The sequence below is a fragment of the Neomonachus schauinslandi genome, chromosome 7 (assembly GCF_002201575.2).
Source record: "Neomonachus schauinslandi chromosome 7, ASM220157v2, whole genome shotgun sequence".
Taxonomy (NCBI): domain Eukaryota; kingdom Metazoa; phylum Chordata; class Mammalia; order Carnivora; family Phocidae; genus Neomonachus; species Neomonachus schauinslandi.
Genome location: NC_058409.1, coordinates 119,071,756 through 119,215,934, shown reverse-complemented (window position 1 = coordinate 119,215,934; position 144,179 = coordinate 119,071,756). Strand labels below are relative to the sequence as shown.

The 144,179-nt window shown below is 39.5% G+C and overlaps 1 protein-coding gene and 1 long non-coding RNA gene across 2 annotated transcripts; one reads left to right on the top strand and one right to left on the bottom strand.

Moving 5' to 3' along the window:
* Positions 1 to 22,826: 22,826 nt before the first annotated feature.
* LOC110586230 lies at positions 22,827 to 127,651 on the bottom strand. The gene is made up of 4 exons (XR_002480683.1): positions 127,620 to 127,651; positions 82,520 to 82,634; positions 23,412 to 23,530; positions 22,827 to 23,086 (listed from the first exon to the last, which is right to left on the bottom strand). It is a non-coding gene; the product is annotated as an uncharacterized LOC110586230 (long non-coding RNA).
* A 424-nt stretch (positions 127,652 to 128,075) lies between these two features.
* Positions 128,076 to 141,464, top strand: PTGER4 (prostaglandin E receptor 4). The gene is made up of 3 exons (XM_021696431.1): positions 128,076 to 128,688; positions 129,133 to 130,054; positions 139,506 to 141,464. Exons 2-3 carry the CDS (start codon positions 129,176 to 129,178, stop codon positions 140,094 to 140,096), a joined length of 1,470 nt encoding a protein of 489 aa, XP_021552106.1. The 5' UTR covers positions 128,076 to 128,688; positions 129,133 to 129,175; the 3' UTR covers positions 140,097 to 141,464.
* The last annotated feature ends 2,715 nt before the right edge of the window (positions 141,465 to 144,179 follow it).

Genomic DNA, 144,179 nt, shown 5'->3' with positions numbered 1-144,179 from the left:
CTTCTTTGCATTAGAAAATGCACATAAAGTGCCTAGCATACACTAAGTTATAAATATTGGTTACCATTATAATATTTTAAGGGTGGTTTATTCATAGTTCTACTTGGAGGTAAAAGAATATAGATAGATAGATAGACAGATGGATAGATATAGATTGCACTAAAAACAAAACAAAAAAAACCACCAAAGAGCTGAAATTATCACCTACTACTTAGCATTGATGGGAATTTAATCACAGAGTTCCAGGAAAGGGAACATGAAAAGCTAACAATTCAAATATCTTGCTTTATTTCTATGAAAATGATGCTGAGAGACAGGGATGAAGTAATTTGACAAAGATCAACCAGTAAATTAGGGGCAGAGCAAGGACTCCAACTCGGGCCTCATAGTTAGATCTGCAATCATACAATTATTCCTGGCTTCTCCTTATTGCCTGCTACTGACTGCACAGGTCAAAAAAGACTATTGAATAAGTAAGCAATTAGCAGATGCAAGTGGTTTCACATTACTGTTTAAAGTGCTCTACCGACCACAGAGGCTACTTCTAATGCCTATGAATACAAAATATCTTCATGTGTTTCTTCAGAAACCAGTTCTTTACTGGCTCCATAGATTTTTTTCATGGGTGTTCTCCTGGCATTTCGCCAGAGCACTGATGCAAAATTGGTGTTGTGTAATATGGTAAACTTTGGGCAACAGTGTAGCTAGCCTTCCCTAACAATCCTGCTTTCCATCCAACATTAACCCTTGCCATTCTATCCATCTTCATAGGACATTTTTTAAAAGGGTGACAATACTTTGAGCTTCTCTAAATTATATTATATTCTCCCCCACATACGTAGGAGTCCCATTTCACAAATACCTGTCTTCCAATCAGTCCAGTCAAATTTTATTTTCTGCCTGCCATCTCCACACTAATATCTCTTTGCCTCTGTAAAAATAGACACCTACACTTGACTACTTTCCTTCTATTTTGAACTCTTCCAAGATAATCATGCAAAACATATTCAAATTATTCTTTCTTCAAATTGCTCAAAATCCATTTTTCCCCAAAAGTCTCTTCTTTACTAACATGAATTGTTGAGGATGACTAGGATTTTTTTTTAATATTAGGGATTTTATTAATCTTTACTATGTAATCAGCAGTAAAGATCTAACATGCATAATCCCTGACTTCATCTCCTATACAATATTATCCATACAGATACCAGCTGCCCTTTAGTCTTATTATTGAGTTTTAATTATTGGATGGTTTTGTGCCTTCACGTGTTCCCTGTTTCTGATCCCTCCTCCCCCTACCTGTGCAATGATTTCTGTGGTGATTCAGAATTTGCTGTGGACATGTGTCAAGAAGAAATAGGTTTCGGGCGCCTGGGTGGCTCAGTCGGTTGAGCGACTGCCTTCGGCTCAGGTCATGATCCCGGGGTCCTGGGATCGAGTCCCGCGTCGCGCTCCCTGCTCTGCAGGTAGCCTGCTTCTCCCTCTCCCACTCCCCCTGCTTGTGTTCCCTCTCTCGCTGTGTCTCTCTCTGTCAAATAAATAAATAAAATCTTTAAAAAAAAAAAAAAAAAAAGAAGAAATAGGTTTCCCTTCCTGTTGAAAAAAGGTGAATATTTAGATCTACCCATCCTAGACTGTATTTTTCCTTCATGTGAATTTCCTTCAAGGGTTCAACGAAGTAAAAAGCTTAATGTATGCTCAATTGTATTTTTTTTAATAGCAGGAAAAAATTGGAAATCTATCCAGCAAAATATTAACAGTTTGGTTATCTAAGGACGCTTAGATTATAAGTGATAGTAACCTATTTATTTTTGCTTTCCTGTGTGTTTCAAGATTAACAAAATAGCATATTAACACTAATTTTGAGAAAGCCAAAGTTACTACAAACAGAAGTTTGAGTTCATATTGTCATCTGGATAGTAATCCCCAACACATTTGATGAATATCACACTAAAATACAATTTAAAAAAAACAATAAAATGATTTTTTTTAAGATTTTTATTTATTTATTTGACAGAGAGAGACAGCGAGAGAGGGAACACAAGCAGTGGGAGTAGGAGAGGGAGAGAAGCAGGCTTCCCGCCGAGCAGGGAGCCCAATGCGAGGCTGATCCCAGGACCCTGGGATCATGACCTGAGCCGCAGCCAGACGCTGAACGACTGAGCCACCCAGGCGCCCAATAAAATGATTTTTTAAAAAAGGGTCAGCGTGATAGGGTAAGACTGATAGGTTATCACAAAACAGAAGAAATTAGGTTAAAATAAACCTACATAGGATTGTACTCCTAGCACATTCCAACTTGACATCATGAAACAGAAACCACTAGAAACAAGAAGGTAGGAAGATTTTTTTCTTATTTCTCTCCATATATTTCCAAACTCAAAGATCCAAGATATTACAATTGAAGAACAAGGTCGGTGTTTCTACTTTCTCTATTCTATTCCGTAAAAAAAGGAGTTACTATACCCATTTACCCTCCTGACTATCAGATATTCTACTCGGATACAAATAAATAAAGACCAAAAACCAAAATAAAATTCATTTAACGCAAAGAGCAAGAACTGTACAAGTTACACTTTCTCACCACAAAGCAGATAACAATACTTAATTTTTTTTTAAAGATTTTATTTATTTATTTGAGAGAGAGAGAATGAGAGACAGAGAGCATGAGAGGGAGGAGGGTCAGAGGGAGAAGCAGACTCCCTGCCGAGCAGGGAGCCCGATGCGGGACTCGATCCCGGGACTCCAGGATCATGACCTGAGCCGAAGGCAGTCGCTTAACCAACTGAGCCACCCAGGCGCCCAATACTTAATTTTTTCAATTTAAGTACCACTTGGAAATTAAAAGAGGAAAATTACTTGTAAATAACCCTTGGATAGATCAAGAAACCATTACAACTACAGACCATTTGGAAAATAACAAACATGAGAATGCTGCATATAAAAACTTGGAAAATACTGCTGTATAGTCAAAGAAAGTTACTTTAATTGTTTTACTATTCATTTCTAAAAAATAATTAATAATAAATTTGGGCAAAGTAACTCAAGTTAAGAGTAAAACAGAACAAACTTCAGGAAAATGAGCAGAAATTATTAATAAAATACAAATCAATAAATTAAGAAATAGTAAAACAGATAAATTAGAATTTACAAATTTAAAAGCTAACTATTTTAAAAGAACAATAGAATAAACCAATTTGGTCACATATAATTTAAAAACAGAGAGATGAGGAAAAAAAACATAAACACATTACCTGAAGTTAGAAAAAAAGATCAAACAACAAAAAATGAAAATTATTTCAGTTTGGGAAAAAAGTAAAAGATCAATAACCATGGGATAAATTGGGGAAAGCTGTCAAAGAAATTTCTTCAAAAAATAATGTATGGCCTACACCCATGCAAAGTGATGGGTAAATGTTTCTGTCTTTCAAATAATAATTCCTTTGCTAGTTAAGTTGTTAAAAAGTAGAGAAAAAAGGTGAGATGCCTCATAATTACTTTAGTCAATCTAAAATAACTCTTATGCAGGGGCACCTGGGTGGCTCAGTTGTTAAGCGTCTGCCTTCGGCTCAGGTCACGATCCCGGGGTCCTGGGATCGAGCCCCGCATCAGGCTCCCTGCTCGGCGGGAAGCCTGCTTCTCCCTCTCCCACTCCCCCTGCTTGTGTTCCCTCTCTCGCTGTGTCTCTCTCTGTCAAATAAATAAAAATAAAAAAATCTTTAAAAAAAATAAAATAAAATAACTCTTATGCAGAAATCTGACATAGCAGATGAAAGAAACCCCAAACTCATCTAACTTACAAATATTAATATAACACTTATAAATAAAATATTAGCAAATACAAACCTTTTAATGTATTAGAAACATTTAAAAAAGAAAAAGAGACCCCATAGCCAGGGCCAGTTAGTAAACATTCCAAGAGTGCTAGGAGGATGCTTCTTTAATACATAAAAGAAAAATCTTTAATGTAATTTATCAGATCAGAAAACCAAGGGTGATAAAGCAACCATCTCAATAGATGCTGGAACAACATCTGTAAATAATTAAACATTCATTCTTGATAATTTGAAAAAATATTAGTAAAACAGAGAAAAATGTTCCCAATCCAAGAACCAACAGTCAATTTCATGCTTGTCAAAACACAAGAAAAATTTCCATTGACAAGTGTGCCTGAAAGCACATTTACCACTGTTCTAGTAGTCTGACCAACACTAATATCATAAAATAAACTATAAATTTAAAAGAGGCAGCAACAGAATCATTATTATTATTTACATGTAGTGTGGGTTTTTTGCTTGTAAAACCCACGAGAATCAATTCAAAAAATTTTAGATGAGCTCATTATTTGAAGATCCATAGGTTAAAACATATTTTCAGCTCTTAGCTGCCCAGAAGAGTTCTCTAAGACCATACATTCCACCTCCTAAGATTAAGGTTTTTCTATACCAAAGGGGTAAATAGAACATACGACCTATTTTTCTCTACCCATTGGATGAAGGTGCACTTTGATGAGACTAAGTTCTAATTTTTTCTTTTAATTTTCTTCATTTTTATATTCAATGCAGGAACTCAGGATCTACTGCCAAAGTTTTCGTTGAGTCATCTGAGAAAAATCCCATCTTAAATGGCATCATATATTCAACAGTTGCCATATACACTTATTCGCTCACTAGAATACGTTCTAAGTCCTAGAGCCTGGTGATATGCACTAAATGTTTATATACAGATGAATCTGACCTCATCCCCCTTGTTATACAGCTGCAGAAAAAGACAGGCATGAAAATTCAAGTAGGGCATAACTCACAATAATAAAAGCATGTGCTGTGAGACCACAAAGAAGGCAGAGCCTTTACTCCTAGGATCCTTTGAAATACACATTGAAGAGTCCTCACATGTAACCACAAACCTACTACTATGAACTAAGAATAGTTTTTAAAATGACTGAGTTAATTAATATATCAGCTACTCCATGATATCTTAGTGTTTAAAACTATCACCAAATTATAGTACATGGACAGCTACTTGCTAAAACAAACAAACAAAAACTTCTTGTCTGTTAGATAATCAATCCTTTAAAAGTCATTCTGGCTTTGGTTTGATTTGCTATTTTGTTGTTGTTGAAGTACAATGGCCAACTGGATTGAAGCCTGCCCAATCAGCAAGCATACTGCTAGGACATAACACTAACATGAAACTCCCTGGGTTCCAGCAGCATTACCTACCAGCCTGTTTGACCTTAACTGTAAATCCTGAAACATGGTCAGGCTACCGAGGCCCATCTTGAGCATCCTGTTAGATTGTGGCGGCATGCTGGAGCAGCAATCATCTGGCAGGTAGGTGGGCAACTAGACCAAGGATAATTTGAAGAACTACTTTCAGACTCTGGAGGCCCAACAAATAACAAGAGAGCTATGAATTGAGACCCAGTAACCAATAAATCAGGATTCAGAGATCAAGAAAGCTGCCCTTGTTTAAACATAGGTTCTGGCTAGAGCACGAGTCTAAGGGAAAGGTCACAACTTCGGTGAGCTTTGCAAATAATGGCTTCAGAAACAAATTTAAAATTACAGTTCAGCCTTCATGTTTGCTCAGTAAGGAAGAAAAAAATATTTGATTTGACATCAATCATTTCAGTGTCAAATACAGGGATGGTAATCAATCAAATATTTATTGAGCATCTACTACTCTGCATATGATCTATGTTAGGAGCTACAGAGAAACTCAAAAGAACTTTAAGATATGGTCCCTGATTTCGAGGCAATTACAGTCTAGTTAAGTTATATACTCCCACAGTATCCCATAGTATCCTAAAGTTATTCTTCAAAACTCTTAATACAATTGTAAGTACTTATTAGACTAATTTTTTAATCTCTATTTCCCTGATACTCTAAATTCCACAAGCTCAAGGACAATCACCATCTAGACCACTACTTATTTCTAATGCCAAGTGTATAGTAGCTGCAAAATAAATATGTCTTGAATAGACAAATAAATGGATATATAATTGACATGTTAAAAACATTTTTTAAGGGGCGCGTGGATGGCTCAGTCAGTTAAGTGTCCAACTCTTGATTCCAGCTCAGGTCATGATTTCAGGGTCGTGAGATCAAGCCCTGAATCCTCCACACTGGTCATGGAGCCTGCTTAAGATTCTCTCTTTCCCTCTCCCCCTCCTCCACCCTCCGGCATGTGCATGTGCATTCTCTTTCTGTCCCCCCCAAAAAATCATTTTTCAAAAATGAGTATTATCTGAATTGTGTTCAGTGTAAATAAGCACAAAGAATGGAGAGAGCTCTAAAGATCTGAGTAGTGGGGAAAAGCTAATTACTATCTTTAATATCATCTATAAAGATTAAGACAAAACCAAACACAAACTAAATATAGAAGTTCAAAGTGTCTATTTGATTTGTTAATTAGAATCTAACACTGCATCACTCAGCATCAGGGAAATACAAATCAAAACCTCAATGAGATACCACCTCACACCAGTCAGAATGGCAAAAGTTAACAAGTCAGGAAATGACAGATGTTGGTGAGAATGTGGAGAAAGGGGAACCCTCCTACAACTGTTGGTGGGAATGCAAGCTGGTGCAGCCACTCTGAAAACAGTATGGAGGTTCCTCAAAAAGTTGAAAATAGAGCTACTCTATGACCCAGCAATTGCACTACTGGGTATTTACCCCAAAGACACAAATGTAGTGATCTGAAGGGGCACATGCACCTCAATGTATATAGCAGCAACATCCACAACAGCCAAACTATGGAAAGAGCCCAAATGTCCATCAAAAGATGAATGGATACTGGGCGCCTGGATGGCTCAGTTGGTTAAGCGACTGCCTTCGGCTCAGGTCATGATCCTGGAGTCCCAGGATCGAGTCCCACATCGGGCTCCCTGCTCAGCAAGGGGTCTGCTTCTCCCTCTGCCCTCTGCCCTCTTCCCTCTCGTGCTCTCTGTCTCTCATTCTCTCTCTCTCAAATAAATAAATAAAATCTTAAAAAAAAAAAAAAAAAGATGAATGGATAAAGAGGATGTGGTGTACACACACACACACACACACACACAGGAATATTATGCAGCCATCAGAAATGAAATTTTGCCATTTGCAATGACGTGGACAGAACTAGAGGTTATTATGCTAAGCGAAATAAGGCAGTCAGAGAAAGACAACTATCATATGATCTCACTGATAATGTAGAATTGGAGAAACAAGGCAAAGGATCATAGGAGAGGAGAGGAAAAAAATAAAATAATACGAAACCAGAGAGGGAGACAAACCATAAGAGACTCTTAATCTTAGGAAACAAACAGGGTTGCTGGAGGGGAGGCGAGTCGGGGGGAATGGGGTAACTGGGTAATGGACATTGGGGAGGGTATGTGTTGTAATGAGCACTGTGATTCATCAGTCTTATATTATATATTATATATAAGACTTATATTATATATAAGACTGATGAATCACAGACCTGTACCCCTGAAACAAATAATACATTATATGTTAATTAATAAATAAATTAATTAGTTAATTAATTAAAAAAAACACACGGAAAAAAAAGAATCTAAGACTGGAGCTCCACAGCCCCACCGATCATGCCCTGCGGCTATGCTTTCCCTCTACCAGTTTGCTGACATTGGGAATACAGTCCCATCCTTAATTCCCCCACAACATAGAAAACCCCATGAAGTGTAAAAAATCTTTAGTGACTTTGGAGATAGCCTGAGTAAATCCCAGGGGAACCTACAGTGTTAGTAGGGGTGGCCACCCACAGCCACTTTGAAAGTCCAAAGTGGCCGGCAACACTTTTTCTGATGATCCCCATGAGTGTGTGGTGCCTGCCCACGCTGCCTCACTCCTCACTTTGCTATTTGTACAGAGGGTACCAGGCCCGGAATCTACTGAGAAAGGGTTCATCAGAGTCTGGTCACCAAGCTTAGGCTTTAAATTGCCCAAACACAAGTGTCTTCTTCTGAATTCACGATACCATAATTGACCTGCAATGGTAATGGGAACCTCTAGCCACATGCTTAAAAGGTTGTGTTGTTTTCTGGGTTTGGTGGTTTGTTTTTTGTTGTTGTTGTTGTTTTTACTTTTTTATTTATGCTTTCATTGTCCGTTTTCCTGACATTGCTGATAGAATCCAATCAGCACTTCCCACATTTGTTTGATTTGCCCTTTCTTCTTTCAAAATCATTCTTAATATTGCATACAGATATGAATTTTATTCATTTTCTCCCTTTGTAAAGAAAATTAGCTCTACCTTGATTTCTACTTTCATTTCTAGTGTAAACCCACATCCTTACTTACAAGCACTCTATTTTTTTCTAACTGCTTTTGCTCTACTGGATCATGATGTAATTAATAATATTCATAAAATATGGCAAATAATCAGGGGTCTCTGAATTGGATTGCAAGTAGCCCTGAGTTTCGTAACAGGGTCCCAAGAGTAGGCAAGCATGGGTAATTTCCAAGCAATGAATTACCAGATTCTCAGTTGCATTCTTAAAATATAGCTATAGCAGAGATATCTTGCTGGGACTTTCCTTCCACAAGTATACAATGAAAATCCATATGCATATTTTACTTGGGCACCAAGTCTTCTGACAACCGTCATTCGTCAACCACTTCTCTGATTTCGGTTTTTTTTTAAGATTAATTTATTTATTTTAGAGACAGAAAGGGAGAAAGTACAGAGGTAGGGGCAGAGGGAAAGGGAGACAAGCAGACTGCTGAGCCGCAGAGCCCGTCTCCAACCCAGGACACTGAGATCATGACCTGAGCGGAAATCCAGAGTCTGACATTTAACCCACTGAGCCACCCCAGCACTCCCCACTTACTGATTTCTTATTCATTCTTATAATTACCTGGTAGATTTACATTAATGAGAATGTAGCTATGATTAATATACCTTTTATATATTTAGTATCCTCCACATATTTGGCTGTTGAAGTCCACTGAATCCTATCCCATTACAATAATTAGTAATATTCAGATGCACATAATGAGTTAATGTACTTCATTATGAGCCTTTGGTGGGGGCGTTAGTTCAAGATTGCTACATAAGAAGATCCTGGATGGCCCTCCTCCCATAAATACACCAATCTATAGCTACACATGGAACAACGGCCTCTGAAGAAAAAAAACAAAACCCTAAAAATTGATTTCTATGCATAGAGCCCATATCAAAGTGGGTAGGAAAGCCTGGGACACAATCTTGCCATAAATTCCATCCGGCTTGGGGCAATCCAGTGGGGAGGGAACTCAAAACCTGGAGCTTCTCCCTGAGGAGTGAAAAGTTTCAGTCCCACATGGGGCATCCCTGACTTTTAAGACCTGGACCTGAAAAAGGAGCCCCCAAAACATCTAGCTTAGGAAACTAACGGGGCTGGCAAGCTAGGACTCACCGGCCCCAGGGTTCCAGCGCAGAAGCCGCCCATGGAGGGGAACCCAGACTTTGTGCGGGAAATGCTAATTTGCTGATCTTGGAGCTTTGGCCTGAGGGACAGGCATCTGATTTACACACATTTAGGGGCCTGTGGGGGAGCTCTCCGAAGGGAGACGGGCAGGCGCCACCTTCACGCTGTCCCTCTGCCAGCTCCAGGGCAGCGCGAGTACTTTCCCCGGAAGGGAGCTTTTACGGCATCAGTCCCGGGTTTTACGACTGCGCCCGGCAGACGCCTTCAGATCTGGACAAGTGGCCAGCCAGGCTTATGCTCGTGGTCCCATTGACCTGTGTATATTTGCATGAGCCTTTTTCCTATAAAGTCCGCTTTTATGTTTATAAATATAATTATGTAGCCATAAAATAAGGTACTTTGTGTCATAATGATGATAATAATAACGTTAAATTTATTCAGAATAAAATTGTTATTAGAGACTTCTCACAGAAAAATGCTAATTTCACATTTCAATTTATTTACATAATTTTTGCAAAGTATACGTGATCAGTATAAGACATCCAAGCATTAAAAAATTACATTAGATTGAAAATATGTCAGGGGAGGTTGGCTGGAAATGAATTCAAAAAAGGAAGAAATGGTATAATATTTCTGACCATTAAAATAACCTTGTTCACATATTTTTAAATGAGGCATTATGGCTACTGGATTGCTATTGTGTTGATTCCCCTGGAAAATGTTTACAGCGATTTTGATAGTTTGTTGTAATGTTAATATTTACAATTGGGCAGAAATTACATTATCTTGAACAACTTAGAGTAAAATATTTTAGCTATAAATGTGAAAGAAATACATAGATTTTTCAGTATTATTTTAATTGACATGCAAGCAAAAAGTTTGAGGTTCCCTATGATAGATCACGGAAGACTAATGTGTATGTATGTACTCTAGCTAGCACTCATTGGTACCAAGTTAGCTGCCATGCTTTTGCTCTGGGGCTCTGGTTCATCCCTAAATTCATCAGGTGGGGTGCCTGGGTAGCCCGCATTAGATTTCCCAGAAATCTAGTCCAGATAGCCCAGAACCAAGCCCAGACTAATTCCTTTCATGGTCATTCCCTTAACATAAGAGGAGAAAATGACAGACCTGTACGTCCCTCCTGCAGGTTTCCAATTTTAAGGTCTACTGACAATAATATATTGATCGAAAATAAGACACACAGACACACACAGAGCCAGATGAGTCTAATTCTCTATTTCTCTAATTCCATAATGATATGGTTTTACTAACAGTACACTCAATTTATATTATTAAACAATACTTAATGTTCTAATTTTCAACTTAAGGATTCAGATTTAAGCAGTTTTTTATATTTTTTTTAATTTATTTATTTGAGAGAGAGAGAGTGAGTATGAACAGGGCAGAGGGACCCTTGTATCAGTTCTTATTGAAAAGGGGGGCAGTCCTAATATACTGCTGAGATGCTTTCTTGAAGCTTAGACATGATGGGTCCATAGTGGATGAAGTAGACATGCAGAACTTTCTTAGCATAATACTAAGAAAGGGATCAGAAGACTCAGGGAGGCTGGAATGTTAAAGTGGATTTGTTGTGCAAGAATCCAATTCATGTCTATGTTTTCTAGGAAGGCACAGAGGATAGCCCTTTGCTAGAGCCACAGAATGCATGGGTAGGGCATGAGGGAGATCTTTAAGAAATATAGTTAAGAAACTAGTGAGGGACGTCCTCTGAAATATAATATTGACAGTAGAAGATGGTACCATAAAGCTCTGCTCCCTAGCGTCAAAGGGGTGAATACTCCAAATTAACAGGAATCAGTTATTGACATTTAATCGTTAAAAGCAAGTCACAGCAATCTGTTGATTTACTGACAGAACGTTAGAAATAATACATTCAGGACCAGATCCAGAAGGCACCAGTAAATTATACAAAAAGGCAGCCCAGATTCCCATGTCACATACCTTTGTTGTACTAACACCAATCCCCTAGCTTACAAATACCGTCTCGTGGGGAAGGAAGAGGTGGTCCCTTCTAACCAAATGATGGATGAGGAAAAACAGTACTGGTGGACAGAGGAGTCAGTTCAATGTTGGTACTAACAAAAATGGACTTCTGTTGTGACACAGTCCCACTCAGGAGTGGTCCTAATAGGCAGTGATGAATCTTCCCAGTAGGTACTTCTGCAAGCAGTCTGTTTGGTTATCTACCTCCTATGGAGAGAGAAGTGATCCAGTATACAAATATACATGGATTTCTGAGCAGATGAATGGCTTGGATGGTTGTTAGAGGTCAGGAAGTAATTATACTAGAAGACTGGGGAAAAAAACAAAAACAAAAACAAAAAAAATGGGTAAAGAGGTATGTGGATGACCCATGGAGATTTTTTGGTTTCATGATACCCACCTCTACCCGTTGCAGTCGAAAACTAGGTACTCAGGATGACTTGTTCAATAAATATCAGCAAGCCTCTCTCCTTGGTCGAGCCGGTAGTGACAAATGTACATAGTATCCACAATGGTAAGAGTGAAGACCATGCTGTGACTAACTCCCGCAACAGCTGATCGAGCTATTGTCACTGCAGAGCGTCCAAACTGCCAGCAGCCAAAATCAATGCTGAGTATTCAATAAGGAGCAATCAAATATGGAAAAACGCTTCAGGAGAACCACCAGCCCCTTGGTGGCAGGTGGATTGCATTGGACTCCCTCACCTTAAAAGTGCTGCAGTTTGCCCCTTCCAGAATTTACAGATAGTTTCAGAAGAGTTTGCCTTCCCTGTCCTAAGTGCCTCTTGCAACAGTACCATCTGAGACTTGGAGAATGCCTGATCTATCATATGGTATCACATACAACCTTGTCTTAGATCAAAGGGCCCATTTTATTGCAAAAAAGGTGTGACGGTGGACACAAGACCACAGAATCCCTTAGCCTTACCATGCACTGAATTAGAAGTAGCTGACCTAATAAAACAGGGGGAGGCTTGTCAATGACTCAGCCAAGGTACCAGCTCAAGGTAAACAGTGTGCAGGATTGGGATGTTGACCTCCATGATGTCATGTGTGTGCTGAACTAACAGCTGAAAAATTATGCTCTCTCCTCAACAGCTGTAATACATCGGTCTCAGGACCAAAGAGTAGAAATCAGATGGGCTCTTCTCACGGTCACCCCCAGTGCTCCATTTCTGGAATTTGTGCCTATTGTCTCCCATACGGGGCCTTCTCTTTTGATGACAAAACAAAAGACACCATGGGAACCTAACTCAGAAGTGCAGCAGGGTTATTTCTTGTGGGGCAAACCTTTGACCAGTGGGGATGGGAGCTAATGGAAAAAATTTCCCCTAAAATGCATTTCACATTGCACCGCATAAGCTTCCTTGGGATTGAACAACCTGTTTTTCCATAGTGGTTCCAACTTGGTAACACTTCCTTGTTTTGGCTTTCCTTCCTTCTTTGTTTCACTTGTCCTTTCTCTCACTCCTGTACCCTGCAATAACGCTCCCCAGTAAGGTACTGCCCAGAAGGATTCAGACTCCACTTTCTGGAGAAATCTGAGGAGAGGTTCTGTACCAGTAGTTTCCTAGAAAAAAAAAAACAAATTTGCTCCAAAACATAGCCTCTCCTCTGCTAGAAACAAGGCTTCTGGCAATTTTATTTCTTCATATCCTTCCTGCCAGCAAACTTTAAATTTTCTCATCCCCAAATGATTTAAATTCCTGTCTCCAACAGGTGCTTCATTACATGTGGATCTATTCTCTTCTTTCTAGAAATAAATACCACTGCTCTTGATCAGGCCTTCAGCATCTCTCACTACAACAGGCCTCCTCCGGTGTCAACTCCTTACATCAGTCCCTCACTGCCACTGGAGTAAGCTATCTCAGTGGTAAATCTGATCTTGTCACTCTCTGCTTAAAATTCTTCAGTGGCTCCTGGTACCTAAAAGATGACACTGAGGTTCCTTTTCCTCATATACAAAGTCCTCCGGGATCCAACCCCTGCTGGCCTTTCTAACTTCATTTTCTGCCACTCCTTGGCAGTTCTGGCCCATTTTACACTGCACTTCCCCCCTGCCTATCTACCTGAGTAAATGTTATTCTCCATTACATTTCAGACTGTAGCTGTCCCAACTGCAGGAAGCCTCACCTAGCTTCCCCTTCCCAAGCCATAACCCATAGAACCCCGTGTGCATCTTCCTTTTTGTACTATTGGACATTTTAAGTAACAGTTCACCATCTGTTTGCTTCTAAAGGCAAGTATCATGTCATATGCATCTGCATATCCCCAGTGCATGGCCTGTCACGTAAGTCTTAATATGCAATTAATAAATTTTTTAGCAAGTAAGTTAAAAGGTAACTTTTAAGTTTTGACACTTCACTCAACAAATCTGTTCCTAGAAACTTAAACAGAACTGCTTCTGACAAAACCAAATCCCACGTTATTTGAATTTCTTTGTTAAGGTAGACAGATCACCCCTGTAATTGCATGTCTGACTTCCTACCCTTCTGATACTCAAACACCTGTTACCGAGAGATTAAACTGCTCTGACACAGGCCTTGTCCTGGAGTGAGGCCTGGTACTCTAAAGTGCCCTGGTTACCCATCCATCTCTGAGTCAGCATGGAACAGTTCTCACTGACGATCCATGGCACCATAGGTCCCAACCTACCGGTTCTCGTTTTCCGTTTCCCTGGTATTCAGTCTTAGTTACTGCCTTCTTTTTCATGTCTCTGCTTGATATTCTAGTTCTTGCAAAGTCTAGGTCTTCCTCCCTTTATCCTCGTCTTTCGGAACCTAGGTCTCTGCTCCCTACTGGCTGCCTTCCGACTGTACCTGGGTTAACTGCCTGACCTCTGAATCTCTTTGAGTCACCTGTTCTAGATCTTGAGCTTGGCTTGGACCAAAAGTACATGTGTGCTATCTGTCCTTCCTGCCTGTTGGCCTGGCATCCAGTTCTGAACCTTCCTTAAGGCCCATTTCCTGTCAGCTTGCCTGGACTTACAATCTTGAACTTCACCTGGCCATTCTCACCCTCCCTCTCAGAAACCAGACAGAACATCCCCAAATTATTAAGCTTTTGAATAAATCCATATTTTATTATATGGAGCTTGCTTAAAGTGAGTTATATTTGTAATACAAAGAAGACAAAAGTTTTAGGAGTAAATTCGGGGGTAATAACTCTCTCTGACTGGACTCAATAATTCAGAACTTTGTACAAGACGATTTAGAGGAGTGGTTCCTCTGCTGAAAAGCACCTCATAGAGCCCCACTGGGTGTGAACAAGTTTTTTGACATCAAGCTTTCAAGGAATCATCAGAAAATGTACATATACATGACAGCCAATTTTTGGCTTATCATTCTCCTTCTAACTACCTGTCTTAAATTATTGGTAAATTATTTTCAATTATAATCAATCTTGGTAATTACCAAGATTGATTTAGCTTATCCAAACGTCCTAAAAAGCAAACCATTTTTGCTCCCCCCCCCCCCCCCAAATTTCTGGAATAATATTGATAAGGAAGCTGAAACTTTGTCCCAAATAAGACTTCAGCATTATTTGTATATTCATATGTTCACATTTCCTTTATGTTCAGAATGAATTTGTTGGGTGGTTCCCTAATTCATCTGCATCCTTCTTTCAAGTAATAAATGACATCCAAGTTTAATGAGTTGGCTATCTTTTCAAAGAAACACTTTCCCTGCATTTCCCTGTTATTATTTAGTTGTTTTAAAGCCTACCAAGTCAATGAATTGTTTAATTTGCAGCTTTCCACAGAAAAGAATTGTGTTTTGCTGAGTAAAGTACAGCATGCTGCATTCTCTATGCTGAAGATGAGCTATTGATTTTTCTTTAATGATATTTGATTTGGGGGCATAAATTACTGTTAAATTGCTATGTCTTTTCGAATTGAACACTGTTTCACAAATGGATTCAAGATGGTCCTTTATGGATTAAAACACTTCTGAACAGCACATTATTTGTAACAACAAAATAAATCACCAGTATGTGAATAAAATATTGATTATATCTTTCTTTCCCCCATTAATTTGAACTTTACATCTAGTATTTCAGTTTTTATGTAGTGAGATGGCATTATGTCCACACTGATGACAGCCAAGAAATGTTTCCAATTAAAATTTCAACATAAAAAGTATTGTTTCAGGTAAAACTGGTCTGAAGACAAAAGCTAACGTGGCATTTTCAAAACAATTTGATGTCAATAGCCTGTCATTGACTCTTTCATGAACTCAGAACAATCTCATTGGAAAAGTATCTATCTCGGGAGCTGCCACAAACAGCTGAGAAAACAGATTTCAGGCTGGCTCTGAGCATTAGCTCTTGATTCAACTGAAAAAGAGAAAACATCCATAAAACTTATTTCAGCCAATGAAGAAAAGTGTTTTTTCAACTCATGTTCTCCCACTCAAACCACAATGAAGTCTTTTTCATATTGTAAGTGCAGGGAAGTGTCCTGGGAATGGTATCAGCTACCAACCTCATCACCATTCCCATCCCCATCCTCATCACCAGCACTATCCATGTGTGACCAGCCACAAGGTAGGCATAACAAGATTGAAACTAGGGATTTCCAAGGGGGTGAATTCTAAAGAAAGAGGATGTAAATATCAAATATAGTTCCAAAATACCAAGGAAGGAACTGGGAAGGGGATCAAAGCCAAGGATGGTTATCAGGATATCCAACATAAAGATATTAGACCTAAGTGAGAAAAGCCCAACTGACACAAGATCCCATCTCTTGACTTTCCAACTGTTGCTTTTTCCTGGCTATTATCATCAACAACAGGATATAAAGTGCTGGTATGGGGATATATTGACATTTTAAGAGGACAAAAGAAAATGACACTATTGGCTAAAAGAAAAAGATGTCACCGGGGAGAAAAATGAGACGGTCTTATCAGAGGGTTGTACATGGAGTTTAACCCCTATTAGATCCTATAAAGTACTACACATGTGAGGTTAAATTATATACTCTTCAGAACAAGCTTTTCCGGTGGTGACACAATTTGTCCTACGTTAGAGAGGAGGAATTGGGTTCTAAATGTGTAAGCGATATGCCCACTCAGGCGAGAGTTACAAGGCAGAAGTGAAAGCCATGCTCAACTGAGGCGAAGATTGCTCATCCCAGGACAGATGTCCACAGTTCTCAGACTTAGCCTCATGTTACTATCACCGAAGGATCTTTAGAAAAGTACCCCTGCTTGGGCACCAGTCAGAGTCAGTCAAACATGAGTCTCCAAGGGAGCCAAACATGAGTACTTTTTTTTTTTTTAAAGATTTTATTTATTTATTTGACAGAGAGAGAGACACAGCGAGAGAGGGAACACAAGCGGGGGGAGTGGGAGACGGAGAAGCAGGCTTCCCGCCGAGCAGGGAGCCCGGTGCGGGGTTCGATCCCAGGACCCTGGGATCGTGACCTGAGCCGAAGGCAGATGCTTAACGACTGAGCCACCCAGGTGCCCCCAAACATGAGTACTTTTAAAAAGCTTCCCGTGTAATCACAATGTGTAGCCAAGGTTGAAAACACTGTGCTAGCGGGAAGGCTACCTAACCGCTGTGAAGTAATAGGTAGTGACAAGGCCACCTGTCCAGGACACAAAGTAACCAATATTTCTAAGACCTATCGACTGAGTGCCTGTAAGTGGCCAAAACAAATATTTTTGGCCAGAAGCATAAGTGCAGATGATTCCTTTCAGCATGTTTATAGCTAATTCATAGCCCAAAAAGGAAGTTGAAAAACAATGATAAGTGAATATAACTTCCTGACAAAAACTTAGAATTGCATAGATATTTCCTGTAGGAAATACCTAAGTTAATTGAGGCCCAAGAATTCACTTGAAAGGCCACTGCAAGAAAACAGAGCTTAAAACTTGCCCCTTCCTTTGGCAGGAAGGCCTCTTTACTTCTCAGAATAACTCAGTATCTAAAGCTTTAGGAAATGCAGAGACTAAGATCAAGAGAGAGATCAAGTCGGAGTCTAAGAAGCACGTAGAGCTATTTAAAGATTGGGAATGAAAACGTCACTTTAGAGAGATGACAGACACAAAAGAGAAAGCTGGCTAGGATGGAATTTTAAGAACCTCAAGAGACTCTTAGAAGGAGTGGCAGGAAGGTAGAAGGAAAACAGGAGAATGTAAGGACCCGAAGGTTACAGAGGAAAAGGTTTCCAGAAGTGAGGAGTGTTCATCTGATCAATTGCTGCTGGGAAACCAGGGAGGATGAAGACAGAAAACTGCCCATTGCGTTTGGCAGTATGGATGTTACCAGTGACCAGTGGTGCTTCTTGCTGTCCACTTTAGTCCAAGGGCAGAGTTAAACCTCATTTGTGCTCTGCCATGAAATTATACCTCCTATTATGTTTGATGGCCAAATAAGTTGATCCTGACTTAGATCAATTTTACAACCCAAAATTTTAAGTTCTTTTTAAACCTCAGTTCTTTGGGGGTGGGTAGTGGTGGTGAGGAGGGGAACCGGAGTTTGAAAAGCTAAACTAAAAAAGAGAAAATACATACTTAACCTTAATCTTGCCAGTTTTAAAAAATTAACCAGAGACATAATTCTGGTTATTTGTCTTGACTCATAAAAATTTATAATAAAATGTGCTTTAAATTTTTAAAATTTCTTTACACCAAATGTCTGTAAATGACAAGATGCTCTTTAGAAAATTGTGGTTGAAGGTATGTTTTTAAAAGTGTGGGTTTGGCACAGAGAGCAAACTGATGGTTGCCAGAGTTGGGGAGAGGTGGGAGGATGGTCTAAATGGGTGAAGGGGAGTGGGAGATACAGGTTTCCAGTTACATGGTAGCTGTACTTGAGGTGAGCATAGTAGAATATTTAAACTTGTTGAATCACTATGTTGTACACCTGAAACTAATGTAACATTGTGTGTCAACTACTCTCAAATAAAAAAAAAATAATAAGTGAAAGGAATAAAACAGCTTGCTAAGAAAGAGACTGAATCATCTCACAGCAGGCCAACGAAAGGTTATTTTGGGGGGAATCGGGTTCTATTCTCCATCTCCACAGAAGGTGAGACAAAGCTCAAAGTTAAGTAAAAGAAATATACATTATTTCTGAGGAAGGAATTCTGACCAGGTGGTAAGGCATATGTTATAGGCTGAATTATGCCTCCCCACCCATCTCTCCACCAAATCACACGTTGAAGCCCAAACCACTCCATACCTCAGAATAGGACTATATTTGGAGATAGGATCTTTAAAGGGGTAAGTTAAATGAGGTCATTAGGCTGAGCCCTAATCCAATATGACTAGTGTCCTTACAAAAAGAGGAGATCAAGACACACAAAGAGACACGGGCAGTGTATATGCACAGAGAAAGGGTCATATGAGGACACAGCAAGAACACAGGGCCATCCACAAGCCAAGAAGAGAGGCTGAAACCAACCCTGCCAACACTTGGATCTCAGACTTCTAGCCTCCAGAACTGTGAGGAAATAAATTTATGTTGTTTAAGCCACCAAGTCTGGGATATTTTGTTATGGCAGCTGATGGGGTTCAGGATATGCCACTGCAAATATGGTACCTTGGCATATGAAATATTTTAAGGTGAAGACGTTTTGAGAAAATGGCAGAAGCAGGAAGGTCACTCAGGTCATAAAACCCTCATGTGAAAGGTGCCCTCTCTATACCTGGAAGAAAGAAGCATCCTTATCTCTGAAGACAAAGGGACACTGAAAAGAATCCTAACAAACAGACCTTGGTGTTTCCCCCAGCGTACTATATTTATCTCATACTCATACTCTTCAACCTATCCTATTCCTCCACAACTGTCCACTCTTCATCAAACAAACGTAACACTACTCAAACCTCTTTCTTCAAGTCTTCATTGCCTTATGAAGGCTCCCGAGTCATATAAAACCTATATTAAATAAATTTGTGTGCTTTTCTCCTGTTTAAAACAAGTGTGGGTGTGGGACCTTTATTTACTAATTTTCAAAAAGTAGAGAGAGTCATACTATATGATTTCAATTGTATGACATTCTGGATAGTAAACAATAAAAGATAATGGTTGACAGGGTGTTCAGAAGGAGAAAAGGAGAGTAAGTGATGTACATGGGGATTTGTCAGGCAATGAAACTGTTCTGTATGATACCGTAATGGTAGATACAGGACATTAGGCATTTGTCAAAACCCACAGAACTTTATAGAACAAAGAATGAACCTTAGTGTATATAAAATTTTTTAAAAATCATTTAGAAGGTTTGGAGGTGTCAGGAAAGAGACCATGAAAAGAAAATCTAACGGTATTACAATGTATGAAACAACTCATTGGAAGGGAGTTGGGAATGAAAAGGTGCTGACTTTCGTGAATTTAGAAACGAGTAGAGTCTGTAAGACTAAAGGCAAAACAAACTGCTTATAAGCACTAAAACTGATGAAGTTATTTCCCACAGGAGTACAGGGGTAAGGGATAATCATTCTGACACTGCTATACACGTGTACTATAATTGAACAGTAAATAAATGGATTGATAGTGGGAACCAGGTTTCTCAGTGTTAGTGTGGGAGACCATGGAAGAGCAAGGGGAAGAAGCTAGTATGATCCATTTGGTAATTGATTAGAACTGGAGATACTAGTATGAACTCATGGTTAGCTTAATATAGACATATATGGTTACACATAGAAATAGTTACAGATGCTATAAACATGTACAATACACAATGTATAAGTATACACACACACACTTATTTCCTTACTCCATTGGCAGAGAAGACCCAAAAGCAACAATACACCAGTAATGAAAAGCACATCTAGCACCGAAATTACACTGGAGAAATCAAACCTACATTACCTCAGCCAGGTGATCAAGGTCAATATCAATAGTGATAAATCATGTTGACAGGATGGACCATTGATATAATATGATAAAAAATGGCACTCTATCCCTGGGGCCTTCCTCCCCCAAACCCACAACTCCAATCTAATAACAAGAAAACCAACAGACAAATCCAACAGATGCCATTCTATAAAATGCCTGACCAGTATTCCTAAAAACTAGCAAGGTGTTCAAAAACAAGAAAAGCTGAGGCTGGTGTAGCCAAGAACTGCCTAAAGAAACACGACAACAAAATGCAGTGTGGCGTCCTGGGGGAGATTCTGGGAAATCCAGGAAGAGAACACAAGATAGCAACTAAAGATATTTAAATAAACTATGGACTTCAATAAAAATGGATTCATATTAGTTCATCAATTGTAACAGATATACTATATTAATGTAGGATGTTAAGATGGGAAACTGGGAGAAGGGCATATGAGTACTCCCTGTACTATCTTCCCAATTTTCTTAGAAAACTAAAATTATTCTAAAATATAAAGTCTATTTTTAAAAAAAGCAAAGAGCGTATCTTTTTTTTTTTTTAAAGATTTTATTTATTTATTCATGAGAGAGAGAGAGAGGCAGAGGGAGAAGCAGACTTCCCGCAGAGCGGGGAGCCCGATGCGGGACTCGATCCCAGGACTCCGGGATCATGACCTGAGCCGAAGGCAGATGCTTAACCATCTGAGCCACCCACGTGCCCGCAAAGAACGTATCTTATAGAATCATTCAAGGCAATAGCAATTTGAATGTACTAGCTGGATTACGATGTAATAAAATAAGCCATCTTCTTAAGAGAGAACATCTATTTATAACACAATGGCAGTAACAATCAATGATAACCCTGTTTATCAAGCCACTATATCTGAGTGTCTTTTTGGTTCTTGGGCTCAATTCCAATGTGTGCGAAGGGTGTTCCCCCCACACCAAGAAACAATCCTTGCCCCCCAGCAGGTGTCCGAGGATTCAACTCAATTCTCTCAATTCTGACACCATCTGGCCAGAGACAGCATCAGGTTCCACAGGTCAAGGGTTCAGTCCTACAAGATGGCCCTCCCTACTGCAGATGCCAGTTGCAAGCCCACGTTGTTATCTGTACTTCTGACGGACCAGCTGTAAATCAGAGGTTCCCAAGTCTCACTCCTTGGATTTGATTAATTTGCTAGAACAGCCACAGAACTCAGAGAAACATCTTACTTACTAGATTGCCGGTTTAGCATAAAAAGATGTAACTCAGGAACAACAGATGAAAGAGTGGCCCAGGGCAAGGCTTGGGGAAAGGGGGCGGAGCTTCCATACTTCTCCAGGGCACCACTTTCCTAGTGCTTCCAAGTATTCACCAACCCAGAAGTTCTCCACACCTTGTCCTCTCGGTTTTTATGAAGGCCTCATCATATAGGCATGATTGACTAAATCATTGCCCTTTGATAATGAGATCAACCTCGAGGGCCTCTCCCCTCCTCAAAGGTTGGGGAGTGGAACTGGGAGTCCCAACCTGATCATATGGTTGGTTCTCATGGAAAGTACCCCCAGCCTAGGTGCTTTCCAGAAGTCATCTCATTAACATAAGACACCTTTGTCACTCTCAACACTTAGGAAATGCCAAGGGTTTGGGAAACTATGAGCCAGGAACTGTTGACAGAAACCAAATATATATGAGAAATACAGTAGTCTTCCTTTATTCGAGGGGATACATTCCAAGACCCCTAGTGGATGCCTGAAACTACAGATAGCAGAGAATCCTATACACACTATATTTTTCCTATACATATACACCTATGATAAAGTTTAATTTATACAATAGGCACACAAAGAGATTAACAACAACAATAATGAAATAGAACAATTATAACAATATATCATAACGAAAGTTCTATGAATGTGGTTTCTCTCTCTAAAAACGTCTTATTGTACTGTACTCACCCTCCTTCTTGGGATAATGTGAGATGACAAAATGCCTACATGATGAGGTGAAGTGAGAGGAATGATGTAAGCACCGTGACGTAGGATTAGGCTCCCACTGAACTTCTGATAACACGTAAGGAGGAGGATCATCTGCTTCTGGACCACGGGTGACCTCAGGTAACAAACTGTGGAAAGCAAAACTGCAGAGAAGGGGGACTACTGTATATTTTGGTCATCTGAATGACCAAACATATAATTCTTATAAATCACAGTCTCCCAGAGTGTGTCCTCCCAAAATCCATATGTCAAATTCCTACCCCTAAAAGTGATGGTATTAGGAGGTGGGGTCTTTGGAAGGTGATTAGTGCCTTATTAAAAAGGCTCCAAATGAGGGCACAAGAAATCTATAACCTGAAAGACAGCCCTCACCTGACCATGCTGGCACCCTGATTTCAGATTTCTGGCCTCCAGAACTGTTAGAAATAAATTTCTGTTATCCATAAGTGACTCAGTATTTTGTTATAGCAGCTTAAATGGACAAGACAAGCATTTCAAAATTATTATCTTATTCGATGTTCACCACACCTCTGAGAAGAATGAAAAAGAAAAAAAGTACGTCAGGTTTATATTTATTGGAAAACATAAGAGATAATAAAATGTACAATATATCTTTTTAATCACTGCACATGAAATGAATAAAGCAAAGACCATGGAAAATGCAACATACAATTAAATAGGCATATTTCTTAACATTTGTGAAGAAACTTGGATGCATTTCTCCCTGGTGAAGTACGGTGCCTCTTTACGGAGCATTCTCATTATCTAGCCTTTCCCATGTCTATAAATTTCTATGTGGACACCCATAGGTAATGGTAAGACACCGGGTCTTACTTCTCAAATGACCTTGATTGTAGCCTCCCAAATCTGAAAATAGAAATTTAAACAAGTTTCACTAAATTGAATACTTACGTCTTATACCACCCAATATGTTCTATTTTTTAAAAGTTAACATTTTAAGTTGTAAAATTCAAATAAATTTTACTAGATTCTATGGTATCTGATGATCAGTGATTAGATATCTGGAATATTTAACAATAAAAATTCCAAAAATCCAATAACGTCTTAACAGCTTAAGAAGCTAAAATTCAGGAAGTTCTCATTGGGGAAAATACCATGTGAAGTTTCTTCTCAATTAACTCGTTTTAAATATGTTGGCAAAGCACCTGAGTTTGGCCATTGTGTCCAGTACCTGCTTTGTTTCTGACCTTTGGCTTGAGGGAGTGGCTCAGGCTCCTGAGCAGACTGGGGTTTTGTCCTCTTCCAAATGGGCTCCTACATGGCTCCTTGGCATGTTACCCCCTCTCAGTTCTGCATGGGAGAAGATAAGAACTCAACTAAAATCTCAATATTACCATAAAACAGAAAAGCCAGCATTCCAAATCCTAAAATGGTATCTTATTTCACTGGAATTTAAATACCTTTTAACAATTAATTCCCAAAAACTTGCTTGAATTTTACAGACTTGAAATTTTAGACAGCTAGATTTATGGCTTGGTTTAGAGATGCATAAAATGGAATACATTTTCCAAAGTATCTTCCTTCTCAAATTCTTTTGAAACTAAGAGACTGTATGTACATTATCTCAGGCAGCAAATTGCCCAGAACCAGGATCTTAATGCAAGACTTAACCTTTACAAATCATCTTACCTCCTTCACTTTCCCTTTGACTGTGGGGAAAAAAGTGCCTACGGTGTTACTTGCTGAGTTCCCTCTTGGTGACAGGCTTTGTGCTAGATGTTGAATATACATTATTATATCATTTAGTCTGCTCAATAACTTCATGCAGAATTCAATATTCCCCCATCTTAAAAAAAGCAAATTTAAAAAAAAAAAAAGCAAATTAAATTCCTAAAGTTTAACTAAAATAGCTGAGTCACCCTGGAAGTAAAGTCTTCATGGAGACTTGAACTCAGAGCTGCAATTCAAAGGCTGTGTTCTCCCTCCAACACCACACAGTTCAAGGAGGTAGACAGACTGTTAAGCCAGGAAGCCTGCTGCAAAACTTTCACCAATGTTGAATTAAACATAGCACTTCATTCCACTATAAACATGGACCAGTAGTCACTAGTAGCCTCAGGTATTCAGGTAGTTGTAACTTCACCTCCATAGAAATATCAGATATTTTAAAATCACAGTATAGTTGTTGCAGATACCTTAAAATATTATTGGTGCTCATCACTACTATGAAGTTATGAAATCAAATCTGTGCACTAGATCTTGTTTTTAATTCATTAACAAAGCATATATCACAAATTTTCAAAAATTTTGATGAATGTCTTTCAGTAGTATTGGTTTTCTTTGAGATTTTAAGTGTTTGATTTTATGCATTAAAAATACTATTCTGGGGGCGTCCAACTCTTGGTTTTGGCTCAGGTCACGATCTCAGAGCGTGAGATGGAGCCCCATGATGGGCTCGATGCTCAGCGAGGAGTCTGCTTGAGATTCTCTCCTCTCCCTCTGCCCCTCTTGCTCATGTGTGCTCTCTCTCTCCCTCTCAAATAAATAAATCTTAAAAAAATAAAAATAAAAATACTATTTTGTCAAGGGACTGACCCAAAGGCTTCACAAGACTGCCCCAAAGTTCATGGCACTAATAAGATTAAGAACACCTACCTAAAGCCATATAATTAGAAATATTTGAATAAGTAATGACATACAAACTGGTTTTGTTTATTGTATTTTGACTGAACTAAGACATCAATTCTACTAATCAATAATACCCAATCTGGGCATCACATATTTCTCATGTAATTTCTCATAATATATACCCCATGAAAGGATCTCTTTCGATTAACTTAGCAAATCAGCCCTTCACACTTGCGTCATCAGAAGAAACTCAACTGTTCTCTGCTACTCCACCTGTTCCTAGATACCTCACCTTACGCAAGGCAGGTCTGCGATGGGATGTCAAGGACACCAGGAAAGATTTTGTTCCGTTCTTCCTTCCCCCTCCACCAGATTTATGCTAATTATGGATGCCTGTACTCTCTTTAGGAATTTAGGGGTTAGGAGAGCCCCTTCAAAAAATTTTTGCATCATTATTAGAGGTAAGATTTCATAGTCAAGGGCCCTCTACGAGGATGATTAACATTCACACAGAGGTATAAAAAGCACCCTTTTTCTCTCAAGGAAAGTTGTAACAGGACAACTATGCAATCAGCAAGAAGCATCAAGAAGGGAGGGAAAAGAGCACAGTAAGAGAAATAAGGCACCAAGGTCTCTCTCACAATTTTGCCCTAAACTTTAATGATTCGCTTAATTCTAGTTACAATTTCCAGTTCCTCGGTTTCCCATTTGCCAAACAGGAGTGGTAACACATGCTCGCCGCTCACAGACTGGCTGTGTAGGGAAGACACGACCAGCCTCCTGGGCATCAAATGCTTTGCAGTCAGTCAAGCAAATGTCATATGCCACAGTAAGTGATGGCAAAACCATCTCTTCCTTATGATGGATGTCACCATGGCCTGTCCTTTCCTGCTAATAATGTAGTTCTTCAATCTCTAGGCTTCGCACAACACAGGAAGACTGCAATTACATGTGTTTTTAGGCTGACTCATTTTCTAATGGTAACAATCAGTATTTAAGTTCATTAGGAAGATTCTTTTGATGTCCTTTATTTCATTCACAATTAGTCTCCTGCTATATATATATATATATTTTTTTAAATAAACTCCCAGCCAGTGATGGGAGGAGAAGGAATCATTTTACTATCCTCAACTTCATCTGCTGTCAGAGAATTGCTCACCGAAGCGCCTAAACAGAGTTTGAGTTACTCTGAGCTGCCTTGGATAATGGAATTCTGAATCCATGTCCAGAATGGGTACTTGATGTGAGAAAGGTCAAAAGTCCCTTTCTCTCGGTTTTGGGTCAATTCCCTCTTTCAACCAAGTCCTATTAAAGTTCAAGTTGAATTTCCAGACTCTAGCACCTTGGCACAGATGACTTTAGCCATTAGCCAACTTCAGAGAACAAGGCCCTAAGGGAATGGACAAAGAGATGGGTAAAATTAGATGATACGCAAAGCTTGCAGATTCTGCTGGAGAAGTGTGAGGTGAGGGGTGCTCTTCGGGAAAGAGCAGAGATAGGAGGGCCCTACAAAGGTCTGCAAAGGAGGTGAGCCCTCCCAAAGGAAGTCTTCAGCACTTTAACCACTGGCTTTTTAATCAAATGACTGTTTCATAGCTTGAAACAACTTCTCCAGATGAATGTTTTTCCCAACAGGTCACAGAGGCAGAGTTGGGGGCTGTCAATGGCAGCCTGGACAAGGAGGATGGGTGTGGTCAGTGGCAAAAACCAAGGTCATATTGGAGAACCATAGGTTCTCCAGGATGGCCTGTGACTGGAATTCATATAGTCATTCAGTCAACATTGAAGGCAAATCCATTCAAGCTACAGAGAATCCTAAGGAGTGATCCTTCCCCAGAAGGTGCTCACCATCTTGGGTGGGAATGAAATGTTCCGACCACTCACAGACACTGACAGAGCTGGGGTGAGACTCTGTGAGTGAGATGTCATAGAGCATGGTAAATGGGGCTTACCGAAAGCACGCCTGAGCCCTCAGCAGGAAGCTCCATTTCTATTTAAAGATTACACCACAGATGGAGATCGCTATCTTGTGTGTGCGGATGTGGCTGACAAAAAAATAAATAAATGAACAACCTCCTCTTCATTGCCTGTATGTGAAGACTGACATTTGTTTTATAGCTGCAGAAACTGCTTGCTATTCCAGATGTCAGGGGGTTCCATTACTCTACTTCACACACAATTACATGCTGTTCCAGCACAAACACACCCTACCATCCCCACCCCCACATTGCTAAAGCTGTGAACATCCCCCCACCTGCAGTTTGCCATTCCTTCAGAGCTCTAAGCCACAGAGCTATCACCTCCCTGAACTGAATATCTTCTTTCTCTTCTTTGCTTGGTCAGATCCTATTCATCCTTCAAAACCCAGCTGAGCCATGACTGCCACCGTGACGCTTCTATCACTAAAAGTCATTCCTCCTCATTCCTCCTCAGTCACCACACTGGCCTCTTATCTCCACTGTGGCACTGATACAGCATTCAGTTAAGTTGTTTCTTCAAGGGCTTATCCCTCCAAAGAGTAAGCATTATTTTGCAAGCATTTAGAATGGTTCCTGACAAGCCCAGATGTGCACGCGCACACACACGCTGGAATATTACTCAGCCATCAAAAAGAATGAAATCTTGCCATTTGCAATGAAGTGGCTGGAGCTAGACTGCATTATGCTAAGTGAAACAAGTCAGTCAGAAAAAACAATTACCATATGATTTCACTCATGTGTGGAATTTAAGAAACAGTTTAAACAGATGAACATATGGGAACGGGGGGGAAAAAAGGACAGGGAAACAAACCGTAAGAGACTCTTAAGGAAAGAAAACAAACCGACAGTTGATTGAGGGACATGGGCGGGGGACGGGTTAAATGGTGATGTGTATTAAGGAGGGCACTTGTTGGGATGAGCACGGGCGTTAAATGCAAGTGATGAATTACTAAACTCTACTCCTGGAACCAATATTGAACTATAGGCTAACTAACCAGAATTTAAATAAAAATTTGAAAAAAAAAAAAAAAAGAATGGTTCCTGACAAATAAATCACTGATGAATTAATGAAGAAATTAATAGCCTACTCCTGGATAAAAATTGTTTTTCGGGTGTCTGGCTGGCTCAGTCGGTTAAGCGCCCAACTCTTGATTTCGGCTCAGGTCATGATCTCTCAGGGTCATGAGATCGAGCCTCGTGTTGGGCTCCAAGCTCAGCAGCGTGTCTGCTTGAGATTCTTCCTTTCCCTCTGCCTCTCTCCCTCATGCTCACTCGCGCTCTCTCTCTTTCTCTCTAAAATAAATAAATAAATCTTTAAAAGAACTGTTTTTCAGCAAGCATCAAATTAGTGCTGCCATACTGACTGTATTACAACATATTTGGATGACCTAAACTTGTCATTTGAAGCCATCATTGTAGCTCAGAGATGAAGCTGTGAAGTAAAGGATAAGAGGTTGGGTGCATATTTGTTACTTGAAGAAGCCTCAGAATTCTTAGAAAAAAATAAGACAGAGCTTCTCCTCTACAGACTTGCAGTTTACTCTATAACTTGATTTACTCATGGTCACAGACTCAACCTCGAAGACCAGATGCCACTCTGAGCAAGGCCACTCTGAGCTTGATTCAGGTCAGTGAAAGCAGCATCAATAACAGCCCTCATCACCTCTAACTTGTACCAATCACTACCCTGAAGCAAGAGAGAAATTCAAGTCTTCGTCAGTCCTTGCCAAACATTACTGAACACTCCAAATACCCACCCCTGCACTCCATCATCAGCTGGTGGAATCCTAAGCACTTATACTTGGAAAGGATCTAGCAATCACCTGTTCTGACTCACCCCCAAAGTAGGAACCTACTCCATTCCATTTAGAACAGATGGTCACCAACATCTGCTTAAAAACGTCTACAACCAAGAAGCTCCTTACTCTGTGAGGTATCTATGAAACTCTCTGAGCAGCTGCAGAGCTTAATGAGCAACTGTAGAGCTTAATGAGCAAATACCCATAAAGCACATAGTACCTGGCACACAGTAATTCCTCAGTACATGTTATTGACATTTTTTATCATTATCAACTCTCAAACCCTTTTTATTTCACTGACAATCCCTTTAAGATACAAAACAATGTAGAGTGAGCAAAACGTTATATCTAGTACACTTCAGTTTATATAAAATATGAAGAATCTACATAAATGTGTGATGATGTGTGTGAGTGTGCATGTGTAACCGTGCTTACAAAGCTTCTTGAAGGAATCCCCAGCTGCCACTGCAGAGGATGCCCACTGTGAGAAACCAAATGTCCACATCAAAGATTCTGTCTCCACTCCTTTGATGTCAGAAAGGTGCTGGGCTCTGTGCCAAGGGTGAGATGAAAAGCCCTCTCCCTAGTCTTATGCTATACATTGTCACCTGGACCTTGAAACAATACGGCTATATCCAGAGCCCTACAGAATCCATCACTCATCTAAGCTGATCCAAGACACCGGGCAGGGTGTCCTCTTCTTATCTCCAACCTTTCCAAAGCTCGGCTACTAACTTCATTTGGAGAAAACGAATACACATAAAATATTTTCACAAGAGTAAGTAACTATTTCTGTATTGGTAAATTTAGAAATTATCTAAAGGGCACAGTGTTCAGAGATACAGCTCTGGCTAGAACATAAACACCTTTCAACACTGTCACATAGAGCAGTTTAGTTACTGAGAGCCTTAGCTCCCAAATGTATACTTTTCTAATTATGGGCAAAGCTCTGTAATTATAAAACCAACTACCCCAGTCCTGTGGTTTCCCTAACAAAGGAACTCTTTCTACTAATGGTGTATTCAAGTCTCCAGCTCAAGCAGACACACCTGCAAACTTTGAAATGACAGGTTGGTTTTGCCCTCACCTTCTACCACTGCCATTCAGATCTAAACTCTGAGATTGAAGGGTCAAGTTTCAGTCAGAACTTAAATCCTGGGTTTTATGTTGTTTTTCCCAGGAATTTCTGCAAAAAGCTCATGGCCTGGAAATGGGATCTTAATTTGACCATCCAGTCATCTAAAATTTATTCATTAGTTCATTAAATAACATTTTGAGTACCTGTTTTGCATGAACCATATACCCTACTATTGCGTTCCCCCTGGATATATTTCAATTTACAGAATACCTCTATGAAATGTGGAAAATCATGAATAGTTCTCTTCCTGCCAATTCCATTCATATCATGTGTGGCTTATTTTTCATGACATGAGATTTTTTCTGATTTCGAGATGGAAATCAATGCAAAGGTGCAGTATGTCTAGTTTGTTACTATTACATAAGAGGAAAAGACTATACATAAGCACATGCTCATATAGACATGAAATACTTCTGCAAGGCATGGTGTTACTAATGTCTCTGAGAGAAAGTAGGTAGCTTAGTGATAAGGTAAAATCCTAGGTGATAAGACAAAAACAAAGTAAAATCCTGTTTCTGTCCTTGGTGCCTGAAGAAGCGAATATTGAAAAGCAAGTACATGCTTATCACTGTATGTTCTACACTTTTTCAATCTTGAATTATATCCATGTGTTGAGCATTCAAAAAATCATAAACATTGCACAACACTGACATAATCTCAGTAAGTTTAGAGTTAACTTTTGAATAAAAAAATTCTGAGGTCAGTTCTTTCTTGACATAGAGATTCTTAGATTTTTGTTTGGTCTCCTATCAGTAACAAGTCTATCTCCAGCCCACCAGAGAAATTACCAGATCCTCACTTACTGTAAATAACTGAGTGTATTCCTTTCCTATTGCCAATGTAAAAAATCACCACAAACAGTGTCTTAAAACAATGCAAATTTATTATCTTACAGTTCTGGAGGTCAGAAATCTGGCAGGGGTCTCATAGGACTAAAATCAAAATGTAGCAGGTTGCAATTCTTTCTTGAGGTTCTAGAGGAAGAATCCATTTCTTTGTCTTTTCCAGCTTCTAGAAGGTGCCCACAATTGTAGGCTTGTGACCCCTTCCATCTGTAAAGCCTGCAATGGTGTCAGTCAAATCTTTCTCGTATTTCATGACTCTAATGCTGACTTTTCTGACTCCCAATTCCACTTTTAAGAACCCTTCTGGTTACATTGGGCCCAGCTAAATAATTCAGGATAATCTCCCAATTTTAAGGTCAGCTCATTAGAAATCTTGATTTCAGGGGCACTTGAGTGGCTCAGTCGGTGAAGTGTCAGCCTTCAGCTCAGGTCATGATCCCGGGGTCTTGGGATCGAGCCCCACGTCAGGCTCCCTGCTCAGTGGGGATCCTGCTTCTCCCTTTCTCCCCTACTCATGCTCTATTTCTCGCTATCTCTCTCTCAAATAAATAAATGGAATGTTTAAAAAAAAATCTTGATTCCATCTGCAGCCTTGATTCCGTGCCATGTAACAACATACCCACAGGCTCCAAGATTAGGACACAGACATCTCTGGGTGGCCACTCTTCTGCCTACCACAGTAAATAGGTTACACAGCTAGCTAGCTAGATACGTACATACATATATACATACATACATACATACATACATACAGTTTCTGAAGAGATATAGCCTCCTCCATGGGATGGCTTTTTATGTTATAAAACATAACATTCAAAATCCTTGTCTGAAACAGGTGCTGTCGGATTCCTTTGGCACTGTTGGGAGCCATTCCAAGACAAATGAGGAAGTAGCTGAGATAGTCTATTAATACATGCTCTGACTTCTTGGTTTCAGATCCCAGGTCTACCAGTTAAATGGTGTGACTTGTACCTCAGTTTCCTCATTCACAGAATGAAGTATTAGTACCTATATCATAGGGTTGTTGTTAAGGCTTAAACAAGTTACTACCATTTAGAACAGTGCCAGCACATAATAAGTACTCGATACATGCTACTTGGTTTGACTCAGTCAAACTCAGAGTGCTCACAAAGGAATCCCTTCCAAGACCCAGAAATGGTCAGCCCCAAAGCAAAAATCCTGTCTCCGTCCTAGGAGCATTGAGACGAAAATATTGACGGTGTTTTAAAATCCACCTTGCTATCTAGTTTTTTTCCTTTTTCCTTTTGGTTTAAAAAGGAAAGTTAAAGTAGAACATCAGGGAAGAACCTGGTGATCCTACTGGTTTCTGCTATGGGTTACATGGATTGAGCTAGACAGTCTTTGCCCTCAAGGAAATTGCCACACAGTGGGTAGGTAGAACAAACAAAGACAGAAGATCATTAAACAAATTTAACAAAAAGTTAATTTCTACAGCCCCAGATAAGTTAAATCTAATAAAGCAAAGGGAGTGGTTCTCCATTTTGTTCTGTTTGCCTCCCAAATCTAAAAGGTCTGTATAGCAATTCTCATTGCTAACATCAAGGAAACAGAACACAAGTGTCAATCAAGGTACCTGCTTTGGAACTGTAACCACACAATTGGACCAAACTACCTTTCATCAGTCTTTCGGTAAATTTTTCCTCTAGTTTCTAGGGACTGTTTCTAGGAAAGAGCTAAAAAGATAGCTAATTCATCCCTCTGGACTCATTATGCTAAAGGATTATCCAATGCATGAAGCTCAAAGACAATTGCAAGAGCACATGGTATCTTAGTTCAACAACTAAGCACTGTTTAAAACATAAAGATTATACTGAAAACCCTTTGGAGTTTTACTATTAGAATGTTGTAACAGCCTATCCTCATTCCTGCAAAATTACTGCCAAATTGGAATCAGTAAATCTCTATTTATTCTCCTTTCAAGTACTCTGGTAGCCACTCCAGCATATAATTTAAAGCACTAAGAAAACTGATGATACCTGAATGTCAACACCATGGAAAAGGAGTGCATACTTGCTGTTCTGTACTTCATCATGATTGCCAAATGAAATTCAATTTTATGTTATCAAATACAGCGATTTCTCTCAATATGATAAACTATGTAACTAATGATCTAAGGAGAAATTAAATACTGCCTGCTAAGTACACTACTACAATCTGATTAAATCCAGTCTTCAGCCAATCCATAATTTCCATTACCCCTATGAAAATGTTCTGGACTAGCAGTCTTTTAAGTTTTCTGTAAGCAAGATGAATTTTCCTTCAATGTGAATAAGATAGCTAGAGTCTATGAAACAAACGTTTGGTAGAATCTGTCTATAGCTCCATTTACAAATATCAAAGTTATAAGGCATATTAGTTGGTAATGTCACATTTATTGGAATTTATGTCATATCAGATTATAAGTACCTTTTGGAAAGCTTTTTATTTTTTATTTTTATTATTATTTTTAAGTAGGCTCCACCCCCACCCAATGCAGGGCTTGAACTCATGACCCTGAGATCAAGACCTGAGCTGAGATCAAGAGTCTGATGCTTAACCAACTGAGCCACCCAGGGGCGCCCCAGATTATAAGCACTTTTAAGTGAAAAACATTTTTCCTCTTTGCTCAGAAATTGTCCAACTCTCCTGGTTCAGTGAGGAGAGAAGCAGAGCTTTATTAAAGAGGCTGAGAGCCTAAACCAAATGAGATACTGGGTAACCACAGCAGAACCCCTCATTCTGACTGTTTTATTATTATTATTGTTATTGCTATTGCTATTATTTGGGTCAACTTATTTGGTCAAATTGAGTTTTTGATGAAATAAAAAAAAATAACACCTGAATTTTTGCATTCATTCAAGAAACATTAAACATCACCCACTAAGCGTCAGGCACTATGCTAAGAACTAGGGATACATACCTAAGGGACATGGCCAAAGAGAGGCATTATCGGGATTCCAAATATTGGGCAATGGCTAAAAGTGGGTGCTTGAGAGCAGCTGAAATGTCTGTTGAAGAAAAGAAGTGCCGGGGCGCCTGGGTGGCTCAGTTGGTTAAGCGACTGCCTTCGGCTCAGGTCATGGTCCCAGGGTCCTGGGATCGAGTCCCGCATCGGGCTCCCTGCTCGGCGGGGAGTCTGCTTCTCCCTCACCCCCTGCTTGTGTTCCTGCTCTCGCTGTCTCTGTCTCTGTCAAATAAATAAATAAAATCTTTAAAAAAAAAAAAAAAAAGAAAGAAAAGAAGTGCCGTATTCTGGGCGTAGGGCCCAGCCAACTAATTTTTTAAAAGACAGAATGATGGTTCAAAGAACTGCTGTTAAAAATAATTGCAAATTAATAAAAAAAATTTGAAGACAAGGCAAAGATACACAGCATACAAGACAAGCCCAAGAAGAAAGTGGTCAGCAAATAACAAAAACTAAAGAATGATCGGGCACAAAGAAACCCAGAGTAGAAACTTCTAATGATGAATGAGAATCTTGGGAAAAGTAAATCTGATGACTTTGAGTATGTCAGTCTCATCTGACTGTGTTTATAAAAAGGAAAAAAATGATGAACTTGGGATTGTTTCCCCTCATATTGCAATCAATAGAAACTTCCTTTTCGCAATGAGACTTTAAACAATTAGGAAAACATTTTGGTTTCCAGCTAATGGATTTAATAGTGATTGCCATTTCAGGAAAAGCACTTCATCCAATTGTAGACATGCCAAAGGTGGAAGAGAGGAGAGCAGAAGAAGCATAAAGTGTACTAAAGGCCCTCACAGCTGGCTTTGAGTCACTGAGAAAATAATATTCTTCCTCTAATAATCCCTTAAAGACTTGGATTTGCTTTCGTTCGGGATGAGAATGTGCTGGCCTAAGAACAACTGTTGTTTCAGCACTTGAGCATCAGGGAGCTAGATGTTCTATTCATTGTACTGATGCCAGGCATTCCTAAGTAATATGTGAGCTGACCTTGAGAAAATATACATATAGTGCAGGTTCAGATGCTTAGATACCGGTTTCTAGTTAATGCCATATTCAAACCTCCCACATTTTTTCCTTCTGCTCATCATCCTAGGGTCTTGAAATATTTTCTTATTCCCTCGCTCTTCACCAGAGAGCAAAGTTGGCCAGAGAAAGGACACATACACACATACACAAAGTTGGCCACAGACATCTTGAGTACCTAAGTAATCTGTAAGTTTGGAGCCTGCTTTTCCAGAATTAACTGTCACATTTGCCTCCACGAGCACCATATTATTTTAAATATGTTGAATTTATGGTCTTGCTTTGTGGAGGCATCGATATTTCAATCGACCTACAAACGTTGAGTATACAAAAATTTGCTGGGGCGCCTGGGTGGCTCAATCATATTAAGTGTCTGCCTTCAGCTCAGATCATGATCCTAGGGTCCTGGGATCAAGCCCCGCATCAGGCTCTCTGCTCAGCGGAGAGCTTGCTTCTCCCTCTCCCACTCCCCCTGCTTGTGTTCCCTCTCTCGTTGTGTCTCTCTCTGTCAAATAAATAAATAAAATCTTTAAAAAAAATTTTGTTATAAATACTGACATTAATATGATATAGGAGAATGATAATTAAGATTGGGTTAAATATAATGGATTATATTTATGGATTAAAAATAACTGGCATTGAATCAATAAGGCACATTCATGCATTATGTATTTGCTAAGCTAATTTCTTGTTTAGTTCCTTAACATAATATTCAAGTGTCCTCTCTATTTTGTGTTATTGGATTATGCCATTTGCTGTGTGAATAAACTGTACTTTTAATTACAATGTAAGAACTTCTATAGTGTGAAATTTAAAGTTTTGAAAAGCAAAATGTAATACACAATTCCCTTTTAGGATATTCTGTCAATTAGGAATAGTTTTAAGGGGGCGCCTGGGTGGCTCAGTCATTAAGCGTCTGCCCTCAGCTCAGGTCATGATCCCAGGGTCCTGGGATCGAGCCCCACATCGGGCTCTCTGCTCCATGGGAAGCCTGCTTCTCCCTCTCCCACTCCCCCTGCTTGTGTTCTCTCTCTCGCTGTCTCTCTCTCTCTGTCAAATAAATAAAATCTTAAAAAAAAAAAAAAAGGAATAGTTTTAAGTGCAAATAACAGAAAACTTGATTAGTGGGCTTAAGCCACAAGGACATTATTTAACAAAAAGACCAGAGAAAAACCATCCCAATGTTGAATCAGTGGCTCAATGATGTCATCAAGAATGCAGGCTCCTTCAAATCTTCTGTTCAACCATCCTTGGTATGCATTTAATATTTTTCCTCAAGGTATAAGATAACTGTCAAAGCATCCTGTTCTCATATAACATCACATAACAATAGGACTTTCCTAACATATTACTTAAAGATTATTTTCCAAAACAGGTTCATATGCCCATTCCAACAAGTCACTGGCAAGGAACAACAAGACTGTCATAATTGCTTTACACCAAATGTGACTGACACCCAGGGGCAGGGTACATTGGCACGGAAGGTAAGTCGCCAATAGAGTCTGCCCCATGCGTGGCCCTTCTGAAGCCAAGCATGTAATGGAGACCCTTCTATGCAACTAAATGGTGACTTTCTGAGCCTTGCACGCTAGAATCAAAGCTGAAAAGATGCTTATTGGCTTTGGTATTGGAGTGTCCCCCATGATTTATCTCATGTCAACAGTAGGAAACAAATGCTGTCCACTCTCCCCAGCTGGGATTTGGCAAGGGTGAGAGGTGAAGCAAAGAGACAAGAAGTGAAGAGCATCTTCATTTTTGCAGATGGAAACTGAAAAAAATTATGAAGTCTTAGGTCTAAAAGTTTCACCAAGAACCCAAGATAACATTTTCTTCTACTAACTGTCCTGGGTAGACCACAGGAACTCTGAAGTAAGGGTCAGAACACTGCTTCAACGCTAAGATCAAAGAGCATAGGAACGACATCTACCCTTATCACCATAAATCATCTTCCTGACATTAAGTCTCTTGTAAAATAGGAAGTAAGGGGTCAAATTTCTGGGTTAAACAATGGCCGCTACTAAATATACATATACAGCAAAGTATTCAAAAATTGCTTTAGAGCTTAAATCTGGCAATTTGGCCTACTGAGAAAGAGCTTTCTAGATTTGCCATCAGAATGTACTAAAGGGAAAGAAAACAAAATATGAAATTAAAGCCGTAATCAGCTTAAGTGGAAACAATGCTATCTGTTCATGATTGCCATTCCCATCATCAGCTGAATTAGCAAAATCCTGGACTGCATGACTCCAAGCTTCAAATGACTTAGGACTGATAGTCAATAATGCTGTGTAGTGGAAAGTGGTTCACTGAGTTGACCAGCAGTGAGCCTTCAGGAAACCTGCTTCAACTATATGGGTCTCGGTTTCCTTATCTATAAAATTATAAAAACAAAGTCCGTGCTACAGGGTTGGAATGGGACCAAGTCAAATAAAATAAAGGATGCTCATTTATTATCATATTGATATAGCAGGTTAAGTTCTTTTTATTTATTGTTTAGTTTTTAGTTTTTTGAGAGAGAGAACATCTTAAGCAGGCTCCACGCCCAGCAAGAAGCCCTACCTGGGGCTCGATCTCACCATCCTGAGATCATGAGCTGAGCAGAAATCAAGAGTCAGAAGCTTAACTGACTGAATCACCCAGGCACCCCAGGTTAAGTTCTTTTTAGAAACATCTTAAATATACGGGACACTAAAGAAAACAAATATGTGGGGAATGAAAAGCCAAGAAAAGGATCTTCGTGCAACACACTGTTGTACCAATTTATTTTTTCCAATGCAGTGGTTTTTATCCAGACTGTCATAGTATCCCATAGGACCTGTTAGCTACAAATTACAGATATTTCATATAAGTCAAGAAACTGAAGAACAAAAATGACATGAAATCCCAATGCAAGTCTATAAGCCAAATGTGATTAGAAAACTTTTGACATTTAGCCTGATAGTCAAAATAAATCTCTGAAATGTAAGCAAATGCTTAGGGATTTACATATTAAGCCATTTGGCATTTCATTTTCTTGTCCTTTACAGACAACATCAACTGGGATATAATTGACACATTGTAGGAAAAAATGAACAAACACTCTTGCCATTTTCTATGTCTCTGGTACTTTCTAACTTTGTCTTTGTCTCGGTTTTTATGTCTGTAATCCACAACTCCCCCCCCCCCCCCACACACATACATTTGGACTACGCAGCCAGGCATTCATTTAGGGAGAAGGTCGGGGGCACCTGGATGGCCCTGACTGTAGAGCATATGACTCCTGATCTTGCGGTTGTAGGTTCAAGCCCCACATTGGGTGTAGAGATTACTTTTAAAAAGAGAGAGGGAAGGCCAGGAGGCCAGGTCAGTTGCAAAGTAACCCATTGACAGCTACCTCTCTGGCTTTAAAGCCCTCTAGTGTATATGGGTATGTGTGTGTAGGCAATATGCTCTCATTTTCCTACTTTCTTCCTTAAGTGCTGCCTCAAGTGTTTGCTTTAGTCCGCAAGAGATAGGCAGGCAGGGAGGGAAGATAATTTCCAATCTAAGATACTAGTTCCTTATATCCAAAGGTTATCCTCCTGTGCCACCATTGCTGAACACTGTCTCTGCTTTATTTCTCTGGTTTTGGTAATTTACATACCACATTCCTCCTTTTCTCAAAACTGACAGATTTTCTCTAAGCTACTATTTCACTTATTATCTGCAACTGATCCTTAGCAGACCTCTTCAGAATCAAATTTTTATTTTCTACCATTTTTAATTACCTACAGTTCTACTATTTTAACTTTTTTTTTCAACTTTCTGCTTTTTCCCTGATTAGAGGCATGAGTTCCTCAATGAAGTCCATTTTCTCATTCTCATTCTTAAACGCTAGGTGTACTTGTGGTGATACCTCTTCCCTTGTTGACTCCAAATAAGATTTTTTTTTAAATTAGGCATGTACCCTTTAGATATGTACCCTTGAGAAGAGATGGGTGCCAGAGTCTGCAATGCATATGAGAAAAAAAAAAACTGAGAGAAAGTTATTATATACATTTTCTTAGGATCCTAGAAATTTATATTGAGAAGGCATCAGGATCACCTATTTTATAGAACACCCACCCCAATCTATAACATGTTAGAGTAAATGGGGAAATTCAAAAGACATATTTACAGAGTATATATATTTACAAGATAATGTCAGTCATCCACAAAAGACAACTGATCCTGAATTATAGATGGTTCTACTTTTCTAAACAGTCACAGCCTTCAAGTGATGTTTTTCCAACGAGATGAAATGTAAAGAGAAAAAAATTCATTTCTTTCTTTCCCTTCCTTCCTTCCTCTCTTTTTCATTTAGAGAAAATAAGGAAGCAAAGGAGTCTGTCAACAGATTGAATCTCTTCAGGCAATTCTTCTTAAAGGTAATGAGATTGTTTCAGATGCTCATGAGAGGAAAAAATGAGAGAACCTTTGGTTCAGACCCACTTTCCCAAGCCATTGCCTTTAGTTCTATGAGAAGAGACTTTTCAATTTCACAATCTGCATCAACCACCTATTCTGTGCCAGGCCCTGAGCTAGGGCTTGGGAAGAATAATACATAGTCATGTCTCTAATGAGTTCCCAGTTTGGAAGGAGAAACAAACACATGAAATAATAATTAAAATACCATGTGCTGAGAAGCGTAACAGAGGTACAGGCCAAGTGTTCAGGGCTCATAGAAAGTTCTTCCAGCTGAAGTCAGGGAAGGCTTCCCAGAGGCAATGGTACATTACAGAGAATAAATAATAAAGAACAAAATGGATACAAACAAGTCCTAGTTCTCCCTCCTAGTTTCCCCAGAATAATTCTGCAGAGAGCAGCCCAACAGCATATTTCTGTAGGATGCATCATGAGAGTGCTAGGCAATTGCCACCCCTAATAGCATTTCTAAGGAAAGCAATTAACTAGCAATTTTCCTTTATTATTTCACTCATCCACATAATTAAATATTCTCAACATACTTATTTCGTAGTACTTTATGAAGAATGATAACACTATCTACTGTATACTAATGATAATATAATTAGGCACCAGTTTCACATGCTTTGATGTATTCTTTCAAAAAATTACCCTAAAATACAAGTTGAATGTGAGGTTAAGATTGCACTAAATCTCTTCTCCAAAGACACTACTGCTTGTCTTAATTCACATGGGGAAATATCTTGAAGCCTTGCTTATTCTAGTTTTCAAGGAAAATTTAAAGGTTTATATGAATATATTTAAAGTGTCACTGGTCCCTCAAAATCACTCCCAAGGGATTTTGTCAGTTTTCCCATTTTGTTTTCCAATATATGATTACTGTCACTGTGCTGTATTTATTATACTACATAAACATGCACACATATATATGCACATCCCTATGTATAAAACTTTTGTACATGTTATATATTTTATATACACAAACATATACATATATGGTTATACACACAATGCATATATATATATATATATATATATATATAATAAAAAGCCTTTAACCTTGACTCAGATCTCATCTCTATGTCTTACAAATATCAAAAGTTATTTTTCCTCAATCCCTTTCCTGAAGTCTTCATGTGCCAAGATAAAAATGTTCAACTCTAGATATGGTTTCCTTAGAGTATGGACTATGAGGCACATCCTGACTCCACTATTGAACCTTATGTATATGATTTTAAATTCACCTTTCTAAAAGTAAGGAGGAGTACATCTATTTCATTTACTTTCACCATCATTTATGCAGTTTCAGGCCATGCTGAAACCTACTTCACGGTGGCAGAGCAAGCCTTATAATAAAACAAACTGGCCCCAGTTAATAATTATACATACAGCTTGGCCCTTTCTATCCTAATATCTCTTATGAGAATTTTCTTTGAAAGTTACAACCTCCTGCTTTTTGAGGCAGATCAAAGCCAATTCTTGGTGTGCTCGATGTTTCAAGAGATGACTTAACATTTCCAGTAATATTTCCCTTATATACAACATTCTTGTTTTCAATGCATTTTTATAACTAGCTTCCTATTTATGCCCACAAGAGTTTACATGATCAGGTGAAGGAATTTAAGATACAAACCCCTTAAAAGTCAGGAGGTAAGCTTTAAAATAGCTATATTAAAGGCTGTGTTATACCAACTTCTGAACATGACATGGTTACATTTGGAGGAAAGCAAAACCAAGGATTTGCCTTAGGTGATGATCAGTCTTTTGTAGGACTGAGACCAAAGTCCCTCTGACTCCTCACTCATCAAAACACACTGCCTCTGTCCTTTTCAAACGTACACCTTGTGTACAGAATTACAACTTCGGTGCTATGCCAAAGCTCATGTGCTACTTTCTTCTGTGAAGAAGCCCTCTAGTGGGCCAAAGCTCATGTGCTACTTTGCAAACACTATAAGACAGTTGAATCCACAAATCTCTTAAGCTGGCTTTGGGCTCAAGCAAGCTGGCCACGGTTGTGCTGAAAACTTTCTGGTGGGATTTTTTTTAATTTGTTTTGTGCACAATTATCATTAAGGTCGATGCATAACTACCTGTCCAGGCAAGTCATTTGCCTGTGCAGTGGCTTAACAAAAATTAGGCTGTATCATTCTTTAAATACCTCATTACTCAGTGCTGCTGATGCTCCTTTGTCATTAACCATAAGCCACCTGGGATTTTCCAGCTCTGCTGTATATTGCTGGTTGCCTCGCAAGAATAGAGGCACATAAGCATAATTAAAGACTTATTTATTAATGTCATGCAGAAGTGTGGGGTGTACGCTTTACAGAACATTTTGTCTTAAGAGAGGAGGTAGGTTTTTCCAAAAGCCTAACTCATAAGCTTCCATGCTTTTGAACACTAGCAATCAAGCATGAACACTGAGCTACGACAAATGTGATTTCTGAGAGTGCTGTCTCTATCTGCTTTTGCCTATAAACATGCAATTGCTTTTTTTAAAATAAGAATGTAAAAAGGAAGATTATCAAACATGAAAGATTTACCACCAATCCCAAATCAGAATGTAAGCTCTGGTTTCATTAAAAAGGATTTCTACGTAACAGTTACTAACATTTTAGCATTCCTCTCCCCCTCACCCTTCACCGTTTGTCAACTCCTTCACAATATCCCTTATTTTCTTATGTTTCTCATTGCCAAGGGAAACAGCGGAATGAACCATTCTCAAGGTTTACTCCTGTAGAACACTGAGGTTCCAAGAGGTGGGCAGAGACATCATTTTTTTTTTAAGATTTATTTACTTGAGAGAGAGGGAGAGAGAGTCTTAAGCAGACTCCGCACTGAGCATAGAGCCTGATGCAGGGCTTGATCTCACAACCCTGAGAACAGGGCCTGAACTGAAACAAAGAGTCAGACACTTAAAACCAACTGCACCATCCAGCCACCCACAGAGACATCTTTTTAAATCAAATATGGGTGGTTTTAAGACTTCCACAAGGTGCGACAATTCATGGATTGATTTTTCTCAGTAGGATGTGTTTGCATTTTTCTTAAAAGTTTGACATACCTGTAGCTCATCTACACTAGAATTTGGTATGAGATGATATCTATTGCATGAACTGATATTCTTAGTTGTTTTAAGTTTAATATAACAATGGTTCATAATGTTCTACAAAGATGATTATGACTTTCAGGAGTTCTGTTACATGAGCCAGTTTGGGCTTCTAAATCTTCTTCCTGCATCCAATTCCTCCCAGAATCATCTTCCTAAAGGACCTCTGATCTCATTCCTCTATGAAAACCTTTAATTGGCTTGCTGTTGTTTGTTGCACAAAATCCAAACCTCTGAGCAGAGCTCAGGGGTCCTTTCAGCTATACTACGGTGCCCTGATTTTACAAAAATAAACTTCCCCTACTTCACACTGTAAGGCTTGATATGCATGTGTGTGTGTGTGTTTACACACAGAGTCATACCACACAATACACACTTGGGGGGGGGCATTTTCATTCATAATACAATATATACCCGGAATCTATATGATTTATTTTTGCAAAGAAGCCATGTTTAATTACATATTATATTCTGAACCAAGAAACTTACACGAAATAAATTACATGCCTACAGTAATAGGTGAGAAAATGAAGTTGAAGATATATATCTTAGGACTCCTGGATATAATAAAATTATCCTTTAGGTCAAATAAGAAATATGACCAAACAGTGTAATTGTAGATCACCTAAGGGACTGATGCCTATATAACACATAGGAGCACTCTATTCCATAATATTTTTTTTTAAAGATTTTATTTATTTATTTGACAGAGAGAGCCACAGTGAGAGAGGGAACACAAGCAGGGGGAGCGGGAGAGGGAGAAGCAGGCTTCCTGCAGAGCAGGGAGCCTGACGCGGGGCTTGATCCCAGGACCCCAGGATCATGACCTGAGCCAAAGGCAGATGCTTAACGACTGAGCCACCCAGGCGCCCCTATTCCATAATATTTTAACTAAAATTAATATGCAGGGGCACCTGTGTGGCTCAGTCAGTTAAGCATCTGCCTTCGGCTCAGGTCATGATCTCGGGGTCCTGGGATCGAACCCCACGGCTCCCTGCTCAGCAGGAAGTCTCTTTTCCCTCTCCCTCTGCTGTTCCCTCTACTCGTGGTCTCTCTTTCTCTCTATCAAATAAATAAATTTTAAAAATCTTTTTTTAAAAATTTATAAAAATAAAATTAATATGCAGGCTATAACAAACACTAAATTGCTTTAATTTATACATTTATAATTGTTTAATTCATAACAGTAATGTTTATATCCTAAGCATTTAGAAATATTTAGTTGAGTACTTTGGAATGCTCCAGTCTCTCTAAGAAAGCTGTCCAAAGAACATTAGATGGGTGTCTTTTCTTACAGTAAATGTCCTTGTTGTACGGTAGTGTTCAAATTCATTCTAGTTCCTTCAAAAATATTTTCAGACAGTTATGGCAGTATGTTTTCATAGGTGTTATGTTGTTTCCCTTGCTGAAAATCATTTTTTCCTTAAATAAGGACTGTTCCAATATTTCTGCATTTTGCTTTGTCTGTTTAGCAGAAGCTAGAAGCAAATTGAATAAAGACCATCAAAAATTTTTTAAGAAATCGGTTCCATTCAACATTTTTTGGACACTAGTCAGAGAGGGGTAATCTTTAAAGATGCACATTTTTCCATTTTTCTTTAGTATAGACAGTTTAAAAATGATTTTAAACCACCTCATATCTCATAAGTGAACCTCGAAACAACATCATTTAAGTGTTACCTTCAGTTGAACAAGAGAGGGACGGGAATTTATGATTTCATTAAATAAGAGTTAGGGAAAGATCAGACCCTTGAGGAGGAAAGGTATATTCAGCAGGGGTCTGCCTTTTACCACAATTCAGTTTTAATATCAGAGCCATTAGTTCAACTACCTTTTCTCGGTTGCACCTTCGGGAATACCAGTCAAAAGAAACCAAGGATGAAACAGTAAAATGGTACGACTTTGGAAAACTGGCAGTATCTAGTAAAGCTAAACTTATGCAAATTTTATGACCTAGCAATTCCACTCCTAAGTATACATACGGCTCAAATACATACATCTATTCACCAAAGACATGTCCTCACATGTTCAGAGCCAATCTATTCATTAAGGCCAAAAATACAGAAATACCCAAATTCCATCAAGAGTAAAATTGATAAATGCTGCCTACTTACACATCATTCAGAAATGAGAATGAATGATTAGCACCTATATATAACACAATGACTCTTATTTACATAATGTTGAATAAAATAAGTCAGATCCAAAAGAGTACATAGCAAATAATGTCTTTAATATGACCAAAACATGATCGAAAGTATAAAAACAGGCAAAAGTAGTCTATGCTGTTAGAAGTCAACACCATAGCGGCGCCTGGGTGGCCCAGTCGGTTAAGCATCGGACTCTTGGTTTCAGCTCAAGTCGTGATCGCATGGTCTTGAGACTGAGCCCCATGTCAGTGGCTCCGTGCTCAGCACAGAGTCTGATTGAGATTCTCTCACTCTCCCTCTGCCCCTCCCGCTCATGCTCTCTCTGTCAGTCTCTTTCTCTAAAATAAATTAATAAATCTTAAAAAAAAAAAAGTCAACATCATCGTTACCGTTGGTGGGGAGAGGAGCTAGGAACTAGAAGAGAGCACAAGGGGGTTTATATGGTGCTGACAGTGTTTTGTTTCTTGATCTAAGTGCTGGTTACACAGTTGTGTTCAGTATCTGAAAATTTAATGATTTTTACACTGATGCTATGTGTATTTTTCTGATGTGCATATAGTTTACTTGGATAAAGATTTTTTAAAGGGACCCCCCCAGGAAGTCAAAAGTACCTTTCTGCTTCCATAGAGGAAACATGACCCTTTAAAGATTTTAAGGTTTTCTGAGTATCCCAGTAAGTACCAAATGGAAATATTATTCAAAGGAGGCACAACTCAGCCAAAATTCAATCCAGTTGAGTTGGGGTTTTTTGTTTTTGTCTTTTTTTTTTTTTTTTTTAGGTAAAGACCATCAGAAAACTGGAAATGAAAGTAAATTAATATCTTAGTTCATACTGTGCACCAAGTAGTTTGAGGATCACCTTCAACGCAGTTCCTATGAAAGAAAATACTTACAATATACCAGCCTAGTTTTTAAAATCAGATCTCATTCCTATGAAGTAGCAAACTGATGGAGAATTCAACTTCCTGGGGAATCTCAAAAGGTCAAGAGAGTGGCAGCTTGTCTTCCTCTGGAAATTTGCTGTGGCTTCATCACCATGAAAATATGTTTCTCCACCCTCACCATCACTTCCCCAAAATTGTTTTTCTTTAACAAGTCAAATATGCAGAAAAAACATCCTTACCAACTATTCTGCCATTGTGACATTGTTATAAACTATACTTCTCAAGACCAAGACATGAACATATTGTAATGATAACAGCTGGACATTTGGAAGAAGTTAGCAAGTGACCAGGCTGATACTTTAAATCTGGACTTTCTTAGGATGCCAAATAGCATATTTCTGAGATCACATTATCTTCTTCAAGGGTCAAACATACAATCTCTTCGCTCAGGAAATTCCACAAGGACAAGATATAGAACAACCATAAATATTCAAAGAGGATATGTTGATGGGTCTGGTTCCTGCTCACTGAAAAATTACTCAAATACTCAGACCTGGGCAAGAACTCTAGTTTCCTTCTTCATGGGAATAAATGCAAAGTATCTCTTCTAATTGGCTCCTCTTCTTTAAATTCTCTTTTTCATTCACTTCTAGAGAATCCAAAGACACAGGACAGAGCTGCAACACAGCCCTTTGGAATGCCTTTATTTAATCAAATGATTTCTTTACCACTGAAAAGGACATATGAACCAAAAATATGAAAGTATGAGTATGAAAATAAATACATGCCTAGAGCATGTCACGCTTTTGAGAACATATTCCTCTCAACTTCACAGATGCTGAGAGTGGTAAGATTTGGAAAGAATATTTAGATTTTTGAACAATCAAATTAGGAGACTTGGCTAAGGGCATGCGACTTATTAAAGCTTAAGCTAAGACTAGATTCCAGGATTGCTAATTCCCCGTCCAATACTTTTTGGTGCTATCTCAAAATGCCTAGACTCACAAGAAATTATGTGAATGAATGATGATGCGAATTAATGACAATCTAGTTTTGTGGGTTATGCATTGCTACTCAAGCAAAGCCAAGAGTTGTGAGCCACAAAAGGTAAAATTAAACTCTCTATGAATGGGACATTCTTCAAGGAGGTACATGGTGTGGTGGAAATACCCAACTCCACCAATTCACACAGCTATTGTATCACATGAACAGCAAGAAGGAAATAAAAGGAAAACAGGGGCACCTCACTGGCTCATTCAGTGGAGCATGTGATCTTTGGCCTCAGGTTGTGAGTCCAAGCTCATGTTGGGCCTACAGCTTACTTAAAAAAAAAAAGGAAAACAGAGCACACGTGCATGTGCATACACACACATGCTCTCCCCTACCTTGCTTTATTCCAACCTGACAAGCCAATTTACATTGTAAGAAGAAAGGCAAAGAAAGAGATAAGCAACAGTCTCAATTTTACCAGAGAGAAACGGAGGGATCAAGTCCACCAGAGATCGACTTTGTCAAGGACCTAAAGAATCAGTAAGAAAAACGAATTCTCATTCATTCTATCATTCAGTCAACACACTTGTATTCCATGCCTATCATGTCTAGAATATGGTGCTAATCAGTGGACACACAGATGATATATCCTGGTCTCCGCCCTAAGGATGTGGCAGTTCATCGGGCATACAAGTTACCAGGCAGTGTGTTAAGTGCCATCCATGGTAGAATATGGCAGCTGGGACAAAGGGTTTCCAGGGGGTGATGGTTGGGGGATGTAGGGAAGTAGAGGGGAGAAGAGGATGAGAGAAAGAGTTAATATTAAGATCTTCCTAAGAGTTACTAGTAAAAACATGAGAAATTGCATCATTTTCTTCTCTGAGGGACTTTCCCACATTCTTACTGCTTCAGTGGTTCGCAACGTGTGGCCCCAAGGCTAGAAGCATCAACAAACATTACCTGAGGACTTGTTAGAAATACACATTTTTGGGGTCTCCCCTAGAACTGCTGAATCAGAAACTTAGGATGGGGTCCAAAAATCTGAGTTGTAACAAGCCCCCCAGGTAATTTTGATGTGCACTCGAGTTTGAGAACTATTGTACTAGATTCATCAAGGTGAAGTTGGGTGCATGAAATCCTACACACTCAAACAATTAAGAGCAGGTCTGGTCTGGTAATTTTTTTTATGTAAATGTACCACTCTGAAAAATCATCTTTTGTCAGACATGTTCTAATTTATATTTCAGAAAATAGCTCTCTATTTATGTTTGGAGGCTTATGTTTCTGAAGTAAATGCTTTGCATTTTACCTGGAGTCAAGTGTCTTAGATGGGGATCAAAATAGATCAAACTCCAGGAAGCAGAGGGGGGTCTTATGGAACAAACCTCAGAATATACTGATGGAACTCAACTGCACCATTGAATCCCTCAGGCCACGTGGTCTCTGATGTTCAGCATCGATTTCTTTCTCTACATCCTCTCTATAGAAAAAGTTTTTTATTTCAGCTTTTTTCAGGACATATAGTTCACTAAATGTTCACCCTTCTGCCTAACTCTATGTGACCACAGAGCTCCAGGATCTAGTACATCTAGCTACATTCTCTGAGTTTCTGGATTTCATGCCTCTTCGTTCAAATTCTTTTTTTTTTTTAATTAAAAGAACTTCTTTTATTATTACATGTCAGAAAGACAGTATCTATATGGTGCATTTCCAGCCTCTGGCTTCAGTTTTCACAAGAGAAACAGTTTGAATTTATCTGAATTTTTAAAAATCTCTTTCTCTCTCTCCATATGTGTATTTTATTTTATTTTATTACTCTTGGTTCAAATTCTTAAGAAAAAAAAATTTGTCCCAGTTTGGCTCAGTAGTTCACCTAGCGATGGCCTCGGGTCTCAACAAGGTAGACAGGGCAGAAGAAAAGGTTGAGTATTGACCTTGGAAGAGGTCATATCCTTGGCAAGGACAGTGCTCAGAACATTTAATACCATAAAAATGATCCCTTCAGCCTCTGAGAGTTCCAGTCATGATTCTCCAACAAATGGTAAGAAATCCACACAAGAATGCAACAGCTTTTGAAAAGATAATTTTATTACTTATCAAAAGCCTGAATTATATATACACCCTTCACCACAGAAATCTATATTCTAGGTTTTTATCCTAAGGAAAAAATTGGAATGTGTCCAATAAGAAATAAGCAAACAGAGGCAGCTGGGTGGCTCAGTCGGTTAGGCATCTGCCTCTGGCTCAGGTCCTCATCCCAGGGTCCTGGGATCGAGCTATGCATCAGGCTCCCTGCTTGGCGGGGGAGCCTGCTTCTCCCTCTCCCTCTGCCGCTCCACCTTCTTGTGCTCGCTCTCTCTCTGTCTGTCAAATAAATACTCTAAAAGAAAGCAAGCAAGCAAGCAAGCAAGCAAGCAAACAAGGATTCTTGTCACAGTATTGTCTTTCAAAGCAAAATGTAAAAAAGGAAACTACCTAAATGTCTAGGAAATAAAGATTTTTATTAATGGAAGTCATGTTCACTGTTTTTGTTTCTACAAAAAAAAAAAATACACCTAGATCTATTTTGGGTGAATTTTTCTCCTTCATGAAAAAAATCAGTAAGCCCTAACATTGTTTTAATGCTGGCATAAGGAAATTGCAGGCAGGTTGCCTCCCACGTTCTGTTTTTCTTGTCTGGGTTACAATCACCACGATGATCCAGCCACAGCTGCTGGATGATCTGCTCCAGCTGCAGATGTCATCTCCTCCTACCAGCCCCTAAATGAACTAAGTTGCTTCGCTTGTCTCCTCCACTCAGCAAAGGTCTCCCCATATTAAAGTCCAAGTCTGCCTCCTTGCCTCTGTCCTCCAGTCCAACAGCAAAAAATCCTGAGTCTTGGGCTCTAAAGCTCAACTAGAACACATTTTTGTCATTCTAGCCAATAATTTAATATTATTTTCATAATCCTGGCTAAACAGTTCTTACCTTTGATTTGATATATAATACTTGAGTTTCCATGCCCTCTGACTATCTTAATGGATAAAAGCAATATAGGCCGGATTGCTAGACACCTAGAATGAGATGTATCTTTTCTTTAAGTATTACGTCCAAAGACCTTGGAATTACAGTGTTAAAACATAAATAGCTAGAACTAATAGAGTAGTTTCCCCTAACCCAGAATCTTCTCCTCTCTCTATCAGAGTGTTTGTTAAGAAGACATAATAATTCTTAGTCTATAGCTAAGAATGTAACTTTGAAATTGTGTGACGGTAAAGTCAGGACTTCAGCTGGAGTCATGGGCAACAAACCCAGAGGAGTTAGCATCAATAAAGGTCAAAACAATGTGCATTGCACATAATGACTGCAATTTCTTAATAGCCCTGAAGTCACCACATTTGCCATTAGTCGATGCCTATAACATGGCCATCTGAATGCAGTATGACTGGCTTGGCTGAGGATCTCAGGAACATGATAAACGTGAAACCCACTCCTAAAAAGGGTATCAAGAGCATAAGGGATATTATGCAGCTCATTGGTCTGGCAAATGGAAGGATCTTCTTTTTTGCACCTTCTTAGCCCACCATTGGTTCACCTAGGATACTCACTGTCCCTAAGTTTCTTCATCTATAAAAGGAAGAAAATTCCAAAGGGCCAATAAGTAAAAGTTTGGAGCTGCTCTGGTTGAAGATGTCAGGACAGAACCAGAATTCAATTACTTGATCTCCCCTTTGGTTCTCTCCATTTCTTCCCTGTACCCAAAGATGGCTGTAGATCAACCTTGGCAGAACCCAAAGGCTCTGTGGAATCCAGAGTGACAATGAATAGGCTATGTGGTTTCTAAGGCCCCTTCTTACATTAACATTCCTTACTTCCATACTGGCACCCAGTACATAGTGGGTGCTCCCTGAATGTTGAGTGAATTGAACTTGAAACTCTGTTTGCTCAAAGATCTAGAAAAACTTTTATAAAAGCAGGTATTTCTAGATCATGGCTTACTCGTTTTTTAGCAAATAGAACCAAATTGTAAGCCAATTTTTAAAATTAGGACCCCTCTTAATAAATTGTATGACTTTAGGTTCCTATTGTTAATATTCACTTAGAGCTACTTATGGTGACTGTTTTTAATTACTCACATCAGTCACAGAATAGGTCTTGCTTTCTTCATCATAAGTCAAATAGAACAGGTGGCAGAGTGTAAACTGTCTTTTTTGTAGTCACTCTGGGTTCTAATCCCAGCTCTAACATTTACTTTCAGTGGAACCTGGAGCAAAACTAACCTTTACACCCTCCTCACCTGAAAGACAGGAATAGGGAAGTAGGGACAAGACTGTTTGAACAGCAACGGGCAACTAATAGTAACTACAATACAATTGTAGTTACTATTATAATTTTTTAAATTGATCAAGGTAAGGGACAGAAGACTAGAAGGTATGGAGCACATGAGAAAGCCAGAAAATCCTTAAAATGATTTTTTTTCAAGTTTTTAAGATTTTACTTTAAAGTAATCTCTACACCCAGCATGGGTCAAACTCATAACCCCAAGATCAAGAGTTCCACGTTCTACCAACTGAGCCAGTCAGGAGCCCCTATAAAATAATTAAATAACATAACGTATAGTAAGTAACAAAAAGAATAATAAATGAAGTCACACATATGAGACATACTGAATAATTTTAGAACTCTATAAGCTCTTGATAATTAATAACAATCATTGTCACTGCATTTCATACTAGAATTACCTAAATCTTTCTAAGGCCTTGGATGAGACAGTTCCTAAAAAGTTAAAAGGCATAAAATAAAATAAAAATTATAATTTATCTCCTTAACAGAAGAAATATTCCTTGATGCCAGCAATCTGAAGCAATTATTATGAGTTCTCTCTGGAAAGTGATTTATCTAATAATTGCAGCAGAATTTTCCATCCTTCCAATTTTGGCACCTTATCAGAGGAAAGGCAAGGATATGTTATGGTGGATAGAATGAAAAATAGCAATAGCTTTACCTCAAGTATTGCCAGGCAGTTTATTTTTTAATGTTGACATAAGGATGGTAAACAAAGGTACACAAATGAAAACTTGTAAAGTTTCTCTCTTAGCCCAGTCAGTATGAGGATGACTTTTTAAAATTTTTTCAACAGGCAAAATTACCAGAATGGAAGACAGGAAAGTATAGTAAACACAAATGTATCATTATGTCATGAGAGATGCTAAAGAATATAGTAATATTGTGTGACATTTCCTCAGATTCCGTCCCTCCTCCCAAGCAGGCTCCCATTACACACATTAAGCCACATTAAGTCCTGAGTCATTTCAAAACTTGAGGGCAGGAGGTAGATATTAATAAAAAATAGAAACACCCAGGATTTCTACATGAATTTTCCTCCCAAGAACACCAAGTAATCTCTGTAATTTCACAACACTCCTTGGAAGAGGATGCAGATGGGCATCAGTGCTCCCATTCACTGGTTCGAAAGGTTTCACAGGAAAGGGGAATGAACATGTTCCGGGGTGCTACACTGCACTGTAACCCCTCTTTCTTGTCATCTCTTAGTAAAAGGAAAGTGGGGGACGATGAGGAAATGCCCCTTGCAAAATGGATGATTTAAATTGCTTATTGATAGGTTATAAAATGGTTCGTGGGCACTCTTTTAACAGAGATAATAAGATGCAGTACATCCCAATTTCAATATTGTAAATGTAATTTATGAATATAGGTCTCTATTACAAAAATGGACTCACACTCTATATACCATTTATAGCCTATTCTTTTGGGGGTAACAGCCTATTTGTAAACAACCTTCATACGTCTACATCATTTGCAATGGCTGCAGTGTATTCCACTTATAAATCTATCCTAACTTACTTACTTTTGGAAATCTTGTCCCCAAAGCCAGGTATGAATATGTTTCTTTGAAAAACACAGGAAAAAAAAATATAGATTGGTTCCTTCAACAAATAATTGCCACTCCCATAGGAATCTCCATGAAAGACCGCATCATCACACTCGAGCACCAAAAGTCTAGGGAGGGACAGCAAATTAGCTAGCAATGCCACAGTATGGGGTCAGCCACTCCTATAAACTGGGGCATTTCTCTAGAGATTAATTTGGTTAAATATATGAAAGTCCTAAAACTGTAAATACCCTCTGCCCTAACAACTCTCCCCCTCCCCCGCAGAGATGTATCTTTAGTTTGTAATGGGGTAAGTTACAAAGATGTCTATACAAGGCAGGAGGTTAAACAACAGTGAGAAAGAGGGAGTAATCTACATTCCCATGAAAAGACAACAGTTTGTTTAAAGATTTTATTTATTTATTTGACAGAGAGAGAAAGAGAGCAAGAGCGAGAGAGAGCACAAGCAGGGCGAGGGGCAGGCAGATGGAGAAGCAGGCTCCCCGCTGAGCAGGAAGCCTGATGCAGGACTTGATCCCAGACCTGAGCCGAAGGCAGACACTTAACCGACTGAGCCACCCAGGCATCCCGAAAAGAGAACAGTTTAAATAAACTAGGATACATCCAAAGTAGATACTCTGAAGCCTTAAAAATGATGAGGCAGATTATGGAACAATATTCAAGATACATGATTATGTTTAAAAAAAAAAACATCAGGCTATGTCAACATGTGCATACGTGTGTAGCTTGGAGAGATAAAACCCAAAATACAAGCAGTGGTTCTCCCTGGGTTATGAGGTTATAGGAGACTCCTTCATGTTCACCAGATTTTCTAATTTATATATAATGGACACAGATACTCAAAGTAGAAATTAACATGAACAGTTTTAATGGAATGTGGTACATGCTATTATAAAGATAAATAAATGGTGCTCCGGGAGCCCCTAATAGTCTGAAACTGAGAGGAAGACTGGGTATGGCCTCCCAGATTAGTGCCACTAACACTAAATCTTTAAGGATTCATGGCAGTCAGCCAAGCTAAAGTTAAGAGCAGGAGCATTCTAAAATGTGGAAAAGGGGCGCCTGGGCGGCTCAATCGGTTAAGTCTCTGACTCTTGATCTCGGCTTAGGTCTTGATCTCACAGTCATGAGTTTGAGCCCTGCATTGGGCTCCACACTGGGCATGGAGCCTCCCTAAAAAATAAAAAGAATAAAACAAAGTAAAATAAGAAAATGCGGGAAAGCCTTGGAGGAATGTGAGAGCATGAGCCAATTGAAGCAGCGTAAGTGTTCACAGGGGGCAAAGAAGTAAGAACTGAACTGTGCCTGCTAGGTTTTGAAATAGGGGGATTCGATTTTGACCTAAGCTGGCACAGTTTCCGGGAAAAGGTGAAGGCAGAAGCCACACAGATGGTCACAAGCTAAGGAATGAACAGGAGGGAAGCAAGTGTTGAGGAAGAGGAACACTACCTCAAGAAGTGCAGGCGGGACAGTGAAAAGAGCAGCAGTGGGGTCTGATATCAGGCTACAGAGAAGGTTTATTTTCTATGATGGGGGAGCTGAAGGATGTTCATAGGAGAAAGAGTCAATATAAGGAGAGGATGATTTGGAAAAAAAAGAGAAAAGGGATGAGAGGATGTGGATGACAGTTTGATATTCCTGGGCGGGGGAGGCAAGGGGAATCCAGCACAGAAGTAGAAGGCTGAGAACTCTACAGCCAGTCCAGGTAACATCACACGAAATCATCCCCAAGCCTCAAACCACAAAGTCAATCCCTGGAAGGAATCAAGACTTGACTTTCTTAAAATACAGGAACAGTGAGCAGCTGCAGCAAGGAGAACCCAGAAAATATTTAGTATAATCAGAAAATGTGGCATAAACAAAACAATAATTATCTCCCCTCTGTATGACAAGAAATTTGTGTGAAACTTCTATGACCTCGCCTAAGGAAAGACATAACAGTATTAGAAAAAGTGCAGAAGACAGAAACTAAAGTGCTGATGCAAAGGGCAGTAGATTTGAACTTTTCACCAAGAAGAAACAACGCTCATTAAGGGACATATTTTATGTTAGTGGCTTCTAGTCTTTCTGAGTATGAAAACCTTATTTAATATCAAAATGGTTTGAGAACACATGTGATAGTATTTAAACACTTAATAATTATTGACTGGGAAAATACATTATGACATAAAGTGTTCACAAATTGAATCATTTTTTAATTAATTTGCACTTTATTCATCTCAGCACTATCGACATATTTTTGGTACGTGTGTATTTATGTGTGACATTATATATTTATCCTACCAGAGACAAATGTGTGGGCACACACAAAATTGCAACTCCCTTGTGATAATTCTGAACTATCAACCACCATCCTGCACATGCCCAGGATCCTCAGATCACATTTGAGAACCACTGTTCTAGTTTATAAAACCCTGAATTGGATGAATATACATCTCATCACCTAATATCCAAAAACCAGAATTAAAGTATGAAACTTGAAAGACATATATTAAGAACATAGTAGTCTTTGGAAGATTTATAAACATTATCTCAAACAATATAAAATGAAATACAGGGGCACCTGGATGGCTCAGTTGGTTAAGCGTCCAACTCTTAGTTTCAGCTCAGGTCATGATCTCAGGGTCCATGCTCAGTGGGGCATCTGCTGGAGATTTTCTCTCTCCCTCTCCCTCTGTCTGCCCCTTCCCCCCGTTCTCTCTCTCAAATAAATCTTTAAAAACTATATAAAATGAAAATAGAATTGTTTCCAAAATGTTTATATAAGTCACTAGATGATATTTCTGTATTAAGTTTTCAAGAAAAGTTGTGTGTTTCAGAGGCTTTTGGATGACATCAGAAAGTCTAACAATGATAGAGCTACACCTTGACATTTCTTGGTGCTGCTGAGCCAAACAAACTGTAAGTCTTGTCAATGTTAATTCTCACATTTGTATTCTAATCAGGCATAATACAGAGGCACACATACACTCAAAATACTCTTGGATAAAGAATGAATCAATCAATCAATGAATCAATGAATCTGGAAAGGATGGAAACAAAAAAAGAAACCCAGGACTCAGTAATTTCACCATCCTACATATAATTTAAAGTATAGAAATCACTTAACGCAGGGTTCTAAGAATCAATCCCATCTGGATTTCCAGAAAAGATAGAAACTATACAGATTAGAGAAAATAAAACAGAGAATGGTTTAGTTTCACTTTTCCATTGACTAGAATGTATTTTAGAATTTGCATATATACAGTGCCACTCAATGTATTTTCTAGGGAAATTCGGTCAGTTGGCTGTTTTGCTGTTCCTTTAAGCAGATCTAAACCTGCCTATTTAATCTCCCTGTGCAGGCTGCGTTTGAATCCAGCAACCTCCCTATTGACCATAATCTCCATAACTTACTCTACAAGCTTCTGGACTAGCGTTTCAAGAAGGAAGACTAAAATGGACAAGATAATTATAATCTTCATGAATAATTTGTGTTCTAGCAAGATCTGCTTTGTCATTAAATAAGAATATGGGGCCATTTCAGTCAATTAATCAATAGATAAATAAAACTCTAAAATTTCAGTAAACTGGGATGGGAAAATAAACTCACATACTCTTCTTTTTTAAAATGAAAAACGAAGCACTACAGTTTTTCCTTTTGTTTTGTTTTAAAAAGGACTGTGCAGAGCCCAGTTTCCAGTTGTGGCTCTGTGAATGGCTATGTGGCCTCGGTTAACTAGCCCCTCTGGTCCTCAAGTTCCTCTTTGACAATACGTGGAGGTTAAGTCAGGTGATCTTTAATATCTCTATGAGCTCAAAAACTTCAGTGACTCTCTGATTATTAAGAAATTTCATCTATCTTCTGGGGTTGCCTCGGTGGCTCAGTGGTTTAAGCATCCAACTCTTGGTTTTGGTTCAGGTCATGATCTCAGGGTTGTGAGGTCGAGCCCCATGTTGGGCTCCATACTCAGCATGGAGTCAGCTTGAGATCCTCTCTTTCCCTCTGTCCCTCCCACTTGTGCTCTCTCTCTCTCTCTCTGAAATAAATAAATAAATCTTTAAAAAACAAAAAAGAAATTTCATCTATCTTCCATATTCTTCATGTTAAGTAAATGGTGAAATTTCTAATTGTGGTTTACCAAAGACATCAGACAAATCATCTCATTCATTAACTAAGCCCCTAAAATGCTCCTGAATTGCTCCTGAAATTAACAGTATCTTTCCACATTCTGAAATATAAAGACAAAATTGGAATCACTATAGGCCAGTCACTTCAGATTCATATTTAGAAAAATGTGAATCCACACATTGATTTAACACACAATTAAGCACTAAGTGGATGTCAGAATTAGAAAACACTGGGAGCACAGAGAAGAAACCTAGGATTTTCCCTCAAACCTATTAGAATTAGAACAGGGACAGGCTATTAACTCAATGTTTATAATTCACTGTGAAAATTGCTAGGATGGAACAAATTATACACAGTAGAGTTATGCATGACATTTTGATTGTTTGATTATGTCTTTTCTTCACCTAGAATCTAAGCTCCATGAGGGCAGGAACCCAGATTTTTCCAGTCACTATCCCCCCCCCGGGGCCTGGCATATGACTAGTTCTCAAAAAATATTTGTTGGGTGAACAGAAGAATGAATGAAAGGCCAAGTCATAGGGACATAAAGAAGTGAACCGAAGTCTGCTAGAAAACAGATACAATTAGGGGCAAGGTTAGAGGCTACCTTCTGAAAGCCCACATTATTCCTTGTCCGTTGTTTTTTTCATTATATTGGAGACATAAAGAATAAAATTCATATATTTGCATTCCCCCTTATTCACTCCAAAACACATTTTAAACATAGAGCCAGGGCATTTATGAAAATAGAGAATTTTCTACTGTGGAATTCAATGCCTAGAACCTATAAATTTATGTAAATGAAAAAGGAACGGTCCAGATGGTAACCACTGCCACTTCTGGTTTAGGCTCATTCATGTGACATCTATTCCACTTCTATCAAACTCCCCACTACCACCACCAAAAACAGCAACATATTAAAAACCACATTAGATTTATTACTATCGTTTTTATATCTGCTAAGGGCATGAAATCTGGAACCAGATCCATTTTCTCCAGATGTACGACCTTCAGCAAATTACTTCACCCCTTTTGCTTTAGTTTCCTGAGAAATAAAGGCAATAATATCACCTCATAAGTTGTTATAAAAATTAAATAAATTAATATGTGCAAATAGAAGAGTGTCATACGATAAGCTCTAAGTGTCTGCTAACTACATGAGATAAACAAAATCACTCCATTCAGTTAGAGCAGTGAAAGACAATGCATGACGAAGGCAACTTTGGGGGGATTATATTGGTGAATTTTTCAAAGAAGGAAGCTGGGGACTCAGAATATCCCAAAATAAAATAAATTGGTTGAACAGAGAACTTGAAGAAGGGGGAAAATTCTAGAACATGTTGAAATGAACAAGTCACCTAACTGCTTCCGTTTTATCATGAGAAATATTTTTCTCACGGGAAAGTGAAGGCTCCAAGTTAGAAAAGATATTAATAAGTAATATTATTTTTGAAGTAGTGCATAATGATAATTTTTGAAGGTATTAGGTTTAACAAAATTTAGTGAAAAGGACCAAATACCCATCCAGTAAGTGCATTCATAAAGTTTGAAAATAATACCTAGAGAGCATACATTAAAGTGGCAGGTCCCTAAACCTGACCATGTATCACAATTAGCTGGGAAGCTTTGTAAAAATTGATACCCTGGAGAAGATCCTTCAAAGGTCTGGGGTAAAGTCTGGTATCTCTATTTTTTAAAAATTCTCCCAGTGATTTCTGAGTACAACCAGTCAGAATGAATGGACTGAACGCTTGCTACACAGAGGTCTCTAGCGGTGTGTGGCTGGATTATCTCTTCAGCCTTACCTCCTGCAACCTAATTATCCATAACGGTATCAAAAGCCATCAGCTCCAGATAGGACAAAGTCATGAGACAGGACCACATGCTGCCTGACCCAACCAACCATCCAAAAAGGCAGGAAAAAATAAACTGTAAATCTCATGATAAACGAACCTGCATTCAGGTTCAGAAGTCAAACGCAAAATTGCAATGAGTAGGTACAATAAAAATGGTTTCATGGCTCCTCGGTTGAAAATACTTCCTAGATTTGTTTTACTCCCAGACACACAGCCTACTAGGTGGTGCAGATGTCTGCAAGCTGACACAGTCCCACTCTCAACTCTGTGCCTCAAACCACCTCTACTGCGTCATGGTCCAAAATGGAGTTTTAAGAGGGAAGTTGATGAGGCTGATATTCGGCAAGTGTGCACCAGGATGGCCAGATTGACTGCCAAAATACTGACATGCTATAGTAACAATTGGTAAATAGCTGCTGCTTAAGCCTCATGTCATTTCGTCCCTTCTCCCAGGACCCTGACCCTCCCCAAAGGGTTAAGGATTAATGACAGGCACACCCACGGGCTCCACTCTGATCACTTGCTACCTGTGGCCAGATGCATTGTTAATGTTTTCAAAATGGAAATTCCTAGGAAAGCAACTAACCAGGAGTAGGAATTGCCTGGAAATCATACCAGAGGAAAAACTATTCAAAGTTCAGGCATCCTTAGCCTTGAAACGAGAACACATGAGATGGGGTAGGGACAGGGGGAATATGAGTGCTGCCTTCAAATACATGAATGGCCTCATGTGGGAAACATTAGATTTAGTCTACGTAGCTCCAGTGGGAGGAATTACACACAATGATTGGAAGTAACAATGATGCTGACGTCAGTTCCATATAAAGAAGAACGTTCAAATCCTGGTGCCACCCAACAATGGAACCGGCTTTAAGAGAATAGCGAACTTCTCGGAGCAGCACGGAAGGAAGCAACGGCTCGGAGATGAGCATTACAGCTGCAGGTGTTTCTGCTCTGGATGGGGAACTAGCGAGCTCACTGGCTCCCAAACCTGAATGTTCATCTGAATCCTCAACAGGACTTTTTTTTAATAGACTTTATTTACTGCTCGCCACAAAACTGAGAAGAAAGTACAGAAAATATCATATACTCCCTTCCCCTACATACACACAGCCTCCACTACTATCAACAATTTGAAGCACATTGGTACATTTGTTACAATCTTTGAGGACTATTGCTCCTTCTCACCTAAAACTATTACCTCTTTTCTATCAAAAGTCACCTTCTTCTACAAACTAAATCACATCAATATCCATTAAGAAAATAGCACAATAAGAGGACTCAGGTTTAGAAGGAAACACAATGGTGGCTAAAGACCCACTATAATTGCCAAAGACTGAAGAGCTTGCCAGGTGGATAAACAAACACAGTCTGAGAAAGCGCATGTATTGGAAGTCGGGATGTTCCATACAAAGCACTGATTAATGGCCAGCAAATATGGAACCCCTTCCTTTGGAATTATATGGTATAAATGAACGATCAGCTAACTTAACACAGAAGGGATCCATTTCCGATTTATGGGGCCATATACAGGATAAGCTGATTTGTGGGGTGAGTTTCATGGGGTAGAAGAAAATAACTCATTTAAACTCCTCTCACAGACCACTTCTTTAAAAAGCCTCTTTTTTTAGACCATTAAAAATTTAAGGCAAAATAAAACTATATTGTTTAAGGACTCATAATTAGGTAGTAAAACTACAGTGAAAAGCAAGAAGGCATGAACTCCTTGCTATTCTTGGATAGGATACTTACCTGTGGGAGAAAGATGAGGATTAGATTAGATGAAACCATTCAGGAGGGTTCCAGCAATGTTTGTTGGCTTTCATGATGATTTATCCTGATGCTTGTTTTTTTATACACTGGTATTTGTTCTTTACACAGGTGTTTGTTTTGTAATTCAGTAAACTAAATTGGTTTTATGCAGAAATATTAAAACATTTATCAAAGAAGTATATATTCTAACAGTAGTTATTTCTAGTGGATGAGAATCTATACAGTGACTGTTATTTTCCTTAAAATACTACAGGATCATTATTGGGATATAAGTGCTGATTAGCTCAAACTTTAATTCTCAGGATATTTGGCAACATTCTTTCAAGAGTGCATAGTTCAGAGATGCTAGCTAGCATTGTATCAGAAAGGGTCACTCTCCCTGGTTACTCTTTTTTTTTTTTAATTTATCATTTTTTTTAACTTAAATTCAATTAGCCAACATCATTAGTTTCAGATGCAGAGTTCATTAATTCATCAGTTGCGTATAACACCCAGTGCTCATCATATCATGTGCCCTCCTTAATGCTTATCATCAAATTACCCTATCACTCCCACCTCCCCTGCAGCAATCCTCAGTTTGTTGCCTAGAGTTAAAGTCTCTTATGATTTGTTTCCCTCTCTGATTACTTCCCATTCAGTTTTCCCTTCCTTCCCTTATGATCCTCTGCCCTGTTTCTTATATTCCTCATATGAGTGAAACCATATGATAATTGTCTTTCTCTGGTTGACTTATTTCACTCAGCATAATACCCTCCAGTTCTATCCACATCAATGTAAATGGTAAGTGTTCATCCCTTCGGATGGCTGAGTAATATTCCATAGAATATATATACCAAATCTTCTTTAACCATTTATCTGTCGATGGACATCTCAGCTCTTTCCACAGTTTGGTTTGTGGACATTGCTGCTAAAAACTCTGGGGTTCAGATGCCCCTTTGGATCACTCATTTGTATCTTTGGGGCAAATACCTAGTAGTACAATTGCTGGGTCATATGGTAGCTCTATTTTTAACTTTTTTTTTTTTTTAAGATTTTATTTATTTATTTATTTGAGAGAGCGAGAATGAGAGAGAGAGAGAGAGAGAATGAGAGAGAGAGAGAGAGAGAGAGCACATGAGAGGGGGAAGGTCAGAGGGAGAAGCAGACTCCCTGCTGAGCAGGGAGCCCGATGTGGGATTCGATCCCGGGACTCCAGGATCATGACCTGAGCTGAAGGCAGTCGCTTAACCGACTGAGCCACCCAGGCACCCTATTTTTAACTTCTTGAGAAACCTCCATACTGGTTTCCAGAGTGGCTGCACCAGCTTGAATTCCCACCAACAGTGTAAGAGGGTTCCCCTTTCTCCACATCCTTGCCAACATTTGTTGTTTCCTGACTTGCTAATTTTAGCCATTCTGACTGGTGTGAGGTGGTATCTCATTGTGGTTTTGATTTGTATTTCCCTCATCCAAGTGATGTGGAGCATTTTTTCATGTGTCTGTTGGGCATCTGGATGTCTTCTTTGGAGAAATATCTGTTCATGTCTTCTGCCAATTTCCTGACTGGATTATTTGTTCTTTGGTTGTTGAGTTTGAGAAGTTCTTTATAGATCTTAGATTCTAGCCCTTTTATCTGATATGTAATTTGCAAATATATTCTTCCATTCCGTAAATTGCCTTTTAGTTTTGTTGACTGTTTCCTTTGCTATGCAGATTTTTATCTTGATGAAGTCTCAATAGTTCATTTTTGCTTTTGTCTCCCTTGCCCTTGGAGACATGTCTAGCAAGAAGTTGCTGTGGCTGAGGTCACAGAGGTTGCTGCCTATGTTCTCCTCTAGGATTTTGATGGATTCCTGTCTCACATTTAGGTCTTTCATCCATTTTGAGTCTATTTTTGTGTATGGTGAAAGGAAATGGTCCAGTTTCATTCTTCTGCATGTGGCTGTCTAATTTTCCCAGCACCATTTGTTGAAGAGACTGTCCTTTTTCCACTGGATATTCTTTCTTGCTTTTTCGAAGATTAGTTGACCATATAGTTGAGGGTCCATTTCTGAGTTTTCTATTCTGTTCCATTGATCTATGTGTCTGTTTTTGTGCCAGTACCATATTGTCTTGATGATTACAACTTTGTAATAGAGCTTGAAGTCCAGGATTGTGATGCCTCCAGCTTTGCTTTTCTTTTTCAACATTCCTTTGGCTATTCAGGGTCTTTTCTGGTTCCATACAAATTTTAGGATTGTTCCAGCTCTGTGAAAAATGTCAATGGTATTATGATAGGGATTACACTGAATGTGTAGATTGCTCTGGGTAGCACAGACATTTTAACAATATATAGTCTTCCAATCCATGACCATGAGATCTTTTTCCATTTGTTTGTGTCTTCCTCAATTTCTTTCATAAATGTTCTGTAGTTTTTAGAGTACAAATCCTTTACCTCTTTGCTTAGATTTAGTCCTAGGTAACTTACGGTTTTTGGGTGCAACTGTAAATGGGATCAATTCCTTAATTTCTCTTTCTTCTGTCTCACTGTTAATGTACAGAAATGTAACTAATTTCTGTGCATTGATTTTATATCCTGCCACTGTTGCTGAATTCCTGTAAGAGTTCTAGCAATTTTGGTGTGGAGTCTTCTGGGTTTTCCACATAAAGTATCCTGTCATCTGTAAAGAGTGAGTTTGACTTCTTCTTTGCCAATCTGAATGCCTTTTATTTCTTTTTGTTGTCTGATCGCTGAGGCTAGGACTTCTAGTACTATGTTGAATAACAGTGGTGAGAGTGGGCATCCTTGTCGTATTCCTGACCTTAGGGGAAAAGCTCTGTTTTCCCCCACTGAGAATGATATTTGCTGTGGGTTTTTCATAGATGGCTTTTATGATATTTTATGATATGTACTTTGTCAAATGCTTTTTCTGCATCTATTGAGAGGATCATATGGTTCTTGTCCTATCTTTTATTAATGTAGTCTATCACATTGATCGATTAGTGGATGTTGAATCACCCTTGCAGCCCAGGAATAAATCCCATTTGGTCATAGTGAATAATCCATTTAATGTACTGTTGGATCCTATTGGCTAGTACCTTGGTGAGAATTTTTGCATCCATGTTCATCAGGGATAAGGGTCTGTAGTTCTCCTTTTGGGGGAGTCTTTGTCTGGTTTTGGGATCAAGGTAATGCTGGCCTCATAGAGAGTCTGGAAGTTTTCCTTCCATTTCTATTTTTTGAAACAGCTTCAGAAGAATAGGTATTAATTCTTCTTGAAATGTTTGGTAGATTTCCCCTGGGAAGCCATCCAGCCCTGGACTGTTTGTTGGGAGATTTTTGATGACTGCTTCAATTTCCTTGATGGTTAGGGTCTATTCGGGTTTTCTATTGTTCCTGTTTCAGTTTTGGTAGGTTACACATTTATAGGAATGCATCCATTTCTTCCAGATTGCCTAATTTGTTGGCATATACTTGCTCATAATATGTCCTTATAATTGTTTATATTTCTTTGGTGTTGGTTGTGATCTCTCCTCTTCCATTCATGATTTTATTTATTTGGGTCCTTTCTCTTTTCTTTTTGATAAGTCTGGCCAGGGGTTTATCAGTCTTATTAATTCTTTGAAAGAACCAACTCCTAGGTTTGTTGATCTGTTCTACTGTTCTTTTGGTTTCTATTTCATTGATTTCTACTCTAATCTAATAATAATTTCTCTTCTTCTGCTGGGTTTAGGCTTTCTTTGCTGTTCTTTCTCCAGCTCCTTTAGGTGTAAGGTTATGTTGTATATTTGAGACCTTTCTTGTTTCTGCAGAAAGGCTTGTATTGCTATATACTTCCCTCTTAGGACTGCCTTTGATGCATCCCAAAGGTTTGGAACAGTTGTGGTTTCATTTTCATTTAATTCCATGAATTTTTTAAATTCTTTTTTAATTTTCTGGTTGACCCATTCATTCTTTAGTAGGATGCTCTTTAACCTGCATGTATTTGAGTTCTTTCCAAATTTCCTCTTGTGATTGATTTCAAGTTTCAAAGCATTGTGTTCTGAAAATACGCAGGAAATGATCTTCATCTTTTGGTACCGGTTGAGACTTGATTTGTGACCCAGTATGTGATCTATTCCAGAGAATGTTCCATGTGCACTCAAGAAGAATATGTATTCTGTTGCTTTAGGATGGAATGCTCTGAATATATCTGTGAGGTCCATCTGGTCCAGTGTGTCATTCAAAGCTCTTGTTTCCTTGTTGATCTTCTGCTTAGATGATCTGTCCATTGCAGTGGGTGGACTGTTAAAGTCCCCTACAATTATTATATTATTACCAATGTGTTTCTTTAATTTTGTTATTAATTGGTTTATATAATTGGCTGCTCCCATGTTAGGGGCATATATATTTACAATTATTAGATCTTCTTGTTGGATAGAGCCTTTAATTATGATATAGTGTCCTTCCTCATCTCTTACTACAGTCTTTGATTTAAAATCTAATTAGTCTGATATAAGGATTGCTACCCCAGCTTTCTTTTGAGGTCCATTAGCATGATAAATGGTTCTCCAACCCCTCACTTTCAGTCTGGAGGTGTCTTTGGGTCTAAAATGAGTCTCTCATAGACAGCATATCAGTGGGTCTTGTTTTTTTTTTTAATCTAATCTGATACCCTGTGTCTTTTGATTGGAGCATTTAGCCCATATATATTTAGAGTAACTACTGAAAGATATGAATTTAGTGCCATTGTATTACCTGTAAAATCACTGTTTCTCTATATTGTCTCTGTTCCTTTTTGGTCTATGTTACTTTTGGGCTTTCTCTTTGCATACAGGATCTCCTTTAATACTGCTTGCAGGGCTGGTTTAGTGATCACAATTCTTTTAGTTTCCATCTATCCTGGAAGTTCTTATCTCTCCTTCTATTTTGAATGACAGCCTTGCTGGATAAAGTATTCTTGGCTGCATATTTTTCTCATTTAGTACCATGAACATATCATGTCAGCCCTTTCTGGCCTGCCAGGTCTCTGTGGATACATCTGCTGCCCATCTAATGTTCCTACCCTTGTAGGTTAAAGACCTCTTGTATCGAGCTGCTTTCAGGATTTTCTTTACTTCTGCAATTTGAAAGCCTCACTATTATATGTTGTGGTGTTGATCTACTTTTATTGATTTTGAGGGGGGTTCTCTGTCCATCCTGGACTTGAATGCCTATTTCCTTCTCCAGATTAGGGAAGTTCTCAGTTATAATTTGCTCAAATATACCTTCTGCTCCTCTCTCTCTTTCCTCCTCTTCTGTTACCCCAATAATTCTAATATTGTTTCACTTTATGGTATCTCTGATCTTGAATCCTCTCCTCATAGTCCGGTAATTGTTTATCTCTCTTTTGCTCAGTTTCTTTATTCTCCCTAATTTTATCTTCTATATCACTTATTCTCTCTTTTGCCTCATTTATCCTAGCAGTAAGAGCCCCCATTGTTGATTACATCTCAACAATACCCTTTTTTATTTTAACCTGATTAGAGCTTAGTTCTTTTATTTCTCCAGAAAGGGATTCTCTAGTGTCTTCTATGCTTTTTTCAAGCCCAGCTAGTATCCTTATAATCATTGTTCTGAATTCTAGCTCCAACATTTTACCAATATCCACATTTATTAAGTCTCTGGCTTAATTGTTCTTTTTTTCTGGGAATTTTTCCTTCTGGCCATTTTGTCCAGAGAAGAATAGATAAACAAGAGAACAAAAAGAAATAAAAAATAAAAATATTAACCATGCCCCCAGTGAAATATACACTAGACAAATCAGAAGAAATCAGAAACCAAACAAGAAAGAAAGAAATGGGGAAAAAAGAGAGAATATAATCAAACAGGTAGACAGGATAGGGTGATACACTTGGTCCTGGGTGTATTTTGGTCTGTTTGTTAGAAGACACTTGATCCCAAAATTGTAAGAAAAGAAAACTTACATATATACAAAAATAAAACTAAATCCAGTGAAAGGAAGCCAAAAATGAAGAATGTATCTATGTAAATGTAAATATAGAAATGAAAATTTAAAAAAGACTTAAAAAGAGAATTGATAAAATAAGAAGCTAGTTGAAAAGGGAAAAAAGAGAAAAAAAGAAAAAAATTTTAAAGTGAAAGACTAAAGAATCATGAGAGAAAACCTCGAAATCTATTCATTAATTTCCCCTAGCGCAAGAGTTTTGCAGTTCTGTGTCATCTGTAAACTTGGTATTGGCCTGATGTTACTGCTGGTCTTCTGGGGGAGGGGCCTGTTGCACTGATTCTCAGGTGTCTTTGCTTGGGCGGAGTTGCACCACCCCATTCCAGGGGCCAGACTCAGTGTAAGCTGCTTCCAGTTACCCTATGTGCCTTTTGTTCCCTGAAGGTTTTTTGCGTCGCTTGTAAAAAGTGGTCTACTTTCTATTTGTAGAATTGCAGCAATTCTTTTCTTAGATCTCAGGTTGAACTCGCAGGTGTTCAGAATGATTAGATAGATATCTGGCTGAATTCGAAGGACCAGAAGAAATGAGCGTCCCCTACTCTTCCACCGTCTTCCCTCCCTCTTCCAGGGATGTTTACTCTAAGTCTTTCTACTATCCATATCTTGACTGATAACTGATTCTTTGCTTATTAGCATATTATGTCAAGATGGGTGGAATTGGTGAAACTAAGGACTATTTATTTGCACAATGCATGCTAGAAATGTTCTCCCATTGGTGTAATTAAAGGTATTCAAAGAATGTGGATTATCTATCTTGTCCCCTTCAGGGCCCGAACCTAATTCCTAATACATCCTATTTCCAGCCATTGATTTGACTGACTAGAAGACACTGAAGCATGACAACATGTACTCTGATGCCCTAAAGAACAGATTACAGGGACTTCAAGGACCCTAGAGATTAAGCTTGTGAATGCTTCTATGCTTGCTTGTTAATGAATATTTGCTGAATACATATTTGAATATGTAGCAGAACTTAGTCTGAGATATGTAGCAAGGTTGTGGGAAAGAAGCTGACCAAATCCACCTCAAATACCTTTGCAGCTATTATAATGTACCAGAAAGAAAGAACCTAGAAGTTTTGCATTACTAATATAACTTAGGTTGGTACATAACAAAGGCTTTTGTTTTTTACTGACCTTTTTCTGAAGTTATTGACATTTTGTAAATTGAATGAGTATTACTTTGCAAATAGAAAAGGAATAAAAATACTTAGTAGAAAAATAAGCAAACATAAGCAGGTATTTCACTGAATATATAAAATAGTCAATTAACACTATATGGAGCTGTTCAACATCATTAGTAATCAGGAAATGAGCACATGAGATACCATCTTAAACCCACTGAATTGGCAAAAAAAAAAAAAAAAAAAAGTCTGACCAAGCCAAATGCTGGAGAGGATGTGGATCCACCAAATCTTTTATGCACTGCTCGAGAAAGTGTAAATTGGGTCAGTTACTTTGGAAAATAATTTGGCATTTCATGAAGTTGAACATTGACATATTCTTTTTCACTTCTAGGTAGAGACCCAATAGAAACCCATGTGCCAGTACTCCAAGAGACACGCTCAAGAATGTCTAAAGCAGCACAAAAGCCAAAACCTACGAATAACTCAAAATTTCATCAACAGTTGAATGGATGGAAAAAAACTGGTATATCCATACAAGGAAATACTATCCTGAAGTCAACATGAAATAATCACAGCAATACACAAGGATATGGATAAATCTTAGCAATCTGTTATTGAGCTACATACAAGTCCCAGAAAATTACATACACAGCATGACACCTTATTTAGGAATAGATACGATGCAATAAAGCTATATTAAAAGAAAAGAGAGCGAAACAAGTGAAAGAAAACCATGGGATTAAGGGTGATGCTTCCTCAGAAAGAAAAAGGCAAGGAGTGGCATGGGAGAGGGGAACCATATCATTTGATGTAAAATTATTATCAAAAATTTAGCTCTTATTTTTAGTGATGGGTTCATGAATGCATACATTATTAATAATGATTGATAGATAAATGATAGATAGATAGATAGGTAGGTAGATAGATACAAGGCACACATAGGCCAGTGACAAGACTGTATCATAGGATATGCACTGAGGTTGTTCCAATTCTGTGCACTTGAAGACAAAACCAAGACAAAACAAGAAAAAGTTAAAAAAGTAAAAATAAATTTGAAATGCCTACATAGTGTGCAACACTACTGTGTTGAAGTCTAGATGAAAACTAATGCTTTATCATACTTGTTACATCAAAAACACCTGGTCAATATTTAGCTGAACTGAATTGTTTTTCAATACAAGCCTGAGTTTTGGGAGGTTCTTGTGGGTTTCCTTTTTTGCATTTTTCTGCTGCAGCTATCATATACCAAGTAGAAGTCTAATAGTTCTCTGCCTTTCTGCAGTTTTTTTAAGTGAGGACAATATCAAGAGAATTAGAAGACAAGCCAGAGACTGGGAAAAAAATATTTGCAAATGACATATCTGCTAAAGGACTATTACCCAAAATATACGAAGAATCCCTAAAACTCAACAATAAGAAAACAAACAACCCAATTAAAAAATGGACCAAAGACCTTAACAGACACCTTACCAGAGAAGATAGGCAGATAGAAAATAAGCATATAAAAAGATACTCCATATCACGTATCATCAGTGAAATGCAAATTAGAACAACAATGAGATACCACTATACCCTGATTAGAATGGCCACTATCTGGAACACTGACAAAGACACAACCAAATGCTGACAAGGATGTGAAGCAACAAGAAACGATACATTGCTGTTGGGGTAGCGAAATGGTAGAGTGACTTTGATAGTTTCTTATAAAACTAAACATACTCTTACCGTGCAATCCAGCAAATGTGTTCCTTGGTATTTGGCAAAAGAGTGGAAAACTTATGTCCACACAAAAACCTAAACACAGATGTTCTTAGCAGCTTTATTCCTAATTATCAGAACTTGGAAATAACCAAGATGTCTTTCAGTAGGTAAAGGGATAGATAAAATGATACATTCAGACAATGGAATATTATTTAGCACTAAAAAGAACTAAACTCTTAAGTCATGAAAAGACATGTAGGAAATTTAAATGCATATCACTAAATAAAATAAATCAATGTGAAAAGGCTACATATCGTATGATCCGTACTATATGACATTGTATAAAAGGCAAAATTACAGAGCCAATAAAAAGATCAGTGGTTGCCAGGGGATGGAGATGATAGGTAGCACAGAAGACTTTTAGAGCAGTGAAAATACTCTAGATGATATTATAATGATGGATATATGTCATTATACTTCTATGCAAATTCACAGGATGTATAACAGACCAAGAGTGAACCCTAAGATGAACTATGGACTTTGTGTTATTACCATGTATTGGTGCAGGTTGATCAGTTGTAACAAATGTACCACTCCAGTGAAGCATGTGGGTAATGCGGAAGGCTGTGCATGTGTGGGAGCAGCAGGTATATGGAAAAATCTCTGTGCCTTCCCCTGAATTTTGTTATAAATCCAAAACTGCTCTAAAAAAAACTAACTCTTTAAATATACATGTAGATAAAATCTTGAAGGTAACATTGATGTGTTGTTGTCACCAATTTGCTTAGATGTAACACTCTCAGATGTTAGATAATGCTTTCTGTAAGTTTGCAATCTACCGGAAATACAAAACAACATATTTAATTCAAATTAAGTAGGACTAGTCAAAAACCACACGTTAAATAAATAACAAATATGAATCAACTGACACATCCATCATCCTGAGAGCTATCTGAATACCACATGGTAAGGTAGCTGGTTGATCCAGGTTTGTCATCCATGAATCAACACCAACTACGCATGTGGCTCTGTTCTATATAAAGCAGTAAATGGCAAGGTACCTGCCTTTGTGAAGCTTAAATTCTAGTACTATACATACTGTCATGTCATGAGCAATGATATGAAGAATGCAAGACATGGAAACAGGGAAAAGACACAGTAATCTTAGAAGCCTCTCTGAGAAACAGAATGAAATATGAAACTGAGTCATTGCTAGGGCAGGAGCACTGTAAAGAAAAGAGCAAGTACAAAATCCTGGGGTGGAAGATGTCTTCAGGTATTGGAGGAACAGTAAGGCCAATACAGGGTAGAGGGGAGATTGGTAGATATTTGGAGCACCCTGGAGACCCTGATAGGTGTTTCACCTGCATAGAAAAGAAGGGAGTGTAACTGGAGTGGGTTCAAAAGAGGCCAGGTAATGAGGAGTTGATGTGGCAATACAGCCGATTCTTTTGAGGAGTTTACTCAAAAAAAATAAATAAATAAATGTCAGAGAAAAAGAAAATATGCTGCATGCCAGAAACCTAGATGTGTGTCTCATGACTTTGAAAGAAGGTAAGATTGTTCTACAGATTGTCCTATGCAGATAACACCTTACTAGGGAAGGTGGATTGACAGAGACGCCATCAGGAGCAGGAGTCCCTCAAGGATCTGTCTTTGCCCTCCCAATCCTTTCTTTTACTTCTATTCCCTTGGAAAACCTCCTAACCCAAATCTTTCTCCTTCCTCCTCTCCTCTACTTTCCTTCTCTCCTGTCTCTCTCTTCTGCTAGGCCCTCTGATTACAGAATTGATTGCAGATCTCCTCAGCACCCACCCCTCTTCCGCACACCACCACCCAGAAGCTGACAAGCTATTCCACGTTAGGAGCTCCTCGTCTCTTGGGTACACTCAGCCTATAATCAGTACCAGAAATGCCTTCAGGCAAAATTGTTCTTTTTCTCTGAGACGGCTAAACTAGCCTGAGTTTGCGCAAAATTGGTTGACGACTTGTTCTCTTCTTGTTCTAGCCTGTTCTGAGAGTCTCCACAACCATGGGAAGATGGCTGCTGTCTGAAATCTGATTTCTGATAACAATGGGCAGGAACTCTGGGTCTGGAGGCCAAGCCGGGGGGCGGGGGGGCGGGTTCCTCTTCTCTCAGTTGCCCCTAATGGAAAGTGCAGGAGGTCCTGGTCATTTTATGAAAGCCACACCCACCTCACAAAAATGGACCAAAGACCTTAACAGACACGTTACCAAAGAAGATATGCAGATAGAAAATAAGCATATAAAAAGATATTCCATATCACATATCATCAGCCCTACATGGGTCCATGCAAGTGAAGCAACATCGGAAAACACTCATGGCAGACCCATGCTAGCACATATTCCCAAGGAACCAGAAAGGCAGACCTTTAGATGTGTTTCACCCCTTCACCTAAATTGTTTTAGACTCCCTGACATCTCTGTTAGCCACAGAATCCTAAGACACTGCTCTTTCTGATGACCACCTAGATATTCTGGTGTTGACCAGCTCAGCGGTCTCCGAGAAAACCTGTCCTTTAGAGATCACACAGGAAATGGGGAATGGGAGGGTGAGTGAAGACAAAAAGGCAAATGTGTAGGCACTGCAAACAACCAGAGACCTTTCTAGCCAAGAGGTGTCTTTTCTAATAGTGCAAAATGAGTCATAGAGCCATCACATCAGATCAGTAAAGCAAATGAGAAATCCAAACTGTGAGTCAATAGGCATTGGTTTACCCCTGTTACACTTTAATGAAGTTTCAAAAGAAAAATGATACCCCAGCAGAGGCACATATTAGCAATGCCAGCTTTCCTGGTCAGTCAAAAGTCCCATAAACTCACTGCATAGAATTAATTGCATAGAATTTCTGTTTAAGGTTTATTGAAACAGAAATCTAAAGTTTTGCAAATATCACACGTCGGACCGGGAAATTTGTCTTCTCAACTCATTAAATGCTTACCATTTTAGCTAATTCAATCATAAGGGCACCAAGTGAAGCAGAACCTAGAGTTGTGAATTAGTTCCAAGCTCCATGAATCTTTGATACTGAGAAACAGGTTAGGACCTGAGTATTTTTCTTCAAAATACTAAGACGTTTTAAATACTTCAGAATCATTTGAAATTATTCTGTGTCTAAGAAAAAAAAAATTTTTAATTGAATCAGGTTTTTTTAGTACACCCACTATATGCACCAATTCTCTCTAAATAAGTTCAAGGATCACAGTACTCGTATACTGATGGAAAAAAAAAATTACTCAGGCCCAAAAAGAACTTACAAATGTTACAAAAAGGAGCTCTACCCTTTTCAGAAAGTGCACATGGGAACAGCTCCTGTTATGGACACTGGGCTGGTCAACGAGGAGACAGAGGCCAGAAACTGGAAAGAGGAAATAGCAACACTATCAGCCAGTTCAGGGGCAGGAAAAGGGGATGGAGGGAATCCCTGACTTACCATTTTCAGTGGGAAATCCCTTACCTGTTATTTCCTCTTTTACAGAATTATCCTTTTTCAGCTAAAATGTACTGGCTTCACAATGAAGCTCCTCTTGGGAAGCTTCCTTGAGAACATGTTTAGGCATGTCGATACCTCAAAGCATACTCATAATTTTCAGAAAACGAGAAGGCCAAAGCTGCTAAGCCCAGCTAACAAGGACAACTACAAAATGAAATAGGACATGTTGTTTCAACAAGCTCAGGGGCAAAGGCCGGTAGGCTGGGCTTTGCTGGGCTCTATTAGGATAAACACACACTCTAGAATACTAAACCCACACCAGAAACATACATTCTGAAAATATCAACACAATCTCAGATTAGTCGATTAACACCCTCCTTTTCTAAGAAGACAAGGAAGACGTATTATAGAAAGACAACAATGAGAATCAGCTAAGATTTATCTTTCAGTAAACCTCAAGCTTATACAAGGGTATGAAAAAAGACAACCTCTGAGAGGAAAATTAAGTATTTCTCTATATTAACCAAGCAGTTCATGAGAAAGCTGCTTCTCATTTCCAATGATGTTGAAACACTTCTTCCAAGAAGTCTTCTTTCTGACTAATGGGAAGAGAGTTGTAGTAAATCACTTTTAAGTTCCTCTCTGGAGCAAAATTGTAAGCTTGGTAAAATATATCTTACAGATTTTCTGATCTATGCTCTATTCTAAGCACTCTGTGTTATGTAGGACTATCATGCACATCTCCATTCGTAGGGCCTTGCTAGGTTAAGAACACATCCCATACTCTGAATATTTTCCTACATTTTTCCCTTCCATGTAAATGTATTTGTCCCATGACCCTGTCCTTAAAGTCATAGTGAATTAGTCACATAAACAAATTAGCTAGCCCATATGCTACACTGATGTGTTACAGATCAATGTCTGTAATCTTGTTTTTGTCAAAAAACATTCAGTTGGGCCAGGTGACTTCCAAATTCTCTCCCAACTCCAATATTGTAAAATTTTATGAGTAACTCTGATCAAAAAAAAATCTTAAACCTTGGGCCACGCTAGTTGGCAAGATGACCTTTTGGGGCCCTTGAAATTAGACCATTTCTGTTGGTGTAAAACATATCCCATCTGATAGTTGCCCTTCAATCAAAAAATTTAATGGCAATTTTTAGAGGTTATTATTGCATGTCCTGTATATTGGTGAAATGAAGATGACCCAAATTCTTGGCTGTTCTTTTCATTAAGAAATTAGTCTCCTTTCCCTCTGACATGAAATCCAGGCTGGCCTTGTAACTCTCTTTAATCAAGAGAAGGTGGGGAAAGTGACACTTTGCAAGTCCTGGCCTAGGCCTATATAAGAGATATGGAAGCTTCTTCTGCTTTCACCCTCTTTGGAGCTCTAAACCACCACGTAAAGAGGTCCAGCTCCTTTGCTGCAGACACTGTGAGAAGAGAGACAGAGAGGGAGAAGGGGACAGAAGGAGGGAGGGATTGAGGAAGGGAGGAAGGGAGTGAGAGAAATGAATTCCAAGCCAGCCTCCATCTGGTCCAGATAGTTCAGCTGAGGTGCCAGACATATGAGTAAAGCAATTTTGGACTTCTAGCCCTAGATAACCCTCAGATAACAGAAGCCGCATAACCCCAGACAAGACCAGCAGAAGAACCTCCCACTTGAATTCAGTCCATAGACAGATGCTACTATCTTAAGCCATTAAGTTTCAGAGTGATTTGTTACACTGCAGTAGATAACGGAAACACATCCCTAAAAGTTGGCCTAATCCTTTCTTTGAACAAAGAAGAAATAGATAACAAAAGAATTTTTTAAATGAGGTTTCTCAATTATTCTCATAGTTATTCCACCATCCAGCATACACTTATTCCTTCCTGTATACAATGGCACATCCATAAATTCATTCAACACTTTCTCAGCTATATACACGTCCTCAACATCTGCTGCCATGGGCGTGGAGAGAAACTTGTAAGCTCCGGCTGGCCAGAAAACAAGAACTCTAATAGGTCTTTTATAAATACTTTTCAGCAATAATCATTTCAGCAGAGGTCTTTGGCAATGATCAACACTACTTCCTATAAGTCTTGCTACTTTTCCACACTGACGAGTCCAGAAATGGAACCTCAGACAGAAACTCCACTTTAAAAGCCTAATGTCATCCTTTCCACTTTAAAGCGCCCTGCAGCCATAAGTCCCTCTCTCTGCACTGCTCCCAACAACAAAATACATTACACTGTGACCACAGCTTCTTCTACAGGAGTATTTTTTTTATTGGTTGGTTATGAGGTTGGTTATTCCTAAAGGGAAACTTTAGGTTCCTCTCTCTTGCATTCATGTGTGACAAATCCCTGACACCTGTATGGAAGCTCCCAGGCCAGAAGCTTGGGTCCCTGTCCTGTCACTATGCCTAGGAGTCATCCTGAAAGAACCCGTGGATAACAGAGATTACAGTGTGCACACTTCAAATGCTGAGAGTTCGTAAACCTTCACCAGGATGCCACTAGGCCCCTCATCATCTTTCAAATGGCGATAAAAACTGAAATGTCGATGAAATATTTTTTCAAAAAACTTTCAAAGTTAAAATTTCTTTAAGGTAAAGGATATTCAATTTTTATTCTATATACTTCTGAATTGTTAAGGGTTTTTTTTTTTTAGAATAAATATGCATTATTTCAGTAATTAAAAAAATAAGTAGATCAATGGGGAAATTAAATTGTGTCCAAAATACTCATAAATATTTTTTTGCATTCTTTCTGGAATAGTCATAGTCTAAGTCTGAAAACCATGAGGTGCTGTAAAGGGAGGTAGAAAAGCCCATTTTACACGTCAACAATGGACTAGTACTGTCATACTTTATCTTAATGTAGCAACAATTGACTTATAAATACACTATGTCCTTTCCTGTCCACTGCATTAATGCCCTCATCAAACACCAAACTCTAAAACTCTGAATGTAAAATGTCACTGCTGTTTGTTATGTAAACTGTCCTCCATATGAAAGTCCAGAGTAGGTCATACTCCCTAAATCTTTCTCCACCAGCCTGACTCTGTTTGAAATTCCTACTAAAGCCATTCTTTGGGTAAAATTGTTGTAATGCCTATAGGATATCTCTCGAAATACAAATAGCGGTTTTCTTAAAGGAGTAACCAATTAACCTGTTAGAACCAAGAGTTTTAGCTGATGAAACCATTACAATGCAAGGCCAACTCAAAAAAAAAAAAAAAGTCAAGGTCACTGTTGATTAGGCTGAACTTTCTCATCTTTTTCTCATGTTATATGACTAAAAATTATCATGATTATCAATACAATTTATTGAGCACCCATTATTTGGGCCCAGTAGTTAGTACTTGCCACAGTAGTTAGTACTTGCCACACGTTATGTATTACTTTTCCCGGTAGTTAGTACTCGCCACACATTATGTATTACTTTTCCCATTTCGTGGATTAGGAAGCTAGATCAAAGAAGTTAGGTGATTAGTCAGGATCAAAATAACTCCTAAGAAACAAAGTCAAAGTCTCCAAGATGGTGGTGGAGTAGGAGGACGAAACTCAGCAAGGGCTGAATTTCGAGTCTTGCAACCAGTGAGGCTTAAAGCTTGGGGTTTTAAAGGTCAGCAGTTTGGCTGAGATAGAGCCAGGAGGGCACTGTACTGCTCCGGAGAGAGGGCAGACGGCATAGAAACAACAATCTGAGAATGCCTGGGGCACACAAGGAGGACATTATTCATTCTTTTCTGAGTGCCTCCCTGAGAGGCAGTGTTCATGGAAACCCCTCTCTGGGAACAAAGGAGCTGGCTGGTGCTATTTTCCTCCCCCACCACTCACCATAAACACAGAGCCACCTGTGGGAAGTAGCACAGCACCAACACTGGCTAACTTACACCAAACCCCACCCCCCTGGGCTCCAGTGGAATTGCCCTTCTCGGTCAAGCTTGCCTCAGTCCCAGTACAGCACAAGCCCCTCCTCAGAAGACCAGCACAAACCCTGCCCACAGCAGTCTCCTGACCAGAGAGTTCTATAGGGCCTCAGTAGTGGTGGAGTTGGCGTCAGGTCTCATTTCACAAGCAGACCAGAGCACACCTAGTTAAAACTCACCACATTCAGGCCAAGGACCAAACTGTCCACAGCAGGCAAGGAGAGCCTCTGCAGATGACTGGCCCAAAGTACAGAGCAGCCAAACACAACAGCAACGTGCACATAGCACACACAGGGACACTCTCTGAAGAACCAGGCGCTGGGCGCTACATGACCTCCTCTTCATAAGGCCATTCCTTTCAGGAGCAGGAGACATAACTGGCATTTCTAACACACGGAAGGCAGAGACTTAGACAAAATGCCAAGACGGCGGAATTTATCCCAAATGAAAGAACAAGATAAGGCCACCCCAGAGATCTAAGCAAAACAGATATTAGTAACATGCCTGATGAAGAATTTAAATCAACAATCAGAAGGATACTCACTGGGCTTGAGAAAAGAATAGAAGACAGTGAGACCCTTACCACAGAAAGAAGAGTTAAAAAAGAATCAATCAGAGATGAAGAGTACAATAAACGAAATTGGGAAACAAGGCTGATGCAATGAATAGCAGACTGGAAGGAGAAAAGGAATGAATTAGTGACCTAGGAAATAAAATAAAGGAAAATAATGAAGCTAAACAAAGGAGAGAAAGAAAAACTATGCAACATGAAAACAGACTTAGGGAACTCAGTGACTCTATCAAATGTAGTAACATTCATATTACAGCAGTCCCAGAATAAGAAGAAAGAGAAAAGAGAGCAGAAAATTTATTTTAATAAATAATATCAAAAAACTCCCCTAATCTGGGAAAGGAAACAGACATCCAGATCCAGGAGGCACAGAGCACTTCCAACAAAATCAACAAAAGCAGGCCAACACCAAGACATACTGCAATTAAATTTGCAAAATATAGCCATAAAGGAAAATCTTAAAAGTAGCAAGACAAAAGTCCTTAACTTACAAGGGAAAACCCATAAGGCTAGCTGGAGATTTCTCAACGGAAACTTGGCAGGCCATAAGGGAGTGACATGATCTATTCAAAGTGCTAAATGGGAAAAATCTGCTAGCCAAAGATAGCCAGCAAGGCTGTCACTCAGAATAGAAGGAGAGATAAAGAGCTTCCCAGACAAACAAAAACTAAAGGAGTTTGTGACCACTAAACCAGCCCTGCAAGAAATATTAAAGGGGACTCTTCAAGTGCAAAGGAGAGACCAAAAGTCCTTGACCAAAGCAAAGGAAGGAAGAGAGAAAATCTCCAGAAACAATGACAAAACAAGTAATAAAATGGCAATAAACACATATCTATCAATAATTCCTTTGACTGTAAATGGACTAAACGCTCCACTCAAAAGACACATGGTGTCAGAATAGATAAAAAAAAACAAGAGCCATCTATACACTGTCTACAGAAGACTAATTTTAGACATAAAGACACCTGCAGATTGAAAGTGAGGGGGTGGAGAAACATTTATCATACAAATGGATGTCAAAAGAAAGTCATAGTGGTAATATTTACATCAGACAAACTAGACTTCTTTGTTCTTGTATTGTTTTTATCCTGCTTTGATATCATAGAATGATTTTGAAGGTGTTCCTTCTATTCCATTATTTGTAAGATTTTGATAAAGACTGCCATTAATTTCTTTTTTAAATGTTTGGTAGAATTCACCAATGAAACCATGTTGTCTTGGGCTTTTCTGTGCTAGGAGATTTTTGATTCCTAATTCAACTTTCATTCTTGTTATTGGTCTAAGAAGATTTCTTATTTCTTGGATTCAAGAGTCATGATTGCATTTTGGTAACTTGTGTGTTTTTAAGAATTACCTGGTTTCTTTTTCTAAGTTATCTGATTTGCGAGTATGTAATTGTTCGTAGTAATCTGTTATCACACTATGTATTTCTGTGGTTATCTGTTGTATTGTTCTCTTCCATTTCTCATTTAGGTTTCTGAGTCGTCTCTTTCTCCTTGATTAATTTGGCTTAAAGCATTGCCAATTTTATTTTTTGGGAAAACTGGTCCAGTTTCAATGTTATGTTATTGTTTATTCTAGTCTCTATTTTATTTAGTTCTGATTTTTCTTTGTTATTTCCTTCCTCTACTAAATTTCAGCCAGGTTTCTTCTTTTCCTAGTTCCTTGTGGTGTAATGTTAAGTAGTTTATTTGAACTTTTTTTCTTAATGCAAGCATTGATAGCATAAATTTCACTCCACATCTGCTTTTGCTGTATCCCATAGGTTTTAAAACACTGTGTTTTCTTTTTCCTTTGTTTTGAGACATATTTTGATTTGCCATTTGGTTTCTTATTTGGTCCATTGCTTGTACAGGAGAGTGTTGTTTAATATTTACACATTAAATATTTAATATTTTTTTAAAAAGAAACAAAGTCAAGATTCCAACCAGAACTGACTGATGTCAAAGCCCATGTTCCTTCTACACTGTGCTTATAATACCTGAGGCCAAGAGAATGCTATACCTTTGACAAATTTATAGAGTTAGCTATTTGTGAGGAAAGTTTCCTTTTCTCTGCCATATTCTTGCCATCCAGAGCCAGTGGCAGAAAGAAGACCACTGAAATCACTTGCGATCCAGTCCTTCTATGTGTGCCTCTTCTCAAGTCCTAGTCCTTAGCCAAGCTTCCAGTCCATCATGTCCCCCTCTGGTTTCTCTAGCCTAATTATAGCTCTTAGAACACTCACTAATTCAGACAACAATCACAACATCCTGTTGCATTCAAACAAAATTCTCTAAAAACAAGGATAATTACACTTCAAGGTGTTTTATAAATAATGAAAAGATAATATCTCCTTAAATTCATACAATTGGTGCTCTTCCTTCTCAAAGAACTTTACAACTATTTCCTAATTGGTGCTTTAATATAATACTAAATGCCTTTTACCCCTTAGAAGCAAAAGTGTCTGAGGGTAAAGCAATTCTGACTCTTGCTTGATGGCACAGGGGGTTCTGACCCTCATTTTGGGGACTGCAGCCTCCTGAACATGATGAGGATAGAACACAAAGTAAAGTGAGAACAAAGGCTGGAAATTAATGGAAATCTTCCCATCTACTAGCCATGCAGCTCACAAGGCACTTGTTTTGATAAGATGTTCCTTCAGCCATATAATTTGGTATTTTAAAGGTGGCTTCCATCAATTATGATAATGTGGTATATGATGTAAGGGAAGGCTGAAATCCCAGTGAACTATATTATACAACAGCTGACCTCACACTAAATGAAAGACTAAGGCACGAGTAAACGCACATGAGGTTGCTGCCAACCAGTCCTCTACAACATAAGGAAATGGTTCAGATGATGCTGGTTTTTTAAAATATTAATATACAGTCATTTATTGTTATTCTATTTTTAAATTTATTTTTATATATTTTTATTCAAGTATAATTAACATACGGTGTCATATTAGTTTCAGGTGTCCAATATGTTTCAACAATTCCATACATTACTCAGTGCTCTTAATCCCCTTCACTTATTTCACCCATCCCTCCATCCACATTTCCTCCGGCACCCCCCCAGTTCTCTGTATTTAAGAGTCTGGGGTTTTTTGTATATCTCTTTTTTTCTTTGTTTGTTTTATTTCTTAAATTCCACATATGAGTGAAATCATATGGTATTTGTCTCTCTCTGACTTATTTCATTTATGATTATACCCTCTAGATCCATCCATGTTGCTGCAAATGGCAAGATTTCATTCTTTTTTATGGTTGAGTACTATTCCATAGTGTGTGTGTGTGTGTGTGTGTGTGTGTGTGTGTGTGTGTGTACCACATCTTTATCCATTCATCTATGGACGGACACGGGTTGTTATATGGAACTGTGGCCAATTTCATCTACTGTTTTATTGTAACTTGTTGTAATCGTTAAATAATGTAATACTTCTCTATTAATTTCTCATATTATTTGAAGACTTTCTTTAAGGATTTCTAATGACAATTATTTACCTGAAAACATGGTCTCTGGGGAGCACAACTTCGAAACTAAATCTAGAGAAATACATGATACCCTTCTTGGGTTCCTAGAGCTGAAAGACACACAACTGTAATTCAAACTATTCTGTACAGAAATGTGACCACAAGCAACATTCAAGAAATCAGCTCTTAGAGTCAGTAAGAAAAAAAGAGACAAAATTCTTGACAGATGGGCTTTAAAAAAATTGCAACAACAACTTAAACCAGCCTCCTTAAGGCTTATTTCAATGTCCTGGACAACAAAAGAATCCAGATTGACCTTCAGTATGAAACTTTGGTTCTCTTTTGGTTTAAGGAAGATGCTTGATATTTTGGTAACTGTTCCTGTGTTCTAATCATTCCCTTACGCAAGAGGAACTCATTTCTTATAAGAAAGCCTTAGACACTATTATGGACTGAATGTTTATGTCCCCCCCAAAATGCGTATGCTGAATGCCTAACCCTCAATGTGATGACCGTATTTGGAGAAAGGGCTTTTATGGAAGTAATTAAGATTAAATGAGATCATAAATATAGGGCGTTGATCTAAAAGCAATAGAGTCCTTATAAGCAGAAACCCTAGAGTTCAGCTCATTCTGTCATGCATGGACATAGTGAGAAGGTGGCTGTCTGCTTTCACAGGAACCAAAACGGCTGGCACCTCAGTTTTGAACTTCCCAGCCTCCAAAACTGAGAAAATAAATTTCCGTTATTTAAGCTCCCAGTCCACAGTGTTTTGTTATGACAACCCTAGCAGACTAACACAGATACCAAATTAAAAAGAAAATATCCTACAGGTTGAATGAGAACCATAGAACAGAAGAATACCTGCAACTAAAAATCTACAATGGAACTTGCTTGTATAATTTTTTCAGTTGGACTCCATGCAAGAGTCCAGTTAAAGATCCTGCAGAACCATGACATGGCAAAAGGATGACCTGACTTCTTTTAATTGTCTTACATGTTTAACTTATTTTAATAAAAGACTTTCCTGCAACAACAAGAATAAAATACCTAGGAATAAAATTAACCGAAGAGGTAAAAGACCTCAATAGCAAAAACAAATAAACAAAAAATTCCAGTTGAAAAATGAAGACATACAAATGGCCAACGGGTGCATAAAAAGATGCTCAGCATCAGTAATCATCAGGAAAATACAAATTAAAACCACAATGAGATATCACCTCACACCAGTCAGAATGGCTATTTATCAAAAAGACAAGAAATAACAAGTGTTGTCAAAGATATGGAGAGAACCCTTGTGCACTGTTGGTGGGAATGTAAATAGGTGCAGCCTCTGTGAAAACCAGTATGGAGCTTCCTCAAAAAATTAAAAATAGAACTACCATATGATCTAGCAACTCCACTTCTGGTATTTCCTCAAAGAAAATGAAAACAGTAACTCAAAAGGATATATGTATCTCCATATTCATTGCAGCATTATTTACAAGAGCCAATATATGGAAGCAACCTAAGTGTCTATTGATGAATGAATGGATGAAGAAAGTGTGGCGCATATCTCTATATATATACATACTATATATACTATTCAGCTATTAAAAGAATAAAATCTTGCCATTTACAACAATAAGGATGGACCTTGAGGACATTATGCTAGTGGAATAAATCAAACAGAGAAAGACAAATACCAGATGAACTCACTTATATGTGGAATTAAAAAAAAAAAATTGAACTCCTAGATACAGAGAACAAATTGGTGGTTATCAGAGGCAGGGGGTGTGGGTACGCAAAATGGGTGAAGGGCATCAAAAGGTACAAACTTCTAGTTATAAAATAAATAAATCACGGGGATATAATGTACAATTTGGTAACTACAGTTAATAATACTATACTGTATATTTGAAAGTTGCTAAAAGGGCAATCTTAAAAGTTCTCATCATAAAGAAATTATAACTATGGTGACAAATATTAATTGGACTTATTGTGGTGTCTATTTCACTGCATATATACATGTATCAAATCGTGTACATCTGAAATTAATATAATGTTACATGTCAATTCTATTTTGCTAAAAAATAAATTTTTAAGTTAAAAAAAAAAGAATTTCCCACAGAACAAAAAGTCTGGCTCATCTGTATGTTTACATTATTTGGCATTCAGAGGTCGGTACCTAAAGCTACAGTGGAACCCCCAGTGCTCCACAGAAATCCTAATGTGTCAAAGACAGTTAGTGCTCATCAAATATTCCACAAACTCCCCTATATTTCACAGTACATCTGGGGTCATATAACTAATTCTAGCCCAAGGACTCTGAGTGGAAATGCATGTCACTCCCAGGCCAAGGCCACTGAGAGCCAATGCACCTCTACCATCTCCATTTTCCCGCCCATACCCAACACAGAAACCACATGTTCCAATCCTATAGCGGCAAAATGGAATAGGTAATAAGAAGAAATAAGCACTTCTTTGGTAAGCCCCTGAAACGTCAAGGTTTTATTTGTTGTGGCAGCTAAGAGTAATTACCCTAACATATCCTGGAACTCTGATTCTGCAGATTTTATTACTTCAGTGCTATTTGAAACTTGAACGTAGACTTAAACCTACCTGTCAAGTTGCGACAGACCATCAGTAATTGAACACGGAGGTAACTGGGTAGATCAAGCATCAGTGTCTCCATAGGAACAACTTACTAAACTTCTTTTCTGTTCCTTGGTCTGAGCTACATGATGTGGAGAAACAACAAGGAGAAAAGACACAGTTTAGGCTCTCACAATGCTTCCGGTATTATAACCAGCAAGGTTTTAGACTCCTGCCTCTCCTAACCAGGATACTAGAGCTCCTTTGTTTAAGGAATTACATAATTATGCCACACTGAGATTTTATACATACCTAGAATGATGATCACATGAACCAAGGAAATAAGAAATGAGGACTTAATTGATGTCATGGGATTCAACTGCAATTACAGCAATAAAAATCATAATTTGGTTTATAGTAACTTTCTCTACCACATCTCTGCCAAAGTGCTTAGGGCTTATAAGGGTAATTAAATATAATCAAAGAAAATAATGCTAATTAAAACCATAAGCTAGAACTATGGTGATGGTTAGATTAATGGACATCTTAGCTAATGGCACATTCCCTTATCTTATTCCAAAAGACCAAGCAAGGAACCTTCTTTTGTCATTCATCTTCTTTTTACTAATGGAGAAACCGAAGGACATGGAGGCTGTCTGGATGGAAAACATGGAAGACAGACCAGACAGAAACCCATGTGGAACACAGAGTTTATTTATGGGTCCATGCTCCCTCACACCCCCATGCTCTTTGCCTTAGTCCCTCTCCACTGCCATTCTCAGATGTCACTTTCCAGTTCTTGGAAGATAAAAAGTTTATTTTTGTTGTTTTGGTTTTGCCTCTTTTGTGTCCACGGTATCTACCTGATGCCTTTAAGTGACTAGAAAAACCAGGAGTACTGCCTGGTTCTCCCGTGACCCTCCTCTACTGGTTTCTTCCAGTGTCTACTTTTGAAAGGAGAAGAGAGAGAGAGAAAGAAAGAGAACAATTTACTTAATGGACCATCCCCCTCTAAGGCCCAATAGAATCCTAATCATCAAAGCCTGATACAGCAACCTGTCAAGAGTATGAACTGACTGGCTTATAGGAGGTCAACTTTCTCTACTGGAACCTCCCTTTGCTCAAAATAACTTCTCTTATATTGTCAATTGCTTCTTCTAGCTACTTTTAAAAAGCATTACAATTGCTTCCTCTGAATGTCTCAGGACAGAAAAAAAAATCTCATTAGATAATGTTGTATTAAGAAAAAAAAGAAAAACAAAAATATTGAGCACTTCCTACACAATGGGTCAAACACAGTTTTATTTGTTATTATGTGAGTTTACTCAACTAATTAACTCACAAAAAATGATGAAGTATAAATATAGGTGTGACATTTGTTCAAATATAGCACTCAGTAAAAGTCATCAGCATGTGACATTAACACTAAAACATTACAATTTTTATAGTCTTCCCCTGAGAAGATTCAGTTCTTCAATCTTCTTTATGAAGTCCCAAAATACCGTGAATCTTACACTGACTGAGGGTGTTTTTCCATTTGCATTATTCCAAAATATGCCAGAATGAATCAACATGCCCCATAATATGAAGGAAGCTTATTTTGCAGGGTGTTTTCCCCACATAATCAGAAAATAACTTATATTCATCCACTATTCTACAGTGAATTACATTGAGGCAGATTGAAAAGAACATGGAACTGACAAGTATCTACACGCTGAACCTGGCTTTGTGCTTGAGTTAGCTGTGACACTTGAGGAAGTCACTTTACCTCTGCTCTGACCCACTTCCTCATCTACCAAGTGAGAAGCACATTTCCACATTATCTGTTTTGACTAAAAAAGCTAATTTAAGATACACACTCTTAGGATACATCCATTTAAGATTATTTGCCATTTCTTCCTACATCTCCCTGTTTCCATCATTCACTAATCAATGATCAGTCACCTACTGAATGTCAGACCCTATGAGGAACTACATGGCTCTACAGTGTTTTGGGGATACAATATATAACATTATCTTGTCTACAAGACCATAATTGGGTAGGGGGGAAGCAGTCATGTAAACAAGTAACTCTAATGCAGTGTTACTGCTACAAAAGCGGGAGGGGCCAAGTGCTGCAGGAGAACAAACAGGAGTTAGAGTGGCCAGACAAGGCTTCAGAGAAGATGTGACATATGACTAGTGCCTTGAAAATGAGTATCTCATATTTTTCTATAAACTCTCTCTCTCCACGTAGCACTACTCTAATGGATATCTGGTCTATTTTCATGATACATTAAAAACCAGCGCTTCACCCAATTTGACCATGGCCCTAAGTAAAATTTCTTCTGACTATACCAGCAACCCCATTGCCAAAACCAAAACCATATTTCATCTCTTTTGGCATGACAATGGATCCAACCATTACAATGGAATATGGAAGTGGCTTGAAGATATAAACAGAGTCAACTGAAGTCATCCTAAGAGCCCACATTGCCTTTTATCATAAAAAAAAAAAAAAACCATTTAACTCCATTTTTAGGAGCCTGTAGATGCCCATAGATGCTTTTACAGCTTTCTCTAGTTTGTATACCCACACTCCTGTGTAAAGAATTCCAGCCAAAGAATTAAGCTTCAATTTCTCTTTGGGGATATTCTCAACCTATAAGGACATATACTAACACATATGTGACATGGTGGCTCAAGCATCTCTATTAGGCAATCCACAGTGTACACTCCAACCAGCCCCTATCGTACACTCATAGCAACACATTCAAACCAAGCCAAGTAACCTGTTTCTTCCTATCAACAACTGCATCTGGGTAGTATCGGTGAGGAAAGGTTCACATGTAGCTGTGGCAATATGCCAAAGTGAATGGAGTAAAATCATAAAGACATGTGCACCGTGGGACTCTGTAGGGGGAATCTTAAATAGAATAAAAATTATCCTTTTGATATTAAAAATAAGTCCTCAGGGACACCTGGGTGGCTCAGTCAGTTAAGCATATGACTCCTGGTTTCAGCTCAGGTCATGATCTTGGGGTGGTGAGATCGATCCCCACGTCAGGCTCCATGCTGAGTGTGGAGCCTGCTTGGGATTTCCCCCCCACCCTGCCCTCAAAATAAATATATAAATAAATAAGTCCTCAAATCTGACAAGAGTTCATTAAAAGGGGAAATACTGATGCACTATTATCAAGGCTGTGGGAGATTACAATCTTTGGGGAAGGAATTTATTCACATGTATCAAGAACTTGAAAATGCTCATACTCCTGGCCACAGCTACTAGAACATAATGCTATTTATGGAAAATTCTTTATGCATGAAGATGATCATCACAGGATTATTTACAGTAATAAAAAAAGTACAATCCAAAAGTTCAACAAGACAATGATTTACTAAAATTATTATATACCTATATATTAGTATACAATAGAACTTAACAAAAGGTTTATAAACCCTTGCAAATACTTAATTTAAAATATTAAGAAATAAATCGAAATATAAAATTGAGTGAACAGTTGAATTTTGGATCACAATTCTGCTTTAAAAATGCACAGATACAAGAAATTCACCAAAAAACTCCCAGTGATGGGCTTTGAGTGAATAGTTGACAGACATTTTACTTTTTCACATTTTCCATGTTTTCTTTAATAAGGTTCAGGGAATAAATTAAGTGCATTAAATACAATAACTCAAAATAGCCCTGTTTAGGTATGGTGTTAGATATTCATATCCACAGACAGCCAGACAGATCAATGACCAACATGAGCCAACACAAAATTCAAAAGAATGTCAGTGAACTGAAAAGCTAAGGGAGGCACAGTAATATAAAACAGGAAAGTCAGGGGCGCCTGGGTGGCTCAGTTGTTAAGCGTCTACCTTCGGCTCAGGCCATGATCCCAGGGTCCTGGGATCGAGCCCCACATTGGGCTCCCTGCTCAGCGGGAAGCCTGCTTCTCCCTCTCTCACTCCCCCTGCTTGTGTTCCCTCTCTCACTGTGTCTCTTTCTGTCAAATAAATGAATAAAATCTGTAAATAAATAAATAAATAAATAAATAAATAAATAAATAAATAAATAAAACAGGAAAGTCAGATTCCCAGAACTTATGAGTAATAAGAAGATAAATGCAGAGAAAAATTGCTATTAGAAATGCATCCGATTTTCCAAATAATCTGCAAGACAGATGAATTCAGAATGTCTCTGTTAATGAAGTTTAATTTGACCAAAAGACTAAAGCAATTAATTCAACAAATCTTGACTAGAACCTGTTGTATGCCAGGTACTTGTCCATGTGTCTGGGATACAAAGAGAAATATGACATTGTCCCTGCCTTCAAGACGCTTAGCAGAGTATGGTTCAGTGCTATAGCTTTTATTATATTTGGATTTCATTAATGCAGGTACCTTCCCCAAAACTGCCTAAGGATAAGACATTTTTACATATTTCATTTGGACTAGTGGGAAGGAAGGACGATTAAATTCCAAACAACTGACTGATGAAAGAGATTAAAATTTGGAGTTGGGAAAATCAAGTTAAGAGTTCAATAATTCATGTTGAGATTCTACAGCTGCTAACACTAGAAGAGGCTGGAGGAAGACATCAGCTCACCAGAAGGGAGTCAGCTGGCCGAAACCCTTTGTGGAGTGCCCACAGCAGCCTCAAGCAGTATAGAAATATAGTGAAATGGTGCCCCAGAAAACAGACCACTGACCTCTTCCACAAGAAGCTTCCACACTGATTTGGGAAATAAAACACACAAAAGCAAAAGTCAAAGAAAATGTTTACAAATTTTGTTTGTCGATATGTCCAAGTGGAAAAATAGGGCACAGAAGTAAAGAGGGCACCACACAGAACAGGGACCATAATCTAGGGTGTGAATCATAGAACGGTGTATTTGAAGCTGCGTTCTGAAGGTCATGCGTGACAGTGACAGAGAAAAGAGAAAGGAATGGTGCACTCGAATGTAAGGAGAACAAAAGAGTGACAAGTGGAATAAGGCCTGGAGGTCAAGTTTGGCTTGGCTCTAGCTCAGTAATTCCCAGCTCTAATTGCACCTGGAAACTTTTTAAACACACCCATACCTGGAGTTCTAACGTCACTGATCCAGGTAGGGCCCAGGCATTAATGTTTTTAAGAAAATGCCCCATGTGGTTCTGGTGTTCAGCCAACGTTGATTATCCCTGAGTAAAGGGACCCTGTAACTCAATAAGGAAAGATGACGTACTTGAAATGGGAAACAGATATTTGCAACTTAGTTAAAAGACAGCTTTAAATTCCATAATCAATTTGGCACATTAGACTATGAACTTCTTGGAAGCAGAGATCATGTCTTTATCCATTTTTGCATAAATATAATATTAAGTTAATATTTTCCAATGAACGTTGAATAAAAGAATGAATCATTACTGTAGGCACTTCAGGTAATAAATAAGGTGATAATAATGTTTAAGGGAGATTGCTTCAATATTATAACAGAAGGAAGGAGAGACAGAGAGCAGCTAACCTCCACTGAGTGCTCCCTAGGCACCAGCAGCTTTATATGCAGCGTGTCATTTCATATGCAGAACCAGTTTATTAAATGGACAGGATTATCCCAAATTAGGGAATGGAGGCCCAAGGTGGCTCAGTGTTGATGAGCAGCAAACCTGGAATCCGGCTTTGCAAAAATGACATAGTAGTTCTTGTTGGATGCCTACATGTATATGAGCAGTATATGAATAGTCTACAGTATACAAACCAACACACTCACATTTCTGAACAGAATTTCAGCTTTTGACTTATTCTAACGATGCAGGGATGGCATGTGATTTAATTAAGGTATTTACCTAACTACAAGATTAGACCTCTTAACAGTAATCAGACAGGTGGGTCAACATCTGGTGTTTCTGGAAAATAATTTCTATTGCTCTGTCTCTTCCCACATAAGATTTTATTAGAAACGTAATAGAAAAGAAAACATGCCCCGGTGCACTTTGTTTTGAAACAGGAAATATAATTGCTTTATAATTTAGGGGAAATAGTTCACCATCCATGGCTTCTCTGTTCACATTTAAGGAAAGTTTTTCCTTTCATTCTTTCAGAGCTTGTCTGAAAAGAAATGTCTCCACTCCACTTGATGCCATGTGTGATCTAGAATAGCAGGACTATATGTCAGTAGAAGTAAGAAATTAATAAACTGAAGAGGGTTTCTCATACTCATGGTTAAACGTTGTGATTGAGGGGTACCTTGGTGGCTCAGTCTAAGCATCTGCCTTCGGCTCAGGTCATGATCTCAGGGTCCTGGGATCCAGCCCTGCAGAGCAGGGAGCCTGCTTCACCCTCTCCCTCTGCCCCTCCTCTGCACTTGTGCGTGCTCTCTCTCTCTCTCTAATAAATAAGTAAAATCTTTTTTAAAGAAAGTTGTGATTGACATTAAAAGAATGCTTTGGATGACTTTATGCTGGGAACTACAAGAGAACTAGACATTCAAAACAGTAAATTTGGGGCGCCTGGGTGGCTCAGTTGGTTAAGCGACTGCCTTCGGCTCAGGTCATGATCCTGGAGTCCCGGGATCGAGTCCCGCATCGGGCTCCCTGCTCGGCAGGGAGTCTGCTTCTCCCTCTGACCCTCCCCCCTCTCATGTGCTCTCTCTCTCTCTCATTCTCTCTGTCTCAAATAAATAAATAAAATCTTTAAAAAAAAAAACAGTAAATTTGTTTAAAAAGCAAAATTGAGGACATTTTAGGTAGCATCTCTCTGCTCAAGGATATGTAGAGGTCCTCAGTTACCAAAAGAAAAAGTAAGCCTTCTTGAGAAGATAAATGGGAAACCATCCTATTGGCATTCAGCAATATCAATATAAACTTAAACACATTAATTGCTTTCTGATTTTTTGGGAAACCAGAAACTAGATCTTTTGGGAAGCTCTGTGTTTGGGTATAACCAAAGCTGATCTACCTGAACAACAATTTGCAATATATTGCCAACTGGAAACACAGCTGAATTTTTCTTCTGTCCTTAAAACACTTCAACTTTGTAACCTCAAAAATCATAACCTTTACACATTTCCCATTCGACCTCCTTTTCATATTAATGAACTTATCACTTGAAAACCTTGAATTCCCTGTTAGAATTTTAGGCTCGAGCTCAGCAACTATACTCTCTGAAATACTCATTCATTTATTAATGAAGTTTGCTCATATTTTTAAATATCAAGCTTTTAATGTCCCTCTTTCTGGTCTATTCCTCCTCCCTCAGATCCATGTATGACTCCATCATAAACAGCATCATTTATTTTTAATTGGCATCAAAGCTTCAGTGCTCTAATTGGGAGCTTTCATTTGGCTTGGACTGTGCGCTGAGGATACTCGACAAAGCTCTTGTGACAGTCTCTGAATTGCTCTGGAAGTAAGAAAAATAGCATTATCTAGAAATTACCGTGAGCTACTTTTAGGACTAGCTTACTGCCCGCTTGCAAGGAAGCTACTCTCTGGATCTCCTGAATTACCTGGAAAGATAGTTTGCGAAGGTGGAAGGGTCTTTCTAATTTATCAGATGTAAGACTGGAGCTTCTCCATCGGCCAAGCGGCTCTGAAAAAGCTAGAGGCCTTCCTTGGGCAGGGCTGTCTGGAGGAGACACAGAAATCTTCCTTGTTAGGGACACAGCCTGTCACCTTTTACAGTAGCTACAAATTCCATTTATTCCCATATTCACTCGCTACATTTCTCATCACTGTACATGAGGTATCTTATTCTGCATCTCAAAGTGAAAGAAAAGGGAAGTGAACAATGATAAAACAGTCGAAGATTACATAATCAAAGGCAGAACTCAAACCATAAAACAAGTTGCTGCAGTAAAACCACCAAACCCCAGCTGGATGAAAACACTACCAAGAGAGGTGAACTAAGTTTGGTTCATTGAAAGGAAAGTATTTTTGGAAGGGAGGCCAGGCCAGAAGGCATCTCACGTGAGGGTCCCAGTGGTCACACACCCTTAATCCTCAGAAGAGGCAGAGCAGAGCTCCTGCCACCAGCAGCCCATAATAGGCAAAGCTCTTTGCCTAGCATACGGGCAGATCTTCCTTTCCCAATCAGCTGTGCACACGTGATGTTCTTCCTTCCTTAAATTACTACTTTTCAGAGACTGGGTCTTTAGTCATCTTCCCCTCCCTGCAATACAGTGCTTTGCAGCAAATGCTTGTCGAATTAAAAAATTCTAAATGGAAGCTGTGCTGTTAATACAGGTCTTTTAATTACAAATGCGCCAATGGGAAGATCTATATCTCAAATACACAGCCTTTCCTTCTTATTCTGATACAAAAAAAAAAAAAAAAGAGGGGCAAAGGGGCATTTAGTAATTACACAACACCAAAAATATTACTTTAATTTAGATACATACAAATATTAACACCTTTCATATTTCAAAGCTCTGGTTATATTTTCTATTCCAGCACTGAATGACAGCAAAAGGCTTTCCTTTCATTGTTTAACCAAACCAGACTGAGAAAAAACTGAACACATTTCCTATAGCATCTTCAATCAATAGTCTTCATGGCTACAGAATTTTCTCTAAATTCATTTCCCTACTCTCAAAACAGAAAGCAAGGGAGTTAGAAGAATTTTTCAGGTAAAAATATCAGCCCTGATGTTCTCTGTTCATCAAGTTTAAGTACAAGAAGTAAGGGGAAAGTATTTCTACATACAAACTTCTGTCCCCACTTCCCTTTGCGTGCGAAACAATTCTCTAAACACAGTAGCGGTAATAACAACAATCTAGAATCCTGACTTCATTCACAGCTCTACACACACTATCTCCACCCAACTTCCACGGCAGCCTATGAGATCAGTATTGTTGTTGTGCCCACTTTACAGATAGACAAACTAAGGCTTAAAGAAGTAAAGTAACTGGCTTAAAGTTTCTTTGGGTAACTTTTTTCTTTCTTATAGGAAAAGGGAAAAGGGGGACTTGTCCAAGCTCTTACACCATAAGAACAGAAGAGAGAGGGGCGCCTGGGTGGCTCAGTTGGTTAAGCGACTGCCTTCGGCTCAGGTCATGATCCTGGAGTCCCGGGATCGAGTCCCACATCGGGCTCCCTGCTCGGCAGGGAGTCTGCTTCTCCCCCTGACCCTCCCCACTCTCATGCTCTCTCTATCTCATTCTCTCTCTCAAATAAATAAATAAAATCTTTAAAAAAAAAAAAAAAGAATAGAAGAGAGAGGACTGAATTCTTTAAAATTTTGAGGGAAATGAAGCTGAAAAAATAAATTTACATGGAAGCATGGGTGATGAGATCAGATTCCTTTCTCTTATCCCAGTTGAAAGGTATTGGCTCCTTTTCTCTAAAGGAACAGAAAGAAATTCCCCATGTGATAGTAAAGGAAGTCCAAGTTTTCACTGACTAGCCATGTGGTTTTGGGCAAGATCCTCAACTTTCTTAGGCCTTGGCTTCCTTATCTCTGATATGGAAATGAGAAAGACTTGTCTCTTGTAGTTCTAAGGGTTAAATGAGACGAACTATGAAAGGCCCCGAGTATATAGCAGTCACTCAAGAAAGAAACTTACACTAAGTTCTTACTGGAAGACAGAGAGACCCAGGGTTCAGGAACTAGAGATCAGAAGTCTGTAGCCTTAGAATAAGTGTCTCCATATTGAGAAGCTACTGGCCTCTGTCAGCATCAGAAGGGGATCATATCTGGAACCCACTTTCCTCCACCCCTACTCTGCCCTCAGGAACACTGGCCTCCACCTGGCTCTTAGGACAGGTCACCCGATCCCAAGGAGGCCTCCCTTTCACTCTGTTCACAGCTATAAGAATTTATTATACAAAGCAAGGTGCATCAAAAATTCAGTGTCTGAATAGCTCTGTATTCTAAGGGCTGGAGTCTAGACCTTCCCCCTTACCCCAACCCTTCCTCCTCACCCCAACCCTTGCTAAGCCTCAGCTTATGACCACAAAGCAATATGCAAACATGCTGAAGCCATCTCCCCTTATCTAACTTTATAAGGCAGGTATGAACAGGAAGGCACATGGGGAATGATTCGATTTATGTCACTGCAAATCCCTTTATTGCTGAGGAAAGCCTATTATTATCAGTTATGTAAATTTTCTAAGCCAATAAAAAAATTAAACTGAAAGGTTCCACAAAGCCACTCTCAACAGGGTTCACTCCTACCAACTATTATATAGCTCAGTATCTAATGACTCCTATCTTCGGGCCTTGGTTCCAACATTTCCTCTAAGTAATATAGTTTAGTTCTGTACTAGAGTTCTTTCTCAATGATCAAATTTAGCGTCTTTGGGACACATGATTTAAAATAATTACTATAAATATTTCCAGGTCTTTGATTCACATTGCACAGAGATGTTACAAGAACCCAGACATGAAGAACTTTTTTGGATATATCAGCATAAATAAGATCAACAACTAGGAACGCCATGAAACCCTCTCATTCAGTTTGTATAGTTTCTAACATCAACTCCACAAGGAAGTGAGTCAGGAATGTCATTTATGATACAACCACACATGGGGAAAAATGTAAAAGACCATTAATAGGGGGGAAAAAATCTAACATTTTTAAATGGTTATTTTTGTGTGGTGAAATATAAGTAATTGCTCCCTCTTTCTGCTCTTGTTATTCTCTATATTATAAATACAATTTTAAATATAGTTTTAAAAATAGAGAAAAATCCATATTTCATAAAATCTAAGATACCATCAATATTCTATTTGCTTTTTTTGGTCAGCTTTAGTAATGTACAATTTACATACAAAAATACCAATATTAAGCATACAATTCAATGAGCTTTGACAAATGGATTTAGTTGTGTGACCACCACCAACATCATGAAAAAGAACATGATGTTAATATTTTCCACATAACATTGACTTCTATGTCAACACTGGTATTATTGAGACAGCCTTTTATTTTGGAAGTACGCACCATCGTTGCTTCTGAGATTCTTCTTCAAGCCACTAACAATGTTCTGTTAATTTTGATGCTGACATTTGATCTTACCAGACTGAATTCCTTATCAGAAAAAAATCCCTATTCCTTCCTTAAACGGTTTATAGACTGAAATGGTGAAGGGTTTCAGTTGTCCAGTCATGTCACCAGCAATGACAACCACAATTGCATATGGCCAGGCACTGACAACTGAATTAGGGGCCCCAAAAGTAGTTATTGTAAAATATCATCAATTGTAAGATACACCCCCAGTTTCAGAGATGTAAGAAGATGTAAATAGGTACATCTAAGAAATATGAAATACAGTATAAAATAAGCATACTTTGTAAAAGTGGTCTTCTTTATCTTAGATCTGTGTATTTCAACACAGAAAATACACAGATAAAAGCTGAACGTCTATCATTCTTAAACTGCATCATGCAATTTAGCAACCAATTAATCATAGTCTTAAAATATGCTCCAAAGGCAGTAATTTCTCTGACATTGGCCGTAGCAACATTTTTCTAAGTATGTCTCCTGAGGCAAAGGAAATGAAAGCAAAAATAAACTATTGGGACTACATCAAAATAAAAAGCTTCTGCAACAAAACTAAATGACAGCCTACTGAGTGGGAGAAGATATTTGCAAATGATATCCAATAAAGGATTAGTATCCAAAATATATAAAGAATTTATATAACTCAACACCAACCCCCCCCAAAAAAATAATCCAGTTAAAAATGGGCAGAAGTGGGGCACCTGGGTGGCTCAGTCAGTTAAGCGTCTGACTCTTGATTTCAGCTCAGGTCATGATCTCAGGGTTGTGAGATCAAGACCCACGTCGGGCTCTGCACTAGGTGTGGAGCCTCCTTAAGATTCTCTCTCTCCCTCTCCCTCTGCCTCTCTCTCTAAAAAAATAAGAAAAGAAAAAAGGCAGAAGATATGAATAGACATTCTTCAAAGAAGACATCCAGATGGCCAACAGACATGAAAAGATGCTCAACATCACTCATCATCAGGGAAATGCAAATCAAAACTACAATGAAATATCACCTCACACCTACCAGAATAGCTAAAACCAAAAACACAAGAAACAAGTGTTGGCAAGGATGTGGAGAAAAAGGAACCCTCATGCATTATTGGTGGGAATGCAAACTAGCTCAGTCACTGTGGGAAACAGTATAGAGGCTCCTCAAAAAATTATTTTTTTATGATCCAGTAATTACACTATTGGGTATTTACCCAGAGAATACAAAACATTAATTTGAAGGAATATATACACCCCTATGTTTACTGCAGCATTACTTACAAGAGCCAAACTATGGAAACAGCCCAAGTGTCCATTGATAGATGAATGGATAAAGACATGGTGTGTATATATATATATATGATGGAATACTATTCAGCCATAAAAGAGAATGAAGTCTTGCCATTTCCAACAGCATGAATAGAGCTAGAGAGTATAATGCTAAGCGAAATAGGTCAGTCAGACAAATACCATATGATTTCACACATATGTGGAATTTAAGAAACAAAACAAACAAGCAAAGGAAAAACAAAAAGAGAGAGAGAAACCAAGAAACAGACTCTTATCTACTGAGAACAAACAGAGGGTTACCAGAGGGGAGGCAGGGAGAGGGGATGGGTGAAATAGGTGAAGGGGATTAAGAGCACATTTATCATGGTGAGCACTGAGTAACGTATAGAATTGCTGAATCACTGCACCTGAAATAAAACAACTTAAAAGTGGTGCCTGGGTGGCTCAGTCAGTTGGGCATCTGACTTGACCTCAGGTCATGATCTCAGGGTCCTAGGATTGGGCCCTGCATTGGGCTCTGCACTCAGTGGGGAGTCTGCTTGTCCCGCTGCCCCTCCCTCTGCTTGTGCTCTCTCTCTCTCTCTCTCTTTCTCAGGTAAATAAATAAAATCTTTAAAAAATTTTTTTAACTAAAATAAATTAAAAACTTAATAAAGAAAAAATATGCTCCAATGGTTTGTAAGTTAGTATTCTCTCCCCAAGTAGACTATAAGTCTCTCTCTCTTAGGAACTTTACCTTCAATTCCTCTCATATTGTTTATAGCATTGCTTTTTACATTTTGTGTAATGACTCATTAGACAGTCATGATATCATTTTAAAGGGTCATGACCAGCACTTTTTAAACAAAACAGAATAAAATAAAAAACATAAAAGTGCAATACATAGTAAAAGTAAGAACCATTTCATAATACTTTGGGGTTTTTTCAATTATATTTACATATATGTATACTGTGATATCAAATGTATTTCTTATAGTATGCTATAAACAAAAATGTTTGAAAATATTACTATAATAGCATAAGAAACATTCAGTAATATTGATTAATTGATTTTTGCAGACTGAAGCCAATTTTAAACTTTTTTAAGTGGTCCAAAATTACGGTTTAATTCTTTAAAAGCTATTATCAGGTTGGTATACTCTTACCTTCTTTCAGTGAGGACAATATTAGGAAAAAAAAACCTTGCAATCTGTTTATCTGGATGATTACAATATCACAACATATTTCTGTTGTGATAAATCTAACATACTTTTTTTTCTAAAGAGGAAGGGTCTCAATTCCCGACTTCCAAATGAGAAAGTCAGAGTTTGACCATCTGGACTGGACCCAGACTTCTGAATCCTGAAGAGGCAATTATTTAGCACTCTTTCACACTGAGATTCTTTAAAGAAATATTCAACGTTTTTTGGAAGGAAAGCACTCTCCTCAGCTCTACGATCAGCAAGTCTGGCCCCAAATCTACAAACTCAAACCAATGACACAAACCCTGATTCATCCTCCCTTGAAAGCAGTTTCAGTCAGAACTATTTATTTGAGTTTCCCAAACACACCACTTGAGGGGACCTCAACCTCTCATGCCCATGACTTAGTACAATATTTCTTCCAACAAAGCCAGTAGTCTTTCAGGGAAGAGTTCTGGTACTTATCTTTTCTTGCCTGTTACCTTCTGTTATGTTCTCAGTAATGTACAGCTCCCAGGTAAACTGACTTTCTCCAGAGCTGCCAGGCTAACCTACCTCTCACTCCTCTGAATCTAGCTCTGGCTATAACAGGAAAATCTCTGCCTGGTCGTGTCACGACAACAAACAGCCTTCAGCATTTTTTTAAACCCACTGAGCTTCATTTTCTTCATCTGTGGACAAAATGAGCTCTCTGCCTTTATGTGATCTAATGCTCTATTCTCCATGGTTTCCTATCTTTGATGAGTTTTCCTATCTGCTCCAGAGAATGGGGGTTATAAAAGATGGGAGTATGGACCTCACAGCCATGCCCCCTTTTTAGCTGCAAAAAGTCTACAATAATCAGTTTTCTTTGCTAAATCTAAGTAAGGTTTTATTTGAACAAAGACCCCCTGGACAAAATAAATACAAATATTATAGGAAATTTACTCATTTCAAGTATTTGTTAAGTAGCCCCAATGTACCAGACATTGTTCTAGGTGTTAGAGTTTTCCTTGTGAACAAGACAGAGAAGGCCCCTGCCCTGGTGAATATTTGAATGACTATTTATGTTAATTTGTAAACTGGAAAGTGCTACATAAGATAATATGTTTGCTTACATAAGTGAATACAATTTTGTGGGAAAAAAAATTCCTTATTTAATTGTTCAAATATTTCTGTCAGACCTCATATTGTTCTGGCCCATAAGAATATAGTTGAAAAAAAAAAAAAATCCCTAAAGTCAACTAGAAAAGAAAAACATTTCATAAAGAGAACGAATTTCTGTAAAATATATCTCACTAAATGATGTTAACAAAGATACTACAGCATTTCCTTTCAAATAAGGAAGTACAGATAATCTATAAGATTAACATCATGAGAACAGAGACTAAAATAAGAACATAACCAGTATTGTTTCAGTATTGTTTTGACTCAGTAATAGCCATCTCTTTCTCAACACTGTAAACTCCTTGAGGGTAGAAGATGTGTATCTATTTCTCTCACAGCACCTACAATGGGGCTTTATTACATATTAGCTTGAGGAATGAAATGTGCCAAGCACTCAACTCTGGGAAATTACACTCCACTGCCACCACCATTGTTAGTAGAGTGAATACACGACCTGGTTTACCCAGGACAGTTAAGCCTGTTGCGGGGTAAGAGTGCCGTGTTTGGCAAGATAAATCATATGCCTGCCCAAATAATAAGCCTCAAACACATGCATCCTGTTTTTCAGTGGCTTTTAAGGTAAGGAACTCTAGAACATTCTGGCTCAGGTTCTGATTTTATTTTATTTTATCCTATAAGCAAGTAGAATAAGTGTAGGGACGCCTGGGCGGCTCAGTTGGTTGAGCATCCAACTCTTGATTTCAGCTCAGGTCATGATCTCAGGGTTGTGAGATCGAGCCCTGTGTTGGGCTCCATGCTGAGCATGGAGCCTGCTTAAGAGTCTCTCCCTCTCCCTTTCCCTCTCCCTCGGTCCCTCTCCACTTGCATGCTCTCTCTCTAAAAAAAAAAAAAAAAAAAAAAAAGAGTAAGAAGTGTAGACCTTGAGAACTGCATTCCTATTCCACTTCCATTATAGTATGGAGAAGTACAGTCCCTTAGGGGGAGAGTTTGTCTTTGGGAGACTGAGCTAAACCAGAAGCACACCTTGCTCTACGAAGACAAGGCCTGGCTGAAAGGCAAAAAAGTCTCATGTTTCCAGCACAAATAAAGATATGACTCGAAAAGAACCTTTCACCTCCATCCTGGTGATCCAACATTTCTATTGGGCGGATAGGCCTTGCTGCCTGCTACATCAAGGGATTTAGGAGGATAATTGGATCACATCTGTTAATCTCTTTGAGTTCCATAAAAACGGATGCCAGATACATTCCTGGCATTGTTAGAACGATGTTACAAAGGCCAGACTGTAGGAGAATTTTTCACTAGTCATAACTTCAGGGAAATTATCCCAACCTAGACTTCAGCTTTCATCAAACACGCATAATAATGATAATAGTAATCACAACATGGTCGCATCTATTTGCCTCTTGCCCACCAGCTCTCACACAACAACCTTGCAAGAGTGGACGGGGAGGCAACAACTTGGAGAAGACAGCAGCCCACCTTTATGTCAGGGAAATGCCTACGTGAATGGCCAAGCTTTGAACATAGAGAAGAGCCTGGAAGAGAAATAAAGTAAAAGCAGTCTGCATCATTGGTATTGATATAAATAAATTTCAGACCAGGGCACCAAGCCACGGCCTCCTGATCTCTAATGGCCCTCTGCTGGGCCTGGCAGTGATGTGGGCAGCTCGGTGGTAGCCCCAACAACACACCAGACACCCTACGGAGAAGGTCCTAGAAAAGGAAGCAGCATCTCCCTTCTTCCTGAGGTGAAGCTAACTCCTGCCCAGTCCTAGAGGTTCAAATTAGATAAAAGAGTTCTGGAGGCATTGGTCTGACCCGAGGGGAAGTGTGAAGCTAGGTGCCCACCCAGGTATTCTTGAGGACAAGAAATGTATAAATCTATGTCAAAGTGACAGGCTTATGTCACCCTGGACATATATAAGACAGGACATATAACCCAAATTTAATTCTGATAACAGATTAACTTACCTCCCCTTTTTCCTCTTTCCTTATTACTTCTTGGCTACCCCACTTTCTTACCCAAAAGTGAAAAATCGTTTAACCTCTCTGGATTTTAGTTTCCTCATTGGCAAGATTGCTGGGGCAGTGGGGAGGGGGGAAGGGACAATCCCAGAGTGTTGGAGAAACCCCATATTCTTTCATGAGGCAAAGGTATGGCTATCATCTCCCCTCCCCAATCATGCTGGCAAAGTCAGGGGACCGAAGGGAAAGGAACCTGAGGCACAGACATCAAGGGCAAGCCAATTCTGTTGCTACAACAAAGGATGGTTATAGTGTAATCAGAGCCATACAAGGTCCCATAAAGCACTTTATTCACGACAATACTCACTTCAGTGCCTTCCTACTTTCTTTCTCTCCGTCTTCAGCTTGGGGCTTGGAGTCAAAGTGACTGGCACCCTCATTGCCCCCATCTGCCCTGCCTATAGAAAGGGGCACAGAACTGGAGTTTGGAAGCCCAGGATCCAGCACATTCCAAAGAAATACCAGTGGTGTGGCCCTGGCATAGGAATTTAACCTCCTAGACTGATTCTCTTCACCCGTGCAATCAAGCTTTAGGCTCCAGGAAACTGAAGATCCCTTCCTACTTAAAAACCTGCAGTTTCCTAACACGCCTTACTCTTTCCTTTGTGTCCCTTCTGACTTCTTACAGTTGTGCTTGTATTCCCAAGCACCTATGTATTTAACCATCTGGTGGAGGCAGAATAACCCAGAGATTAAAAAGTATAGCTTTGGTACCAGAGAAACCAGAATTCAAGGTCCAATCCTACTACACATCAGCTCTGTAACTTTGGGTAAGTTATCGTGCCTTCTCTGTAAAATGTTATTAATAATAGTATCTACCTCATATGGCTATTGTGAGGATTAAATGAGATACTTCAAAGCAAAATGCTTGACACATAGACTTAGGTGATCATTTCACACTCTGTATAAATATCAAATCATTATGTTGTGTACCTGAAACTAACATATGTTATATGTCAATTACATATATATGTAATTATATATGCTTGACACATATTCATTCAATTATTCAAGCACCCACTATGTGACAGTCACAGTGCTAGACCCTGGGAGAGCAACAGTAAGCAAAACAGATAAGGTCCCTGCCTATATGGAGGTTATCATCTAGTGGGGAAGCGAGCTCTTGAACAAATCATTGCAAAAGTACAAGAGTGGTATGTGTTATGAAAGAGCCATCTAGAGATAGGACACTGAGGATTGTAACAGGGAAGTTAATTTTGGTGGTGGCATGGCAAAACAGTCTTCCTTAAGGAAACTCTGAGTCTGAGTAAAATGGGGTCAAGGAAAGAGTAGGAACAAGATCCCAAGTAAGGCTGAGGAAGGGCTTGTGAAAACCCGAGAGCTAGAAGGAGTGGCCATGACTGAGACCCTGAGTGTAGGAGGGGCTCAAGAAGTAAACAGGGGTTCCATCAGGCAGGTAGAGGAGGCACAACATGGTAGCTGTTGGCATGATTAGTCTCCCCACAGATGTAATGTATCCAAAATGGAAACTGACTTTCTGCCAAAAGCAGCTCTTCTCCATTTCTTGTCATGGTGTTATTTTGCTGACCCTCATAGTTTGAAGTCCTCCTTGGCACTTTTCTCCCTTTCCATTCATTTATTCCACAAATTTTAAGTACCTACTGTGCTCGAGATACATAATCTAGCACTTCAACTTTTGAGATCTTCCACTCTGGGCCCCTGCTGTATGTATTCTATATATTCTGGATGAAAGCCTGAGGGTCACTCCTCTTCTGACCTCCAACAGCATATACTCAAATTCAGTGACAGATATTTTTCTCACTACTTAGAGGCCTCTTCATTTCATAGATCATTAACCCCCACGTAGCCAGAAGCCTGAAATAAAGTGAATGTGTAGGAGAGATGCTCTTGTTTAGTAACTCTGTATTACTTATGCAAGTGATTCTGCTCTTTTGGTGGGAAAATTGCAACAGGCAATGAATGACCTACAAGTGAGTGTTAGACCTAATATCCCCATCCTCATCCCAATCATAAGGCAAAAAAACCCAAGTAGCTTTTGTATTGCATTAAATGTATGTTTGAAATGGGAGAGTCATGGACTTAGACCATTTCCTAAAAATTTACCTGGGCCTCAAAATGCACGGCTAGGTCCTTGAACGTATTCCATGACCCCCACATAATAAAGGTTCACAACTCCCCAGTTATAATCTTATACACAAGCATCTGAGGCCTTTCCAAAATATCCCTCTTGTCCAAAACAAGACATACTTTAGATTTGGGCCAAAGTAAGCCCTAACCTAACATGTTATCAGCAGCTACAACGATAAGATTTGCCCTATTGATAATTCTCTGGTTATTGAATTTAATGTATAATGTATTGAAGCTCCTGTTCTTTCTCAAAGAAAAGTAAAAACTAAAGCTATTTCTGCACCTACTTTGTTGTTATGGCATCTTTATACCTGCAGATAAATTCTCGTTTGTGCATTTTGTTGGTGGTTTCTCGCTCTTTCTCTCTCTCTTTCTGCCCCTCCCTCCCTCTTAATTGTTGGAAACTTAAAATGAAAATGAATCAGCAATAGTGAATGCTGCACTTAAGGAAATGTATGATCTGGTTTATAATTTATGCACTGACTCCCGAAGGAACTTAAGTATTTAATTCCTAATTTATGAAGAAAGTATGAGTAACAGCATCTCTCAATTTGATTCAACTTGTTCATTTTACCCAATTTCACATCTAGATTTAGTTCTCACTCAACATTCATATCACCAGCAGTTGAATCCCTAGATGTGGAGCTGAAGTAAAATATTTGTGTTTACCCAAAATGCCTTATTTCTGGTTTCAAGACAAACCAGAGCAGAGTGTCTTTGATATTCTCAGAACACAGTAGTGTTCTACCTGATGGTAAACAGTATCAGACAAAGGACTGATTTCTCAGGGAGCTACAGGAGAAAGAAGAAAAGGGAGAGGAAGGTAATCACATGAGAGAAGCATTTTTTAATCTGATGAATTAGTAATCAACTAAATATTTCCAAAATGTTTTAGGGATCATTTTATTCATGTCTTTCTCAGGAGCACACCTAATCTAAACTCTCTCTGGCTTTGCAGAGTTGGCGCTATCCATCCTTTCTAATCGTACCTTTCACTTCCCCCTACCCAATGCAAAGTGCCTGCCCCTCACACCTTTGTAGCTGTGTGACTTGACCATCTAGGAGGTGTGCACATATGGGGAAGAACACTAGACTAGGAGGTGGTAAGCCTGGATTTTATTCCTCTCTCACTAATAACCTGGGTGACCTTAGCTATGTCACTTAACCTCCCTGAGCCTCAATTTCTTCATTTATAAGATGAGAGGGTTAGCTCGATACCATCTGATTATATCACTTCTTAGAGCTTTCTCTAAGCCTACCTTACTAACCTAAATATTCTTTTAATTCCACAGTACTTATCATTTGATATAATATATATTTTACCCAATTTTTCTAAAATCCCTCCATTAGAATGCAAGCTCTGTGTGTGCAAGGATTTCTTCCCATTTTGTTCACTGCTGTATTTCCAGCATTTAAAGAAGTTCAAAGCATCATAGCCACTAAATAAGTATTTGTTGAATGAATTAATGTATTAAGGAATCATACATATTATTCTTCCTTAAAGATGCTCTGCAGGTTGAATTTCCCCCATCAGACTGCTGACAACTCCAAACCCAAATCTCTCCTTTCCATGAACTTCTAATGCAATTACAGTTAGTTTTCATACAGTTTAGCATTTAAGAATTATCTGAATATTTCAGATATATCAGCACCAACTTGTTTTGTTAAGAGTATACATTTCTCGGGGCACCTGGGTGGCTCAGTCGGTTAAGCGTCTACTTTTGGCTCAGGTCATGATCCCAGGGTCCTGGGATGGAGCCCCTCTTTGGGCTCCTTGCTGAGGGAGCCTGCTTCTCCCTCTGCCCCTCCCCCTCACTGCTCATGCTCTCTCTTGCTCACTCTGCTCTCTAATAAATAAATAAATCTTAAAAAAATAAAAAGAGTATACATTTCTCAAGGCCAAGGGCTATCACTTAGACCTAGTCTGCCACATATTTGCTAGGTATTTGATTAATTGGATTTAGGAAACATTTTTGCTTTGTGTTCAGCAACTAATTCAGGTTTCAGTCATCTGCACCTCTTATCTGCTAATCTCTGCATCTGTTCTCTGGCAAGGACTTATAAGGGTGATGAAACCACCCAAGAAACCACCCACACCTTGCCAAGTCTATGCAAGCGGCAAAGGAAAAAAGCAGTCAAATATTTCCTTTGCCAGTTACTGTCAGTGAAAGCATATAGTATCTACTGGTAACACAGAGAGTATTGGGGGGGGGGTGTAAAGGGAGTTTTTGGGAGAATCAGAATAAAAATGACTGTAAGGATCTTTTAAATAGGAGAAAGAAGTAGAGAACTTGACTCCACACAGAATTTTAAAAATAAAAAAGCATCCTAGACATTGTCTCTTCTCTTACCCTGTGTTTGTCTGAGAAAACTGAGGATCACAAAGTGAAGCAACTTGTCTAAATGCACACAGATTATTAGTGAAAGTGCAATGAAATACTGCTCCTCAAATTCTTGTCTGGTAAACTGAATTTTCTCATTAAAGTTGTACAAGACACCCATTTGATTTGTAGCAGTGATCAAAAAGCTTTCTAAAATATAGCTGCAAGGATATAAAATATAATGAGACATATTACTTCTAAGTATAGCCGAGTTAAAGTAATTAATCTGCCTTTGATATTTTAGGGACATATTACTGAGCATCAATTATAACAGTAGCATACTGTAGATGTGAAAATTATAGGAGATAAAACTGAATTGTGCTAGGCCCTGACAACTGATTTGGGGGTATTTGGTTTGTGGGTATTTGGTTTGTGGGTTTGTTTTTTTTAAGTTCTTGTTTATTGGGGCACCTAGGTGGCTCAGTTGGTTAAGCGTCTGCCTTCGGCTCAGGTCATGATCCCAGGATCCTGGGATCAAGACCCAGGTCGGGTTCCCTGATCTGTAGGGAGTCTGCTTCTCCCTCTGCCCCTCCTCCCACTCATTATCTCAATTTCTCTCCCTTGCTCTCTAACAAATAAAATCTTTTTAAAAAATAAAAAATAAAAATAAAGGATCTTATTTATTTGAGAGAGAAAGAGAGCACACAAATGGGGGGAGGGGCGGAGGAAGAGGCAGACTTCCCGCTGAGCAGGGAGCCCAAAGAGGGGCTTGATCCCAGGACCCTGGGATCATGACCTGAGCCCAAGTCACACGCTTAACCAACTGAGCCACCCAGGTACCCTTGGGGACATTTGATTTTTATAATAAACTGTTTTTTTTAGATTTGCTTCTTTCTCCTACAAGTCAAATGCTTAAAAAATAATAATAATTAATTAATTTAACTTGAAGTCCCAATCAGTTCATTTCCAGTCCTCGTTTTATAATCGCAAGAGTTGTTTTGTTTTTTTTTCAAATACAGGAAGTAACTATATTATGGCAGAAACTCTGACTTTGCTTTTATGAAAAGGTATAGTGAGCTAGTGAAATAGATCTTTATTGACTGTACTTCTACTTGAATCATCATAGACCACTGAATTTGGATGGGAATTTAAAGAACACCTTGTCCTATCCCCTCACGCATGAGGGAACTGAGGTCCAAAGAAGTTACGGGACAAGCCCGAAGCCACTCAGCCAGGTAGTGACAGGACCTCTAATAACATCTGGATGGTCAACTTCAGGACTGTAACCAAAGGCATCCTAGTTGCCAGAGAAGGCAACCTCCTATAGGCAACCCGTATCTCTCAGTTCCTATGAACCAAGACCCACACCCACAGCTTCCCTGGGATTCCACTGGGATTCTACTTGCAAGCACTCAATTTCCAATTGCTGGGCATTGACCCGTGGGCCCTACAGAGGCTGCTAAGTGAGTGCTCTTGGTGTCCTGTGTCCTGTGTCCTTAACCCTTCCTGCTAAGTACCTCACCACACTGAAGCCACACCTGTGGAGTTCTGAGAAAAGCTCATTCTGTGCTCTAAACAATTTCTGAAGTGATTCCTGTGTAGGGGACGATGATCAATCCTATCTGGACTTCACTTCAATCAGCTCGTTTCTTGAGCATTCCCTCACTGCACAGCACTCGCTGGAGAAGATCCAAGGGAGCCCCTGCTTCTGAAGGCTTGTGCTGCTGTTGCTCAGCCAGTAAATGGTCTCAAATTTGGCCTGAGAAGCAGGTCTTAATTCACAGGTTAAAACTTACTTTGCCAGTGAAATGGTTTTGCTTTGTTTAATTGAGTAACATCACAAGTGTAGGAGACCCATAAAAGCAGCTGGGTTGGGAGTCAGGGGTCTACACCTATCTCGATGAACTGATACAGACATCTTAGAAAGCAAACACTTGGAGCACTTACAGTGCACCAAACCCTTCTAAGAGCTTTTCACTGACCAACTCATTAAATCTTGAGGAAAAACCCTTAGAGGAAGTTATTAATATCATTCCATTTTATAAGGGAAATTCAGGCACAGATACAGTAACTGGCCCGTTGTCACACAGCTAGGAAATGGAAGGCCAGGATTATGAACTCAGCAATACACATTTTTACCACTCATGTGGTAGGCATACCTACCACAGATCATTTGAAAAAAGAAATTGAAACAACCTTTTAGGGACGCCTGGGTGGCTCAGTCGGTTAAGCATCTGCCTTCAGCTCAGGTCATGATCTCAGGGCCCTGGAATTGAGTCCTACATTGGGCTCCCTGCTCAGCGGGGAGCCTGCTTCTCCCTCTGCCCGTGCTCTCTCTTGTACCCTCTCTCTCTCTCTCTGACAAATAAATAATCTTTAAAACCTTTTAACCTCCATTTTCTAGGCATTTCAGATTAAAGTATTTAGGGTCTGAGATAATTATTTGAGCAACTGACCCAATAGCTAAAGACTCAGTTGTGCAGGGGTGCCTGGGTGGCTCAGTAAGCGTCTGCCTTCAGCTCAGGTCATGATCCCGGGGTCCTGGGATCGAGCCCCGCATCGGGCTCCCTGCTCGGCGGGAAGCCTGCTTCTCCCTCTCCCACTCCGCCTGCTTGTGTTCCCTCTCTCGCTGTGTCTCTCTCTGACAAATAAATAAAATCTTTAAAAAAAAAAAAAAAGACTCAGTCATGCAATCATCTGACATTTGTTCTCATAGTTTACATTTTCACAGTTTTACAAAATAATCAAATGTATGAGAAATTTTCTATACTACTTGACCTTGATAAATTAAATATTTCACTAGCTACCTACTATGTGCCAGGCTCTGGAGCAATAACCCTTCCCAAGATGCTCACTCTCTTATTGGTGGGGACAGTATTTGAACATAGCAAAAAAAAATGCAACATAAGCAACCCGTGGTATATGCTGAATAGAGAGGCTGGCAGTAAGTGTAAAAAAAATTATTCCAGAAATAATTTGAGACTTGAGCATTCTAAACACTAAGGAAGTATAAAAACCTCTTGGAATAACTCAAAATTAGAAAATTGTGAAAAGTGTTATATTTTCTATTATAATTGTGGTGCTATTACTTTTCAAATCTTGGTATAATCAAACATTTTACTAAATATATACTCTGATTAAAATACTTTGATTATGCTTTTAAAAGGATTTTAAATTGGATACCCGGTAGATATTTCCTTTGTTACTGAATAACATTCTATAAAAGCTTCAGGGCGTTTAATGTTTATACTATCTTGTCATGTCTGCTTTTCTTTAAAATATAATAAAGTAACATAAATCCCTTGACTCTAATAGTAGCACGATTTTGAAATAAACCACACAAACACCAGAAATGCCCACATTCTTAACAAGTTAATTTCCTTCCTCTGTAAATGTACAATTTCTTGGTGTACAATACTGTCCAATGTATTGGATGTGTCCAATGTACAATACTGTCCCCACCAATAAATTCTTCATGCATTAAATGTGTAGCATAACTTTGCTTAAGTCTGTTTGATATTGTTTTAATTTTATTTTGCACAATGGGTTAGTGATTATCTCTTATTCTTCAGCAAACTATGATTACTTTGAGTCTGCATATTTATAGTCATTTTCATTCCCAACTCATTCTCACTGAAATCTGTAAGAATAAAAAACTCTAAAAAAATGTATCCATTGTTACAGACTGAATTGTGTCGTCCCCCCCGCCCATTCACATGTTAAAGCCTAAACCTCAGAGTGTGACTGTATTTGGAAGTAAAACCTGCAAAGAGATTATTAAACTAAAACGAGGCCGTTGAGGTATGCCCTAATCCAGTCTGATTGGTGTCTTTATAAGAGGAAATTATGACACACCAGGATGTGTGCACACAGAGGGAAGACCGTGTGTGGACAGTGAGAAGGAGGCCATCTGCAAGCCAGGAAGAGGGCCCTCAACAAGGAACTGAATCTGCCAGCACCCTTTTCTTAGACTTCCAGCCTCCAGAACTGGGAGAAAATCATTTCTGCTGTTTAAGCCCCCAAGACTGTGGTCTTCTGTATTGCAGGCTAGCAAACTAACACACCCACGGAAGGGCTTACTTTCCTCTCCCATCAGATCAGTTCCTTAGAGTCAGTGCTTTAAGAATTCTGGTTTGTCCATATTACCTTGTGTTCTGCCTTCCCCTCCATGTCAAATTCCCTCTCCTGTTCTTTATTCAGTCATGCCTAATTTTAAAATATAAGCTATAGCTCTGGTGAGAGGATCATTTTTGAAGCACATGCAGAAATGCTGACAACTTTTTTTTTAGCAAGGACAGCATACTAGTCAGAGTGTCTCTCCAAAATTAAAAGCATTTGAGAGCTACTAGTTTTTGTCCTGATCGTTTTTATTACAAATGAAATTTACATCAATTATGTTTTTGTTTTTTAAAGATTTTATTTATTTGCCAGAGAGAGAGAGAGAAAAAGAATACACAAGCGGGGAGGGTCGGCCGGCAGAGGGAGAAGCAGACTCCCCACTGAGCAGGGAGCTCAACATGGGACTCGATCTCAGCACCCTGGGATCACGACCTGAGCTGAAGGCAGATGCTTCACCGACTGAGCCCCAAGTGTCCCAACACCAATTACATTTTTAAAAATCAAACAATATGTGTATAAAAAGTTAAAAATGGAAGCTACCCCTATTTGCTTACTATCCACCAAATCTTTCTCCAAAGAAATACTCGCTGTTGACAGTTTGGTGTGTAAAACTCCCTGCTTTAAGTGAAGCAACCTATTTTTTTTTTTAAGATTTATTTATGTATTTGAGAGAGCAGGGGAGGGGGTGGGTGCACAAGGGGCAGAGGGAGGGAGAGAGAATCCCAAGCAGCACCCACACTGAGCAGGGAGCCTGACTCAGGGCTCAATCCCACAACCCTGAGATCAGGACCCGAGCTGAAAGAGTCGGATACCTAACTCACTGCACCACCCAGGTGCCCCAAGGGAGCAACCTTTTTAAAAACATATTTGCAATACTCTACAGTGCTCTGTAGACTGCTCTGCGAAAGGCCTCACTCCCTGCCAGAAAAGATACCTCCTTCCTTTTTTTTTTTTTTTAAGATTTTTTTTTTATTGATTGATTTGACAGAGAGAGACAGCGAGAGAGGGAACACAAGCAGGGGGAGTGGGAGAGGGAGAAGCAGGCTTCCCGCAGAACAGGGAGCCCGATGCGGTGCTCGATCCCAGGACGCTGGGATCATGACCTGAGCCAAAGGCAGACGCTAAACGACTGAGCCACCCAGGTGCCCCACCTCCTTCATTTCTAGAGACACAGATCCAGTCATGGCTTCATAACATGGGTATGTGCCACCCAGGGAAGAATATCAACCTTTACAGAAAGCCTTCCACAAAGTCCTAAGAAAAGAATCCTAGGATTGCTTAAACATGAGACTAGTAACTGTTACGACTTATTTTTTCCTAACACAATCTGTCAACCCTTGTCGTTGAAAATTAAACAATAATATACTTCTCCCTCTGCTCCACAAAGCAATAACCTGTTTCCCTGGTGGATGATCAGAGGCCAAAGGGTGGGTAATTTATCACAGAAGAGAAATTGGGGGATTGCCAAGAGTAACAAAGGGGCAGTGATATCCTTGCTCCTCCTGCACAGTACCAGCTTAATTAAGGAAAAGCTATAAACTTTACCCCTGATTCGCAACCACACAAGACCAAGTTCAGTCTTAAAGCCAAGATGGCCAGCCAGATGCCACAACATATGTAGGATATAACAGATATACCATGTCAATCACCCTTTTTCATGTTCAAGAGCTATATAATCTGGGAATCAAAAGACTGCTATGTTATAATCTAGTTGGTTTCTTCAACAATCTCGGACAATATTTTATATAGTTATGTAAATTAACATAGTACCAGGAACTAAAAGAAACCAAGACAGGTCTCAGGAAAAAGAAAAGTTCTGTATCTTTTTAAAAAGAAATATATTTTTAAAAAGATTTATTTACTTGAGAGAGAGAGGGAGGGAGAGTTCACGCACATGCATGCGAGCGGGGGAGGGGCAGAGGGATAGGGAGAAGGAGGAAGCGGACTCCCCACTGAGCGTGGAGCCCAACGTGGGGCTTGATCCCACAACCCTGAGATCATGACCTGAGCTGAAATCGAGAGTTGGAGATTTAACCGACTGAGCCACCCAGGCGCCCCTAAAAATAAATAATTTATAGATTATTTTTCATGAGAATTATGTGTGTGTGCGTGTGTCTGTTTGAAGCCTCTGTGTTCATTCTCATAATCAAGTGATAGCTCAGCCTATTTAACACTTGCTGGAAATGACACTGAGGAAATAGAAAGTAGTATTAATAAACAGATGAGGAGTTAATGCAAATTTCATAGCTGCTAAACTGTTTGCAGGTTCAAGCTTATATATATGGAAAGGGTGACGGTGGCTTTACATATAAAGTGAAACATGAGAACTCAAAGTCAGTGCTTAGATGATATAAACGTATGTGTATTGGTATAAATAGAGAAGAGATTAATTGCATGGCTCATGTGGGGCACACATGCACATGTCTGTTAATTCAGACGGAAATAATCACTTTGGGTCGTGGAATCCTCAAATTGAAAACATCTTAAAGGTATTCTATTTCAGTCCCCCACCAAAAACTTGAACAGAATTCCCCCAGCTCCCTTTAGCTATCTCTTCAGAGAGAAGAAGTTCACCGAGGAAACCTCTATATGAGCAGTTCTGACGACTAGAAATTTCTTTCTAGTTGAGCAGCACTCCTTTCCCCTATAACTTTCACTTACGCATTCAGTGTTTGGTCTACAAGCTAGCCCTAGAAAAACTCATTCCCCCATTCATTAGACAGCTACTGAACGTTTGTAGAAGACCCTCACGTTACCCCAAGGCTTCTCGTTACTGTATGTTGAAAGTGATTTTCCCCTAAAAACAAACCAGATCACATCACTCCCTATTGGAAACGACTCTTCACCTATGAGATAATTTCCAAACTCCTTTGCATGGCAAGCATATGCCATGGCTCAAACCCAAGGAGTCTGTTTCTTACTTTTCTTACTAATACTAAACCCAAAATGAAGGTTCGTTATCTGCAGGCACCTATGCTCCAAAAGGTGAATCAAGAACCCAGATGTTGTCCATCTTGTGGCTGTGTTATCTCCTACAAGGGGCTTCTAAGGTTGCCAGGAATATCTACAGTGAGATGGAGACGAGCTTGTAGGAGACTTTCAAGGGCCAGACCTAGAATGGTGCAAATCACTTCCACACACATTGTAACCGTGAGAGAACTCTATCACATGGCCTCACCTAACAGCAAGAAGGAAATCTGTGTACTCAGGAAAAAGAGGAAACAGCCTGGTGAGCAGCTAGCTACTCTCTGGTGAGTCCTTAACTTCTCCTTTCTGCCTCATATCCTACACTCTCTCTTAAGCAACTATATTCAAATCCAACCCAACCTCTTATCATTCCAAATCATATCAGATCCTCACTTAGCTTTATGCATGCTCTTTGCTACATGTAAGTTCCCTTACTTGTTTTGTAACCTCCTATTCATACTTGAAGTCCCAGTTCAAATATCACTCTGTTTCCCTGTTCTCCATCTCATTGCTCGGACTACTAGTGTTATCTTCTGCCTCCTGTGTTCCCACAAAACTTTACACATATAATGCACTATAAATTTTATATATTTATACATTAATACATAAAAACCTCATTGTATCAATCTCCTTTGTGTTACCTTCATTATCCTTACAACTCTTAAATTTTCCTTTTTTCATCTCCATAGGCCTTCCATTTTCTCTTACAGGACCATCAGCAAAAGCCTCCAAACTGATCTCCCTTTCCGACCATCTTACCACCCTCTATACAGCTCCCAGAGCAATTTATCTAAATTGCAAATCACGCTGAGAACCTACTGAGAACCTTCTAACACCCTTAGGGCAGCTAACCTTAAAACTCAAGGGTCCTTGAGTTCCTCCTCCAGAGGGTCTAGAGTATGACTCCAGTAAGTCTAGAGTAGGGTTCAGGAAGCTGCAGTTTTAATAAGTGCCCAAATGATTTGGATGTGAGAGGCTGGCAGGCGATGTTTTGAGAAATACTGAGTTACAGAATAAAATCTAAAAGTCTTAGCATGGGAAGCCTGGGTGGCTCGGTTGGTTAAGCGTCTGCCTTCGGCTCAGGTCGTGATCCCAGTGTCCCGGGATCGAGTCCTGCATCGGGCTCCCTGCTCGGCGAGGAGCCTGCTTCTCCCTCTGCCTCCTATTCCCCCAGTTTGTGTGCTTGTGCTTTCTCTCTCTCTCTCTTAAAAAAAAAAAGAAGAAGAAAGAGTCTAAGAGGTCACACTAATATAAACAAACACATAAATAAATAAATGTCAGAGAAAGGAAAGCTCTTTAAAAAAAATAAATAAAAGTCTTGGCATGCCATACGTTCTGTCAATAGCAAATTACACATACGTCCCTGTATATATGTTACAATTTCAGTCCAGTGGCACTTCTCTACACGTTCTTCCCTATATTCAGATTGATCCTCTCCATGTGGTCATCCTAACAGATTTCTACTCATTCTTGAAAATGCTGCTTAAATATCATCTGTACTGGAGCCGTCCCAGTCCCTCCCTGCTCACAGCAGAATTAATCTCTTCCTCCATATAATTTCTGTGTCTTGTAAATACTTTTATTTTTACATATATCACATTGACATAGACACCACCAGCTTGGACTGAAAGTTACAGTGTTTCACCTAGCTACCACAATAATACAGATCATACCCATAAGATTGCCAACATAAATAAGCTAAGGGTGATCCTTTGAAAAGCTAGATCCATTCTACCAGGTCAGTTCCAGAGATTTTGCAATCAAGGGGTGTGTTCTGAGCTAGATGTTTCCTGTTCCGGTTACACAAACTGCACCACCCCTATGTTAAACACCATGTGTCTAGGTCCACAGTAAGAAAACCTAGAAAGGACTGAAGGATGAAAAAATATTTTACTTCATGTTTTTGTTTTTTTAAAAAAGATTCCATTTACCTATTTGAGAGAGAGAGAGAGAGAGCACAAGTGGAAGGAGGGGAGAGGGAAAAGCAGACTCCACACTAAGCAGGGAGCCAGACAAGGGGCTCGATCCCAGGACCCCGAGGCCATGACCAGAGCCAAAATCAGACACTTAACCAACTGAGCCACCCAGGCGCCCCTATTTTATTACATGTTTTTAGAAACTGAGGTCATGCAATGTAGAAGGGTTGTCTTAGGTAACTGCTTCAATTACCAACATTTGCAGAATGTCCTTCTCCAAAAGAGACATTTATCCTCTAGAGCAATATTACTGAAGTGTACTCCAGGGGCTACTGCATGCATCAGCATCACCCACATGCTCATGAAAATGCAAATGCTGACATGGAACACTACATCAAAAACTAATGATGTAATGTATGGTGGTTAACATAACAATAAAAAATTAAAAAAAAAAAAGAAAATGCAAATGCTGATTCAGTGAGCCTTAGCTGGGCCCCTCGAATCTGTGTCTAATCCATATTTACATACACTAACACTTAGGTGCCTGCATTATAGGTTATACTATTATGGCTTGCATAACTGAGTAATTACAAAGTTATGTGGTTTGACAGCCAAATGACATCAAGCCATTTCAAAAGAGAGATGTTCGGTCAGAATTATAAATCCACTATTTTACTTTAGGAGGACAGTAACAGCGTTAAACACGTATAAACCTTTCAAAATCTTCCCTGCTTCATAATTCAAAAACTTAGTGCTGGCTCTCATAACTAAATTGGTCAAAGCAAGGTCAATTTTCTTTCTTCAAAGGTTTTAGCACACAAAAAGGTCTTTAAACTTAAACTGGAAGTGAGCACAAGGACAGTTGGTACCGATATGTTTCTTGACCTAGGTGTTAGTTGTGTTCTCTTTGTGAAAATTCATCAAGCTAAACAACTGTGATATGCGAACATTTCTATAAACAGAGTACCTTCAAAAAAATTTATTTGACCTTTTAAAATATACAACCTTTTGGGGCACCTGGGTGGCTCAGTCGGTTAAGCGGCTGCCTTCGGCTCAGGTCATGATCCCAGGGTCCTGGGATGGAGCCCCACATTGGGCTCCCTGCTCGGCGGGGAGCCTGCTTCTCCCTCTCCCTCTGTCTGCAGCTCTGCCTACTTGTGCTCTCTCTCTCTCTCTCTCTGTTAAATACAAAAAATCTAAAAAAAAAAAAAATATATACAACCTTTTTAGGAGTTTTATAAAAACATGGTATTTCTTACCTTTCAAGTTATTAACCTTCAGTGTTGATGGCTATTGAACTTTAATGGTCATACTTACATACATTGCTTTTGAGGAATATAAATAGATGCAAGCCTTTTGGAAAGCAATTTGACAATCAATATTTGGCCAAAGGTTTTAAAACAATCAGGGGCGCCTGGGTGACTCAGTCGGTTAGGCGTCTGCCTTTGGCTCAGGTCGTGGTCCCAGGGTCCTAGGATCAAGCCCCGCATCGGGCTCCCTGCTCTGCGGGAAGCCTGCTTCTCCCTCTCCCATTCCCCCTGCTTGTGTTTCCTCTCTCGCTGTGTCTCTCTCTGTCAAATAAATGGATAAAATCTTTGGAAAAAAATAAAATAAAAAATAAAACAATCGTACACCCATTGGCCTAGTAATTCCACCTTTCAGAATCTAGCCCAAGAAAATAATCTTTAATATGGGAAAGCTTAACTCCCAATATCCAAAATATAAACCCATATAAATAATCACAATAGGGGAACTATTAAGTAAATTGTAATACATTCATATCACAATATTTATACACTGGTGGTAAAAGTAAAAAGGAAAGCAATAAAATGATGGATAAAAATTCTTGATGCAAGTGGTGAAAGGCAAAAAGAGCTCCTAAGTGTCTCCTAATATTCTATGTAAGCTTGGTATATACACAGATGCTCCCATTATTATCATCATTTAAACTATACATATATTTTATATTTTAATATATTTATATATGCTATATTTTATAATATATAATTTTTGATATAATCTAGAACAAATAATGCATACCAAAAGTTTACTAACATGAAAAATGCTCATGTCATAATGGTAAGTTCAAAAAAGGACATAAAATTGATTATAAATTATAGTAGATAGATTATGCAAAAGAAAGTTGGAATCGTCAGTACAAAGACAAAGAAGTCATCTCAACTACTATTTGACATTGTGCTGAAGATCCCAGTAAAGAATTCCTCTAGAAAAACGAAGAAGGAAAACATATCTAAACTGATATTCTTTTCATGTGATATAATTACGTATCTAGAACTTTCAAGACAATCAACTGACATGATAACAATTCAGTAATCTGACCAAAAATTGTCCTAGGGGTGCCTGGATGGCTCAGTCAGTTAAGCGTCTGACTCTTGACTCCATCTCAGGTTGTGATCTCAGAGTCCTGAGATCGGCCCCGCTTCGTGGATGGAGCCTGCTTAGGATTCTCTCTCTCCCTCTCCCTGTGCCCCTCCCTTCCCCCCACCCCTGTTCTCTCTCTCTTAAAAAAAAAAATTGTCCTTGGGATGCCTGGGTGGCTCAGTCGGTTAAGCGTCTGCCTTCGGCTCAGGTTATGATCCCAGAGTCCTGGGATCGAGTCCCACATCGGGCTCCTTGCTGAGCAAGGAGCCTGCTTCTCCCTCTGCCTGCCTCTGATCTCTCTTTCTCTGATAAATAAATAAAATCTTAAAAAAAAAAAAATTGTCCTAGACACCAGCTGTAATAATAACAGTTAACAGTTTCTTGAGAGCTATTTACCAGTTACTGTACTAAGTACTTTTTAATGTGTTTACTATTTAATTCTGAGGGAGATTAGTATTATTATCCTGATTTAATTTATTTTTTTTATCCTGATTTTAAAGATTGAAAACACTCAAAGGAAGAGACAGGTTAAGAAACTTATGTAAAGTCACATAGCTAGTAAATGACAGAGCCTGACAGAGTCTGTGTACACAACCATGATATTATCTTGCCCTAACAATAAGCCATTAGAAATGTAATAGATCACAGGATCCTATTCATAAATCAAGAATCATTAAAAACACAAACAAAAAAATCAAAAAAAAAACCAAAGAGCTCTAGGGATAAATGTGACAAAAGAAAGTCATATTTTTGAAATTTTAAAACAAGACCAGATTGTTAGACTAAATATTACATTATATGTATGTTGATTCTCCAAAATAACAACAAAAAACGGCGGGGGAGGAGGGGTGCTGTCTTAAAACCAAAGAAAGTAAGCCTTGCCCTCCAGATAGTCTCCTCCACAGGCCAGTCAGAGAAGTCCCTGAAGCTAGAACCACAAGGTGCTCCATTCACACAAAGAGCTCAAATCCAGGAACCTGGCTCAGCTACTTTGAGGAAAGGGTGTAAGGAGATCCCAAACAATGGCACGCCAAAGAATGAAGTGTTCTGCTTCACTGCCACCCGGGAACCAAAGCAAGAGCGTGACAGCCCAGCCAACATTCACCAAGGTGCGGTCGGTGCAACATTTGGCCACTGTTTTCCTGGTACAGAGACCTCCGGGATTACAATTCTCCAGCTACACAAAAATAAACGAGCTTTCCCTGAGTCCCAGAGGGCCTGAGCGAAGTTAGCAGGATCAGACTGCCACTATCACTTCCATTCACATCAATGTTGTTTTTTGGTTTGTTTTTTTTTTTAAGATTTTATCTATTTATTTGCCAGAGAGAGAGAGAGACAGACAAAGAGAGCACAAGCAGGGGGAGCGGCAGGCAGAGGAAGAAGCAGGCTCCCCACTGAGCAGGGAGCCCAATGCAGGACTTGATCCCAGGACCCCGGGATCATGACCTGAGCCGAAGGCAGACGCTTAACAACTGAGCCACCCAGGCATCCCCACATCAATGTTGTTGAGCTGAAGTCAACCACAGGTGTTCTCCAATCCAGCTCTCCCTGCTTACAGATAAGCAAACTGAGGTCCAGAACAGGCTTCTCTTCCCAGGTCACAAAATTATTTTAAGCCAGAACCAGAGAGCTACTATCTCTCTTCCCCATGTTTCCTGATGATGAGTCTGAATATATATATATATTCAAATTACTGCAACCTATTTATCTTTCTCAATCTTCAGATACTCACCTACCACCCTCATGATTTTGCCATATCTATATGTTATTTCTACTATTATTCACTGTATATTTTCTTTAAATCTACTTATTTTTCACATACACAAACCTAGCTTCAGTCTAAGCAATAGTATCCATAAAACCATGAATGAGATATGCATTTTCCTAACACATAAAAATAAATACATATCTACTGTAACTACAATGTTTGTCTCTGAACCACTCCCCCAAATAATAAATTATCCTTTGCATATTAGGAAAGATCCCCTGAGTGAATTCCAAGGAATTCTAATCTGTATTATGTTAATAGGTATTACTGATGAAAGAATGCATGATCATATAAACCTGAGGGAAGTTAACTAAAACAAAGTTAAACAGTTTTGAATTTTTTAAATTGTCAGACATCTCAGGGCCTTTTATAACAATATGCAATGAGACTTTCTAACAGGGGAATAGAGTACAGCATCTCCAAAATGTATTTGACCAGGAAAGCCTTTCTTCTAGTCAGGATCGGTATTGAAAACAGGTTCTATGCTGTATTAATTTTCAAAAAGTTAGCTTTTCTTTTTGAGTCCATAAATTATACAAATAGATATTGTAAATAATAACTTATACTGTATCCCTATTAGCATATTCAAAATACTTTTATAGTAGTAAAAAAGACTAGGTAGGAAAACATAATATTTCCTCTTGTCATTCTCGAAGGGTTGGTCTCTCCAAAAGGTAACTCAGCTTGTCCAGAATGAAACACCTGCAATGATACTGGGCATTCTAAAAGATTATAAATAACTTCTAACAAGTCATCCAAATCTTCTACATTATTAATAGTAGTTAATAACACATACGCTTTCCATTCAGGTTTGTATTTGTTGCCTTCAGGGCTTGTAGATGGAACTTCAAGAGCGACATGCCCGTAACATCAGATTTGATCTATGGGTGTGACTCTGAGAAAATGTGCACCTTGATTTACCACCCAGTCATTTTCTTTTTTTTTCTTTCTCTCTCTCTCCTTGGTCCTTCCCCTCCTTTCCTTTTTCCCACACTCCCCCATTCAAATGCTTTGATATAAAACACTGAATTTGGGCACCTGAGTGGCTCAGTCATTAAGTGTCTGCCTTCGGCTCAGGTCATGATCCCAGGGTCCTGGGATGGACCCCTACATCGGGCTCCCTGCTCTGCGGGAAGCCTGCTTCTCCCTCTCCCACTCCCCCTGCTTGGGTTCCCTCTCTTGCTGTGTCTCTCTCTATCAAATAAATAAAATCTTTAAAAAAAAAAAAACACTGAATTTTTGTCTTCTTTAGGCATTCTTATCTTTACGTGTTTGTGTTATCATGGAGAAAATACCCATAGTTACTAAGCTAATGCTTTTTAAAATATTTATTATCTGAGTGTAGTTGACAATGTTACGTTAGTTTCAGGTGTACAGCACAGAGATTCAGCTTCTCTACACGTTATACTCTGCTCACCACAAATGTAGCTACCATCTGTCACCATAACATGCTGCCGCAATGTCACTGACCATATTCCCTCTGCTGTGTCTTTTATTCCTGTGACTTATTTATTCCATGACAGGAAGCCTGTATCTCCCACGGCCCTTCACCCATTTTGCCCGTCCCCCACCACTCTTCCCTCTGGCTACCATCAGTTTGTTCTCTGTACTTATAGGTCTGATTCTGCTTTTTGTTTGTTTTAAACTAATGTTTTAAAGCCAAAGTATATGAACATTTCTTTCTACTGCATTTTCAAATAAAACTAAGAACTAAGACTCAAAGCAAAGAAAATGCTAATACCCTTTCTTCAGTATTCATTTTAATGAAATTGAGTATTAAATGCTGATGTGTTGAGAAGAAAGTGTTTCTTCATCCAATCATACACCAATTCAGACCATTTTGAATATATTACTCTTAAATACTATTTCCCAACAACCAAAGTTTCAATATATTCTTCCTCCACACCTTACAGAGGTTATCAACTTATCAAGTGAATTTTTTTTAAGATTTATTTATTTATTTGAAAAAGAGAGATAGAGAGAACAGGGGGAGGGGCAGTGGGAGAGGGAGACAAACAGACTCCCCGCTGAGTAGGATGAGCCCTAAGTGGGGCTCGATCCCATGACCCTGAAATCATGACCTGAGCCAAAATCAGGAGTTGGACACTTAACTGACTGAGCCACCCAGGTGGCCCTCAAGTGAATTTTTATTCTATAGAATGTGTTCTGTTCTCTTGTTCAGAAATATTTATTTAGGGCGCCTGGGTGGCTCAGTCGGTTGAGCGACTGCCTTCGGCTCAGGTCATGATCCTGGAGTCCCGGGATCGAGTCCCGCATCGGGCTCCCTGCTCGGCGGGGAGTCTGCTTCTCCCTCTGACCCTCCCCCCTCTCATGCTCTCTCTGTCTCTATCTCATTCTCTCTCTCAAATAAATAAATAAATAAAATCTTTAAAAAAAAAAAAGAAATATTTATTTAACTACAAAGCTCTATTCTTCTGAGGTTCCTCACCAAACACTGGAGGTCAGGAAAACATTTAGGAAAATGATTCACTCTTTCAAGTATATACATCTAACACTGATGCACTGCAGCATAACCAGCCTGAATAAGCTCAATCCTCTGGAATTTAAGGTAGGTACAAACTGAGACTAAAAATGGAGTTTTCTCCTCTCTCCAGTTCTACAATTGTAAACTGCACTGCATTCATAATGAATAAATAAATAGCATTTTACCCTTTTGATAAAGGAGATAAACAAGAGTTCAATTTGTAGAAATGTAATTAAAATATATATCCTACTTTATACAAGTGAGAACTGTTAAAATACACAAAAGCAAAAGATAAAATAGATATAATTAATAAATGTTTGATCCTTTAGGGAAATAGTCCCAAAGGGCTCTATTATTTTAGCAAACTTCTATGCTATAGGTCTTAAATAATTCAATTTTCCAAATATTCATTTTTGTGTACATTTAGACATCATAATATCTACTGAATAAAGTTAAGTTAGGTTTTAATGATTGTAATTCATCTTTTTTTCAATCATTTACTCCCTATTGGCTCCCAAAATTCTATTTGAGGTCCTGGAAGATTTAGCCAGTTAGAGCTGAAAACATTCAGACTTAAATGCCACAGTTTGACCCAAGCACATCTGTTTCTGCCTCTTCAGTTTGTGTCCTGCTACTCCCTGACTTGCAAATGTGGGTATTCTGCATAAAGTCATTTATTACACTATTAGATACATTCCAGACATTCTTGAAGTATCTAATAGGTGAATATGCTTTGCAAGACCCTCTATCTTGTGTGAGATTTTTTTTCTAGTTACATATTTAATGATCATGATCTCTCTCCTGCTATACCCATTCACATTCTCTTTATACAAAGTTTGCCCTTCAAAGCAAAAAATCCCGATAAAAGGTCTTCATAGCCCTTCCATAATCTAGGCAAAAAGGACCACATGCACATGTCGTCACCATCTATTAGGTCTCTTAAAGCCAACTCCGTACACATCACATGCTAGATCGAGCATGGCAAATGAGTTTCATTTCTTGTGCCATTGCTAGTAAATTGGTGGTGGACCCTTAAAGGAAAGAGTGATGCTATTGATTAGCAATGTCTGTAATGAGTCTAGAAAGACAAAAAGGGACAGATGATCTATTTCTCCCCCCATCCCCATCCCTGAGTTATGCTAATCTTTCTTGATTGTACCCATTCCCACACCACCTCCCATAAAAGAGAGGTACCAAATGAATGGCAGATTTTCTTACTGACTTTACATCCTGATAGAGCTGCAGAGGCAATAATGCCAACTCCCTTGGAAATTTACCATAAGTTTATTTAAGATAAATATAAAGGGCTTAGTATAACATATGGCTTACACTTTATACTTGATCAATGCTTTTTCATCTTTGGACACCACTGTCTGCTATTAGCTCAATCTAAGCAGGAAAGTTTATTTGGGCCCTGTCTGTGAACAGAGTAAGCCAGAGCTTCATAAAGAAGTATTTGATCAGGGTGCCTGGGTGGCTCAGTTGTTAAGCGTCTGCCTTTGGCTCAGGTCATGATCCCAGGGTTCTGGGATTTGAGCCCCACATCGGGCTCCCTGCTCCACGGGAAGCCTGCTTCTCCCTCTCCCACTCCCCCTGCTTGTGTTCCCTCTCTCGCTGTCTCTCTCTCTGTCAAATAAATAAATAATCTTAAAAAAAAAGGAAGTATTCGATCATTTAAATGTCTTAGAAATTGTTATCGATCCCCTTGCAAGTTGCAGAAGTGATAACCTACTCCACATAAAGTAGAAAATTAAAATAAGTGCCTATAAACTCAAATCAGAAACTGTGAATTTTCTACTTCCTGCTTTTTGCACCTGCTTCTTGGGGGCACAGGGATGGCAGGTGTTTAGACTGAATATACCACTATTATTCAGAGAAGTTTTACCTGTATCCTTTATTAAAATGTGGTAGCCTTTTTGTTTGTTTTTTAAGGGATGGGCTGAGGTGTTTAGGAGTGGGCCCCTGCCCAGTGCTGGGGAAGGAGACTCTGTAATTCAATGGTCAATAACTTGCACTCTCTATCACAGCACTTATGAGCTCTGTGACCTTGAAAAACTGGGGTGCCTGACTGGCTCAGTCAGTGGAGCATGCAACTTGATCTTGGGGTTGTGAGTATGAGCCCCACATTGAGTGTACAGATTACTTAAAAATAAAATCTTTTAAAAAAAATTACTTAACTTCTCTGTTTCAGTACCCTAATTTGTAACATAGGTAAAAAAATTCACCAAAAACACTGTGCACGTTGCCTGGTACATGGTAAGTCCTTAATAAATGTTAGTTATTGATATTGTCGATAGGGAAATGGAAAGGGTGGGGAGAAAAAGAAAGAGGAAAGATCTGCTTGGCTTCTTTCATAAGGTGTCTAGAATCCTGGTTGTCTAGATCCCAGGGTTTGTGGATTTAAGGCTCAACAGGGGACGGCTATTCTCGGGAGGCGTGGTGGGGACCCATTGTTGCAGAGCAGGGGGGGGGAATGTGTAAAGGAAATCTCTCAACAGTGAGCCTTCATTTGAATTATAGGAAGGAAAGCTTTTATCATTATTATGGATGGAAGGGGGAAATGAGATGTTAGCATTTGCCCAAAGCTTAAAATGCCACTACAATTAACACATTAGCTCAGGGATTATAGACTTGATACTGGCTCTGCAAGGGAAATGATTCCCTCAAATTTCTAAAAATTAACAAGAGCTCCACAAACCTCCACACAGAAGTGTAGGGGTTACTTGGGCAGAACTGATAAATTCCTGAAAGAAGAATTTCTGATAACTACAGCTCTTCTAAAGCTACAGATCTCAGGCCTCTTTCTCTAAGAGTGGGGTTTGTGCAAATCAGTAAAACAGCAGATGCAACCCTCTAACCCTCTTGTACAGATCTCATCTTAGAAAAACACCGGGAGGGGGGCCTGGCTGGCTCAGTTGGAGGAAAATCTGACTCTTGATCTTGGGGTCGTGAGTTCGAGCCCCACACTGGGTGTAGAGATTACTTAAATAAATAAAACTTTAAAAAAAATAAAGAAAAAAACGCAAGGGAAAAGAAGTCAATGCAAAAACACATTTTGTTGAAGTCCTAAGAAAGTAAACTAGCCCTTAAAAACTGCAAGGGAGGGGCTCCTGCGTGGCTCAGTCGTTAAGGTGTCTGCCTTCTGCTCAGGTCATGATCTCAGGGTCCTGGGGTGGAGCCCTCATCGGGCTCTCTGCTCAGCGGGAAGCCTGCTTCTCCCTCTCCCACTCGCCTTGCTTGTGTTCCCTCTCTAGCTGTGTCTCTGTCAAATAAATAAAATCTTAAAAAAAAAAAAAAGGGGGGAAATCCTTGAAAAATACAAATAACTGAGTTTTTAAAAATATATCTTTAAACCTTTCCTCTGTTAAGACTCAATGTTGGCAAAGCTAAAAGATTTGCTTTGGGGTTAAAAACTGAATGGTCTGTCACCTAAGCCAAAAAGAGAGATCCCCGGAGTTTCTCTGACAACCTAGGATTTATGGACACTTCATAAAATGGGCATTTCTAGCACCACACCTTCAAGTTCAGGTGACCGCACAGAGTTGTAAGAAACTAAAGGAGTCTGTAAACAGGATCTCCAAAATTATGGGCGTCCAGGTAAAAACCTTATCTAGCGTATATCCTCCTCCTCAAGAGGAAAATATATTTTATTTCTTTTCTTTTGGGGGGATTTTTTTAAAGTGTTCAATTTGGGAAACAAAAGATGAGATGCAAGCCAGGAAAAGGAAGACAAACTAAGTAATTCTTTTTATAGTTTGTTTGGCAGCAAAAAAAGCATTTTAATCCATAGGTAGAATACTCAGGTAAGAACTGCTATCAAAGTTTAAATTAGGGGCACCTGGCTGGCTCGGTCTGTAGAGCATGCAACTCTTGATCTCGGGGTTTTGAGTTCAAGCCCCACATAGGGTACAGACATTACTTAAAAATAAAATAATTTTTAAAAAACCAATAAAGTCTAAATTAAACATATGTAGTTTAGAGTGAATTGCACTTTAGACAATGCACTGCCACTGTTCTTTTAAAAAACACGCAATACTGGTGTAATATGATCAGAGATGAAGACAAATCATTAACACAGCAAGACAATTTTGAGAAGTATATCCTGTTCTTTCAGCTACTAAAATTTCACAAATTTTTTTACTTCTTAACAACTGACACCTTATACTAATTCATGATTGAGAGAAAAAAATCCATAGTTGATGCTCTGCCCTCACATGAGATAACCTCAAAATGTACTTGCTTTTCTTCTATTAGATTCAATGAATGAATCTTTCTGCAAAAATGCTTTAGGTAAATTTTATAGCTCTTTTTAATATATAATCTATTATTTTATAGGAAAACAGACACTCAAAATAACTTGGCATCAGAAAATCATATTTAAAATTGCTTTTTTTATGTGAATAATCTAATCTCATTTCTTGTTAGATCAAACACTGTAGCTCTTAAAAAAAAAAAAAAAAGATTAAGTTTTCCTGTAAAATTAGCTGTCCATCTAATTCATTTACTTTGAAGAAGGTGACCTGCCTCAGACTTTCATATCTCCAGACCTTCTTAAACTACAGTAGAGTTTCGATTCGGAACTTTAGCGTGCTTTGTGATTAACACCCATTAAGCTGGAGGTCAAGGAGCAGGCCAGGCCAGAGACTAAATTTTGGCTTGAATTTCAACAAATGTAAATCCTACTTCATTTTGCCCTCTGCTCCCCAATTTAGAGCTCTGAACTTCTGTTGCAGGGGTTCACTAAGCATCATACACACTCAAGCAATGGATTCTCTCAAGTCACAGGTTCCTCCTTCCAATTGACCTAGACTGATGCCTCAGAGAGATAGGTGGGTGTGAGAAGAAACTGAAATATAAATCAGAATGTCCATCTTCCTATAGAAAAGACTCCTGAACTAGTAAGGCTTTCCCTCTCCACATAAATCCTCAAGAATGGGCAACACTAAGTAATCAATCCGCTTTCTTTGCCCATTGGCCTATCCACAATGGCAGTGCAGTAGAAATACTTCAGAAAAAAGAGGGGAAAAATAAAAAAGGTAGAAAGCCATCACTTTGAGGAGTAAAACCGCTGGAGAAGGAAGCAACCTGAAGGAGTCAGATGATGGCAACCAGCCTTGACAGCAGTTAATTTATCACCACAAGAAGACGTTGGCGAGTTAAGCACAGTACTGACATGTACAAACTCCAGGCACTAGACTCAGCCTAAAATTCATCAGAAAATGGTAATAATTGGGGACCACACATTTGAAATATACCACTAAAAAGGGAGGGCAGTCATTGGAGGGCCACAATCACAACGGTGGACCTCTCCTCATGCCCAAGGTCAGGTTAATGCCACACTTGTCATCCACTGAACCAACTGGGTGAACACATGGCAGGCAAATGTGTCCAAGGGCACTGTGTTATTTGCACCAGATAGATGCCTTTTTCACTGTTTTTAGTATTCACATGGCCTGTCAGGAAAGAGGGACAGCAAACACAATTTGCTCAGATTTGCTCCGTGAATGTTACTGCTTTACGAATGCTCCAAGGTCTGGCCAGGTTAGGCTTAGGAAGCAATCCAGGCCAGATCTGATGTATCCTGCTGCCTTCCTCCCAGTTTTTACCTCTTCCTTACCCATTCCTTTGATCCAAGGAGGATTCAACTTAGTCAAAGGGAATGTGGTCAGTTGCCTCCAAGCAGCCTTTGTTTTTTTTGTTTTTTTTTTTATTTGAGAGAGAGAGAGCGCAAGAGGGGGTAGGGTTAGAGGGAGAAGCAGACTCCCCACCGAGCAGGGAGCCTGATGTGGGACTCGATCCCGGGACTCCGGGATCATGACCTGAGCCGAAGGCAGTCGCCTAACCAACTGAGCCACCCAGGCACCCCAGCCTTTGCTTTTAAACAGGTTCCCACCCTCGGGTATTTACTCAAAAGGGTAGTCAAATAATTAGCTAAAACAGAGCAATCACACTGATCAGTCAGGCAATTCTTAGACTAGTTCAAATCTCCAGAGAGGATTTAACAACAGTTCTAAAGAATTGAACCCAGGGGACGCCTGGGTGGCTCAGTCGGTTAAGCGTCTGCCTTCGGCTTGGGTCATGATCCCAGTGTCCTGGGATCGAGTCCCGCGTCGGGCTCCCTGCACTTTGGGGAGCCTGCTTCTCCCTCTGCCTGCTGCTTCCCCTGTTCACGCTCTTTCTCTCTTTCTCTGACAAATAAATAAATAAATCTTAAAAAAAAAAAAAAAAGAATTGAACCCAGGTCTTCCAATGCAGAGAAGTAGGAATTGAGGTGAAAACTGCAAGGGAGGATAGAAAACAATTTTTAGAATAAAAATCTCTTCATTAAAATATACAAACAATGACAAGAACTGTCTACATGTTCATGAAAATCCTTCATTTCCTTTTGCAATGTAGATTCCTGGCAGAGTGTAAGGGCAATTGAACTACAATGTCCCAGTTTTCCAAATTAAGAAAATAAAATAATTGTTTCCCTAACCTTCAAATTCTACTTCTGAAGGCTAAACTTAAGCTTTAAGAATCACACACCAAAAGAGGGTACAGGTAAATCTCGTTAAATTTTTTTCATCTGCTGTCCTGGTTTCTCAGCTATATCAATCTTCCTAGAACTACTGTGGAAAGAAAATTTAAAGGACCAGTAAAAAAAGATAGTTCCATTGATAAGAAGCCCAGCTTATCAATGACATGCTAAAACCTGTAACCTCACTAATCATTTCAGCAGTGTGCCTCAATTGTTATATTTAATATACTCTTCATCCTTAAAAATTTAACAAGTACCAGGATGCCTGGATGGCTCAGTCAGTTAAACATCTGCTTTCGGCTCAGCTCATGATCCCACGGTCCCGGTCCCGGGATGGAGCCCTGCATTGGGCTCCTTGCTCAGCAGGGAGCCTGCTTCTCCCTCTGCCTGTCACTCCCCCTGCTTGTGTACTCTCTTTCTCTCTCTCCCTCTGACAAATAAATAAAGTCATAAAAAAAAAAAAATTTAACAAGTACCAATCCTGTTTTCCATTTGAGAAACTTCAAATGGAAAGAAAACTGGAAAAAATATTTTTGTTAACATAAAATGAGTGTAAGTGGAACTCCCCACCCTCCCCTTCATATATTTACTGATAACCACCTGACAGGGTGATAGTGATATAATGTGGTTGGGGAAGAAGGGGGGTAGGGTCTGCAGTTTCCTTTTTCTAGTGTTGACTTGTTTTCAGTGCTGACACAACCAACCCTAGAGGTTACTACTCAAAGAAAGCATAGACAACAGAAGTGGTTATTAGGGTGATTGAGAGAAGACTGAGAAACTGACCAATTGCCAGCAATTATTTTTATAGATTCCTTCCAAATCGCTGATATTCATGAGGAAATAGCATAAACAATAGAATAATGCTATATTAATATATCCATATGGTATCTTTAAGAGTGATTCCAAGTATTTCATGTCCTGTAATTAGCTGAAGTCTGGAATGCCCTCTCTGGTTCTCCTACTGCTCATTTGTTACTGTGCCATTTGACAGTAACAGGAGAACCAGATCAATTCTTAGGAGGTTTGTTTATTCATGAAATAACATTTAAGGAATGAATACCCGCTTATCACATAAAAGAATCGAGTTATTTGCTTAATCTATAAGGAGATGCAATATGTTAAAATGCATGTATCCGGCCCTTGGAAACAGATTTTTCTAGGAATTTAAAAGGCCCACAAAATCTCTTAATGGTTTAAAAAAACAAAACAAAACAAAAAAACGGCGAAGCAGTTATAATTACACCATGGAGTTTTGCAATCGTTTCTTTTTTGTTTTCAGTCCTGATTTTAGAAACCAGAGTACAAAGAAGTGAATAATGAGTTTACAAAAACACTGTTCCCACCACCAAATAAATCAAACTGTTACTTAAATTAAAAAAAGGTAGAGCAATGAGTTGGTTCCGAGTTAATCGTGGAGATAATGACTGTTGAATTCCTTCACTGGAAAAACTTTCAACTCCCCGTCGCACCCTCCATCTGCCAGCCGTTCAAAGGATTCGTGGTGAAAGTATCCAACGTGAATACAAAAGGGCCAAGGCTCGAAGCTCAGGCTGCCTTCTTACTGGGAGGAGTAGTTCCCAGGAGGAGGAGAAAGATCTCCGCGGTCACACAGCCCTCCCACCCTAACTCTCCCACGTGGTACCTGCGGGTCATCTGTCTCCACCAACGCAGGGCTCCGCCACCAGCGTCGGGTGAGGCTGTGGTCCCGTCTCTCTCTTTTTTCTTTCTTTTCTTTTTTTTTTTTTGCCCGGGGATGCCCAACAGAGCGAAGCCCACAGCCTGGGCACTGCCAACCAGCTAATTTCCTGGATGGACTGTAATAACTTTCGAAGGATAAATTCTTCGTTGTTTCCCCTGCCCAAACCTGGCACGCCCCCGCCCATCCACCCGCCCCGTCCGGTGCGCTCTCCCGACTTCGAACCCGGGGCCGCGCGCGCGCACCGCACCTCTCCACCCTACCTCCCCCGGGGCCGCGCGCGCGCGCGCGCGCACACACACACCTGGGCCGCTCCAAGGTGGAGTTCTAAAGCAGTCGACCCTTTCCCAGCGCCCAGGTGTTGAGATCCACGTGCAGAAGGTGCAAGAAATAGCTCACTCGGAGCGGGAGGCAATGGGGGAGAAGAGATGCTGGTTTCAGAGTTAGCTCCCTCTGGAAGCCGAGTTCGGAGTGGCTAGGAGCACCAGGGCCTCCCCGGGTCCCCGCCGACGGCGGGCACTCGGCACACTAGGCTGAGGCGCGCGCCCAGATCTTCGCGACCCCAGCCCCGAGGAGGCGGGGCAAGCCGCGGGGAGCCGGCCCTCGCACGCAGCTCGGAGCCCCGCCTCCCAGCCCGGCGCGCGGCCTCGCGGCGCAGAGGACGAAAGACACGCCCCGCCCCCTTCCCGGCCGGCCAATGGGTTTCCGGGCCGCACACCGTGTGTCCCCGCCTCCACCAGGGAAACTTGGAGCAGGAGAAAAGTTTGTACAGAGGCTGGAAGGGCGAGAGCGGAGCTCGAAACCCGGCAGCCAAGAGGAAGAAGATGAAAGATCCCAGGTCAGAGCCTCAGGCCGAGCGGACCTTAAACCGCCCCCGGGGCGTCGGAAGCAGCCTCAGTGGCAGCCGCCAGCCCCGATAGCCGCCCGTGCTGCCCTGGGCTGAGGAGGAGGGCGGGCCGAATCCGGGACTGAGGCTCCGTGCCACCTGCGCGCACGGCCCTACACCTGCGCGCTGTCCGCCCGGGGACCGGACCTGCGGGCTCCTCAAAGTTTGGTCCCGTCTTTGAAGGTACGGAAGAAAAAAAGAAGAAGAAGAAAGAAAAAGAAAAGAAAGAAAGAAAGAAATCAATCCAAGATCAGGTTGCATTGACCCATCCCGCTACCCTTCTGGTTCTGCCAGGTGTTCGAAAGCTTGCCATTCTGACCCCAGTTCCGGAAAATTGGCAGCCGCAGAGACCCGGCTCTGAGAAGACAAAGGCTTGGCAAGCTCCACACTGAGCGGGCGAGACTGAGGGCAGGTTGGAGGCGTGTGGTGGACATCTGAGTCTTGACCCTGGGGTCCTCCGCGGCCGCCACCGCCGCGGCTCCCACAGGTAAGATGAGGGTTTGGGGGCACTGGGCCGAGAGCGGTGGGCGGGCGCTCCTCGAGCGGGGCCCGGGAGGAGCGAGTGCGCTTTCCAAATTGCCTTCCGTAACTTGTTTTGAGTGAGGATTTTATTGACTCAGAATCTGTCGGGAATAAGAGCGAACCACTCACTTATCCCTAGAGATAGGTCTTGTTCATTTTGGCAGTGGAGAGAGTTGGGCTGGGGGAGGAGGAAAGAATGGCAGTATCAACTGACAAATACCAATGGCAGGAGAGTGGTGCTTCTGGCAGGACGTATCCGGAGCCCGGCGATTTCGGTAGCTACAATCCACGATGCAGGATCCAGTTATTCCTCTTGTCTCATCAGCATATTGTTTCTTGGGCGCGGGTCTGACACCTTGCAAGTGGTCGTTTCCGCTCACCGGGCCTTTGTCTTTCCTACCATCCCCAGACCCAGCCTCGAACTCCAAGGCTGCGTACCGAGGGCCACCACCATGTCCACTCCTGGGGTCAATGCGTCCGCCTCCTCTACCCCTGACCGTCCGAACAGCCCGGTGACCATCCCGGCGGTGATGTTCATCTTCGGGGTAGTGGGCAACCTGGTGGCCATCGTGGTGCTGTGCAAGTCGCGCAAGGAGCAGAAGGAGACGACCTTCTATACGTTGGTGTGCGGGCTGGCCGTCACCGACCTGCTGGGCACGTTGCTGGTGAGCCCGGTGACCATCGCCACGTACATGAAGGGCCAGTGGCCCGGAGGCGAAGCACTCTGCGAGTACAGCACCTTCATCCTGCTCTTCTTCAGCCTGTCCGGCCTCAGCATCATCTGTGCCATGAGTATCGAGCGCTACCTGGCCATCAACCACGCCTACTTCTACAGCCACTACGTGGACAAGCGGCTGGCCGGCCTCACGCTCGTCGCGGTCTATGCGTCCAACGTGCTCTTCTGCGCGCTGCCCAACATGGGCCTGGGCAGCTCGCGGCTGCAGTACCCGGACACCTGGTGCTTCATCGACTGGACCACCAACGTGACGGCGCACGCCGCCTTCTCCTACATGTACGCGGGCTTCAGCTCCTTCCTCATTCTCGCCACCGTGCTCTGCAACGTGCTGGTGTGCGGTGCGCTGCTCCGCATGCACCGCCAGTTCATGCGCCGCACCTCGCTGGGCACCGACCAGCACCACGCGGCGGGCCCCGTCGCGGTGCCCTGGGCCCACTGCCGGAGCAACCCGACCGCCGCCTCCCCCGCCCTGCCGCGCCTCAGCGACTTTCGCCGCCGCCGGAGTTTCCGCGGAATAGCGGGCGCCGAGATCCAGATGGTCATCTTACTCATTGCCACCTCCCTGGTGGTGCTCATCTGCTCCATCCCGCTCGTGGTGAGTGGCTTCCCGGGAAGGGGGCCCTTCTGGGCCCTTTCCCCACATCCACCTCCCTTCTCCGTCTACCGCTTCCTCTACTCCGTCTACCGCTTCCTCTACTCCCTCTTGTGCCTTGACGGTGAACTTGTCCTCCAGGTCCAGGCTGGGCTTTCGACACTTGGCTTCTCACAGAGCAGGCCAACCTCCCTAGAGAGATGTAGCAGGTGCTTTTCTCCTAGGCCCCCGAGTTTCTTTCTCCGAAAGCCTGGTTTCCTTTCTCTCCCGGGACAGCCCCTACCCCTTGCTGCCTGACATTGGCCTTGAGCCTTCCGAGAACACCTGCCACTCTGTCAGATGTGGAGGGGAAACCGCTGTAGTGTGACTTAAGTCCTCCACAGTGAACCGCAGAAGCCCGAAACCTCCGGGTGGTGATCTCTTTGTTATACACCATTCCTTAGGGCAGTGGGTTTTTGGTGCTTTGATTTAGGCATGGGTTTTTTGGTTTTTTTTCCTTTTGGTTTGTTTGTTTGTTTTGATAGATTATGTAGCAGTTTAGAGCTAGAGAGATTGGATGCGTTTTGGTCTAGTCTGACGCCCTCACATGACACAGGGCGTGACTTGCTTAAAATAATCTAGCAGAACTACACTGTCAGGCTAGGTTCCCTGCTCTTTACCATGCCGTGTGCACTGCAGGTGGGGGTCACAGTTCCTACTAGGGCACGGCCCAGAGTCAGGTTCCTTCATTCTTTCTTGGGACCAGGAAAGCCAGGATTCTCAAGGGGCCTATGAAGGGCCGGCTGATGTACACGGGTTATTGAATTTGCATTCTCAACAACTGTGAGAGGTACTGTGCCACTCTAAAGAAAGGAAGCTTTAGAGTTGGTGATCTAGTTACTGCCAAGCCAAAACCCTGCAGCTTGTGATGAACCTCAGACCCACCTGACTCCAAACCCTGTTCACATAATATTACATCATGTCTCACTCCTAGAACATTTCTAATTTTGGCCTTCGTACAGTGTGTGCATTTGAGTTTTGGCACACTTCACTTTTAGGACACCGCCTTCTTTAAAATTGCCTTTGGATTAGCTTTTAAAATGTTATAAGCAGAAAGGCTGAAAATGCACCTAGTTCTCTACTTTGCCTGTCATTAAACCAGAATGCACCAGAAACTGATGGGCTTATGCGCATAACACCTTCTCCAGAGTTTCTCTTGAAAGCAACAGGTTCTGAGTTTTTCCATCTCTCAAAACACTGTATTTCTAGAAATTCTAAACTACCAACTCAAAAAGAGAGGACTTTTCTTTCTTCTGCTGATTGGGAACAAGAGAAAATAAATGTAATGAGCTATTCTTCCTTTCTTTCTCTTATTAATATGGTCCAGGGATCTTTCGTATAAAAATATTGTATCTCTGATAAAAGTGAGTGTAAATGAAAGGAACTTAGATGAGAGCCAGCATACAGTAGCTTCTTGACAATTTGTATAAACAGAAATAAATATAATTGGCCAGAACGGCCTTTAAACCATTCCAGGATCCAATATAATTTACCGAGTTAAGTCACACTTGAGCCACATAAATATATTTTACTGTCTGTAATGGCAACTCAGAATACAGTGAGATTTTGGAAGAAACAACCCTGCTCCTCCTAGGGCTCCTTTCTCTGGCTGCACCTTATGTTTTACAGAACAGTAAACGACAAAGTGAGAGGCTGTTATGTACAGAAGAACATCCACTTTAAGGAACTAGCATTACATGCACATACTTCTAAAATATGAAGGTAAGCATATGAAGCTGTTGATGATTGATTGCACAGTGACAGGTGAATTGTTTTCTTAGAGCATCTAGAGAGGCATAAAAAACTTCATTTTATGGGCTGAAGTGGACCTGCCCCTGTGGTATGGGGCCATTTATCACAAAGCCTTTGAAGTTATTTGAGAAGCTAGAGGCAAGAAACTATAGGAGCTATACTTGTAGTCTGCAAATTAGCCACATTTTAACTAACAAATACTATCCACTATTATATAAAGTCAGTAACGTACAGTAGATACTAAGTAATTTTACTCTGAAAATTGAAACTGGCTCAGCTAAGAAGTAATCGTAGTAAAGTACTCATGTGCCTTTGTAAGTAATAAGGAATCATACAAGTAATAGTAGCTTCAGTGTTTAGCCTTTAGTTCTGGCTACCAGACTCTAATTTCAGAATCAATTTAGTTGTAAATTAATGATAATCAAGGAGGTCATTATACTACCCACCCACCCACAGTTTGGCTGTTACTGAAAGAGTTAAAAGGGGAATTTACCCATAACTGTAGTCTTCCTTGGCTTACTTTACGAGTTTCTTGTATTTTAATGTTTCTCATATTCAGATTGTAACTTTAAGTTGAAAGTTTCTGAACCCTGACATTTAAAGCAGTCGGACCTATCTGCAGTTCCAAGGAAACTAATGAAGCGCGTTTTTTACCTTTATCAAATCAAGTTGGTTGCTAATCCTATTTGAGGAAAATCAAACCCTTCAAAACACTTAAAATGCTTCCGAAAGGCTAATAGAGCAAATAGAGTTTCCTTGGAGTTTCAGAAAGCTTGACACATTGTATAAGGTTAACAAGCAGCCAAATTTTGTCTTTTGGACACCAGGGAAGAAAAACTACAGTGGCTCTTACAGGGCACTTGATACTGAGTTTCATAGAAAAAAGTAAATTTTAATTTGTTATCCCAAACACATGTCTCATAAATAGAGCTTGGAATGGAAATTTGAGAAAGCTTGGGAAATTAATCATGGGTATAAGAAACTGTGCTAAACTTGAGAAATTTTCTAAAATGAACAGAGAAGGTTCATAAGTACATTTGACAAGGAACATTACATGACAAGATTTGGTGGGAAGGTGGTTCTTGTCATTTTGCCTATTCTTCCATTTAAAACCAGTCTCTGGTTTTTTTAAACACAGAAAAAGCTGAAGAAATGAAAGAGTCTACACGTAAGATAAATATAAAAGGGATTGAATTCTTCAGAAATATGCAAACAAGACAGCCTCCTCAGGTCCCAGTGTTAAATACTATAGCTAGATCAACTTCTGGTGCCCAATTTTACAGTTACTAATGTCGAGATAACAATTAAAATCAAATCTTTTGCCTCAGGACTGAACAGTGAACGCTGTAGGATTTGAAAAGGCATTTTCTCCCTTGCATAGGCAAGCCGAGGTCATATTTACCACTTATTTCCTTCTCTTTCTTTCTTCTTACTCTGAAATAACAAGGATTCATCTCTGTTAGGGGTAGAATGGCCAGTTTGATTCATCTTCTGCCTTGGACAAGTAAAACATTGATCTTTAGAAAAATAGCTTCCTGTGAGTGTTTATTTGGTTGTTTACTATAAACCAGTTGTCTCTATAAAGCCTTCACCAGCATTCAATCAAGAGAGATTTATTAGAGCAGAGGAAAACTGGAAAAAGATAGACTTCTGTTTACCGGAGGCAAACTGGAAGTGGAGTCATCTGATGGGATTTCAGATGAGTACAAATCAGTTAAAGGCATAAGAGTGATGCCATAAATTCGAGTACTCTTACAGCAGAACCTGAAGGGTTGGATTATTTTTCAAATAAATTTGGCTGAGTTAAAAACGCAGCAGTTCCTGAAAGCGGTGTTTTAGTCATAAGCACGGAATTGCGGACCGAGTTAGTGCTAGAACCTTGAACCCTGCAGAGTAGCATATGAAAGGGATTCCCACCTCCGGACTCGTGAAGAAAGCAGGGCTAGCCAATATTTTCACTCTGCTCCTCAGTCTTCTCAAAGGCACATGAGGAATTTCTATCCTTCTGCAACTTGCTGGGGGGCTGGGGGGGATCCCAGTCTCATGGACTCTTACACCATGCTTTGCTGACCTGCCAAGGCTCGGTTTTATGGAACATCTACTAACAAGATTTTTCCCCCCAGAGACGAAGTGATTCTTATAATCTCCCATTAGAATATTGAAAGTTCAAGTAAAGAAAAAAAAAAAACAAAACACAACTTCAGAAATATATTTTCAGTGTGGAGACAGACGTGTAGAGATTAAGTAATTTGCCTGCAGTAAATGGCTAGTTAGTGACCCAGAGGGAAGGAGAACGGAGCACTCTTACACCATCACATGGGCAAGACCTCTTTCCACTATCCTTTACTTAAAGATTTTTTTTTTTTTGGTCATTAAAAAAAAAGTGGGAAGAATTTCTAGTAACAGCTGTGTCAATTTTGGATTCTTCACAGGACAGTTAGATAACTGAGCACACACAGATAATTCCATTTATGTTCTTGGAACAGAACACACAGCACACACAAATCCCGCTCTAGGATCTTGTCATTTATTGGAAAGCATTTGTACTTTGACAGTCAGTGACTAAATCAGTCTTATCAAAATTTCAACATGCTTTTTCAATTAGACATTCCCTGCTAACAGGTTTTACTTACATAGGAAGTACATGTTTTTGATACCAAATCCTTTACACCCCAAAGCTACTTCTAAGCTGTGGTTTTGAAATTATTCCTATATTCCACAGTAGCCAAGCTTCCATGTCTGGGTTACCAAGAAAGCAAGGACAGCAGACATGTATGTTGTGCGCCAGGCATCATACAAAGCACTTTCATCATCCGCACGTTAATTAGAAGGAGCAGAGCCAGGATTTGAAAACAGGTTTGTTTGATTCAGAGCGTGTGCGAGTACCTCTACAATATACAGCCCCCCTGATAGCTCTCCTGTCCTCACACCTTGTTTTGAATTTATCATATTTTCTCCAAGTTATGTTCCAGTGCTCCTGAGTCTTAATCTCTAGTCATCTTCAAGCACTTTAGAATACGGTAATGTCTGCCAGTGTTAAACCACACGCACAAATCTGTGGCTCCTAAAAAATAGATTCGCTTTTAAATTGCAAGAGAGTATATATGTTGTTTGTATCCAGGGAAATGTTTTAAGGTGTCTTTTTCCCCCAATGCAGAGGTTCTGTTTTATCACACTCTTCCAGCACTGAAAACTGCCTGAACGTGCATACAAGGCCTGTTGGACAGGAATTCCAGAAAAGTGCTTTCTCCTCCCCACATGACATTGAACTACTGCTGTGGATATTCCTATCCCTGCTTTGGGGAGAGCAAACCAAGTAGCCTTTTAAAGTGAGGCAGACATTGCTAGACTTTTTAAAACATTATGGAGTGCATGGAGCTTTTGTTCATTTTTGTCTTTTTCTCCACCTCAAGTCAATCTCCAATGAGGACACGCTGCAAAGGAAAACTGGTTTGTGTTGATTTGTTTTTTTCAAACAATTTGACCAACTTTTGCGAATGTTTTTACCTGAACTTGAAATGTTGCTTTTCATATTCGTCTTTATTGCTACCTTATGGGCTCCCCTTTGCTAAAATGGCATTAAGTGACCAGGCTTAGTGGCTTATATTAATTGTAAGCTTGTACACACACACACACACACACCCATGGAACTCTAAAATAGGGCTTCCTTCATTCCCTTGGACACGAGTCAAAATCAACTAGGGCCGTGGATGAAGTAAGACACAGATTGATGTGATGCTTTCCTTGCCTCTCATCACCTTGGCTTACGAAAGCCCAATTATTAATTTTTTACAACTCTCTGGCTTTTCTAAAACGTCATAGAAATTTTAAAATAAAATGCTAACTCCTAGTACATTCCTGTAAATAGCTACAGATTTCATTCCTTTTATATCCATTTCAACCATTCAAAAATTTTCCTCGTTTCAGAAGTAATCCTGTTTCTTTTGAGGTACGAGTGGGAGAGGCAACCAGCAACAAAAGATTTCAATGTTAAAAATCTAAGAAATGCAAAGTTCAGACTTAACCGAGGTTCTGTTCCGAAAGAGGGTCTCGGAGATGGCTGCAGACTGCTGCTTAGGGAGAACCTGTGGAGCAAAAACTCCCAGGTGGAGCAACACCGCCACCTAGAGGCTACAAGTTTCAAATTCTCACTGACCCTGCCTAGGTTTTTTTCCTAAAGGCTACACGCAGGGAAGGCCTGATACTAACAGATTTAAGTCCATTATTTCTTTTACCCTTAGAAACACAGTAGGTGATATGAGTAATATAGTAACCTCATGCTTTGTACCAGTGATTCCATTGACAGGAAATAATTCTTAAACAGAAAGCCAGCCAGCCTGTAGAACAGAAAAAACAACATGGGATTCATCGGGAGACCTGGGGCCCAGACCGGAATCAGCCACCGACAGGGTGGCTTGATAAGTTCCTCAAAACCTTCAGGTCTTGGTAACACTTCATCTGAGAAAAGGCCTGTAGACCAAACACAGCTCAGTGCCTCAATAAAGATTAGGGTAAGAAGAAACCAAAATGCTTTGCTTCACTAGTTTTTTTATAAAGATAGACAATCAATCCTGCTTTATCTTGTTAGTATCACTTATCCAAGCAGTTTCTGAAAGTCTTTTAAGACATCATATACTTCTGTTATTCTAGTTCACTTTGGATTTAGCTATCTTCCAGAGATCCATATTAATTTCATGCTAGTGAGAGCCATTTGACCATCTTACTTTATTCTGTGGGATTTACAGGATCATAATCCCTTATCCAAAACATTTAGGGCCAGAGGTGTTTTAGAATTCAGAATTTCTTGGCTTTTAGAAAACCACTTTAGTAATATACTGTATAATATATAATTGGGACAATATCTCTGAAGCAAAACACAGGAATACTTATACTCAGTAGAATAAATAAACTGCAAATAGCCTCACTATCTAGTTCAGTTCAGGTTTTACTGCCGAAATAAGTTTAGGTCAGGTTTTGCAACCAAAAACAAACAAAAAACCAAATGAATAACAACAAAATAACCACAAATGAGAAACAATAACTTCTTAGAAAAGGACTATGGACCTGAGCTGATCAAGGTCTGAATTCCCACTAAGGAAGAAATAGAAGTACAGTTACACCTCACTGATCTAGCTTCATCTAGAAACAAGTTTCTCATGAGTTGAGTTTTGCAGATTTATTTCCTTCATTTTAAGCTTATCTAAACTGTTATAAATCTTTCTAAAATATCCCTTCTGTTTCATGGTGATTGATACACCATGAGTATTAATTATTATACTATATGGTAAAGTAGCAATGTCCTCAAGTCTTGTTAAAGTTAGAGATATTTGCCCCTAGTTAAATGGCTCCAGCTCTGCTTTTGTGAGTTCCTTCTCCTTTTTATGGTTTTTATGCATCCTCCTTGGCTGAGACTCCGCTCTTACTTCTCCCTAACTTAAAATAATTACTACAGGCAAGTGATAATTATTAAATAATTGCTAAAGACAGAGGTCAATTATCTTAAAACCACTTTTTATGTGAGGTGAGATCTTTCTATAAAAATCCTAGTGGAATTAGAAGTAAGATTTAGACAATAATACTCTAAGAGTAAATTTAAGAGGCACCTGGGTAGCTCAGTCGGTTGAGTGACTGCCTTCAGCTCAGGTCATGATCCCTGGGTCCCAGGATCGAGCCCCACATAGGGCTCCCTGCTCTGTGGAGAGTCTGCTTCTCCCTTTCCCTCTGCTGTTCTCCCTACTTGTACTCTCTCTCTCTCTCTCTCTCTCGTTCTGTCAAATAAATAAATAAAATCTAAAAAAATTAATATAAGTAAATTTAAGAGTGTACATTTAGCAAGTGCTTTTTCCTCTAAGGAGTAAAATATAGTCATCCTTAAGTTTACATAAATTCATGCTCTCTTCATTAAATCATTTGAAGTTCCCAGAAGTTGGCATATTATTTCATTCTTCCATGACTTTACACATGGAATTACCTCTATTTGAAATGCTATGTTCCTTCTAAATTTAGCAAACTCCCCCTCATCCATCAAAAGCTCCAGACAAGCTCCCTCCTCCTGCAGGAGGAATCCTCTGATGTTCTCCCCTCCTGCTCTGGATTAGTCGTGCCCCCTTAGATTCTTCTCCCGTTTCATTTAATCACCTTGCAGTCACAGCTGGTTCTCCTTCCTGTCTTCTGCACTGTAGGTTACTCTGCCTTCAAGAAGTCTGTGGTATTTAATGCAACTTTTTGTGGCCAGACTTACCGCAACGCCTAACACACAATAAGTGCCTACTCTTAAATGATTAAATGCGTGAAAGAATATGAGTAACCAAGTGATTATAATAAGAGCAAAATTTGTGAACTGCCAAAAATAAGACTCCAAAATAGCAAACAGGTTGTTAGGGTCTCCTTGTGTTCCCTTCATTTATGCCTACTCGTCCTGTGGTGGGCTGGCAGACGTGCCTTTTGCCGTGAATAGCTCAAACCGCGGTAGAACCAGCTGTCTTCCCTACTGCTCTGTGCAGAGGTGCTCTCAGCACTTGGCTATTTACTGGCTCAAATGCTATATGACACAAAGGAGGGACGGGTTTTTTTTTTTTTAAGATTTTATTTATTTATTTATTTGAGAAAGAGAGAGCATAAGCAGGGAGGCAGAGGGAGAGGGAGTGACAGTTGTTGAGCAAAACTAGAGTTTGCAAGCAGCAGGGAGAAGGAAGGTTTAGCAATTGAGCAGCACAGTCAGATCTGCTTTCTAGACAGAATCCTCTGGTGGCAGTTTGGAGGATGGATTGGAGAGGAGAGGAATTGGAGGTGGGAAAGCTACTTGGGTGGCTGATGCAATAATCCAGGTGAGAAATGCAGTGCGAGGGAAAAGACTGGAAGAGGTGTTTGAAGGAAGACTTGGTAACACTAGGGGATTACTATAACTGGGAAACAGACTCTAGAGAAAATGGAAACTATTCTCTGGTCATACTGGATGACAGGAGATTCAGATAGTGGTTTAAAAGTTTCCAGTGTATTCTTACTGGACTCTATAATAAAGGAATCTCTGGACTTTTCTGTGATGATTGGATGGTTAGTTGACTTACAAAATGAGTTTCATTTACATATATAAAAAGGCAACTGGAGGGACTCCTGGGGTCGAGCCCTGCATCGGGCACCCTACTCAGCAGGGACTCTGCTTCTCCCTCTGCCCACCGCTCTGCCTCCTTGTGCTCTCTCTCTCTCAGGCAAATAAATAAAATCTTTAAGAAAAATTAATAAAATTAGAAAAATTAAAAGGCAACTGGCATAAGGGAAATTGATGGCTGTGAAGGAGGGGAAGATACTTCATTTGAATTGCAAAAACTTAAAAGCACTCACAATAATGAAGTTAATAAAATGTTTCTCAAGGACACTTTATGCATGTGTTGCCTATATATACATTGCATTTTTGTATACCATCTTTGATTGAAGGAAGATACTCATAAGATAGTTACAGAAATATTAAAGTTACACTAACTCAAAACAAATGTGATTACACAATTACCGGTTTTTCTGAGGCTTATTGTGTAAGTTGCTCTTACCCGGCACTTATTAATAGAAAAGAGGGCAGCTAGCTAACGTTACTAGGTTAGACACTGATGCAACTATTTCCCCGGTTGATTCATGACAAAATCTAAACATGGGCATCTCATTTATGCAGGTACGGGTGTTCATCAACCAGTTATATCAGCCACGTTTGGTGCAAGAAATCAGCAAAAACCCAGACTTGCAGGCCATCCGAATTGCTGCTGTGAACCCCATCCTGGACCCCTGGATCTATATCCTTCTGCGGAAGACCGTGCTCAGCAAAGCAATAGAGAAGATCAAATGCCTCTTCTGCCGCATTGGCGGGTCCCGCAGGGACCGTTCGGGACAGCACTGCTCAGACAGCAGAAGGACATCTTCCGCCATGTCTGGCCACTCCCGCTCCTTCCTCTCCCGAGAGCTGAAGGAGATCAGCAGCACATCTCAGACCCTCCTATACATGCCGGACCTCAGTGAAAATGGTCTTGGCGGCCGGAATCTGCTTCCGGGTGTACCTGCCATGAGCCCGGTCCAGGCAGACACCACCTCCCTGAGGACTTTGCGAATATCAGAAACCTCGGACTCCTCCCAGGGGCAGGATTCAGAGAGTGTGTTACTGGTGGACGAGGTTAATGGGAGTAGCAGGTCTGGGCCTGCCCCCAAGGGGAACTCTCTGCAAGTCACATTTCCCAATGAAACACTGAACTTATCAGAAAAATGTATATAGTAGCTAAGGAAAGAAATACAGCACTATTTCTGCTATTTCTGGAAGCATATAAAATCCTGTGCAATAGACACATAAATGAAGTGTTTCGCTGTGCGCAGAAGGGCTGTTTTGTCCTTCAACTCACATTAAAGAACATCTGGGCTCTTTAGCACTTTCCAAACAATCAAGTTCATTCATAGGGGACCCAGGGTCTGAAGCACATTGGTTTTCACTTCACTATGACACAGGATTTCTGTCACCACTTGATGGCTGGGAAGATCTACCCTCAGTTTTTCTACTTGATAGGAGGATGGCATAAGTTTTGCTATTTTCATAACATCCAGAGCTTTATATCTGGCATACAGCAGAAGGCCAGGTACGGAAGGGCTCTATTCCAATAAACTATGAGGACTATCTTGTGATTTAAGTGTCTCACTAAAGCATGAAATGTGAATTTTATCGTTGTAAATATGACTTAAGGTATTTAAAGTATTTTCTTCTCTGTGAGAAGGTTTGTTGTTAATACAAGGTATAATAAAATTATAGTAACCCCCTTCTTCCCAGTATAACCAGCTGAAGTTGCAGATGTTAGATTTTTTTCATAAACAAGTTCAGGCCAAGGTGTGGAAAATACAGTGAGACTCATAGCTATAAAAAATATATATAAATTTTTAAAAGAAATAGTTTAATATTATAAAAGGAATAAAGCAAAATACTATTTTAAGACATGAACATTATAGTCCAAAATATTAAAGTTCTTTCAAAGCTATGTGTAATACATAGTGAAAAATTTTTAGTGATGCTACATGTATTTATCCAGGAAACTGTGATTTCGGGAGAAGCTAACCTGCTGGTTAAAATATTTTTTCTACTTTTGTCCCCACTGATACTTTTAAAAATATAACAAATTTGTAAAAGTCTGAATAAATAACCCATAATTGAAGTGTATAATATAAAAGGAGTCTAAGCAACTTGTTTTTGTTTTCCCTCTTAAAGTGTTCATAGTTTTACTTTCCTAAGGAATGATCTAGAGTATCCTTTAAAATTTAAGAGGAAGGCAGGTTGCACCATGAAGGCCTTTGAGATGTGGAAGTATCACAGATGCCGTAAGAGTTTAACAACATAAGGAGTGCAGAACTTGGACACATAAGGGTAACCTTCTTGCGGTTTTGTGTAACACCCAGTGATGCTGTACACATTTGAAGGACCTTTCTCAAGGAAATACTAAGCATGTTTTGTTGCTTAAAATGTTTTTGTGAATTGCTTGGTTGTAATTAAATTCTGAGCCTGGTAGTGATACAGTTTTAAGAAGCAGTTGTACCAACTGAAATTATTTTGGAGATTATAATAAATAAATACACTCAGTCTGAGTTCCATATCATCAGTTTTGGAAAACTTGTGTGATTTTTGGGTTTCAGGTCATCGTCTACATCCTTTTAAATTGGAATCTTTAAATTGTTTTATTTTGAAGTGATGTCAAATTTAGAAAAAAAGTTACAAAAGGACAAAGCCTTGGATCCACTTAATGGCAAATGATATTGAGAAACCAAGATCTGGGTGTAAGGTGGACTCAAAGTCACATTTGTATGGGGGGAGGAGAGTATGGGGGAGACGATATGCCTAACTTGCTGCATGTGGAGAACCCAAATATTTATTACAAAAAAATTAGCATAAGCTTGTGGCCCCTCCTACTTGTAAATTCTCTGAATCAGTGCTTCTCAAACTTGATCATGCACCAGAGTCATCCGGAGAGCTTGTGAGAACACAGTTTCTGCTTCTGTAAGTCTGGGGTGTATACACTTCTGAAAAGCTCCTAGGTGACTCTGATGGTAGCTGTCTGAGTACACATTCGGAGTAGTCCCCAGGAGTGAGGTGGTGATTTGCCATTTGCAAGTTTTTAAAGGTATTTTTGAATGCCGTCAGAAAAACAGGACTGGCATCTTCACAAGCCTGAAGGCACAGTGATTCTCAGCTGAGGTCGAGGTAGCTTAGAAAAGAAGCTTCTGGCCCCAGCCTGAGATGTTCCATTTCCCCATGTTAACCAAAGCCTAAGAAACAATGTTTTCAGAGAATATTTTACCTGTGAAAGAGGCTTTCATTCTTCTCCCATGTATGTGGACAATGAGACAATCCCTAGATTTGTATATAAATGAAATCTATATATTATCATATACTACACATACTACATATCACTGTGTTTATGGAGGAAAAACTAAGCCTCATTCACAAGTTAGCATTACTAATACTCAAAGCATAATCTCACTCATACTTCACTTCAGAGGTTCACCATCCAGAATATGGACTCTGGCTTATTCTTTTTTTAATTAAAATAAAATTCACGTATTATAAAATTTGCCCCATATTTTAGTACGTTCACAGAATGCAACCATCACTGCTGATTCCTGAACATACTTATCATCCCAAAAAGAAGCCACATGCCCATCAGCAGTCACTCCCCATTCTCCTCTCTCCCTAGCACACGACAACCACTCTATCTCTATGGATTCTCCTGTTCTGGACATAAATGGCATCATACAAGATGTGGCCTTCAGGGGCGCCTGGGTGGCTCAGTTGGTTAAGCGACTGCCTTTGGCTCAGGTCATGATCCCGGAGTCCCGGGATCGAGTCCCGCATCGGGCTCCCTGCTCGGCAGGGAGTCTGCTTCTCTCTCTGACCCTCCCCCACTCATGTACTCTCTCTCTCTCTCTCTCTCATTCTCGCTCTCTCAAAATAAATAAATAAATCTTTAAAAAAAAAAAGATGTGGCCTTCAATATCAGGCTTTTTTTCACTTAGCATAATATTTTCAAGTTTCATCCATGTTGTAGCATGAATCAGTTCTACATTTCCCTCTTATGGCTGAATAATACTGCTGTATTTCCTTTTTAAAAAAAATATATTTCTGTATTTCTGATAGTAGCATTTGTATACAAGTTTTTATGTGAACATATGTTTTCAATTCTCTATATACCTGGGAATAAAACTGCTGGGTCATATGTTAACTATATGTTTAATTTTTTGAGGAACTGCCAAACTGTTTTCCCAAATGCTTGCACCATTTTACATACCCACCAGCAATGTACAAGGGTTTTGATTTCTCCATATCTTCATCAATTTTTTTTTTCCTCATCAATATTTCTTATTGTCTTTTTTGGTTCTAGCCGTCCTAATGGATATGAAGTGGTACCTCACTGTGATTTTGATTTGCATTTCCCTAGTGACTAATGATGTTGAGAACCTTTGCAAATGCTTACTGGCCATTTGTATATCTTCTCTAGAGAAATGTCTTTTCAAATCCTTTGTGCATTTTTAAATTGAGTTCTATGTCCATATTAGTTTCCTAAGGCTACCATAACAAAATACCACAGACTGTGGGGCTTCAAGTAGAAATTTATTTTCTTACAGTTCTAGAAGCTGGAGGTCCAAGATCAAGGTGCTGGCAGACCTGGCTTATCCTAGAGCCTCTCTCCTTGCCTTGAGATGGCCATTTTCCTGCTGGGCTGTCACATGGCCTTCTCTTTGTACACCTGCTTCCCTGATGTCTCTTTTGTTATAAGGACACTACTCATACTGGATTAGGGCCCACCCTTATGACCTTGTTTGACCTGAATTACCTCCTTAAAGGCCCTACCTCCAAATACAGTTACATGGGGTCAGGGAGAGACCATCTGAATTTTAAGGGGATACAATTCAGTCCATGACAATGTCTTTTGATTGTTGAGTCTGGCTTATTAGAAGAACAGCCAAGGAAGAAAAACTTCAGCATTGTTCGTCATCCATTCCACATCTATTTATAAAATTTACCAGCTATGTGATGTGAAGATAGTTTCTTGTGGGAAACTTGTTCCTGAACATTTACAGCTTCAAACTTTCTATGCAAGAAAATTCTGATTGTCTAACTGGCTGGTATTAAACTCTACCTGGTCCCAGTAGGATATAGCAGAGAGAAAGATAATCGTAACTCCATCTTATGATCTTTAAGACAATCTAACCAACATGTCAAGTGTGTTAGGAAAGATGGTTTAGATTGGCACAGCTATTAAAGTGGTACTTTGATGAGAAGACCATGGAACACAAAAGTCCTTTCCCAAAGTGCAGCCACCCT

Coding starts and splice junctions, on each gene's coding strand:
- PTGER4 (XM_021696431.1), top strand. CDS start 129,176: ATGTCCACTCCTGGGGTCAATGCGTCCGCCTCCTCTACCCCTGACCGT. Junction 130,055..139,505: donor TCTGCTCCATCCCGCTCGTG/GTGAGTGGCTTC, acceptor TCATTTATGCAG/GTACGGGTGTTCATCAACCA.